The 144,179-nt window shown below is 39.0% G+C and overlaps 1 protein-coding gene across 1 annotated transcript; it reads right to left on the bottom strand.

The window, feature by feature from the left end:
- Window positions 1–48,414: 48,414 nt before the first annotated feature.
- On the bottom strand, window positions 48,415–111,975 carry PARP8 (poly(ADP-ribose) polymerase family member 8). The gene is made up of 26 exons (XM_034072694.1): window positions 111,867–111,975; window positions 107,542–107,626; window positions 106,728–106,765; window positions 101,691–101,780; window positions 100,424–100,494; window positions 97,962–98,039; window positions 93,071–93,165; window positions 89,585–89,645; window positions 88,463–88,553; window positions 85,486–85,552; window positions 82,334–82,459; window positions 79,786–80,350; window positions 77,534–77,587; window positions 77,335–77,430; window positions 64,547–64,639; window positions 60,246–60,371; window positions 58,960–59,025; window positions 57,633–57,700; window positions 57,225–57,273; window positions 56,305–56,417; window positions 56,066–56,138; window positions 54,186–54,255; window positions 52,663–52,739; window positions 51,671–51,740; window positions 49,598–49,682; window positions 48,415–48,788 (listed from the first exon to the last, which is right to left on the bottom strand). The coding sequence occupies exons 1-26, from the start codon at window positions 111,973–111,975 to the stop codon at window positions 48,686–48,688; spliced, it is 2,619 nt and encodes an 872-aa protein (XP_033928585.1). The 3' UTR covers window positions 48,415–48,685.
- Window positions 111,976–144,179: the final 32,204 nt, after the last annotated feature.

The raw sequence follows: 144,179 nt of genomic DNA, 5'->3' as shown, positions 1-144,179 counted from the left end.
TCATGTAAAAATGTGAACATTATGAATTCACTGCTGTGAATTTTAAGCAAGGCATCAATTTTCTGTAATTCACTAGCTAGGTGCTAGTCAGCCTTTGAGTCATGCTTCGGGTAGCTGCTGCCGGGTGGTAGAACAGCTTGTGAAGAGGCAGGCACAAGGCTGAACCTGAGCACTCTGGAGCCCCAAGGCAGCCCCTGGCAGTGTCCCTGGCAGAGCTGCAGGCTGTCACACTCCTCTGCGGCCACTCAGCAGGCAATTTTGCTTTCAGCTGGGCTGAGGCATGTTGTAGCGCCTGGAGGTACAAACTGCAGGCATTTTCCCCGCACTGGAGAGCTGCAGAGATGCGCTTTGCCTTAAAGGTTACGGTCATAGTTAAGCAAGGCATATGGTGTGTGTGGGCAGAAGGTATTTGCTTAGGTGCGAGGAGCTCATAAACGTGTGTTTCTGTGTAACTTGCCTTCCATTAGCCAAGGAAAGCTTTTAAATTAATCGAACCGGTAAGTGGAGTGGAGGGAAAATATCTGCCAAGAGTTCCCTAGCCGGGGGCAACCCTGCAGCCGCCCGCCCGCTCAGTGAGGAGGAGCTCGGCGCTGTACGAGCCCGGCCCGGCCCAGGGCGGCCCCCCCCCCCCCCCCCCCCCCCCCGCCACCACTTACAACCCATTGATGCGTTTTGCTCCACACTCAGTGTCGTGGGTGTGATGCCTAAAATTATGCAGACTGGTATCTTTTATTTTTTTCTCCTTTTTCCTCTTTTATCTTTTTTATTTTCTTTCTTTTTTTTCCCCCACTTTTTTCCCTCCTTTTTCTTCTCTATATATTTTTTTTTCTTTTTGACACTACTTTAAATGACTGGTAAAATGGGAAGGAGGGAACAATAGGACTTTGCAGTGCGGGGTGAGATGCGATGGAATAGGATTAAGGAGGCAAATAATTATATGGAAGCATCTTGTTTCCTAACCTCCTACGTGATGATCTGTAAAGTGTAATTGTAAATTACAATTAGCCGGAAAATAAAGGTTTCCCCGGGAGCAGGGTGGAATTTCATCGCGGTATACCGGTAAATATTAAACCAGAGCGGCTCGCTCGGATCCATAGGGCTGCGGCTCTGTCCCTGCGGAGCTGGTTTGCGGAGGGACTAAGGGCTGAGCCACGGCTACTGGGATGTGGCGGGAGACGGCGCGCTGCGCCAGGAGGTCGAGGCAGCGCCGGCCGCTCAGCGGGGCAGCTCGTGGCACGGCGGCGGTGGCTCCCGAGGCTCGGGCTCCGCCGCTGGTGGGAGAAGGGCAGCGGCTAATCAGATTGGGAAGGCTCCCGTAATCCCAGCCCGATCAGCGGCGGTCTTTCCCTCTCTCCAATATCACTAATGTCACTTCTATTGGCTGCATTAGACAGATGTTCCAAAGCTCCCTCTCGCTCGCTGGCTAAATCTGATCCCCTGTAATACTTTCACTGCTATTAAAGCCACATGCACCCACTCTCCCCCCCTCCCCGCCATCCCTTTTACTTTCCTGAGTGGACCCTGGCTGCGTTTGATCGCCTTTTCCAGGGCAAAACGAGATCCTCTGGCGAAGAGACAATGGGATTGCCCTCCCTCTCCATCTGGTTGTCTCCCACTGAACCTTGTCTCCTCCACGACCAAAAAAAAAAGTAACAAAAACAAACACACACAAAAGTCCAACCAAACTAATACTGCCTGGGATGTGATTGTTGCTGGCAGTTCAAGGGATTTGGGTTTCCATTCATAGAAGACAGAATTATGAGACTTACCTCTTCGACGCACAATTGCAATTAGTGTTGGGATGCTATAGGTCCCCCTATGTAAATGTATATGTGGATAAACACACATACCTCTGTGCAGACAGATCAGACACACATTTTCGGCAGGTGCGTCTTTGCAGTTTGTTTATCTGTACCGAATTCTCTTTTCCTTAACACTCCTTTTAAAGAAGGTTAGGGAATACGTAGCCGGACTGGCCTTTAACTCCTATTCTTGTTCTTGATCAGTTTTCCCTGACACTCTTTCCTGCTTAACCTCTACTGCTCTTCCTTACTTTTTGCAGGCTTTTTTCGTTGTACTCGCCTTTCCCTCTTACAGGATCATAATCCCCTTTGTAAGTGCGTGGTTTATCCCCCCCTTCCAGCTGTCCTTTTGTTGTTTTCTCTGACTAACCCTCAGAAATGAAACACATATGCAACTCTGCCTCCTTGCATTTTCAGATGTTTCTCTCACTATTGTCTGCTACAGCTCATTGAAAGTGCAAAGTGAAAACAGATGTATAAAAGATAAAAAATACACACACGCACCAAGTCCATGGTGCAGAGAATAAATCCCATCAGAGGAAAAGGGGAGGGGGAGTGAAAGGAAACAAGAGGGAAGAGAGAGGAAGAGAAGTGAAAGAAAGAGAGGGAAGGAGGGAGGGAGGGAAGGAAAAAAGGAAGGGAGGGAGGGAGGGAGGGAGAGAGGGAGGAAAGGAGAGAGAGAGGAAAGGAGAGAGAGAGGAAAGGAGAGAGAGAGGGAGGGGGAGAAGCAAGAAAGGAAGAGATGGAGGAAATAAGGGAGGAACGAAGGGAGGGAAGGAGGGAGGGAAGGAGAAAGGAAGAGAGGGAGGAAGGAAGGAAAAAAAAGTAAGGAAAAAAAGAAGGAAGGAAAAAAAGGAAGGAAGGAAAAAAGAAACGAAGGAAAAAGGAAAGAGAAAGAAAAGAGAAAAAGAGAGAAGAAAAAGAAAGAAAAAGAAAGGAAAGAGAAAGAAGAAAGAAAGAAAGAAAGAAAGAAAGAAAGAAAGAAAGAAAGAAAGAAAGAAAGAAAGAAAGAAAGAAAGAAACAAAGAAAGAAAGAAAGAAAGAAAGAAAGAAAGAAAGAAAGAAAGAAAGAAAGAAAGAAAATACATAATGTGCATTTTGGGTTCCTAATTAGCACAAAAGGGCATTTTCATAAGATTTGATCATTTCCCTCTGCCCGGACAAGAAGAAATCAATGGGGTAGGAATCTATAAATCAGTCATCATGTCAGGACAAATCAAAATAATGCTTCTATTATTTCAATCAATAAACCATTTTTATACCTAACATCTGATCTACACAATGTGTTTGTGTTGGAAATTTGCAGAGCCGCTTGGCACAAAAACAAACCATTAACATACGTGTCAATCACGTTTGAAACTGTTGGAAATGGCCGGAGATTTCAGCGCTGGGCTGACTTCAAAAATGCCTGGACAAACAGAAATGCAAGGGGAGACGGATCCGGCCGAAAACACTTCCGAAAGTTTGTCGCTTCTCCATTTCCCCTACACCACACCCCACACCCCCCCACCCCACCCCCCCTTCCGCCAAGCCTTAACCTTCCTGTGTTGAGGAGGGGTGGGAGCTGCTGTGTTGAGGAGGGGCAGGCAGGACCCCGCCAGGTCCCCACTGTGAGACGTGTCCCCAGAGCCTCCAGAAGTCCGGCCCCCCCGGCACGGCCCGCAGGTGCAGTCCCCAGGCCAGCCCCAAGCGCCGGCTGGGCCGCAACCGCTGAGCAGCGCGTCTTGGGCAGGCTGGAGGCTGCTGGCGGTGGGAGGAAAGAGGAGCTCTCTCCCTTCGGGTCCTCTCCATTTCGGCCAGGTCTGCTCAGCATCTCTGCTGCTACCTGTATGCAAATCCCTCAAGCCCCAGATAGGGACTGGGAAGGTGCCAGATGGGTTTCCCCTACATCTTGCTGTACAGTGCTTCGCCTTGGTTGCAAATCCACCAAATAATTCATGCCAAACAACCATTTAGAAAGCATTTTCTTTGTGTCTCTGAAACCCTACTGTACAGCTCCATCTGCCTGATATAAATGAATAATCCTTCTTGATACCATTCCTAATCCATTTCTTTACAGTTGAATTGGAAAGTGGAGTGGAGGTGGGATTAATAATCTTTAAAAATGGAAACCCCTAAACAGCCACAGATCCGGCGTATTTATTGCTTCAAATCAAACAGATGTCCCCCTACCCAACCCCCTCCCCCCTGGCTGGATTTAGGGCAAACAGAGGCATTTCTCAGAACCAAAATCCCATGCAAAATTCTTTGGAGTTTAGAGCCCGGATTCGTGGTTTGGTTTTTTTTTTGTTCTTGTTTTTGTTTTGGTTTTTTTTTTTCAGGGGCTAAGTAGAACCAGGCATAACTCATGTGTCCCGATCAATCCTTCATTAGACAAGAAAAGGTGGAAGAAGAATAATAAAAGCAAGGAGGGGATATTTTAGCCCTGGCGGAGGGGCTGCCCTGGATCCCGTACGCGGTCCCTCCCGTTTTGCTCTATGTGCCGCGTTACAACGGGCACTGGGAGATCATCTGTAACTCATTGTTTAAGAGTGAGCGGGAGGAGGCTGGGGGCCGGGGGCAAGAGAGAGTAGCAACCGGAAAGGTTGTGTATTGCGCCCCCCCCCCCCCCCCCCCCCCCCCGGAATGATAAACAGGGTGGGGAGGCTGGTTTGCAATATACATCTCCAAGATTTCGACTTCGTTAGCGCTTTTTTTCCCCCTCCTTTTATTTTTTTTTTTCTTCCTCTAAGTGCTAATATTTTTTTACGATAATGATGACTTTTCTGCGCTTCTGGCAAGGCACGTCGGAACAAAGAACATTTGCACCTCTTCTCTTGGACAATCAGCGCCTGCTCACATCAGGCACCCTTGCCCCTCTGCTAGCGCCCTTAGGGTTTTGTTTTTCCTTTCTTGCTTTTTTTTTTTTCTTTTTAATTTAAACCCAACATTTGAATTTCCTCATCAAATAGCTTCTTTCACTCCCTCATATTTTCATAGATGCTTTATATCCCGCCCCCTCCCCCCCATTTACAGATCAAACGAAAGCTTCCCTGCCTTCGGGGGGTGGTGGTGGATTGGGATATTATTAGAAACCCAGATTCCCACAGTTAAAAGAGAAGAGACAGGTAAAAAATATCAGGATTTAGCAGAGGCGGGAATCTTCTGCCAGGCGCTGAGAGCCGGCGGACACGGGCGGGCAACTCGGCCGGCTCTCCGCGGCTCCGGCCCCGCACCGGTTCCGGGGGCCCCGAGGCCCTGAGCGCCCCCGCAGGCACGGGTATGGAGCCTGCGGTCCCTCTGCTGCGCAAGTGCCAGAGACCGCGCATCGGGGCAGCACGCGTTTGTTTTCTTTCCTTAATTCAGCAACAAAGCGGGAGAGACAGGGTTCCCAGCAGATGCTTACTTTCTTAGAACTCAGAGATGATGCGAGCACATTTTCGCCCGAAAAAAAAAATACCAGTTATAATTAATGGTTTAACAAAACTATTATTATTATTATTATTACTATTATTATTATTACTGCCACCACCATCACCCTGGGTCTGAGCTGTCCGGTTCCGAGCCGAGACCTAAACATTTCTTCCGTTTCATAATTTCAACCCCACTTAAGAGCTGGATCATCAGTTTTTCCCTTTGTCTGCCCCAGTTGTAAATAATGGCTTTGAGATTAGCTAATTACGGAGCATTAATCACTGATAGAAAGGAAATAAATCAAAGCCGGGTTCGAATTTTCAAACCCACTAGTTGAGACGTGCATAGCAACTCTATCTGCAGCAGATAGGTGCTGTTTAAATTACTGAGGCTACAGAGTAAACCACATCCACGTCACTTTTAAAAATGAAGATTTTATTTATACATACCAGTTATGCCGTTAAGTGGAGGTTTGGGGGAATTTTTTCAGCCTAGTTTTGTTAAGAAAGGGTTCCTACAGTGCTGCAGTCTGAAGCCAGCAACGCTGAAATGTCGAATTAACAAACTAATGTCGAATTAACAAAAGGTAGAATACGGAGGAGACAAACAGAAAGATGTGTTTGAGAGACATATGGAGATAAACATCTATCCAGAAAGACCCATTATAGACTAGCTTACACACGACTCTGAATAACAACATTCACGTTAGATGCTGTAATTTTTAAGGATATCGCTAGCCCTCACGTCCTTCCTGCTGTCCTCCCAACAGCACAGTGCGTTTTGGAGTTACGTCCTCTCAGTATTTTGAAACATATCTCTTCGGGCGTGAGGGCTAGATAAGAACATGCCAGAAAGCAACAAGCCAGCTTCTAGGGGAAGAGATGTAGGTCTTCAGAAAGACTGAAGTCTGCAGACAAAAATTCGAGGGAGCCCGGCCAGGAGACCTACAACTCCCCTCTCCCTCGCCCCCCGCTGCCCAGACACAGACAGACAGACACACTCCATCCCCAAAAGCACTCACTCCTCCACCTGGAAGGAGGCAGCCCGCAGCCCGCCTCGCCCTCCCTCCGTCCCCGGCTCCCTCACCCGCTCGAGACCGTACCTTCGGCGGCCTCAGGAGCTGCTGCCCGCGGCAGCGGGGTTCTCCGACCCGCACAGCTGCTCAAAAAGCGGAGCTTGCTGAAGCTTCCGCAGCCCACTCACTACCGCGAGCACCCTTAGCCGGGCACCGCTGCCAAGCGCAGGTGGCCGGCCGAGCCTCTGAGCACCGAACCCGCCTAACGACACCGCCTCCCCCCTTCCTTTTAGACAAGAACCTTAAAATTAATTTTAAGTTACTCCGCGTATCGTATCGTTATAAACAGGCTGTGAAACAGCGTCAGACCCAGGCAGCGGGAGATGGGGAAGGGGAGGGCGATTTGCATAAAGCTTTGTCTTTAGTACGGGTTGAGTTGGCACGGGTTATAACGTTAATTGCACCAGATTAATGCGTAGATTGGTCTCCACCGCGCTCCTGAGTCCGGTTTAAACCCGGATCCTCAGCCCCACGCACATACCCTGCAATGGGCCGGAGACCCCGAGGTCAGGCCCTGCCGGCGGCTGCTGCCGCGCTGCCTCTGTGGGGAGAGCGACGTGCCCCCTCTCCCCCCTGTCGATTCCCTGCCCCAAGCAGCTGGCGGCTGGCAGCGGCCCCTTTGGCAGCGGCCCCTTTCTCAGCGGCCTGGCGGCGGAGCAGCAGCGCGGCCCCTCGGCAGCAGCGGCAGCTGCGGCCAGAGCCGTCCGCGGGGTCCTGCTGCCACCTGGCGGGACGCCACCGCTCCGCCAGCGACCCTCGCTTCCGCTTCTCACCGCGGGTGCGCTCCTGCAAACGACCCCCAGCCTGCGCGGTGTAAGGGAGCGATGAATGCGGCGGGCACGGTGTCAGCGGGTACTGCGCGGCGGAGGAGGCGGGCGCTTCCGGCTGCCCGGAGCAGCAGCAGGAGTGAAAAAGCGGGTGAACTGGGAAACCCCAGTATAGTGATAGCTATTCAATCTCTTTCCGGTAACCAGATTTGCACGTTATGCCCACTGCTAAGTGGTGACTTGCTCCGAGACGGCATTTTCTCCTTCATGGTGTCATGGAAGCATACAGCGTGCCATTGTGAAATGCAGCTGTGATGAGGGGCAGGGATGTAGCACCCTCACTTCCTCAGCAGTCTGTGTAGCCCTCTCCTGAGGAATTGGACGTACAATGCTTGCAGGGTTAGAGGACTATAAAAAACCCTGATTTTTTTTTTCAGTAGAATATTTCTTCCTTAAGAAATTCTGCTTAAGCTTTGTGCTGAATGAATTGAGATGATCTTCAGTACTGAGAATCATGGAATGGTTTGGGTTGCAAGGGACCTTCAAGATCATCCAGTTCCAACCTCCCTGCCACAGGGAGGAACACCTTCCAGTAGACCAGGTTGCTCAAAGTCCCATCTGGCCTTGAACACTGCCAGGGATGGGACAGCTAGATCTTCTCTGGGCAGTATGTGCCAAGGCCTCACCACCCTTGTAGTGAAGAATTTCTTCCACCTATTTAATCTACATCTACCCTCTTCTGGTTTAAAGCCATTCCCCCTTGTCCTGTCCCTACATGTCCTTGTAATAAACCCTTCTGCATATTTCTTATAGCCCTTTTTAGGTACTGGAAGCTGCTCTAAGGTCTCCTGGAGTCTTCTTCAGGATGAACAACCCCAGCTCTCTCAGCCTGTCTATCTGGTTTAAAGCCCTGGCCCCTTGTTCTATCCCTACACGTCCTTGTAAAGAACCCTTCTCCAGATTTCTTGTAGCCCTTTTTAGGTACTGGAGGCTGCTCTAAGGTCTCACCTGAGCCTTCCAGGGGCTAAACCCTCCAGGCTGAACAACCCCAGCTCTCTCAGCCTGTCTTCACAGAAAAGATTCTGGCCCTCGGATCATCTCTGCAACCTCCTCTGGACTTGCTCCAAAAGCTCCATGTGCTTCTTATGTATCTAGAATTAACCAAATATTGTTTACTTTTAAAGCAATGAATCTTTTCGTATCTTCAAAATTTGTATTAGTCTGAGACCAGTTAATTTTGCTTCTTATCTCTTTCCCTGAGCTGGCTGTTTTGGTAGAACAAGCTGTAGACTGAACCACAGCAGGGATCTAGCTGTGCATAAATTCATGCTACTCTGTCCTGCTAAAGAAGTGCCAGAATAGAATGCGTTAGCAATTAACAATGCAGAATTTGAAAACAAGCCCATTTTACCAGTCATTTAAGCTAATAAGGAAGCAGTGGTAATTTCTAACAGTGGCTGGAGTGGGTAACTAATAAATCACTGCAATTAAAACCAGGGCTTACCTTTCAGATATGTTACCATGCAGCTGAGCAGATCCTGATGGCAACCAGATCTCAGTGGATCCCAGATCACGACAGGTTTTCTAAGTACACTTGTATCAAGTGAATGACAATTTTGCCTAGTTAGCTTGGTGTAGTGAGTTAGCATTAGCTTGGTACAATCAGGTGTGCTTTGTCCTATGGCAGAACAAAAAAGTCATACTTCTTGCATCCATTACTGTGTGAGCAAATGGCACAACCACTGGTTGTGCCATTACAGACTTCCAAGTACTCACGAGCCACAACTCACATTACATGTATCTAGTGGCCTTTAAATTTAGCCTGCACCTTCCTCTTCTAGCTGCACATATTTGAATCCTTCCACTAACTCTTTCCTAGAACCTTAAGAGTTGGATTCAAACACAAGTAGGGATAGAGCATGCTCAGGATTTTTTACATATATTTTCAGACAGTGTTAGAAATCCACAGATCATGGGTACTTACAGATCAACTATTCTCACATTAAAGTACTTCAGAATTCATGGCCGATTTGTGTGTAAATTGCACACACAGCCATACTGCCTGTCAATATGTTATCAAGCTGAGAGCAAACGGCATTCTATGTTTTGAAGACTCATAGCTCTTATATCCCTTCTGTTACATTCCACATCATCCCATTTAAATTAAGATCTTTATTGAACCCCTAGGAACTCCACAACAGATTCTTCCCCAGACAAGACAAGGGATCCCAGATGATCAAGCAATGTAGTGAATAGTTTCTTCCTTATTGTTGTAGAGGTCTAAAAAGTCCTGAGTGTGTTCCTTGATTCTTAGTATATATCCCTGCAGGAATTGCTCCTAATCATGTATAACTAGGAGTCATTTTTTAGACTCTTTGAGGGCTAGCAACTCGAAAATCAATGGCAGTATTGCAATTGCCACTGCTTAGGATGTGACTGTACCAACTGGAAATATCTGTAACAAAATAAATTAGCTACAGAAATTTCACTGGTTGTTTTCCAGCAATCAAGTATATTTTTTTTTTCCTTTTTCATCTATTGTGTGATGAAGTTTATAGGGCAAGTACCATCTGCATTTGAGCAGGCTTGGAGTTTGCCTGGGGACTCCAGAAGTTAACCACAGCAGGCAAACCAGGTGCCTATCTTGATGTGATTCAGGACACAAGAAATGATATGCAGCAAATCTGTTAAAGTCTTAAGCCTTATGCATAGCATCATGACTAAGTGAATAATAGGTTCAGTGAGAACCACTGTAATTGATTCTTGTAACTGAAATATGAAATCTCTTGTATCTTACGGGGAATTCTACTCTTTAGGCTTTTTTGTGCTTTCTCTTTCTGACAGAATTGAAGTAGATCTGGACATTTCTTGCAATTCCAAATCAAGAGTCAATAGATATGGTGGACTGTAAATGGGGGAGATCCAGAAGATGATAGGGCTCCCTGTTATTTGGCATTTGCTCAGGAAGAATATGCCTACAGACACAGTGATTACATCAGAACACTACTCTTTTTTTAGCTTCCTTGTGGAATTTAGGTATGCCTAAACAAAATCAACACATTGTACATATGAACCAATAACAAAACACGAAATAACACATCAGAAGGCTACAGTCTTCTAGGAAACTCTAAATATTCTTGCTCTGTTATTGAAAACATCTACACAAGTGTTTTTTTCTAATTTATACTGCCAGTCTCACTTGTCCTGCTGGTTGAGAAGTCTGTCTTCGATAAAGGGAGACAGACAAGAATAAAATGAGAACAAACACTGGAAAGTTTATTGTCTAGATGTTTTTGCACATCTAGACACAAAAGAGGATCATTGCTGTATGTCTAAAATTGTATATAACTTCAACCCCAGGTAGCTGCAGATGCATGTGATGGAGATTACTGCTGTATGAAAACACTAGCTGTGCAAAGAAGGAAGCCCACTATACCTCCATAGATTGTAGCTAATTCATAGACAGTTTTCATGCTGGAGGCCTGTGAGGCGAGGCTTGATTTCTCCTGCGTATATATGAGCAGAAGCTTGTGAAGCCCAGGCCAAAATTCAGCTAGTGCAAATTTCTCTTAAGGAAGGAATACAGAAGCACAGTGGCAGCATTCCTGTCTGAATAAAGTAGGTAATGTCTGTGCCTTAGTCGCAGTTATAGATGGGCTGGTAGCTAAACTTAAACAGGACTCAGTGACTGTCCTAGTGTTTGTCCACAGGAGGTTTTTTGACTATGCTGAGTTTCACAATGCTACCAAATCTTGTAGTTAGCTAATTTAAATCCAGGTAAGTCCTTACTTTACAATAAGAATTGTAACTGCATAGCTAGTGAAGATTCCATAACATGTAATAAACTATTGCTAAATACAGTTCTACTTTTAGCAGCCTTAAATGTGAGGTAATCATTAAAAATGCCTATTAAAACTGTTTAGTATGGAGTGGTCATGATGTAAAAAACCTGCTCTCAGTTTCTACTTAGCTATGCCAGATAGTGCAAATTAATTCTGTACGTTGTATTTGCAAGCAGCCATTTTCCTGGAAGCAGGAGAAGGAGCTGTTCCTTTGGATCAAGCCACTAAAGGTGTACTGCAAGGTAGATGAATATTGCATTGTTAAAAGAAATAACTAGAAGAGCTGAAACATGGTGCATCTGAGTGTAAAACTCTCCAGTAAACTTCTTTGTGCTCCTCTTGAAGTCTATACAGGAAGTAAAAAAGCACCAACACAAGAAGATGGTGCTCTGAAACAGTGGTCTCCAAAATGTTTGGAGTGCACACCCCTATTATAAGTTATGTACATGTACTACCAAAGTTCTAATGTTTTCTTCACACACTGCACTCCCTGGAGTGCACACACCACTCTCCCTTTGGAGACCGCTGCTCGAAAATAACGTATTATAATGTTGTACGGTCTCCTCAGAAATCATTTTTGAGTATCTTATACAAGAAAAAATCACGAGAAAAACAACACATTTGGGATGAGGAGAACTATGATACTAAGAAACATCTTTAACATCAGCAAGCTAAAATATTCAGGGACTGTGAAGTACCATTAATATAATGGTATGAGCTTTTTGTGAATACAGACAAAACATTGTTGCTAAAATTTGACCACAGGATTAAACCCAAGTTTAGCTGTGAATGATAGGGTTCTGATAAATGTGTTTGGAAGTGGAGTACCATGGACAACCTGTAGAGCATGTGGAAGAATACAGAATTTCATCATTTTTGCCATTCACAGGAATATAAACAATTACAGTGCTTTCTTTCTGCTTTCCTAGAAATCCATATTCTGTTAGCTCAGTCTCTCTTACACCTTGAGTCTTGATATAGACGGCAACATTATCTTCTTCATATGAGCAGCGCTATTGTAATGTAATCAAATCCTAGTTACCCTGCTTTAAGAATTTGTCTCACTGCTGAGAATGCTAAGGACATATTCTTTAATGACAATTATAATTCTTTGGCCCTTTGGAAATACAAAAGTGAGGTTCTCAAGTAAAGTGATGTTCTGAGATACTGCTGAGTGAATAATGTGTGGGTTAGTGTTCTAACTTGTGACCATCCCAGAGCTGAGTGCTGAAGCCTTTGAGCTAGACATAAAACACCTCTGACATCAGCATTTCACATTGATCCTCCACCCATCCCCTTGGCATGTGTGAGGCTCATTACAAGGTACCTAGTGTTCCTGGCTTTGGCATGAGACCAAGCTGGTCTGTACTGACAAGGCTTACGGACTCTAGGGCATGCGAAGAAACAGGGAGAGTGAGAATTAGACTCCTAAATCCGAGGATCAGGATCACTTTCTTTTGTGACTTTCCCAAGCTTACAAAGAGGCAGGTGAGGAAACAGAGAACTGAGCTCTGGCAGCACAGCCCTGATGAGCTGAGGGGGGAGTGCAGAAACAAGCATGGGCAGACGCTTAAACCTGTGTGTCTGCTGAAGGTGGGGTACGTGAGGACCCGGATGTGAGTCAGTAACAGGCAGGAAGAGTGCCAGGGTTTGTCTGGGAGAAAACAAACTGGCTGCTTGGCTCCAGTCTGGAAGTCCTTATCCTGTATATCCAATCTCTGATTGCTCCATCCCATCCCCCCACCTCAGATCTACCCACCCCCTTGTGTGGGCTATGGGATCAGTTGAAATTCCTTTCCTGCCTGCCCCTGAGCAGAATCTTAATTCTGAGTGACATGCAACCCGTCTGTATGCAGGCTGGGCAGACTGGGTCCAGCCAGCAAGTTCCTGTCCCAGTTGCTGCTCCATCATTTTGTGGGGAAGAAAAAAAATCCCACAACAATAAAAAACCCCAAGCCACTAACAGAATCCAGATTATATTGGCCTAAAATCCTATAGTGTTTGCTAAAGCACATAATCCTCAGAATGGCATATAAACACTAGATTGTATAATTCATGGAAATCACCAACTCATCTATTTGTCAGAATAAAATATCTATGGAAAAGTTATTCTCTGTTAAAAGTTGCAGGCTTTTTCATTAGGAACTGACACTTTATGTATTTCTCATAAAAACTCTGGCATCTCCCACCTTTTGGCACTAGTTTCTCTCTTTCATAATAATCTTGTGTGTTACAGATGATACAAGAGATGACTGAGTTTCAGTTGAATGCTTGTGAAGCACCAGTGGGCGATTTGCAATGAGATGATTACCTGTCAAACAGTTGATCCAATTTGTCATGCTTTGTTGGGATTTTAATAAATCTGAAGGAGGGAAAAAAGTGATTTGTGTAGAGTCAGAAATTGATCCAAACTTTCCTCCCCTCAGCACACTGCAGAGAACTCTGAACACTTCAGCTATTTTATTTTTAATGAGAGAAGACCAAGCTGTAAATCTCAAAATAAGATTCTTATCCGTATTTAAACCATGATGAAGCCCAGTCAGGATATTTGCCTTTAGGTTTTGGGTCATCCAATTACAGGAGTAAGAAGTTCACCGTAACATTTAAGATTCAGATCATTTTAATATATTCTAACATGGAAAGATATTTTTATTTGGGGTTTTGATGACAGAAAGGTTGCATTTACTCTTGTCTACATTTTTATAAGTGTCTTTTCTTCCAAAAGCATTTTGAACTCAAGTTCTTCCTGAGACAGGAGCCTTGCTCCTGCAAGATTTCAAAGAGAAGGAAGAAATTGGGTATCTCTCTAACTAATCTAGCAGGGTGAGAGGGAATGGGTTAGTAAAGTTTTACATACGTTTGGACAAACATCTGCACTTCTTGATGATTATCTGAAATGTTGTTCCAAAATTCTGAAAATATGTCTGGCACTTATCAACATCCATGAAATAGTATTCCCTATTGTGTGAGATTTGGGATTAAAATAATAGCACAAAATCCAATGGTATAATGACAAAATTGTTAGATTTTCTGTAAGAATTAGAAAAAAGTACTCACATACTGAACTAAAGCAAAGCATTCCTGATTATTTAACTCTTTCCTATTGCCAGTTACTCTCTGAAATTTATTATTTTAAAATCAATGTGAAACTGACTGTGCAAAACCTGAGGACTTGGCATGGTTGCCTTGTTTACACTTACCCTGTGTGAGACCTGTTCTGCCAAACCAAGCATTTCTCAAACATCTAAAATCTTTTTATTTCTCCTTGACCAACCTGTCTTCTGTGGGCAGTTTTGTAGAGGCCATCAAAGCCAGCAGCATCTCCTAACCTCCTGGCAAGAGCAATTTCCACAAATGGGTCAGGAACCTGTGTTCAAAACCCACCTGGCTTAGGAGACGCTGGGTATGTTCACTGTGTCCCAAATTTTCCATGGCTAACAATTTTTTATTATCTGCTAAGGACTGATGTTGGCATCACTTTGTTGTGATATCACTAGAAGAGCCCTAGGAATGATTTAGAAGCCAGGAGCTGTGAGTTATTGTTTAAGGTACTTGGTTAGCTAGGTACTGTATTCTCCTCACATTCGTCTACAAGAAAAAATGCATTTATGGGAACTTTTCCAGATCTCTCTTCATTAAAGTGAAGAGGTCACATTTTATATGCTGCTAAATAAAACAGTATATTACATTGCAGATTATGGTACCTAAGTGTGTGTACTTGGATGATACTTCACAGAAAGCAAATCAAGTGCAGAGCTATAATTTGTTTCTTCTTGAGAGCCATCTTGGCTCAGAAAAGACCTTTTCTCTCCAAATGTTAAAGGTTTTGTGGAACATTTCTAATCTTATATTCTCTGTATCATAATTTCAAATGCTTTTGGTTGACTGTTTAAACATAAATCAAAGTAATGCAGGACAAATTTTGCCTAGCAAAGGCCTGGAAACCAAGTCCTACTGGATTATAGCTTTAAAGGAGGCATGGTTTTGTAATGTTCGACATTCATGTGTTCTTCTGCCTCTTGAGTTTAATAGCCCCAGCTGTGTGTACAGAGTGCAATTAGACCATCTAATGGGGTTGTGACTTCAGCATTGATCGCACACTTTGGGAACTAAAAAATGAATTCTCTCCTTTGACACAAAAAAAGCCATACATGAAACACCCCCATCTCATATTTTAGGAATATTAGATGGCATAGCTTCACTTTGTATGAATAATTAAAGGTTACAAGGTAGGCAGTAAGCAGAAACACTGTTGAACTGCAAGAGTGTACCTTCACCCAAAAGGATAGGTGAAACAGTTTGGTGAAAGAGAAACCCTCCTGGCCATATCTGCAAGAGTTCACACATTTCAGCTAACCACAGCCTTTTTCTTCATGCTTATATTCCAAAGGGTTTGAGCCCAGACTGCAAGAATATTCTGCATTGACCTTGCATTGGATGGGGTGCCACATGGATACTGCACAGCTTCTGGTGCTTGCTTGATAAGTCATCTATAACCATCTTTTTTTTTTTTTTTCTGTGGCACTGATAACTTGTATTTGATTTATTTTTGCAGTGGAGTTGCAGTTGTCTTGTAAGTTCCAATGCAGAAATTAGTTTCATTCCCTGTAGTTCTTACAGCTGATCTAATACTGAATATTTGTAGAAAATGGTTGCGTTCATTGCTAAGATAGAGTGGAACAATGAGGTCTGTTTTAAAAATAGCAGCTTCTTAGAATTACAGTATTATATGGATGAAGAGGCCTTGAAAGGTCACCTAGTCACATATATGCCCCACAGTAAAATCAGTTATACCCACATTATTTTTGATAGATGTTTAACTAGCTTATTTTTTTATGGTTTCTGAGGATGGAAACTCCACAGGCTCCAGTGCTTTGCTATTTATATAGTTAGAAAGTTTCCATAACATCTAATCTGAATCTTTCCCATTTCAGTCAGACCCCACTAGCACTTGCCCTTTCCTCAAAACTTACAGAATATAGATATTTGTCTTTGTAAAAGCTTTTGTGTAAGTTTTTGTGTTTCTTCTCATGCACCTCTTCTTTGGCAAAACACAAAAGGAAAATATGCATCTTGTTTAACCACAAGGGTTTTTTTTTTTTAGGCTAGGTTTATATACCAAAAGGAAGAGAAAGGACCAGAGCATTGGAAAGATTACATTAAACATCCAAGTGATAACTTATTTGTTATGAATTACTACCTCAGCTATACCTTGGCATAGATGTCTGCAACTCATAGCACATGGAGTATTATTTAATTTAGTGTCAGTACAACATGAAGCAGCATGCTTACAGACATAAGTGAGATTGCCAGCTTTCTAGCACTGAAAAGATCTTATTCCTCACAGGTTTGTACGCATGTTACAAAAAATATTTCTGTTATATCTCTTCCTCACTGCTGGTATCAGGGTCACAGTATTCCTGTAATTCTATTTGCTGGCTAATAATATTGTTTAACATGCAAATAACTAACTACATAATGCAATTCACTGTATTTTCCCCAGCAGCTGTAATTATTATTAAAGATGATTTTGGAGGTGAAAATAGGTGAAATTAAATGGTGGCAAGGCACAGGATGTGCGGGATTTATTTTCCAAAATGGAATTAGCTGCCAGACTTGTACTCTTGGGAGCGCTAATGCATAAGTCAAGACTAAAGTGTAGCTGAACTCCATGGTACCATAGGCCTTCATAATCCTTCAGAAAATCGGTTGTGAAATCATGTTTTTTTATGAGTCTGGGTATCTGGGAGGAGTTAAAATATTATTTTTACTAGAGACTACAGATATTGGTATTTCATATACATGTCTTCTTCTCTTACATATGCAACTGGAAGTTTTACCAGCTGCTAAGGTCCGGATTGTGTCTACTTAACTTCAATTCTGGGTACTACCTGTATTATGCGCTATAGTTCTCATGAGCTTAATCACAATACCCCTAGTTACTTCTTTCTTTTCCTTTCTCTCCAGCATGCACCTTCCGCCACATGTCAAGTTCACTCTACAGTCTCATATCTCAATTGCTCTGGTTTAAGAAAATGTCATGTTGTGTTGGAGTCTAAGAATAGAAGGTGCTCATCAGTCAACATTTTTATAGTGTGCTAATCGTCACCGTGGTGACCTGATTTGGTACTCTGGATTTTGGCCACTGCCTTGGTCAATCACTGAGCAGCTCTATTCATCATCTACCTATTCTTATGGATTTGTTTCCATCATGGCCATCTGGATTAAAAAAAAAAAAAAAAAGGGAAAAGAGGACAAAAATCATAAAAATTCATGTCTCTAGTGAAAAGTGTTCAACACAATCTGAATTTAATAAATGCTGAAAATAACTTAGGTTAAGAAAGAACACACATTTCCCCACAGAAGTTCCAGTCTGGACTATGAATAAATATATACTGTGAATAGATGAGGGAAAGAACAATGTCCATTTGAGTAAGAAAAATTCTACATATAAAGGAATAAGGGTAAATTTACAAATTAAAGTACTTCCTTTGTGAATGGGGATGGAGGGGTGGATTTATGTCTAAGATTTACTGAAAAATAAGGGAAAAGGCAGTGACCTTAGTGAATAAGATAAAAGGGGAAAGATCAGAGCATGACCTACTCAGATCTAGCTCTATTGTATTGTGCCCCATTCACAGAATTGTAATAGAAGTCTGGTTTGAAAGAAATGTCTGGAGGTGATGGTCTGTGTCCTTCCTGGTGCTTCCTAGGGCCTTGTCCAGCCATGTACTAAAGCAATTAATGGCTGAAGATTTGTAGGAGGTACTCTCTAGTTCAGTTTTTCTTTTATCTCACTGTGAAAGATTATTTATTGAAATATTTCGGCATTGAACTATTCCTAGGTATATTTTTTGCTAAGGGCTCTCAATTTAGATTTTCTTCAGAGACCTTACAAATGTAAGCTATTCAAGAAGTGGTTATGAAACCTGGTGGCAATGAGGTCTGTGGACTACACTGCATGTTCTGCTTCAGCAGCAGGAACCGGAATGCATAAGCTATGGTCATGGCTTCATAGCTCATCCCACCTTTTAAATAGTTCTTTTTCCCAAGGGGCAAGGGTCAAGAAGTGTAATTTTTTGATGTGAAGGAAAAAGTGTTTCAAAAAAGAGATAATTATAGTATTCCTGCTTGAGGAAGAAGAAAGTGCAATAGCTATTCTCATCCTGCAGATTCTCCTGTACTTGAATCTCAGCATAAAGATTTTGATTCTTCTGTGACCCATTGGTTGTGATGGGATTTCACATCTGTCTACATCTAAGTGCACTAGTAAGTGTTTGCAAAACCCAGGTATTTGTACTGAAGATTGCTGAAACTCCTTGTGCCTTTGTGCCTGAAGCTAGGGGAGACGTATAGGAAGAGGCACATTGAGGGTCTGTGCCCAAGAGAGGCACTACAATTCTAAGCCTAAAAGAAGCCCAGTCCAAAAGAATTATCCTGTTCATAGTCAGAGGAACCTGGATGTTCAGCTGGGATTTCTGGGCACATTGTAGAGGTGCTGCTACTGCCCTGGGGCCTAAAAATGTTGTAGGGCCCTCAAAGACATTTAAAAATAAGGGAAGGATAAAGAGTGCAAGAGCTTCATCCTGGTGGTGTTCTCTGATGGCACAAACTCCCCTGGTGCTCCCTGCAAACCCTGACAGCTATGCTGCTTCCCAGGATGCCATGGAGCTGTAGAGGGAGGAGGCAGAATGGTGCTGCTCTCTGTTGCTGATTTATGTTCTAGAGTGTAATATTTTAATTAAACTATTGTGGAATGAAAATATGATAATTTTCTGTAGACAACGGAGTAATTGGACATTAGTGGAGGAAAATGAACTGTGACTGGGGCAACAGTTTAGTACTGCAGGAAAATTGCAGTAATCCTAATGAGGTGCTAAAAAGCAAAATGAAAGCAGTCCCAGTCAGATAGTTGATTTAAAAACCCAGTTGCTTTAGGGCTTTCATGTAAAATGTATCAACCTCATTCTTATCTACAACACTTTATCTATTATTGTCAACTACTGTCATGACTGTGTGAGCTTCACCGAATGAGCACAAAGACAAGGGGAAGTTGGAGTTAATTAAAAATGCAGTATTTTAAAAAATTAAAATCTTATTCAAGCCCCATTCAAGTACAGACTCTGTTTTACTGTATTAGTTCTGAAAGAAACATGAAAAATTGAAGTAAACTCTGAAAGGCCTTTCTATTTCATAAACAAAATATACATACACAGGATATCTTCCAGCATGGCTGTGTAACTCACAGATAAACATCATACTAAATATTCACAAAATAAATCCACTTGTACATCAAAATACATTTGTCTGGCATAATATATAGGGCATTCATACAGAGCTGTGTCTTAAATGCATTACGGCATCCTAATTTTCAGCATTTAGCCTCATTTGTATATAATTTCTTTCTTTGTATCTACTCTGTTATCTGGTGGCTGATTTTAGAAAAAGGTTTTCTCAAGCAATAATATACCTAGCTCCAGTCTGATCACTGGATTCACACTAGAAGCATGAACTAGCAAAGCACATATACATTTAATTGTACCTATGCAAACACTGATTTAGGTCTTGTGTGGCTGGAGTTGGACACAGCAGTGTTTCTACAGGATCTGCCCAACCTATTTCTGGTTGAGAAAGTGTAGGAAGGTTGGGAGAATGAAAGAGGTTGATGGTCTAGAACTCAGAAAAAGGAATTTCAAGGAAGGTGCTTTGCTGCATTATATTAATATAATTAATATTAATGCTGCAAATAGAAAGATGAAATGTGTGTTCTCAGTTACTGGGTTTGGACGAAAATGAAAATCAGGGCATTGAGTCTGCACATTTTCCACACTCCATGTGCAGAACATCCCCTGGAAAATGATTTTTTAATTAAAAAGAAGTGCCAGTGAGCTGGCACTGAATATTATGATGCCAGAGAAAATCTGAGAGCTTCAGTATAGCATGTAGAAGAACCAAGTGAGAAAGTGGCTGAACTTAGAGGATTATGGTGTAAACAGCAAATCACCTCAACTGTCTCTCCCTCCCAGTGGTTACCTTAGCTTCAGGGAGACAAAGACAAGATGTGCTATACCACCGAGTACCCAGGCTGCCAGTTGTCATTCTGACTCAGCAGAGCATCTGTTACAGCAGCATCTCAGACTGTTTCCACGATGGTGCGAGCCTGACATCTACTGTGTGCTGCAGCTCAGGAAGTGGCTGGCTGCACAGGGGAGAGTGCTTTCAGAAGGAAGGTGCTCTCAAGGAAGCGACACCAAAACCTCACGAATTATGAAGCAGCTATTTCTCTTCCTCTGAACCCTTTTTTTCTCTGTCCCTTCTAAGCCAAGAAATATTTCTCAGGTAAATGATGAATCAGTGCTAAAGGGTTTATAATGACTTCAAACTTGATCTTTACTCAGTAGTGATTTCATAGATGTGAAGTACTGAAGGCCCTACCAACCAAAGCTGAATGTAACTTCAAATCTGCAATCGAAAAGAAAAAAAAAATAAAAGAGGTCATTTTAGTTTGCGCAAAACACTCAAAAAATTAGGGCAAAGTGTCCAGCTCACTTCCAAAAATAAACTGTAAGATAATATTTGCAAAGTCAAATTTTAATGCAGAGTTCAAAAAGCATTTAGGCACACAGGGCTACACAGTGGGTTCAAGAGAGCGGCTTGGGTCCTACCTCCATTTGAAGCCTTATTATTGTTTTAATGTATGTGATTAAAGTCCCTAGATTCTCTTGAAAACATTACTTGATTAGTTAGCTAGGCATCCAGCTTCCACCTGGAATTCAGTTTGGTTCCCACCTGGAAACAGATCATAATCTTGGAAAATAAATAGGCACGTCCACATGCTGACTCATCCCCATAATTGCATGTAGTTTAGGATGGGATAAATTATTCTGTAGAGGTTCTTACCTTTTTTCATTGGCTTCAGAGAGTAGGTAATTACATTGACTCTTACATGCTACTCACGTTAATTAACCTCAGATACACCACCCCTGCCCTCACTTCAAAATTGCTAAAAAAAGAATTAATCTGGTTGCTCACCATCAGAATAAGGATTGTTGATTCGGATGATTTCCTGGGTATCCTCAAATGATACAGAGAGCATGGTAGTCACTGAAGAAAGAGATACTCTTCTGAAAAAAACCCACCAGCTCAGACTTATGTGCAAAAGTCAGGAAGAAAAAATCCTATAAATTGACTTAGATTTTATCGCCATAAAAGTTAAAGAATTCTGTGAGCACCACCAAGCTAGGACTCTGGAATAGCTTATGGTGGACAGCTCTCAAAGCCTCAGCCTTCAGGTTCATCTCCAATGCTGAGGGCAACCAGCAGGAGTGGCAGGTGGGGCTCCTGTTGTGCCTGCTGTCATGGAGTAAAGTAACATTGGCAATTTGGCCCAATTTATGTTAAGGTTTTAGCAGAGCAGAATAGCATGTAGACATATACATTTCTGCTTTATTTGTAAAAAGTCATCTGAACATACTGTTCCTCAGGCCTAATCCAGACTGTAGCACAGCACCTGCAGCCATTAATCAGTTCTGCTGTTTTCGTAGGTGACACTGAGAATAACCTTGAATAGGTCATAGTTCCGCAGACTGATATTTTATGGCACAGGCCTAATGATTCACTTTGATAATTTTAAATTAATTCTCTTTTTTTTTCCCATCCTCTGATTCAGTTTTCCACTTTCTGGTAACTGTCTTACACTTTTATCTCGATCAATAATGTTGTGAGTAGTCAGAGTACCTGACAGATGACAACATCTTTGTTATTTAAGGAGGTCTCTTATGACATGGGACCATCTAGTAAGGGCATTTTCTAAAAAAAAAAAAAAAACCAAAAAACTTTTACTTTATAATATACTGCACATGCAGATAGTGATGTATTATGTGAAGTACTAAACAAAGAAATAAATAACCAGATATAGGAATACTTCTTTCCTTCCTGTCACAAAGCAATCTAAATTTTAGTATTTATTCTACAAATGTCCTAGCCTTTTAGAAGCAAATTATGCATGAAATAATGCAATTAAAACTGAAATAAAAGATTTAAATGCAGCCTCTAGAGGCATCAAATGGCACCACACTGTCTCACTCTTTACTGCCTCTTAAAATGAATGCTCAATTTATAGGAAAACCTTTCTAGTCCTGGCTCTTAGAATCCTCTCATTTTGATGGCACTAATCATAATTCAGTTTCCCTATGCCATGGGAACACATCAATATTTCCTTCATGATTCAAAACGAACAAACAACTCCATGACCAAGCACTACCTTATCACTTAGTGCAAGGAGGAGTTTCAGTTCTGTTTTCTTGACTGGCTTGTTACAGCTTTTTAAGAAGATATTCTCATACCCCTCAAGAGACTCCCAGTTAATACTGTCTGCCTTGGGAATGACACTTGGAAAATCATTAATGGCAGCACTATGAAGTGAGGGATCTTTGGAAGTGGTGGATGCCATCTTCAAAACTTCTATAAATGGTATGACTCTAACACTATCAATGGTAAGAGTGGAAAAGACACACACTTGCAGTGGTGTAACAACTTGCAGAGACCCTAAACTACTATGGTTTTTTTTCTCCCCTCACTCTAAATTGCTAAAGAGTTTTGCTAACAGACATTCAACACTCAGAAATACCAGCAAAATAAATGAACATTTTTTTTTTCTGTATTCACTGGCCAAAAACAATGACTTCACAACTGATTTACTTTGGGAAGGAAAATTAATGGTGAAAGAGGAAGAGGTTAGGTCAATCTTCAGTTCAGAGAACTTAATAAATAGGTTATATTTATATACTGGCAGAACAGGATTGTAAATAACTTCATTAAAGTCTCTCTGACTGTAGTAAACTACATTGCATAATCACAGAAATTGATTTTCTCAACAAGAACAGAGATCAATCCATGGAAACTTCTCTCTCTGACTGTGAGCAATGAAGGGATATCATGACATCAGAATAACCTTAGACAATGAATTTGCATTGTAGAAAATGCTGTTTGAGAGGATCACAGATACGGACTGGATATTCACTGGAATGGGTTGCCCAGGGCAGTTCTGAATGCTCCATCCCTGACTATGTTCAAGGCCAGGTTGGTGTGAGGTGTCCCTGCCCATGGCAGGGGGACTGGAACTAGATGATCTTAAGGTTCTTTTCAACCCTAACTATTCTATGATTCTTTGATGTTTTCACCAGCTTGAGTAGCTGAAATTTCGCAGAGGAACGTGAAGATTTGTCGTCACACTATTACTGTGGTACTGAGTTTCTAAGAAGCAATCTCACAAAATCGCAATGACACTTGAATGAAAACCAGCAAATCAAAAAGACCTCTTAGTTGGAATTTCTCAGAGCATATTACATGGGAGGCCTAAAATAAATGCCATGAATGTAGCTGATATTTGAAGGAGCCCATAAAGTCAGATTTTGCCAGTTTCCAGCATAAGGAAGTGATGTGTATTACCTGAAGACTTGCCAAAACTGATACAACAAATGGCATACCGTGAACATGGTTGTTGGACCCTGCAAGTCCTGACTCGCAACAGCCAGCAGAGTTTCTGTGTGTATGACCTGCTGTCAGTGATCCAGAAACTTGCTTGATCATGTACCCACATGGTGGGGTAGTAGATCACTGCTGGCAGCAACAGTTCACTGCAGTTTTGGTCAGATTCCAGTGTTCTGTAACTTTTGAGCATTGTCACATGATCATTTAAAGCTAAGGTATACAAGAAAATGACAGAAGCAATATCTCACATTGCAGAAGGGCTAAATCGGCTTGCCCTTTGTCATACGAATAGGCACATTTTTGCTAAGTGTGGTTTACCTTGTATTGCCAGAGAAAACGGAATTAATATTTCAAGGGGTTCACTTTTTTAGCAATCTGCTTAAAATAGTTTAAGTAATTTACCTATTGCAAATGTTCCAAAATGCTTTTATTATTAAACATAATCTCTTACACTGCTGTTAAATTAGTATTATTAGTGATAAATACTCTATCCCTGGCAGTGTTCAAGGTTGGACAGAGCCTTGGGCAACATGGTCTGGTGTGAGGTGTCCCTGCCCATGGCAGGGGGGTTGGAACTAGATGATCTTAAGGCCCTTTCCAACCCAAATCATTCTATGATTCTATGAAATAAAACTACCAATATCATAATTAGAGTCTTTTAGACCTAAAAGTGCAGTCAGTCATATTAACATATTAGCATATTAGCCACATGCTAGTTAACATGTTCCAGGTAATGTATTTAAAAGTATGATGAGGGCAACACACACAGCCTTTAACATCTGAGAAGTTAAGCCTTTGACTCCTGCATGCAGTTTAACCTTTCTTTGCTCAGACAACATTTTCCTGACCTATTAATTAGAATATTGCCTTGTATAATTTTTCTTCTTGTGAAAAAGTCCCGTAAAGCTGCAGGTCTCCACCAGCAGGAGAATCTACAATGCAAGAAACCAGCATTAGATACAGGCTTCTGAGCTGCACAGAGCATAACCCCCATCATAAAGCTAATGGCAAAACATCAGTAGTGTCAAATCACTAAATCTTGTAGAAGAGAAGGAACAAAGCAGACCAAACATGATGATCTGTGTTACAGAGATGGTAGCACAACAGGGATAAGGCAGAGGATAAAATGTACCTAAACATCAGGCATAAAAAAAACAGCTGGAAACAAGGTGTTCTGGTTGTAGATATGATTGCACACAACAGCACAGCATGGGTTAACAAAAAACATTGTGACTGAAAGCATCTGTAAAAAGAATAATTTCTGTTACTGCAGACTTCAGAATAGGCCATTATAAAACCTGTGTGCTAGATAACCATTTTGGCACATGGTGTTCATCCATCACTGGCCTGTGGAATCAAAGCAGCTAAAATGACAATACGAATCTAGAGGTCATTACAGACACATCCAGATTTGTTGTGTAAGTGAATGGTACAGACAGAACATAATAATGAGAAACTGGTTTTATAGAGCACGGACTGCTCTAAGAGGCAAGTAAGCAGTGCCAGAGATAGGATGTTTTGTAGATGCTTAGTCAAAAAATGTGTATATAAAATACCAAAGCAGACAATATAGTCTGATGGTAGAGTTTGATGATGTCTCAAGAAATGGGATGTTTTACAATGACTCGTATCATAAAAATGAATCACAGTGTACCAGCAGCTGTTCACATTGGCAGAATTATGCTTACTTGCCTTAGATATATATTAAAAATACAGAAGTAAACTGCCAGATAGGAATAATTGAGAAGGCAGAAGAACTTACAGGGTTGGGTGGTTTAGGTTTATGAAGAGGTTCCTTCTCTCCTTAATAGACTAAAAGCAAAGTCCATAAATGTGTGGGGATTTGGTGGGTCACAAGCAAGAAAAAGTCTATAGCATTTGCAGCTGAGGTCCACACAAGAAATGTAGAATACAGTCAATGGTAAGACATTATTAGCAGCATTTCCCTCCTCCCAGTTTTCCTGCAGAAATGTTGCCTTGTTACTTTCCACAGGAACTTGAAGAGTCCCAGCTAAATTAAAATAAAAATTTAAAAAGCCCCCCAAAATAAAGGAGAAATGCTACAGTTTTTATACATGCAAATCTTTCAACTATTGAAACATATCCAGGTAGCTTAGGTAGCAGTGCAGCTAATGAGAGCTGGCATGGAATAAATAATAATTGGAAGCAATGTCTCTAAAGTATGAGATTCTTTTATTGTTGTTATGATCAAGACTATCTACTTTTTTTCTGAAGAAACTTCAACTGTTTTGAATAGACGTAGAAATGAGACTGATATAGTCATTGCCCAGTATTCCAGACTGTGCAGCAATTTAGGAATTAAGAAGTTAGCAGCCATAGTAGTACCCAGGGCAGCTACTTGGGGTTTCATGGGTAATTCCAGTATCACTACTGGAATCATCACCAACTGCAAGGCATTTTTCACTTAGAATTCTGCTGGTCTTGTAAGAAATTGCTAATGTAATTTTTATTGGAAGCAATTCAGGGTCTGTCTTACGTGAGCTGAAGTCAATAGCTGTCTTTTCACCAATCCTATGAACAATTGTCCTTTATAAAGCAAAGGAAGAGTTATGCTCATTGAAGATCACCATTTCTGTCCTGGGTTATCAGAGCTATTTGTTATTTTGTCATGATGTGTTTTGGCAATTGATTTTGAATCTTTGAGGCAGAAGTGGGTTCTGAGAAGAATCCAAAAGAGATGATACTATTGTAGTATTATTACTACTGTTTCATACTAGCTGCAAATATTGGTATTTCTGGCTCTAAGATCTTTTGAAACATAAGCACATAATAATACTTTTCTTATTTGTATTATTACTCCTATTATTACTATTTCTCCTACTGTTGCAACCTTCCACAATGACCTCATTGTGCTAGGCACTGTACAAACTTCAGCAGACATCAAACTCCTGCAAAGGTAGGTGATTGGCAGCCACCAGCATACTACAGTTCTTCCTGCCATACAAAACCCTGGACAGTCCCAGGGGCACTGCACGGAGGTTGCAAAGATCAAATGCACTTTGTCATTTTCTTTGTCATAATCATTAATCTTTTCCATATTTTAAATAAGAATTTCTAGTACTTTTTGTAATGTGTCTCAGGTGTTTTGCAGTAGCTGAGCAATGGCTGCTTAAGACCATTCACAATATTGTCCATTGTTTTGACTGGACAGAGCTGTGATATCATCCCATTGTCTCATATTCCCTCAGAGTATGCATTAGGAAAATCCAGGAGCACACCACTTGTTTAGATTTTTTGGTTTGCTCTGTTGTGATCCATTCTGTGTTGAGTCATCCCAGGATTTAGAATCAGGGGCATTTTCAATTTATAACAATCTGTGTTTCTTGTGGCCTTTTAATATTGGCTTAAAATTTTTAACTACTTTCCTGCTAATTTTCAAACTTTTCCTCCATATATGTTCCTATCTTCAAGTGTGACTGTGACATATTCTATGCTTTTAATATTACAGGTCTATTATAAATATAAATAGGTCTTTATATTTCCTCCTGTCATATCACTATTTTATGTGGATGTGGATTAGTGTCTCTAAAACATATGCAAACTTGCCCTTTCAAAGCAATTATTTTATGAGGCATTTAAAAGATTGCTTTATTTTATGTAATGCTGAAAAAAGTATCAAGCTTGGTGTGTCTGAGCAAGGCCTAGAACTTTATCACTAAGCAGCCAGTAGCTGTGTTTACGCTTCTTTAGATAAAGCTCCCTTATGCATTCTGCCATGGCATGCTTAGCTAATTGAGTTATATTCCAGTTTGAGTTTAGAGAGAGTGGAGAGGGAAAAAGAAGAGAGGGAAAGAGAAATAAAATAAGGAAAGGAATGAATTACAGTGCGTGAAAGTACACAGAAAGACATCAAAGTCTGCTGGGAATCAGTCAGGATCATGCTTCCTCTTGGCAACTTTAGAGCTGGAAGGTGAATTAGCAGACAGGAACCCGAGTGCTTATTTTCTTGTAAAAAGATTATATAAAAAGCATGAATAAAGGGGAATTACACTAGTATGGATGCCAAGAAACTTGTGTGTGGTGCGTGCACACCTGATGTATCCACATCATGCTTTAGCAATTGTCTCTGAAATATACTGTGTGTTTTCTTTTTATACTATATTTAAAAACCAAATCAGTGTGTAAGCCACTGGATAAAATAATTGTTCTGAAGGTGTACACACACATGATTTCAAAAGAAAGCAGTCAACTCTTCATTTCTACTGAAGCCAGATCAATGTGTTGAGGCAGCTACTAGCTTCTTCCTTCATTTCTCTTCCATGCTTCCCTCTCTATAGATGATCCAAAACTATGTAATAATTAAAACATAGATTTATATATGCATTTATCAGCACAACTGTAAAATCTTTCCTTTCAAAGGAGATGTACAACTTGACAAGAAAATACCACCAGACAAAAGTCCATATTTTTCTCAGTAGCCTGTCTACAGCAATGGCCGGTAGCAGTCATAAAGGGAAGAGTATTAGAAGCAAAGACAAATACAGAGCTTTGGGGTTCTTCTTTCCTAATTTACTCCCTTGGTTTTCAGCTATAATGATAGGCACTTTCTGAGCTTCAGACTGAAATAGGATCATTGTATCATCTGATGGATTTACCCTCTCTTAGTTTATCCGATCCTGTTTATTATATTTATCCTCCTCAACATCCCGTGGCAATGCGCTTCACAATAGCATTGTGAGTTTTATTATATGCCTTGTAGTGCTTGTGTTATAAGAAATAATGATGTGTAATTTCCAGTCACTTTCTCTGTGGTGCTGTCGTGGTTTAAACCAAGTCCACACAGCTCGTTCACTCACTCCGCCCCCTTGCTCCCCCAACTCCCGGAGAGTTAGGAAGGAGAATCCAAAGAATGTAGCCCCCATGGGTTGAGATAAGAACAGTTTAATAGCTAAGGTATAACAAATCATTACTGCTACTACTACTACAAATAATAATGATAAAGCCAATAACAAGTGAAGAGAATACAACACCTCACCAGCCACCGACCAATAACTCACCCCACCATGCCCGACTGAGCACCAACCAACACCTCCTCCATCCCCCCAGAGCTCCAGCCCTTCCCGGTCTCTCTCGGTTATGTCCTGAGTATGACGTGCTATGGTATGGAATACCTCTGGCTAGCCTGGGTCAGGTGTCCTGTCTCTCCTTCCTCCCGGCCTCCCTCCTTCCCTGGCAGAGCATGAGCTCAGAAAAGGCCTTGGACAAACCAAACATTTGAGCAGTAACTCAAAACATACTTGCTATCAGCAACCGTTCTCAGCCCAAAAGTCAAAACACAGCACTGCACCAGCTACCAAGAAGGAGAAAAATGACTGCTACTGCTCAAACTAGGACAGGTGCTAATGACTTTACATAGCTTTTCCCCTTAAAAATATTTTTTCTTCAAGCTGAAGGGTCAAAGCCTGTTTATCATATGGAGCCTCTAGGTGTGTATTCACACTCCTGCATTGTTTGTAGGTCTATTATAAAATGTGTAGATCTCAGTATCTGAGCAGTGTACAGAACACAGGTGACCCTGGCACAGTGATCCATGGTTCACTCTGAAATGCCTTCCTGGTAATTCCATAATTTAATTTGTCTTCTAGACTACAGTGGAGTACAGAGTTGATATTCTCAAGACTGTCCACAGTTACCCACTACTTTCTTTCTTTTTGGAAGTAATTTACAAATAATGACATATTTCTCACTTCATTATTCATCTTTGAGGACAAGATTGTCTCATTAAGGACGAATTCTCCCATGAAAAACAAATTAAGTTACTCCTACACAAATTGTTATGCATAGGAATATTTTCATTCATTTTGCACTCCCATACTTGCAGTCCCCCTAAAGACGGTGCTTCATAGTCAGTGGGCTTGGAATGGCCCTAGTGGGCAAGTTCTTGCACATTCTGGTAGTGATCAATGATGGCTAGGCAGATGTCTGCATCAGTAAACTTGTGAGATCCAGTTTTTACCACTTGTCTAACTAGTTGACAAAAAGAGTGAAAGACTAATACACAGCTTTCTAGATTTAATACTTTGAAAAATAGACATTCCATCTAATCTGAATTCCTGAGTAGCACAACTTACTGTTTTTCACCTTGTGTGTCTTGCAACAGGCCTTATAGATGATTTTTAGAAAGACATATATCCTTTAGATGAAATCTGTAGCTAACTTCACACTATTCCCCAGTGTTTACACCTGCTAAAGAATTGAGTGTGATTTTTCATCCCTTTCATCTACAAGCAAAATTATTTTGATCCTTCTCTGCCAGATTCGTGAGTTGCCTTTTAGCAGATCTACTTCACTCCATCCGCCAAAGCATCTTGAGCACTGCACAAAATGGGAAATAAGAGCTGTTAAGACAATTACAACCAGACATGATTTACTTTCCCTTGGAAAGATTACTTATCCAATTATTACTTTCAAACTTGTTGCAGCTGATGTTATGGGACTATCCGGAGTTAGCAACTCTATATTACAAAAGCCATTAGAAATCAGCACAGATTTCAAAATGGAGCCATGCAGGAAATAGTGGTAAGTGTGTCTAGAGGAAGAAAAAGGATCAGGCTTTAAAGGCTATTACAAAAGTAGCTAGCTTTGTTCCTAGCAGAATTTACAAAAGCAGCCTTATCTCCTGGAAGTGCTTCTAACTCATTTAGGCAATTCTGTAAACATCACAAGGCCTCTCCCTGCGTTTTACCTGCACAAATTCTGTACAACAGTGACTCTGAAATTAATAAAAAAAAAAAAAGTCATCATTGCCATGTATTTTTGATGCTCTCACAAACAGACCAATGACAGGTCAGTGACAGGACAGGTGGAGTACAAGACAATACGTGAATGGCTAAGAGACAGGAGGTCACACAGGCTAACATTCTGAGACAGTCTGCTCAGAGACATTTTTCCTTTAACAAGTGTTAAAGTAAACTAGAGTGAAAAAACAGTTGTGAAATCAAAGTTCTTCTTTCAGAAAACGAATATATCTATAAAATAACAAGAGTTGGTAGCAGGAAAAGGAATGTATTCCGTGCAGGCTAGAAAACTACTTACAAATGAACGCAATACAAACTAGAATTATTACTCTCTTCAGAGTTTGGGGATAGTACGTTATATCATCTTACGTTCCTGTTTGGGGCAGAAAACATGAGGGCAAGTTGACTTCTGCAGGCATGAAAACAAGGTGTGTGAACAGTTTTACAAGGGCTCGATTAGATGATCCTTAGATGACGTGACTAGTGTAGGGAGGGAAAATAAAACAGAGTGAGATACCCATCAGGTAATAGTTACCAGCCACACAAATTTACCTTACATAAATACTGTCTGTAGGAGTGGCAGTAAAAGAGCTACAACAGTGCTTGGATGTCCTTCTCCCAGAGAACTGAGCTGCACTGTAGATGGCCCAAACTTTCAACATTCTTATGGACACCTGCCAAATTCAAGAAGAGTTTCTGTTTCAAAGACAAAATTTTTACTCAGCACTAACCTCTGTGAGAAGTTTTCTTTCCTAGAGCAAAATATAAATATTACAAATTGCTACCAGTTTGGAAAATCTGACACAAATAATTCTGAAATAAAGTATTAGGTGTGGGTGTGTTCCAATGACTCTTAATATATAACAGAGCATGCTGTAGCAGGCTGGGGGCTGGGCCTCCACACCCTGAGATCCTCCCAAGTTTCCATTTTCCTTATGCCATGGCAGAATCCCAGGGACCCCAGAGCATCCTTGGAACATCTTTGCTTCAGAGGACCACTCCAGAATCAGAGATCTCTAACACTGCTGGGGGCTGGCTGGCTGCACAGGAGACAGATTTGGAAATACAGGCTCCTCAGCAGTGTGATGGCAGTGCATTGACATTGTATCAGTTTGTCCATATTCAACATTAATTCATAGATGACAATACATCACCACAAAACATCCTTAAGCTGTATTGAATTGACACTTTCCAATAAAATGTTCTTCCAAACATTTGTGTGCAATATAATTTCTAGAGCAATAAGAAATCAGATATTGCAATGTACATCAGCACCAAATTGGCTGCAGCTCCCATGCTGTAGAACCAAGAGGTGATAAAACGTGAGGAAAACAAGTTCTGCTGAAATCTCCAAAGATGAAGAAATGTTTTTTTTAAAACTGAATTTCAGGTTCTTAGATACCAAATGCTTTTAGAAACTTCACTCTTGACCTTTTGCCAGACTGCAGAGATTTTTCTTGCTGAAGAAGTAGTCAAGCATCAAACCCTGAGCATGTTGCTCAGGTAGTCAGCGGAGCTTGCTGTGCAGGTGACAGGAGGACGCCCTTTTGATTTATAAGCTAAGATGAAAAATAAGTCTAAGAAATGGCCTCTTACTGTGTTTTCAGGGCTTCCATTAAGATGTCCTGCTGGTTCTCAGCATATTTTTCAAGATAAAATTTTGTCACCTCCTTTTCCCTGTATCTGCAATAACCAGAAATGGTGTTTTTGCTATGACTTCTAAGTAATGTGATATACTGCCACTAGAAACCTTCTCACATGTAGGAAATTGGCAGGCACCTGAGCTAGCTCCCAGGGTGGCAGACCCTGACATTGTCACTCAGGTTTTCTAAGGAAATGGTTCCTTTCTTTCAACTGAAATAAAACATTTCTTTCTTTCTTCTTTTTATTAGGAAGAAAGAAGGGAGTGAGAAGACCACAGTTTTGTTGCTTCTTCTGTTTATTTCCCTTACTTTTCTTTAAATTCAGTATCTCATTTAGGCACAAAGCAATTAATAACTGATGACCTTACTGTCATTTGTAAGATAACTTAAGTACTGAGTTTGGTGAAGCGTCTGCATTTTCTCTGATGTGCCAGAAGGATCCGTTCTGCTGCATGACACTGTCTGGTACCCATTCTTCATAAACTGTAAGGTGCTAAATAGAGCTATAACCCTAATGCCTGTGCCCCAGTAAAAATACCTGAAGCTCCTTTGCTGCTCAGTTGAGAGGCAGGAGAACACGCTGAAGATTTTATTAGGCTGTCTAATTATGTTTAATTGCATGATGCTAGCTTTCAAGAATTTCAGTATAAATGGAACCTTGTTGAGTCAGACATCCAGATATCCAGAATCAAGAGCTTACTGCCTTATGCTGCTTCATTGCACTATGAGCGTATTTCTGCCTCCGCCTTTGCATTAATAATCACAGTTGTTGTTTGAATGTATTGGCTTTCTATAGAACAGCATGCAGTACTCTGTGCCAGAGGAAATTTCATTGCTGAGTGCCTCATTTTCCTTTTCTCTAAAATGGAAGGCAATAATAATACTTCCCTTACAAGTACTGTAAATAAATCTTAATATAGTCAATATGTTCATGGCTGTGAGTTGGCTAACAGTGGTGAAGATGTACATAAAAGAAATATCTATTAATGAATCAGATGTTACAATGAAGCAAAGCACTGCCACTATTAAGACATCCTGGGAACAGCGAGCGTTTCTAATTAAGGCAGAAGAGGGACAAACAGTACATTCTGGGGACCATTTATACAATTTATTTAAAATACCACAGTCACTGTGTTTGAAAATATATTAATGGCATTGCCAGCAAGCCATATAGAACACATGGCTAAATCAGCGTCCTCGGAAATACAATGAATTACGTATGTGGTTTCTGCAATAGCTTCAGAAAGTACATCTTTAAAATGAACATGCATATCTACTTTTATGCCTTGGTTATCAGCTCCAAGCAGTTAAAGGTTATTTTTAGTTTATCCTCTTTTGCTAGCAGTCTAGCTTTCCTCTCCTTTTTATATACGTATCTTTTTATCTATATACCCGTAAAGAGAGAAACAAGGACAAATCAGGGGGAACACAGGGACAAAGAACATCCAGAGAGTGCTTGGAATTGGCTGTCTTGTATATCGCTGTTACCTCATGAGATGGTAGCACATTTTGGCAAGTCAGATTTGTTGAATTCATCTCATGTGTCTTCTCACGCTGACCCCAGGGCCAGTCCTTCCAGGGGGGAAACTTTTTCTTCTTTGCCAGGGTTTAATGCATACAAATCTGTAGTCATTTAACAGTTGTTGGCATGACAGTATTCATGCCAATATAGATGATTTTCTTTATTTTTAAAAGACCATTGCTAGTGTTCTTTCCAAGTAAAATAAAATAAAAATATTGTGAAATAAGTATTCTCTTGAAATGTAAATGATATAAAATACAGTTGTTCAAGTTATATTCCATGTCATGAACTTAACCAAAATCCTCTTGCAGCCCTACTCTAGATGCCATCTCAGTGAAAAGACAACCCTTATTCTCACACTGAAAAACACAGGAAAAAAAATAATTTCATATTCAAAGAAAACCAGATCTCCCAAGTCTAAAACTAAAGGAAGATGAAGTAACATTATATGTCCATTTCACAGACATGAAAAATAAATGTTCATTTATTCACACAATTTATTATAATCTTCTCCAGCCTAGAAGTTGTGTTAATCATTTGTGCTTGATGAGCACTATCAAAGATTTATAAAGTCAAAATCTAAACCTTGGGGCTCCTAGACCCTTAAAACCCCCTGTACTTAAGTGCTTACACATTAAATGTGTTCTGGCTATATAGCTTGTGGCCAAATGCCATATCTGATTTAGCTTTTCAATGCCTCAACATGGCTGATAATAATAATTATCAGTTTACATAATTCATTGCAGTAATAAAAATGGAACTGAATGACCAAAATCTACACTAGGAAGTGGAAACAATATCAAACCTAATCCTGCAGCTCAGCAGATTCGGAACAGAACTACTATTGTTGCACATCTCATAATTTCTTTTTTGATAAAAATATCTAATAAAACCTAGGAATGCTCATTTTGCTGCTTTTTCTTTTTTTTTTGCTATTACCTCTGGGGTTAACAAATATTGCAACAATGTAAGATATCAAAGTTAAATAATGTGGTTTTAATATATCATTCCTTAAGGAAGCAAACAAAACACAATACTCAGGAACAAATAATTTACTGAGTTGCTTTTAAAGTCATGAATGAGTCCATTCTGAGAGAAGGAAATAAATTACTTCAAAACTGGACCTTCAAATATATGGGCCATCATTTTTCTGCTCCCTACTGGTTAATACTCAGTTCCTAGAAAAATTTCAGAAGTCTAACGCGGTCTGTCTGGAAAAGCTGGGATTACAAGGCAGAAATCACAGAGATAACTACGATAGCTGGTTCTTAACAGTAAAACCAGAGAAACTGTGCTCTATACCAATCTGTGAAGGAAGCTGCATCTAGTAAAAAGACATCATAAATAGATATACAAACCAATATTTGCAATTCAGAAAACATGAAATAGATGGTACTTTTCCAGATATTAGATACCTGCTGGCCAGCTGCAAGCAAATGCTTCTATAATGCAGAGTACTGAAGGTATACACTGAGGGTGTTATATCTGTTCTTTTAGAAAAACAGCATCTCATTTTCTCTTTTAATGGTTGCCAAAGATGGCACTGGGTTTTATAAAAGAGCTTTATAGTTTACCACTAGTAGGAGACTTCAACCTATGGTTTCTTCCTTAGATTGAGATAATTCAATTTCCTATCTGCTCCACTGGGAAGAACAGATCTGATTGTGGTGGACATCTGTCATCCTTTGTTTGGCATGACTTTCATTTATTCTGGCTTCTTTACAAACCCCAGGCTTCTATAGGAATTCCAGTAGCCAGGTTTATTCTCGGTGTGGGATATTTACAAAGTTCAGAAATATGGATAAAGAAGGTTCTATGAGAATGATTCATTTGAGTTAATTTTATGAGAAAACAGCAACTTTAAATATAGTGCTGTCATTTATATGGAAAGAAACTGGGCACAAAACACTGCACACACACTTCCCCACCCAAACACTACCCAGAATCCCCTCATTCACTGATACTGCTAGTAGAAAACACACTGTCCATATACTCACTTTTCTGCAGCTCTCATTCTATAAAATCATGGTTTTATCTTTCACAGATAAGCTTTCCTCTCTTCTGGACTTTTCTACTGACAGCTGATACAGTTCAGGACTCAGGCCTGAGTGCCCAGCAAATGGCTGAAAGAACCTAACCTCAGCATTGTTCTTGAGACTGCTTTCCTCAGGGACCATTTTTTTGCTATTGTTGAGGAAGAGCTTTCCTCTCTGCCCATGCAATCAATGACAAAGCCCAGAAAATACTTGCCTTTATTCAGTTAATTACTTTAATAAGCTAAAGAAGGCTTTGCATTCTTTTTGGTGTATATTACATATGTGGTTCTGTGCCACTGTCCTCATCTTCTTTTGGAGTGTTGGTATGATGCAGTTCTGCATTATTTTTGAGTTGAAAACCACTGTCCTGCAATCTTTTCTTAATGGGTTCTCGGAATAGAGGGAAGAAATCATACCTCCTACAGAGGTTAAATTGCTACCACTTGTTCCTGCACCTCTGACCCAGAGCTGCATCATGTTCCAAAAGTCATTTCTGCTCTCACAGGCACAGCTTGTTAGTGATATTCCCCGCTATATATGACACACTGTATGCATCGCTTAGTTTTTGAGGCTGATCTCTTCCAGAAATGCTGTATGCACATGCAGAAGGCAGGTTCTGACTTGAGTTTAGTACACATACACATATTTCAGGTGACCGTGAAGGAAACTATAGCACAATCATCTCACAGAGCACTGATGAGAATCCAAATCTAATTATGCTGAGGTGAGTGGAGAGTTTGACAGTATTTGGAAGCTCAGCCTGTTATATTTTTGCTACTGCAGTGCTGGTGTTGGATCTCAGAAGTATCACTCCCTAAGCCCAGAAGAGAGTTTACACATTCTGTTTGTTATTCTGTCAGTTTACATCTTTTACACAGGAGAAGAATAATTTGAAAAAAGAAACTGTGATTCGTGACTTCTCTGCAAACCCATCTGGTAAAAAGGTCAGCTCACCTGATGCTGGGCCAGGATCTGCGTCCCAGTGGCATGGCCACTTTGCAGGTGAATAAGAGACAGAAGCAATACTGTCTAAGCAATACAGGGAAAAGTGAGGAAATGGGTGTTTAGCCCAGGAAAGGTAATATGGGCATAGCAACGTGATCTTGTCTGGTAGGTGTTATCTAGAGAATCATAGAATGGTTTGGGTTGGAAGGGACCTTAAAGCTCATCCAGTTCCAGCTGCCATGCCATGGGCAGGGAAACCTTCCTCTAGACCAGATTGCTCAAAGCCTAATTCAGCCTGACCTTGAGTGTTTCCAGGGATAGAGCATCTACCACGTCTGTGAGAAACCCTTTCCATTGTTTCACCATTCTCACAGTAAAGATTTTCTTCCTTATATCTAGCCTGGTTCTACTCTCTCTTAGTTTAAAACCATTACCCCTTGTCCTGTTCCAATTAAAATGTTTTAGCCTTGCTAAAAAGTCTGTCCCCGTCTTATAAGTCTCCTCTAAGTATTGAAACACTGCTCTAAGGTCTCCTGGGGCCTTCTCCAGGCTTAATAATCCCAGCTCCCTCAGCTTTTCTCCATAGGTGAGGTGTTCCAATCTCTCTGATCATTTTTGTGGTTGTGACAGGGGAGCACTGAAAAAATAAACTTTATAAAAATGTTTAAAATCTGAGCACAGAACTAAGCGTTTTCTTGAGCAAGAATGTGTGCTGTACCCTAAGTGTGCTTTTGGAACTGTTGGAGCTGAATTAAAGAGTTGTTCAGCTTGAATGTCCAGGAAACCAGGGCAAATGCAGATAGGCAAATAGGACAAGGTGAAAGACCCCATGGCTCAGATGTGACTGAAGAAAGTCGTCAGTTCTGAAGAAATTTCTGTGAGCTGACAAATTTCCAGGCATATTTTCTGGTGTGCCCTGCATGAAGCAAACCCTGGCCACCAAAAACAAGCTTGGACAAGCAGTTCTTACCCAGGCTTTCTCACACAAATACTCGGGTCCAGTATAGATGCTGTAGGAGCAACCCTGTAAATAAAATTCTTCCTCAGTTGAGTAGCCCATTTTGGTGGCTGGCCTAACATCCTGATCTAAAGAAATCAAATCAAAAGTAAAGATACAGAGATGAACTCGAAACAGCAGAGAAAGAACAAATTTAACTTACTGCTGAAAGGTCTCAGGGAAACAAAAAAACCCCAAACCAATCCAAAATTCCCCTTCAAAATATCTAACAACTATAGCATGATTTTCATCAAGTGATCACATTATGTTGATTAATCACTGCAGGAAATGAGTACCTCAATTCAGGTTTTATGCAGACCAGCAACAGGGTGCAAGGAAGTCTGCATTGCATATTGCTACTATACCTTTCAAGTTTTTACAGCCCTCAAGAGAAATGAGGCATTCATAATGCGGGGGAAAAATAAAAATCATAGAGAGCACCATAAATCTAAAGGACTAAGTTGTGGAAATCACATCTTTAAACTGACACAGCTGTGATTAACTGGCAATGGTTTTTACAGTTAGAAAAGTTTTTGGATGTAGTTATTTGCCCAGAGAAGTTTCTGGTGAAAAAATGTAAAAAAGAATAAATTAAAAAAAAAAGCCCAAGTAAGCAAGTACAAGTATTTAATCAAATCCTTGTCTTGGGGCTGGTGGGATGGAATATGTTAAACCACAAGCCTTGCACCTCAGGAAGCTTGGTTTTGAATCTATTCTGATCACAGAGACTTAACTTTCCGGTAGAATGGCTAAAACCACCCACAGGATTCAGTAGTCTCTGTTCAACAGAGCACTGGAATAAATCATCACTCATGACTAAGCTCTACTTGCTCAGCTGTCTTTGCAAGTTTAAATAATCTCTGTCCCCAGTTTCCAGTATTCAAACACCAATTTGCCAATCAAAACTAAAAAGGACATATGCATGTGTATGTATTGTATGTATAGCTAAAGAAAACAAAGGTAATTATTGTAGATATTGAAATCTATGTAGAGGCCTGAATCATAATTGACTTAAATGCTATGGCATCACTTGTACTTACTCAGGAGTAACACTGCAAGTCAAAATAATAGTGTCTTTCATCCATTTTGCATTTCCTTTCCCCAAAGGAAACTGTACAAAGTGAAAAGCAAGAACAGCAGTGCCTTAAGAAATGTAATCTTACACCAAGGAACATCTTTACCACTAGAGAGCAAAGATCTAGGTCTAGACAAAAGCCCTCCTGAGTTTGACCAGGATGGTTGTGCCTGTATAAGGAAATGGAACAGGCTTGAGATCATTGCTGAGCATGCAACTGTATGGCTTGTAAAACTGCTAGAGCAATCCCTTGCACAATTTTACCCTACATAAACTCCTATACAAATTCCAGTCAGCCTGGACCAGAAACATGCCTTTGCTATAGTTTTGTTTCTTTCTTTGCATTCATGCATGCCAAAGTTGGCAAGAATAAGTGTGAATAAAGATCCACAGACCAGTCAATGTAAGGGAGCAGCTTACACAAAGTAACATGATTTACAGATAATAGAATTAGATTAGAACAGCCAGAACTTTTAGCTTTACCCAGTGGTTCAATGATACCTTAAAAGCTAAAAAACCTAAATCAGTCCTCATGTGGACCAATTAATAAATTTTTGCACTACAGCAAAGCATCTGCTGCTCAGTCCATGGAAACTCCATTTACAAAGAAACAAGTAAAAGAAAATCATAATAAATCTCATACACACATGACATCAAATCTTTCAATCCTCTAAGGAAAAGTTAGATTCAAGTAAATGAACCTGGGGTTTACAAACATAAAAAATCTCTGTGAAAAGAAAGCAAATGCCTAGTTAGCGTATTGATGGAAAAGACCATTTCAAACCAATTGATGGAAATTTTTCAAGGAGATTAATCTAGTAGATCAATAATGTTCCTTAAAGAAACTAAGATCCCAGTAAACTTTCCTAATAACTACACAGGAAAAGAAGAATCAGGGAAGGAAAGACCAGCAAATCAAGCTGAACCCTACTTAAAGCCAGAGCCAGAACTACAGGTAGGGAGTATTTTAAACTTACACTGCCAATTTTGCTTAGTTGAAAGAAAATTGTAATAGGAAATTGTGTATATAGAACTCCTCAGCTTTTAACAGCATCCTTCTTTGCATACTCTTTCAGCTGAACATTCTTATTCTCATGTATAAGTTAATAGTTTGTACACATGCTTTTCTACTGTGGAACTGTAATTTCAATACTTTGATATTATTTGTGACTGCACATTTTTGCATTTTAACTGAAATGTCCTCAGTACTGTATTTTAATGCTAATACTTGATGCTTTTCTAAAGGCTAGCTGTGTGTGCAAAAGAGTGAGTGACAGGGAGAACTGCACTGGATCAGAAATTCAGGTCATATTAGCCTAGCTATAGAGAATATGGAATTGTTGAACAACGTAACAAACAGCTAAACTGTCATCTCCCTGACAAGTCCTCTCTTTTTGTATACATTTTTGGTAGTGGAAGAGACTACTGTAGACTTACATTAAAAATAAATAAGCAAAAAAAAAAAAGGCAAAACACAACCCTAACTTCAGTTTTAGGAAGTTGTTTAGCACCCGTTTTTTGTAACCAGGGCATAAAATGGACCAAATGCTACTGGTGCTGTGAAGAGATGCAACTTTAAAAAAGATGCAAAGGTCCAAAGCATACATTGCTTGAATACATCTGAGGAAAAATTGATAGTACAGGCGAGTAAGGGAGACATTGGTGTTTCCTTCACAAACAACAGACATATATCAAGATACAATGTAAGGGAGAAAAACTACGTTACAAGTAGGAGCAGCTCAGCAGCACATAACAGACTCGAGCTTTTTAATATTTATGTGCTACTGATTAGCATGGCAAGCATGAAATCTAAGTTTGCAGAAGATAATAAAGAGCCAAATAATGGAATAATGCAATTTCACACAGATGGAATATTGCATGAAGAGCAACATGCCAGCTACTCACTAACACATACAGGGTGGGCATGCCTGGCACTTGGAAGTCCCCATGGACAAGAATTTAAAAGCCCCTAGTGAAACATGTAATTGCCAAAAGGACAGCAAGTCAGACCTACCAAGCACTATCACGTTAGGGTATTTAAAAACAGTGTTTGTAACACACTGCATTTGTCAAAAGTGTGAGCAGTGATATCCTGATCCTTAGTTTTGAATTAATAGAAGTCTTTTAATTTATATTCCTGTATGTAGATGCAAATATGGTTACTTTTAAATATATACTTATATACTTACATTAATATTTAAGTTTAAATTAGCTTGATTGGGCTCTGTGTCCTCTCATCACCAAACTTCATACTGAATTAACCTTGGTAGATGTATGCAAGCAGAAGTACCCCCCAAGCCTGAAGCTATTTGTCTAGGAGAGATGGAGGCAGCAAGTTTTTTTCTTAAATAGTCATCAAAATAATTCATTCAACAGCTCACATGGGAAAAATAATCTGATCAGAGCTGGAAACCGGCAAGGAAAGTATCAGTCACCTATTCTCTTCCTTGACTGGTTTACCTGGATAGATTGCATCAGAATATGTAAATAAAATAGGAGACAGGGTCCAAGGAGCTGTCAGCTAACCAAGCCATTTTTCATTCTGCCCAAGATCTGTAAGAAAGTCACTACTGCTCTAAATCTACTCCATACAAATACAGTGGGACATTGCCCCAAGCATGTTATTAGGCTGAGCTATACAGCTGCAGGACAGCAGGTTAAAGAAAACTAGCTTTTTTTTTTTTTTTTAAGAGAACCCCCTCATTTCTCCCAAACAATGGAAAGCTTTCTCCTTACAGGTTACAAATTAGAATTGCTTTGCTGATGATAAGCTCTGGCTTTTGTTGAGCAAACCTTAAGCCAGGAGTTCCTGTATTTTTTTCCAGACGTGATCTCTTGAGACCTCTGCTGCTCTTGCTTCTGCAGCAGTCGCTGCTCCTGCTGCTAGTGTTATTCCCACCGCTTCAGCATTTTGCAGAATGCCAGCTTTCTGGAACTGGCTGAAATCCAATAGCTGACGCCTTGCACAGGGGCTCACTACATCCAGTACTGCGACTAAAAGACTCTTACGCCCTGTTCAGAGGCTTCAGTTTTCATGTGTTGAATTACACTTTCTCTCCCTTGAATGTGAATGGAAAACGTTTGCCACATTTCAGAAAATGATCCTGAGGGAGCTATTATGTAGCCTAATGAAAAAATGCCATTTTTTTTGTTTTGTTTGTTTGTTTGTTTTTTAATGTGCTGTTCCTCTCTTTCACCTGTTTTGACACTAGGCTTTTGCAAGACAGTGAGACCTAAATTAAGCCTTTCTAATATTACTTCAGATTTCTTTTCTCTAGCAACTGAACAGCTGTAACTGTACTGAGAGCTGGGGCATAGTAAAATTGTGGCCCTCAACTACTATTGGCTTCATTTATTTAATGATCCCTCTTGGAAGGGGCTCAGGGTGTGTGACCAGTGCCAAATTATTTGCTGCAATCTGCACTCCACAGTAACTCATGAAAAAGAAGATGGTCAAGAGTACAAACAGAGTTTAATGAATGCAGCACATGTTTTTCCAGTGGCTGTATTTTCTTAGAAGATTTTCTGCTCTTTCTCACTCAAAAGGTAGTATGTGCACTTGAAAGCAGCTTTTGTCCATTGCAATGATTTTGTTTTGCTGCCAATTAATGTTTGGATTATTAATCTCTTGGATCCCACACTGATCTGTTCAAAAGGTGAGCACAATATGACATAAACTTTCTCAATTGAAAACTAATGATGCGTGTTGAGAGACTGTAACTCAAGGACTTGGGAATGGAGTAGCAGTTAAGCCAAAGCTGGTATCAGTCCTGCCTGTTGTGCTGTCTGTGGGTTTACTGTCTTCACTTTACTGAAGTCTGAGATTTCACCACTAGATAGTGTTTTTTTCACCACTAATTTAGTTTTGCAAGTTTGGGAGTCACTGTTTCTTCAAACTTCCTCAAAATATGGAATATCTCCTCCACTACAGAATTCAAGCTCCAGCTTGTACTCTCCAATCATGGGCAAAATCTAAGTCATGTAGGGTAGCAATGATGTATTTTTTCCTCTCTCCCATAGTTACATTTGTATAAGATACTTAAGAGCATTCAAAATAATAGTATACTTTGACTTTTTCAATCCAAAATCCACCAAAACAGAATAATAAATTTAACAAAGCAAAAGCAAAAACTTTCAAAAGACTCATGTTAATATCCACCCATATAATTAAAATGAACTCACAGGCAGTGAAAAAAAATAGTACACTCACTGAATTAATAACCAGTCCCACAAATGTCTGCATATTTTATGAGCTGCAGATGTGCATTTACACTTTAAATATGCCCATATGAGAGTGCAACATGGTTTGTCATATATTCGCTGTGTTTTCATGACAAAACAGTTCTACAGAAAAACTGAGGACTTCTTTAAAAGCCATTATAAAATGCATCTTTAGACATCCTTATGCATTTTATATGATATTGTACATTCAAAATACTGCTTTAATTCCAGTTTCTCTATTTTTAACCAGTCATGTAACCCATTTAGATAAACACAGCATGGAAAGATGTTTTTACTGTTCACCTAAGTGTTTTTAAAGAGATCACTGAAGAAAAATCTTACTCCAATACTATGCATAAAAGTATGGCATAACCTTCAGATGTCGTTGAGATTAGCTGAAGTCAAGAAACTGCTTCAGACATGGTTTAATTCTTAGATGACTGTTTAACTTCAAACAGAGTTCTCAAAACAGTGCCCAAATGCACAGTGCTTGTTGAACAAATTCTGATTTATTGAAAGTAAACATTTACATTGGCTACAATGTTATAACTGTTACAAAGCTGGATAAAAGAAGCTTAAATAGCAATAGAAAGCAAGTGCAGTAAAAAGTGAATAGAGAAAATATTTGGCCTTAGTGATCTGCTGGCAGTATTTACATTATGTACATTTTGTTAAATATTTGTAGTAACTCTAAGGCACCATAGGCTAAATAGCAGGCTGCAGTACTATTTTGTGCATGGAATTTAATAAATTTATTTGGAGAAAAAAAAAGGCTGCAGAGTTAAAAGAAACATAGGCATATTTTATGTTTACATAAAGGAGTGTCTGCTTCTTAAAATTCAAAGGTACAATACATACTGGGTAAATTCAAAAATTATTTTAGACCATTAAATTATACTGAATGTCTGGGTCAAAGGACTGTTTTTACTGACTTGCTGGTAAATGTTTAATGTAGTCTATTCTTCAACAGGTTTTTGACACGCTAAGTATGTTCATCTAAAAACTATTTGATTTTTTTTTCTTTGTTTTCCTTATAAAAGTCTTATACCTAGTATGTATACAAAATCCCAGTGTAAAGTATAATGGGTAGCAATTTATGTCATAGCTGTTCTGCGGTAGACTGAAACTTTGCAGGAACATGCAATCAAAATACTATGAAACAGCAGCTCAAGGTGTTTTATTCCCCCACTCTTGCCAGTGGCTGTTGCTCCAGCCGGTGAGCAGGGGTACGAAACTGCTACCCCAGGATAGACAGAGGAGGCCAGCGCCTTCCAACTGGGCATTTCCAAAGCCAAATCTGGAAATTCAAACTCCTGGCAACATCCCTGTGCATGTTGTACGACACCATGCATGCAGAACCGCCCTGCTTTGAGTAAATCTTACAATATTTAATTATCCCCTTCTGAAACACAAGTGTTTCACCACTTCTGAGCACTTTAAGGAATAAATTTGATTATTATCACAGTCCTGGCTGACAAGACGCAAGATCCTTTCTGACAACTTTCAGTGCTACACCTAATCTTAACCGCTCCAGACAATGGACCTTGCTCAGTTTAGACAACAGGCTCGTCTTTCACCTTGAGGTAGTGTTTGTAACAAAGAAATTGCACAGGACACGAGATTAATGCCCTGGATTTACAATGAAATCACCACAGGACCCTGCATGTCCCAAGAGACCAGTGGATGTGTGGCCAGCCACATCCCAGGCTGCTCCTGCACTGGCAGATGGCAGAGGGGCTGTGCATGGTGAGGCTTTGACCCATCTGCTGGGGGCCTCCCAGTAGTTTCCCCTCTTCATCCTTCCACCACAGGGGCTGTCCCACAATCATGCAACCAAGGAGAAGCTGAGTTCTGCTCACATCTGCATGCTGACCCCATCACAATGGGCCTTTGCCTCAGTGGCTTCTAAAAAGATACCATGAGAGCGAGGAGTAGGTGGTACCCATGTTTGTTCTAGGGTCTGAACCTTAACACTTCTGATAGGTGCTCAGCACAACAGAGGGTCTAGCCCCAGATCCATTTGTTGTGAAAATGCTATGGTGACAGAGCACTTTTTCTCTCATAGCATTACATCCCTGTCAGTCGTGGCTTGTACTCTTTGTATCTATGTGACTTACATTTTCTAGAGCAAAGAAGAAATCCATTGAAACTAATATAATACTTAAATGAGTATAGAGTTTTTATATTTTAGGGGAATTTTTAGTGTTTCTCTGTAAATTGTTTACATTCCGTTGTCCCTTTCTGTGCTTTTTTTGCACTTTGTACTCATCCACATTGGAAGTACTCCAATTGCTTCTGCATTAGTAAGTGGACTAGAAGCAAATCATAACTGATCTAAGGACAAAGTCTTCATTGGGAGTGATCTTGTATTTGTATTAACAAAAGCATCATCTTAGCATTATTCATTGGATGCATTTTAGTACCAACAGTTAAAATACTAAAATTATACAGCATTAACACCGATTTTTCAATAGCTTTAGAAGAAAAACATATGCATAAATAATCCTGGTGTCATCAACTAGTTTCTGTAAAATATAACGCAGAATGTTACACAAACTGGTCAGTTTATCATATTATGGAGCCAATGACAGGTTATCAAAAGAGTGTAGGACTGCTAAAGAAAACAGAGCTATGCTGATTCATATCCTAGGAGAAGATAACTCAAATTGCTTAACCCCTTGAATGCTAAATATTTGCCTGAATCTCAAGAAAGGTTTAAAATAGTATTTTTTTTATTCCATTCTCAATGTTCTCAGTATGTCAGTTCATAATTAGGGTGAAACATTAAGGCATTAACATAATTTTTGTGTCAAACCTTCTTTATTTGTAAGTTTGTAATCTGTTGTGGGATGTAGAAAGAAGTTTTTCCTCAACAGCTCCCTTGGTTGCTCCATGCTGAACATGGTCACAGCTAGATAGCAATGGGTTCATGGAGATTTCTGTCATGAGAGATAGTAGAGCCTGGGACTCTATTTTGTTTGATTAAAAGCTATCTGTGGAAAGCTGGCATCTTTACAGTGGGAGTTAGAAAGATTGCTTTCTCACCAATACATATGCATGATAATAGAAGAAGGGAAATGTAAGGGCTCTGGGGACAACACAGGGTCCCTGCTCAGATGACCATGGCTTCTTTTTACTTCCATCCCCTGGAATACATGTGAAAGCAAGTATTTGGAAGAATTTGGCAATATGTAACTTCCGCCCTTGGATAAAACCACAAGGGAAAAATTCTTCAAGGAAAATCTCATCCTCGGGCTTTTTCATTCAAGTTCTCTGTGATAAAGTCTTTGTTTAAACTTTCGGACTTGCTATAGAAGGGTTATATATATATTCTTTTTTTTTTTGAGTAATAAGCCCCTGAAGAGCCTCCCTTTAAAAATTAAGAACTAATACTCTGTTTAAACGAGCTGAAGACTCCTGGTCATTTGCTGATAATATAGCACCTTAAAAGCAGCATCCTGTTGATATATTGGCTAAATAAAAAAGTGACTGAGTTACTGTTTATCGAGTGAATTTTGATTTAACTCAATTGCTGTTTGCATGTGACACTGCGCTTGTGTCCCTGCACTGTCCTCTGCAGCATGACACCTTCCCACATGGCCCAGCTTCCCTGGGCATGGTGCTGTCCCATGCCCATGTTACCCCACACTGCAACCTCACTCTCCCAGTCCCTTTTCCTGCCATGCACCATGTGGGACCTGATCTGCTGATGCTGCCTGTCAGGAATTTGGTGGCACTGCAGTGGGACCTCAGTTGTTTTTCTTTCCTACAAGCAACTCCCTTGTCCCTTTAGAACATCCTTTCTGCCTGAAAAATTCTGCCCTCTACCACTGCTTTATAACATCTGTGCTCATCACATTCTGCCTTCTACTGTTGGCCACCCTCCTCCACGCATAGGCCTCAGTACCCCCTGAAGTGGCATCTTACAACAGGAAGTCCTCCATACACTTCAGGGCCCTGCTTTCCTCTGTGCTGGCCCTTACTCTTGCTCATTCATTTAAAATAAGTAGTCTTGTTTGTCTTAAAACAGAGTAGTCTTAAAATTTGCCAGAGATGTATTTTCCCATGTACTTAATGGTGGCATCATTCACAGCTGGTATTATGACCCCACTGTGCAAACCAAAGCTGACTTGCTGTTATACCTACATTACAGTTTTCTTCCTTCAAGTGGCTCACCTGTGACCCTGGTACATTGTGATGGTACAGGGAAGATCACTGCTTACTTGGCTTCTCCAGTTCACTCATGGTCACCTTTATTTTCAACTATTTTTTTTCAGAAGGGCTCCTAGAGTGTGGCCCTTTAAGACTGTCAAGCCAACATATGGTATCCTTGTGAACTTGCTTCCTAGTTTCTTTTTGTTATGCAAACCATTGCAATTTAGATAAATATGGCAGGACAAATTATACAGAGACGATCTTTCTGGGCTTTCAGCTGCACTTCTGAATTACAGTGATTTTGTGCAGTTACACAACCTAAGGCAGTCCTTACATAGACTGACAAATTTCAGGAATCTTTGTTTCAAGAAGTTACTTTTGTCCCAACACAAAAGATAACAATTAGAGTAGTGATTCTCAATCTAGGAGTTCACTAAATGGGGGTGAAAGCTAACAGAAATTCAGTAGCAAAATAGGGATATGCAAACAGGATTGGCTTTACAAGTCTGAATGTGAACCTGGAAAAACTGAAGTCCCCAGTAAATAGGTTTCAAATGCTAAAAGACATGTCCAAGTATATGCTCCTAGGCCCGATAATACTATTCTACTTGTAGGGAACCTCAATTGCAGCAAGTAGTAAGGGAGTGTAGCTTGAACCAGGAAGAAGGAATCACCCATTACAACATATCTAATGTAGTTCTGTTTGAAAGAAAAAATATATCTGTGCGTCAGTATCTTTATTACAAAAATAGAATTATAGAGGATTTAGTCTATTTTTGCATTCTGAGATGACCTATAATAGTTGCACAGATGAGTAAATTGAACTGCTCTCCATAGTCAAGGTGGTGATTAATGCTTCAGAATAGCTACCGTGAGGGCCACCAAGGGCACTGATGAGGGCACAGGATAAGCTATATGCCTTGGAGGCTGGGTCCCTCCCTATCTGTGTTGTCATCATGCTCACTTGGAAAAAAAGGAGTTCTTAATTTGAAGGGCAGAGAGATTTGAATTGGGCTCTTTTCCCTTAGGAATAAATTAATAAAAATACTTCACAAGAAAAAATCAGTGAAAATTTGGTTGGTTTTCTTTCTGTATTTTTCTGATGTATGAACAATCAACTCAATTAACCATGTACTTTTAAATATGTTGCTAAATTCAACCACAGACCAGTTTCACTGAAGATGAAAGCATTAAAGAATCTTGTTGATATCAAGAAACTGTAAAATCTAGTATATAAAAACCAAATTTGTAAAAAGGAAGAGCTTCAGGATTTCCAGAAGTTTACTAAGCTTAACGGATAGACAGTGTTTCCAGAGAAGACAAAGAAAACTAAATATACACCATCACATTTGTTACTTTTTGTTTTGTTGCACCCATTACATAAAAAAAAAAATTGTTGTTTTAACCTTTGACTCTAAGTCCTAGCTGCATTTGTGTAAATAAAATCAACCAAAGATAGCTGCAGGTAACCAATCTTTTTAATTTGACATGTCCCAGACAACCTTTTATAATGTTTAAATAGGAGAATATTTCACTTATAGCAAAGTATCCTGCATAATACAGGTGCTCCGCTATAAAATCTTCTTTCTCACTTGTAATTCAGTCATTCTAAATTTAAAATACCAGTATAGAGTACTAAAACCTCCAATTGAAGTTTAATATAAAAATATCAGCACAAAACTCCTTTTTAAAGTCTGTTTATTGTGAGCAACCCAAATGCCTGCTTAATTGTTATTATTTGTAGTATATTAATAGACTTTGCACCCCTACAGTTGCTAATTCATACCATCTCAGGTATTTTGATGAGATAAGAAATACTAAGTAAGAAAACAGTGAGTATTCAAAGGGTTAATTTGCTTTTAATAATAACAAATTATTTTTTTGCATCTTCTTCAGTTCAAAATCCAGCTTTGAGACTGAGGAAGGCTTCCAAATCACATCAATTAAATAAGAGTGGTCCTTTTAACCAGTAGCAGTTTGATTGCCAATGACTCGAAGAATCTCTTTATGAATGCTTGGTTCCTGTGTATTTATACTTGTATCACCCACTTGACCATCTTCATAACTAAAAAAAGTAAAGAAAATAAAATCAAATTAGTGTTTTATTAATCTACCTAAAACCATCCATGACTGTTTCATTCAATAATCAAGAGTGATTATTACATATGTTAATATGTTTCTATTAAAATGTTCTGCTGCACTTCACCACCATATAGAGATCCTAAACTCCACAGTGAATGGTGGTAAGGCTGCCACTGTCATTGAAACCCTGATGCTGAATAAGCCACTAGGACCCAAAGGGTCAGGGGGAAAAAGCTCACACTATAAACAAGAATTCTTTAATGAATTCCTCAACTTTAAAACATAATATCGAATAGAAATGATATTTTACAATATATGGGTAGGCTTACTGTAATATGAGGTATTGCTACAGAGTGGAAAAGATCAGTAATTCTCCATTCATTTATTCTGTAACAGAATCACAGAATCCCAAGGGTTGGAAGAGACCTCGAAAGATCATCTAGTCCAACCCCCCTGCAAGAGCAGGGTAACCTAGAGTACATCACACAGGAACTTGTCCAGGCGGGCCTTTAATATCTCCAGTGTAGGAGACTCCACAACCTCCCTGGGCAACCTGTTCCAGTGCTCTGTCACTCTTACAGTAAAGAAGTTCTTCCTGATGTTAACGTGGAACCTCCTAACAAAACAAAACAGCTACTAAACCTAACAAAAGTATGTACAGAGAAAGACAAAAAATTGATACTGAAAAGAAGCAGGAACATCTTTTATCTACTTCAAGTACATCTATTGGAGGGAACATGAGGAAAAAGGTCCAGGACAGACTGAGGATTAATGTTAAAATTTTGTACTCACACAAAGAAAAATCTTGTACACACATGATCCGTATTGGGAACTACCCATATCTCTCCATGTTTGTGCAGATCGGATGAAGTTATCACTATGGGGGAAAGAATAAATTTCATTGTGATGAAAACATGCCCGGAAAATACTGCTTTAAAAGATTTGCCTTTTTATACACTTTAAATAGCCTCCTGGGAAAGTGTAGTTTTCAACTAGGCATGTCTGCAATGTGGTATAGAATCTGAGTTGGCTGCTAGCACAAATAGGGAGATTAACTTGATTTTTGTTTCCTAAATTCACTATATTTTCCAGTAAACACAAACGTCTCATGTGTGTGAGCCATTTAACTGGAATGAAAAATGACAAAGTATATTTATTAAAAATTGATTTTAAATGGCCATAGGGCTGGTTAAGGAGGATATGAGTCAACTAATCAGACTTTGGAACAGAGATATTTCTGTTTGATGGTGGCTGAGCCAAAGGAAAAAAACCCCACTAAATACAAAGCCTGAAACTGAGGTATGACATATCTGAGATGTGAAATACTACCAAATATATTTTTAAAAAAGTAAGCAAAGAAATTATGACTCAAGGGGATCATGAAGCTTGCTGAAACTTGCTCAGTGTTTAGAAAATAGCAATGTATTTGATGATAGGTTGTTTACCTGCAGAATGACGACAATAAGGAAAAGAAACCTTTTTATTGAAATAAAGGGTAGGCAGGTAGATTTTATAGGTAGAAGCTATACCATCAATCTGCATTTGAAAAGATTTCAATAAATGTATTGAAACAGCATGCTTCTGGACAAGGTGTTCAACTGTGGGGTGAGTGGGTTCATGGTGCAACGGATGAATTGGCTGAAGGGCTGAGGAAAGTGTTGTAGTGAATGGGGCTACATCTGGCTGACCACTGGTCACCAGCACTGTTCCTCAGGGCTCAATTCTAGGGCCAGCTATGTTCAATATCTCTGTTGATGATTTGGATGCAGAAGTCAAATGCACCAGTAGCAAGTTTGCTGATGATACCAAACTGGGAGGTGCTTTTGACACTCTTGAGGGACAATAGGCCTTGCAGAAGGATCACAGCCAATATACCGGGCTATGATTAATGTTATTAAAAAGTCCCTGTTAAAGATGTAATTTTTATTTAGAAAATTCATGCATTAAAGGCCAAGTAAATTCTACTAAACCCTAGATTTATTTCATACTTTCTTCTGAAAATTTTAGAACTAAACTAAACTGAACTGTCCAGTTCAAATTGGATTTTCAGGCTGATTGACATCTCCTTAATCACATTAAATATTTCCTTTGAGCACCCTCAAAATATATATACGTATGCAAAAGTAGTGTGTATATCTTAACACTTTCATTTTGAATAATATCTTTTCCAGTGTCTTTTTACTTCTAAAAATAAACAAATTCTCCAAATGAAGGGCAAACTGAGTTTAGTATAATTTCTTTTTGTTTGGCCAATGAAACTAATTACCAATTACTGGTACAATTTTCATTCAAATTTCATAATCCTTTGCTCTCCAAACCTGCTGAGGCTTCCTTAGTTAGTAAGAGAATAGTCAGGTCTTTCAAGAATGACTGTACTAGTATGTACCAGATTTTAACTTCACAAAATTTATGAAGCAGTCAGAGAGAACAGACTGCTTACCAGATGAACAGTCTATTTGCCTGCGCAGTGAGAAATTATTTGGAAATTCAATAGAAAAGCTGTTTTTTCTGACTTTTAGGTATTTCATGCATTTGTCAAGACCTTGCAAGAAGTCAGTGTTTCAAGTAAAGGCCATGACTTGTGTCATCTTGATGGTTTAGGAATATAATCGCATTTGAAAGTCAGACCAAATGATCAGTCACTATATGCACATGATTATTACATATTCATTCAGCACATGCAGATTTGTTTGAAGAGGGAAATGTTCCAAGCTGAAATACAAAGGTCAACTATTAAGTAAGTACTCATACACCCACCAGTAGCGTCTTACCTAAAACCAATACTGGAACTAAAGGTCTCACTGATTAGCATCCAGTAACACTGTATCCATAACTAAAACAGTTTTTGAAAGGCTTTCAGCTTACCTTCACATAAGGCTATGCATTTTAAGTTACGGCTTTGCAAAAATTGTGACTGCTGTCCCTTCTTCTGTGACTGGGATGTAAAAACATGAGAAAACTTAATTAGTGCAGTAGGACAAACTAAGTGAAAGAGTAACAAAGGAGAGGGCTGCTATCTTCAGTGGGTTATTAATGAACAAAGACACAGGCAGACTTTCTAAAACTTTTCTATTTTATTTCTAAAAGTAAAAGAATTTCTAAAAAAAATTTTATGTTATTTGATTGGATTACTGTAGGTAGGATTTGAACTCCTTTATCCAGAAAGAAAAGTTCCTAATTATTACAGAATGTGTAATACCATTAGAAATTTATGAATGTTACTTATAAAAAAACTGGACAGCAGAAGAAAAAAAAGGTGAATTTGACCACCAATTCTTTGACCACTACCCTGATAATTTACTAGCTTTCCCATTTCTAAGGGCTTCTGCTGTTACATACCAATCTGTCTCCAAAGTGAGATTATTCTGTAGTTTCTATGTGTTAACAATGGAGACAAAGTCAAGATCTTTTTCTCAAAATCTAGCCCTAAACACAAATGTTATCAGTTTGCTTTAGATAAAGCAGAATTGGAATGGTTTAATATGCAAAAAATGTGAAAAAGTAAAACTGACTTCCTATAAATAGCCACTTTCAATTCCTTTTACATCATTTTTCGATAAGTCTAGAACTCAGAAAGCAAGGGCATGCTAATGGTTATAATGCAATCCGTATTTCATTTTCTTTCTCTTCCCAAATTCTTCTGCTTGGAAAAGAAGCGCACAAGACCTGCAGTACACTCCATAAATTGATACTAAAGCAGTTTGGCTGTAGTTGATGTTTGCAGTCCCTGAAGCTGTTGATAATGTTCAACAAAATAAAACTATTAGCTCTCACAAAGGGAATATTACCTCCTTTTCAGCTCTCAAGTTCCCAAGCATAAAACTGTAAGTCTTTCAGAGATGGTTGCTGTACTGTACCTGTGATGTATTACTGGCCTTACTGCTTGAAGCTGGTTCATCTTTAGCTGACATCTTCTGCTGCTTCTTGTTCATCCCTAGGAATATTAAAGTCATGTAAAATACTCTGGCATATGAATACCATAATAAGCAATGTAAAGTGTAGAGAATGAAACAGAAACCTTATATAGACTTATTGGAAGCCTAATTAATTTTTAAGAGTAGCTGTTTATTTCGTTTTAAAGTCTATCTTGGTTAATTTATCTACACATAAAAGTATTAAATTGTCAGCCACACTGGATCCACTAAAGATCACACTTGTGCCTCAGATCTCTTTTCTGTTCCTCATGTTGGTTTATATAAAATTCCTGTATTGTATTCTGTCTGCTACAGGCTTTCTTGCCTTTTCAGTATCCCATACTTCTTGGCAGTTTGCAAACACAGACTGAACTATGGAGAAATTTAACTCTTTGAAGGAACAGGGAGTGTAGGATTCCTCTGTGGTTTTCACTGTCATCAAGTATGACGTACTTCATAGCAACACAGTCCTCCTTTCTAAAGGAGACTGGATGGAAGGACCAAGACAAGTAAAAAGATGAGAAAATCATTGAAGCTGACAAAGCAATGCTGGCCAACTGGTCATTTTAGATAGCAATAGTGAAACCTGCACCTTTAGAGTGTCCTAAAAAGTTTCTGTATTTGTGTCATCTCTGAAAAGCTAAAAGTGCATTTAGAAATCAGTTATTGAAATTCAATAAGTAGTAGTAAAAAATGCTGAGCTTTAGAAATTAATTTTAACATTACCTAAAAATACTGAAAGTCTGAAAACGTAACTTAAAACTCTCAAAATTATCTAAATGCACACAAACATGCATTCCACTTACACTGGTACTTTTATATGTGCATAAATGGTAAATACAATGTACCTAAATGAAAAAATCACCATATTTTAAAATCTCTAAAGTTTCTTAAATACACATTAGTGTATCTTGTCTCTATTATGCTTCTATTTATGATTCAATTCTTATGTGGAAAACTCTGTATGACCCACTTTTGCATTTACTAATGGGACAAATTATGATCCATCTCTTTCTCATGGTAAAGTAAGCACACTGTTCTGTACTTTCTTTGTAATCCTGACGGGGTGATACTTGGCAACAATCTTAAATATACACAGCTGAACACATCTATTGATGAATATCTATTTTTCATGTTAGATGGACTTAGGCAGATACTGCCTTAGGCCAGATACTGCCTACTGAACTTAGGCAGTATACTGACAGATACTGTGTTCCATTACACACAGCATCCAGTATTAGCTACTCTTTACTTCAAGAACAGTTTCAAGATACCCAGCACCTTGGAAAATTAGGATAGTATTTAATAAGGGAATTTAGATTTTCTCTTTTTTAAATAAGTTAATTTTCAGCCTACAGAGATAAAATTTAATACAGTGTTGTAAACAGTGAAGCTGGGTAAGAAAAGCAGTAGACTAAAATATCCCCTTATATTTCTCCAGCTTTAGAGTGATTTATAAGTATCACCTGAGTAACCAAATGATATGCTTGACAATGGACTAAGGTAGATTCCACTTCCAAACATTGCACCATGGAGCTGGAAAAAAAACCAAAGTGATTGTTTAACATTAATTTGGTTATCTGGACAAAATAATAATGATAGGAACAAGACGTGATGTAGACAAGCATCTGCCCCACTACACTAATTTATTTCCTGATAATAAATAAAGTTAAAAAAAAATGCTAAAGAAATCACACTGCAAATACACAGCCAAAATACTGTATGTTCTGGGAACCATGTCCAAATATCCAAACATCAGATTTATATCTAAAATTGCATTTTCTGATTTTAAATGTATCATTACCAGGGAGAATGTCTGCAGAGGGTGCTTCTGTACATGGGCAGGTACACCTCAGCATTAACAAGGATGAGCATGGACAAGCTCAACATGTGTGTCACATCAAAACCTTTGCAGGAAGCATAGCCTAAGAGAGCCTCTGTGAATTAACAGTAGCAACAGCTGCTTTTGTTTTCTCTAAGGTAAGAAATTAAGAGATAGTGATGACACTGGTCAGATGCTACAGAAAAATTTAGTCATTAGCTCAACCTGAGTACTGTAAGAATGGGTTCAATCAAACTTTGCCTGAGTCATTTCAGACATATAGATCCCATCACTGCAGGACTGTGCTTTAGCAATAACACTACTAGCTATCTGAGAAGAACAGAGGAAAGGGAAGACTCTTCTTCATCAACATCACTGTCCTGTGTCATGAAGCTTGGGCTAAGCAACAAAAGTGAACACTTCTTATTAGCCCTGCAGTCATTTTCTTGTCTGATAGCTGTTATGACCACTGGTCTTCAGAGTCATGCTTACTCTTACTTTTTTCCTCTGACCCAATGGTATTTACATTGTCTCTGCAATGCACCAGAGCTCTCATAGGAACACACATACATGCTTTCACTCCTCCAAATACTATAATGTTGTACAGGACTCTTGGTAACTTCCTGACTGTTTGGTACTGGGGTAAATACGAACTGGGTTCAGGATATGACTTAGGTGTGTGAGAGATCTAAAAATGATCACTTGCATAAAATTGTGCTTTATTATTCACAGTATTTCAACCATCAACAAAAAAAAACCCAAGCATAAACAAAGCAGTTTGATGAATTTTTGTGTGTAGATCCTGCTTGCTTTAGTACCTTCCAAAGATACTAATAAAAACACCCAAACCACTAAGAGAAATAGCAGAGATTTCAATTTCTCTTTTTTTCAGTATCGTGTGTACCCCAGTCCTTAGTCAGCACCCTGGGGTCCTCCTCTGAGGTACCAAGGACTCAGCTCTAGGGAAGAGCTGTCAAAGACATGATGCTAAAATACACTTAGTTACAGCTCCCCAGTCCCTCTGGTATTGTTTGCTTTGCTCTTCAACAATGGTCTCCTGAAGATTCAGTCTGAGAAAACACACTGAAGTCTGCTACAGCTCCCTCCTGGCCAGTACACTTATATTTCCATTTCCAAAGAAACCAGAGGAGAAGATGATGTAAACCCAGGGCCTGTAAATCTAGTATGCTTTTTGATCCTACAACATGGAGATAGTTTAGGTAGCTCTAAACTTTAATTCAAACCCAGCTTTTAAGCAGTAAAGTGCTAAGCCTGCTGGAGGTGCTGCTCTGTAGTGTAAAACTGAAGCACTGATTCTTGCAATGGGATTTTCTAGCCATTTTAGCAGCCACATTATTTCACTTTAATTGCATCAGGAAGTACCTTTTCCAGGAAAGAAGAGGGTAATGAAATCATCCTTTTTCCACATATATGACTACCAGAACCACACCTCCTGAAATGTGCCTAATCTGGTATCTAATGCAGCGTACAGGTTAGCTAAAGTCTATTTAGTTTACTGTTTACCTGCAGCCTCGTATTGGAAGCAACAACTAAGCCGTTCCTCAGGATGGAATGCCAGTTTTCAATGTGTGAACCACTGAAAAAAAAAAAAAAAAAGAATTAAAATCCACAGCATAAAATGTAAAATTAAATCAATAATCCTTTAAAACAATAAATTCACAAATGTAAACCTTACATGGCAAGAATGAAAAAATAGCATGGTATTTTGATAACCCTGGATTAGTATGAATATATGCACTTACTGAAATGCAAAGGTACTTCCGTAGAGATTTTTAGCAGCTCGGAAATTGGATTCTTTGGCTGGTGGACTGCTGAGAAGTAGGAACTGGTGGGGAGTGTGCATAAACTTTAGTTGCTGTAAAACATAACAGTGCACAAGTGAAAGGAAGTTGATTAACACAAATGCATTATATTTACATAACGGAATTTCTTAAGATACCATGCTATTCTGCACAACGCATGACTGCATCTTGGTAACTACATGAACCAAATTGAAATTAGTCTTATTACCATAGTTTTAAGCTAAAATCAAACAGTAAAAATGTTTTCCAGTTTATGAAAACTATGGAAGATAATGAAACAGATTTCAGCCTAATATGGCTCTAGTAAGATAATTAACTGAACAATTTCATCACAGTGTTCTGATCAAAGCTGTCTTTGAACTAAGGTTCAGAGCTAAAAGGTTGCAGATTACTATGCCCTTAATCAGAGGATCAGAGGTACACACTCAGAAATGAATCGCAGCACCATCCTTCTAAAATTCAAAACCTCTTTTTGAGATGTACTTATATGTGTCATATCCAGGTACATTGTGCTTTTGTATACTGCTTTCTGTATCTAATATTCTGTGTGGTAACAAAACAAATAGTGAAGTTATTCTCACCCCGTCAGATGACTACAAAGTAGACACTTGTATCTGAGCCACTCACCTCAAATAGGCTTTTATGAACTCTATTCCTTTGAACTTTTTCAGATATTCACAACATGATTCTCTAAGTTTTGACCTGAAACTGTCTATTTCTCTCCCTTGTCTATTAATGGAGTCCATGTGATTAGTTTGAATGTAGACATTCAAACTACATTTGGCTAGAAGACTCCAACCTAGAATGCTAATAAGAGCCATGAGAAATGAGAAAATAATAAGGAACCCACCGAGACTTACCCTATTCACTGGTAGCTTCACAATATGTGATCTATTACTAGAAATAACCCTAAAAGAAACAGTTAGATGTATTATTAGACATGGTAACCAAACAGAACTTTTTTTCGTAAAAATATATTATGAATGGACACCACAAAGCACCCAGCTGCAGCCCTTTGAGTCTATGAGATGGAAGTAGACCAGATCTTGACTAGAAAATTAATTCAAAGGCCTTACAAACAAACTGGAGTCTTTCCAGTGTTTTCATAGAGCCCAGATGATGTCCAGAAACAGTTCTGAAACACCTGCAGTTGCAAATGTCAACCCTGGCGTTAATTTGTACAGTGAGCTGATACCAAATCACACTGGTGATTATGCATTACACTTGGTACTTTAATAATTATAATCTCATGTGCGTCAATTTTATACCATTGTAGAAGAGGATGTGCAAGCGGGTCTTGTTTATCCATCTGCTTCTTTATTTCCAAGTAAGGTGCCTAGAAGAGAGTTATGTTCTTTATTTGTAGTTGAAATCATAAGCTTAAATTCTGTATGTTAGATCGCCCAAGATTTCATCTAAATTGAATACATGGGATTCATTATTATGCTCAATTCACAGTTTTACTGATATTTAGTGTTGTACAGTTAAAAATGTGTTTTGACAACAACAAGAATTAATATAGCAATTATTTTCCCTAGAGTAACATAATAATCATATAACTAGCATCAAAATGACTGTTTTATAGCAAACATTGGTGGTATCAAGGAGAACAGTAAAAGACATCTATTTATGTTTGGTTCTTGGATTAAGAAATTGGACTGGAACTTCACAGAATTAAGTTCTTTAAAATACTACAAGATAACCCACTCCATTTTTTTAACCATTTCATGGTATAAACTGGTAAGATACAGTATCAGCATATAAACAAAGTCCAAGAATTATTTTAACACTAAAGAGAGCAAAATAGTGGTAATTTTTATTTTTACCTGACACTATATTAGGTAACAGAGATAATGGCTTTAAAAATTTTTACAAGATGTTACATTAAGTAACAGAAGTATGTGAAATTTAATATCCAATTTATTTTGCTCCTCCCCATGATTCTTCATTCCAGAATCCTAAAAGTACTTCACAAATACATATAAAGTCAGATTTATAAATTGTGATGTTACAGTTATACACCAGTTGCAAAAGTAAGGTACCTGGAAGAGATTTCAATAACCAGTCAAAAACAGCTGGGTTGTTTGGGGAAGGGGAGTGTAACAATAAACATGGCTGGGTTGTTTGGGGAAGGGGAGTGTAACAATAAACATAAGTATGGCTATCTGTCCCACTGTAAATACTGAGAAATCATATGGCAGCAGCCCAAGAGACCTAAGCTTCCAAGTCCCTAGCAATACTTAGCTGATCAAGAATTTTGCTATGCTAGAAATAAAGTTATCCTTCAGAACACTATCACAAGATCAATTTATTTTGCTTTGGAAATAAGAGGCTCAATTTTTTTTTTTTGTATTTCCAGCAATTAGTGATTATCTCGTTACATGTCCCATTCTGCTGTTATCTTCTATTTAAACTTCAAAATATCTTAGTTCTACTTCGTCACATTTATTTGACTGCCAATTTTTAAAACTTATTTTAATATTATTGCAACCCTATAGGAAAGAGATTATAGTATTGACTTCCCCACTCAACACAAGTAATATAAACATCTTCCTAGTTCTAGAAATAGCTATTAAGTTAGGTTAAAAAACTCACCTGTGTCATCTCTCTAATTGAAGTGATACTGTCCAATGCTTTCATGACTCGGTCATAATTCTTCTTCTGATGTAGCATAAAATAAGCAAATAAATTAAAACAATGTCAGTCTTTGGCTCTAGAAAAAAATTCTTTTGAGTGTGTAGAAAAACAAAGCTAGGATGAAAGGATTGGTCAGCAAACCAATCCTTTCAAACTCTTCTAACCACTAGCTTCCTTCCACCTCATAGACTCTTTAATTCATAGTCCAGGAAAATTCCACCACCCCCCCCCCCCCCCCCCCCCCCCCCAGTTATTGTCATGATTGTTTTTCGTGATTGAATTTCACTGGAAATTCCAACACACGCTTCCCTGTTCCCTATCTTTGGGTCTTGCCAACTTCTGCCCATGGGCTTTCACCTTGCCTATGCTGGCAAGAAGCTGGGAGGCACTTTGGGCCCTGCCAGCTCAGGGGCTCTCTATTCCTTTTCTGGTGACTCTCATGCATATTCCTTCATTTGCTTCAAACTTCCACCTTGTCCAGCTACCAGACCAGCTGTCTCCTTATCAGTCTCCTTCTAAGCAAGTCTTCCTTCTCACATGCTGCAGGAAACACTCATTCCTTCCTTAGGAACAACCACTGCTAACTAGCTTTCGCTCAGAAAAAGTGAAATGCATTCCAGTGCAGGACATCCAAAGCTCTCATTTACACCCTTGGGCGTAATGGCTCAAGTGAGATGTAATGGTTCACACCTTCTTGAGAGCTGCCCTGAGAGGCAGCATTTGTAGCCTGAGAAGCACACAGGGAAGCACAGTTCTTTACTTCAAAATGGATGCTTGTACAAAACTTGACTATTATGTCAACATGTGATCAAATTACATTTAATGACATAATCGTTTGTAAGGAGAAAATGAGATGACAGAAATAACCACTTTAAGAATAAAGAGACAGACTGGAACTCCCCTAGTTTACGTGATCTACACCTCCCAAAGGCCATCTTACTCTTTGCGTTCAATGTGTACACTGAAAGACACAAAGAATATAAAATTCTGCATCTAGAACTTTTACCCTAAAAGAATGTCTTGGTTTCGAAATAACCTTGAATGCAACTTAGAGTTTATACTCAAATGCCTTCTCAGAGATGATTAAAAAAGCTGTGAAATGCTGAAAGTAGTCACATGCTTGTGCTATGTTCTGGAGCTGAATCTCTTATAGTAAAGAAGACTTCTCCTAGAAAAAGGCTTTGCTTTGAAATCTCATGCATGACCAAAACCAAGCTATGACATAGTGAAAAGTAACTACTTACCCTGGGGTTAAAGGCCAGCATCTGAGGATCATTAGGATCAACTACAGAAGGATATGGCTCAAAAATGACAACTTTTCTAGGTGACTCTAACGCAGAACGACACATGGATACTAACAGATCAACCACCTACATATGAAAAAAATATTCAATAGATGTTCTTTCATATTCCAGTCTGCCCTTTTAATATATTCTAACAATACCATATTTCACTGTTACCTATATTACCCAAACTGCTACCAACAGGACATAATTTAGGACTGAAATTTTTCCATTGACCTCAACAGGCTTAGGATTCAGACGTGATGTATTATTCCCTGTATGTTAAGTAGGAGCAGTACCTGGTCCTAAATGTTTTATCATGTCAAATTCATTGCTTGCAGTCCTGCTTTCTCTTGTGCATATGTGCTAATTCCTGGATTAAGTTCATGTTCTAGGGGAATGAAGTCATGTTGGATCTGTACATCTCCGTACAACAGATGCCAGGTGAAAAAAGTTGCTCATGAATGAGGAAAGGTTTGTGAAACCTGTACCACTGCCTGCTGTTCTCCTTAAGACTGTAAACACAGAAAGACTTGCAAACATTGCTTCTGCTTAAGGCAGAACAGTGCAGTGATTTAACAGTCATTTGCAGGGCTCACAGTGGGAGATCTTCCTTCCATCCTATAATACAAAATTATAACATGGAATATCTATGATTTCAAGATTTCACCATAAGATCATACATGTAATGTGTACACAAGCATGCATTCATATGTGTGCACATAGGCACATATACAATTGTTCCAAAATTCTTAATTCAGAGGTTAAAAATAGAAGACAGTAACCACAAACCAGAAAGAATGCAGCTTTCTGGCAGCTCTGAAACCTAAATCCAGCTTATAGCAAAATTCAGATACATAAAAATGTAGCTTCAAATTAGCTCATTGCCCTCTTTTTTTTTTTCTGTGCCTTCTGAAAAACATTCCTATGTGAAAACAGACTTTTCCATGCAAGAAAGAAAAAGCTGAGATGAGTTGTACTTAGTAAGCATCCCTGGTTCCTTGCACAACTACACATGGATCATATCTCATCTCACAGCTCAAGCTGTTCTAGAGGTTTTTACATACCTGCCATTATACCTGATTATTTGGGGGGAAAAAAAAGGCTCTTTAGAGAAGCAGAATGAAAATAATAATCATGATAAAAGGGAAAAGGAACTGTGCAGTGGCATGTCATGCTGTTGCTACTCTTGTCTGCTCCTTTTGCATGAATGGACAATTCTCTCCATCAGTTTAAAAATATTCTCTTAGTTCCAATTATTCAGTATCACATATATACTAAAAAATGAAGTTATTTAAATAATGATACTTTCCTCCACGGTGCTCTGATTACTTCAGTTTATAATATCTGTGTGATTAATGTTTCAAAATAAGGCATCTGCATTAGCATTTGCAAAGGAGACCAGGAATCTGCCTACATAACCAGGTCAGGCAACAGGCCTGCAACTGTGTAAATGTATTACCATAAAACTGAGCCTGAGTTCATATGCCCTGCTTCTCAGAAACACTTCTCAGCCTCCAGTTACAAAATATGGCAGGGGAAGAGTTTCTTGAGTCCACATATCTCTTAATACAGTTACTTGAAGTTGTCTTGCTTTATGATTTGGATGATGGGACTTTGACTTAAAATTGGCACAATTCTTAGACCACCATGCCAAAGCCCTCCTTTAAACCAACTGTTGACTCCTATACTGTCTCTCACCACAGTATCTGCATATTACCCTCTATAGGGGAAAATGTGCCCTGATTTCCCCTGAGATCATGGTTTTGAACTGATGGAACACACAACAACTTAAACTGGGATGTAAGTCTAATACGAACTTTACAATACAAACTTGTGTATGTGGTCCTTTGTTAACAGGAAGTGCTGTAAATATAGTACATACCCTTATAGTTGGGCCTGAACTCCTTTCCTTAACAGTAGGTACTGAAGTAAGTAAGTAAGTAAGGACTAAAACATTTTCAAGGACAAGATGACACTTGCTGACGACAATTCCCTGTTATGACATCAGTCTCTCCCAGAGACATTACAAGGAGTCTGAACTATCAATAAATCAAGACATTAATTCTCAGGCATTTTGACTATATGACTAAAATAAGGTAAGTTCAGGCTTGAAAATTTTAGGAAGTAAGACCACTTACTGTTAAGGAAGAGTTATTAGAAAATTGTGAGTGATAAAGTAGTGGTGTATACCTTAGGAAATTCCTGTGGTAAGCACAGCTGAAAAAAACAGGATGTGATTTCTAATAACAGGAATCTATATTTAGGCTCCTTCACTACATTCTTTGCTGTGTAGGTGGTGACACACTGGAACAGTTTTCCCAAAGAAGTGGTAAATGCTCCATCCCTGGCAGCATTCAAGGCCAGATTGCACAGAGCCTTGGGCAGCACAGTCTAGTGTGAGAAATTCCTGTCCATGGCAGGGGGTTGGAACTAGATGGTCTTAAAATCCCTTTCAACCCAAACCATTCTATGATTCTAAGAGCTCTTGATCCCCAGGTGTAAGAAATCAGGATAGGAAGGCAAAGGAAGAGACCAGCATGGTGGAGTCAGGACCTCCTGGTCAAACTATAGGGCAGGAAGAAAATACAACAGCAGTGGAGGCAGGTATCCTGGAAAGAGTGTGGGGATGGTGCCCAGTTATATGGGGATGGGTTCAGGAAGGCCAAGGCACAGCTGGAGGTGAACTTAGCAAGGGACTCATAGAATAACAAGAAGGGCTTTTACAGGTCTGTCAACCAGATGAGGAAGGTCAAAGAAAACACAGCCCGTAATGAACAAAACTGGTAACAAAGGATGAGGAGAAAGCTGAAGTGTTCAACATTTTTGCCTCAGCCTTCATTGTCAAACTGTTTCCATGCTTCTCAAATGGATGGACCTTAAGGCAGGAAGGGGGGGTTGGTTAATGGCTCAATGTCCAGATGGAGATTGGTGACATGTGATGTCAAAGGAACCAGCACTTTTTACTACCTTCATAAACAACGCACACAGTGGGACCAAATGTACCCTCAGCAAGTTTGCAGATGACACAAAAGTGACTAGTGTGGCTGACACACCTGAGGGACAGGATGCCAGCCAGAGGGACCTGGACAAGCTCAAGAAGTGGGCCCATGTGAACCTCAGGAAGTTCAACAAGGACAAAGTTTAAGTTCCTGCACCTGGGTTGGGGCAAACCTGAGTATCCCCCAGCTGAGGTCTAAGAGTACTGCAGGTTGAGGAAAAGGAAGGGCTTAATCAGTGTACCTCTCTCAATTTCCTACAAGGTTATGGAGGTATCCCAGTGTTTGGTTTGATAATGTGACAAACAGTCTTCTAACAGGCTATCCAACAGTCTTCAGACACCAGAGGAAGAGCTGGTGTTCGGATCCCATAGTCATATTCCCAGGTGAGGAAGCTGATGTGCACTGCTGCAAGTATCTTCCTTTCAGGATATGTCCACAGGCAATATTCAAGCTGATACCTGAATAGTTTATTTCCAGTGTCTAGACTCACTAGTGCTCATTAAAGTTAACTGAACCAAACATTTGCTCTTCCAAAAAACGTTTCTTACTACACAAATGCACAGTGACATATGACTAGGAAACCAGAGGAATGCACTTTTCTGTAACATATATAAACTTCTAAGATCTTAAAAGGATCTTAAACATAAGATCTTTTAACTTTTGAATTTACTGTAATCTAAGGTTAAATGGCTATTTGGAAACATAGTTTAAAATACTTTTCTAAAGAAAATGATGATATGGCTATAACTACATCAAAACCAACTTGGAGTCCGAAAGCAAGCTTCTATTAAATTCCTAACACTTGAAAAAAAGAGAAAAAGAACTACGTAGCAACCTCAGTAAGGACCTTCCACTGTTATCTAATGATCAAAACAACAGATGCTCAGTGGATAGCTGCATCCCAACTCCATTAACAGGAAGTAGCTTATTAATTGCAAGAGTAGTAATGGCTCATTAGATGAAAATAAATGGGAATTATCTCCAAATGACAATGGCTGCCTTTATTAACACCCCAGGTGACCTAATTGAATACAAAACCCCAAGAAAACAGGGTTACTCTAATTACATGGAAGCAAAACAATGGAAACACCTCATTAGTACTATTTGAAAATGCCATGCATAAAACAGTGGACAAATAAATAATACTTACCAAACAGTACTCATATGGGGAATACAAGTCAAAATAAGTACTAAAAGAGACTGAGAAGACTGGGTATACTACAGAAAATCAGACATATAATAAGCATTAGATAATTTTACCTGAGCCCCAGTTGCAATTTCATCGGCAGCTTCGTTCATCACTCCTAATGTTTGGAAAGCAAATACACAGAGCTCCCGTTCACAAACAGTGGGCTACACAGAGAAAGAAAGTTAATTGTATTTTTATTCTAGTTTTGGGTTCTTGGTTTTATCTTGTAATACCTACAACAAAACCCAAAGACATTTAATGTTGAATTTTTCTTCAAATAGTAACTGCAGTGTTAATTCCAAATTTTGAATACATGTCAAATATTGAGGAAGATACTTTAGAGAAGCATTTTAATAATCTAAAGGACAAGTGTAAAGAACTCTAAAACTTATAAGTACTCATAGAAGCTGAACTTCAGAGAAACCCAAACATCACAAAACCAAAATTATGAACATAGTACCCAAATGTCCTTTATTCTATCCTATGAGATTCTGGAAACTTCCTACATGACTAGAATTAATGGAGAACAAATCCATAAACTAATGAGGGCACACCCCCTTCATAAATGCAGGATTGTCCATCACAGCTTGTTATTCTGCTGTTGAGAACACACATAAAATCTGATCTGGAAGGATGATTTCTTAAAAAAGCTACTTTCAACTTTTAGTTAATTTAACAACTTATTTGTAAGCTTTAAGAACATGCATTATGTTTTTATAAAACAAGGACCATATTTGGGAAGGCCACATGTTATTTTAATAAATAAAAGCATTTCCACTCTTCTTTCAGTTATTAAAAAATTAATACAACAACCCTTGCTGCTGAACCAGGTTTTTGCAGTATTTTTGAAAAAATTCAATTCACAATGCCATCAACATGATCAAATAAAAAAAGTATTTAACAAGCATATTGAGTTAGAATTGAGCATTCTGCCTTCATAAAGCACACAAATCAGAAACAAAAAGAACACAGCTTTACATGAAGAGAATAGGCATGACTTCATAGGCATCATAATTGGTTACAACCCTTAAAGCAACTCCATGCTTATTTACCAGAAGGTTATTAGCAGATCAGCTTTTTAAAGGCTCAAGTAACAAATCACACATTGAATTGTTTTAAGCATTTGAAATGAACAAACAGTTGAAAGAAATACAAGAAAGAAACACAAATTAAAACCTTCCTTAAAATTGACCCCAATATACATAACTTTTTATTACAATATTGGAAATGCTAAATTTTTTTTTTGATACATCTTCTTTGAATATGTGTTATTAAATCCTAGCTCACTGAAACTCTTTGGTAGGCACTACTGAATTATAGTAACTAAAATTCTTAGTCTAATTACCACAGTAATCACTAAAGCATTCACAGCAGTATGCTTTGAAGTTCAAGCTGACATCTCTAGGAAGCATTTTCAGAAATGAAAAAATGAATTGAGCACACAAAGAAAACATAAAGTTCATCTGAATTCTGTTTCAGGCAGCAGATTTGTCAGTAATAAGCATATTGCTGTATTTGTAGTCACTTGTTTCATAGCCCTTAAAATTTGCATTTGCTGGGTTTCAAAGATGCAAGACTTCAATAAATATCTGAAGTCTACTGCACTGACATATTCTCACATCAGTTGTTTTACAAGAGCTATCATCTTTCAAGTCTAATAGAGTGTCACCCATTTGATTTATTTTATCTATGTTACATTGCATTAGGCAGCAGACAAAGCCTAACATGATCCAATTCACTGTGCCATGGCATGCTAGACAAATGGTCTTTATTATTGTCACTATTCTTATGTTTAAACCATATTTAGAAGGTGGTTAAACCATTTGCTTGTTTGGAAGCATGGTGGCACTACCTGACTATCATAACCAACAGTATACACAGACTCCCAGGAATAGCAGAGCAATCTAAGTTTAGTCACACTTGCCTTGAAGCAAAGTGTTGAGAAAGTGCTACTTTTTGACATTCTGTTTACAACCTCAACAAAGTAAGTTGTTCTGAGACTTTAAGATGGCAAAAGGAACACTTTCTGTCATCTTTGCTCTTTTTATTTATTTTTTTCCCTTTTCTGTTATGGTGCCAGAAATGTATGAGAAACTGAAGGAGGCAAGTTAGGAAAACAGTCATTGTGCTTATGTCTGACATTTGAAAGGCCTTTCTTCTCTCACGCTGAGACTGGAGCTAAGATCTTAAGGTTGGAGAACTGCAGAGATGAGGAAAAGCGAGACAGCAAAATCTGAGCTCTGAAGAGGAACAGACATTACTGTAAGAGCCTACAATTCTTTTGACTTTACGTATTTCATGAGCCTTTCTGCACACTGAATATTTTGGCTCTACAGTGTAATGGGGAAAATAAACCAAACCCTGTAGCTATATGGTCGCTTCAATAGCCAAAGGTCTCAATCTGAGTTTCTGCATGTGACAGTGCAAGTATCACTTCCTGCAGCAGTGACTGTGAAGAGCAGACAGGCAGGCCACGTAGGTACTATGACATATTTTGGTTGGACTGATACATACTTAAAATGTTTTCCAGACATTCTTTCAATTCAAAAAAGCTGAAACTTTCTAGCTGATACCGATCTATCTTTCTGATGTGTGCTGCAGTTGTGCTCAAAAAAGCAATGTGCCAACTTTCCGGTATCCTGAGGGATGTCACACATACACTAATGAGGCTGCAGAATGACTAACATACCTAAAAACTCTTGATCTAAAAGGAGAAACTCAGGGAAGGCTCACAGCCTGACTTACAGCAAATGTAAAAAATGGAAAATGTAGAACTATTAGCAACCATCTCTCTCCTAACCAGCAACAGGCATGGAGATGTAACTTCATTTCTCTGTCTTCTCTGTCCTGTTTCCTACTTTCAACCACAGTAACTGCTAGTCTTTCCATAGGAGGAGCTTCTCCCTTTCATTTCATTACACTCACCAGAAAGAACATACACAGCAGCAATAATACTGAAGATGTAAGAAAAAAATAAAAAGAGAGGTGAGGTGAGGTGGAGGGAAAGGGAAAGACAAAGAAAAGTGAAAAAAGAAAAAAAGGAAAGGGAAAGGGAAAAAAAAATAAAAGGGAAAGGAAAAAGGAAAGGAAAATGATTTATTAAAATTAAAATTTATATTTTAATAACCTTGATTGAAAGATTTTTGCTTTATACTAAAACATTTATCAAAATTAAACTTCATCAAATTAAGTATTTATCCACTTACACTGATTTGGGAACTGCTTTAAAACTAAATAATTACCAACAAGTACACCGTGTACTGACTTTTCAAATTAATTCAAACTATTATAGGAACCTACAGACCTCTTAGTTTAGCCTCAATTCCTGGAAAAATGACAATTGTACTGCATACTGCTATAAGGCATTTAAAGAGCAATGCAATCATCAGGCAATGGGTTCACAAAGGTAAAGTCCTGATTAACTGATTTGATGACTTTCTATGATAAAGTCACCCACCTAGTGGATGAAGGCTGTGGATGTAGTTTTTCTGGATTTTAGTAAGGTTCCTGATACTGCCCTTCACAGCATCCTTCTGGACAAGGTGTCCGACTGTGGGGTGAGTGGGTTCATGGTGCATTGGGTGAAGAACTGGATAAAGGGCTGAGCGCAAAGTGTTATAGTGAATGGGGCTACACCTGCCTGGCCACTGCTCACCAGCACTGTTCCTCATGGCTCAATTCTAGGGCCAGTTCTCTTCAATATAGCTTTTGATCTGAATACAGAAGCCGAATGCACCATTAGCAAGTTTGCTGATGATACCAAACTGGGAGGAGCTGTTGACACTCTTGAGGGACAAGAGGCCTTACAGAGGGATCTAACTAGATTGCAGCATTGGGCAGTCATTAGTGGGATGAAACGTAACAAGTCCAATGCTGGATTCTGCACATAGAACAGAGTAATGCCTGGCACAAGATTTAAGTGGGAGAGGGGTGGCTGGAGAGCAGACCTGCAGGTAGAGATCTGTGGGTGCTTGTTGGCAGCAGGCTCAGTGTGAGCCAGCAGGGTGCCCTGGCAGCCAAGAGGGCAAACACACCCAGGGGTGCATCAGACATAGGATCACCAGCTTGTCAACAGAGGCAATTCTGCAGCTGTATTCAGTGTTGGTGCAGCCTTCCCTGGAGTACTGTGGGCAGTGCTGGGTCCTGCCATTTAGGGAGGATATGAAGGGCCTTGAATGTGTCCAGAGGAGGCAACAGGGCTGGTGACAGGCCTGGAAGAAACATCCTGTGAAGAGCAGCTGAGGGCCCTTGGGTTGTCTAGTTTGGAAAGAAGGAGGCTGAGGGGTGACCCCCTTGACCTCCTACAGCTTCCTGAGAAGGGGAACTGGAAAGGGAGATGCTGAGCTCTGCTCCCTGGTAGCCAGTGACAGGATGCATGGGCATGGTTCAAAGCTATACCAGGAGAGGTTCAGACTGTAAGCGTTTCTTTACCAAGAGGGTGCTCAAACTCCAGAACAGGCTTTCTAGAGAGATGGTCAATGCCCCAATCCTGTCAGTGATTAAGAGGCATATGGAAAATGTCCTTGATAGCATGCTTTAACCTTTGATCAGCCATGAAGTCATCAGGCAGTTGGACTAGATGGTTGCTGTAGGTTCCTTCCAACTGAAAAGAGTCTATTCTGTCTATTCTCTACTATAATCTTAATGAAGTCAAGCTACTATAATCTCTATATAGGTATAAACACTGCCAGAGAGCGGGAGTTATTTCTCTGATACCTTATCTTACTATAAAGCTATCAGGTAATCTAACAATATTCAAGTGATACATGGATCATGCTGCTAAACACATGGGAGATACCACAGTGGTAAGCAGATTTGACTCTTGGTAAAAAGTAGGAGTGATTCAAATCTATTCTACTGAAGTACTGGTTGTAACTGGAGAGCCTTTTTTTCATAAAAAAGAGATAAAACCAGCCTATATTGTGGAATATCAATAAGAAGGACCACAGCATTATTCCACAAGAATCTTGGTTCCACCAGTATTCTGGCTAAACTCCAGTTCGCTAAATGTATTTGTACACCTACTCTTTTCTCCATAGAATCATAGAATAGTTAGGGTTGGAAAGGACCTTAAGATCATCTAGTTCCAACCCCCCTGCCATGGGCACGGACACCTCACACTAAACCATATCACCCAAGGCTTCATCCAACCTGGCCTTGAACACTGCCAGGGATGGAGCATTCACAACCTCCATGGGCAATCCATTCCAGTACTTCACCACCCTCACAGTAAAGAATTTCTTCCTTATATCCAATCTAAACCTCTGCTGCTTAAGTTTCAACCCGTTAACCCTTATCCTGTCACTACAGTCCCTAATGAATAGTCCCTCACCAGCAACCCTGTAGGTGCCCTTCAGATACTGGAAGGCTGCTATGAGGTCTCCATGCAGCCTTCTCTTCTCCAGGCTGAACAGCCCCAACTTTCTCATCCTGTCTTCATACGGGAGGTGCTCCAGTCCATACTTCAATTACATTTATTCTATTCGAAAAATCCTCCCAGCTGCACATGCTGTACTATTTCTGGAACAACAATGCTGCTGTGTTGCAGTGTATTCCAGTTGTGGCTGAAAATCATATATTCAAAGGACAGACAAATCCAAGACCTCTTCAAGTCACCAGGAACTCATCAAGACCAAGATTTCACCCTTAATGAATAAATCATAACTGAGCACTTTGGGATAAAAAACATTCTAAAACCAGAAGCTTACTCATGTAAGAACACAGGTATCAGAATTACCAGATTGTACTTATTTTTACAGCTAAATACAAAAAAATATTTTTTACAGTATTTTACCATTCATATTTTATGCGTAAAACTTTAAGCAGCAGAGACGTCTGTACCAGAGTACAAATTCCAGAGAAAGTAGCTTCAATATTTAGTTTTGCTGAATTTTTTACTATTTCCTGCTTTGCTCTAAGAGGCCTCAGTCTCAGGTTTCAACACAAGATGGCACTGTAACGAGACTTGTTGACTGAAAGAAAAAATACTGATATTGAGAGTCAGGGGTTTTTTTATTACTTTGCTGAATATATTCTGAGATTATTTTTTTTGTTTGTTTTGTTTTCCTGTATAGCTGTCTCACAGGTCTTTGAAATCCATTCAATCATGCTGTTTTACCAGTGGCTTTAATATTTGTAAATGAAGAATCTGGAAAGGCATATAACAAGGTAGACATTAAACCACACAAATTATCCTATGTAAAAGCTGAATATGATCACAGAATTAAAGAATTATTAAGGTTAGAAGGGATCTCTTGAGGTCATCCAGTCCAACACCTCTGCTCAAGCAGGCTCTCCTGAAAGTCAGTTTCCCAGGACTGTGTCCAGATGGCTTTTCAGATGTAGACTCCACAACCCTGCAGGGCAACCTGCTCCAGTGTTCAGTTACCCTCAGAAAAGGTGAAGAAGGTAAAAATGTGTTTTCTGAATGAGGTTCTGATTTAACCTCCTGTGCTTCAGTCTGTGACCACTGCCTCTTGTCCTGTCACTGGGCATCACCAAAAAGCCCCTAACTCCATCATCTTTTCATCTTCCCTCCAAGTATTTATAGACATTACTAAGATCACACCTGCGCCTTCTGTTTTCGAGGCTGATCATTCCCAGCTCTCTCAGCCTTCCTACCAGTGCTGGTTAGAGGGGAAAGACCACCCCCTCCGCCTGCTGGCAATTCTATTGTTTAATGCAGCCCAAGATACCATTAACATTCTTTACTGCAGGAGTACATTGCTGGCTCATATTCAACTTGGTGTCTACAAGGAGCCCCCCGGTCCTTTTCTGCCAAGCTGCTTTCCCAGCTGAGTGGCCCCCAGCATATATTGGTGCTTGGGTTTGTTCCTCCCTAGGTATAGGACTTTGCACTTCTTGTTGAACTGCATGAGACTCCTGTCAGCCCATTTCTCTAGCCTGTCAAGGTCCCTCTGAATGGCACCCCATTGCTCTGGAGTATCACCCACTTCTTCCAGCTTTGTATCATCTGCAGACTTGTTGCGGGTACACTCTGTACCATCATCCATATAGAGAAATTAAATAGGCCTGGCCCCAGTATTGACCTCTGAGGTACACCACTAGTTACTGTCCTCCAGCTAGACTTTGTGCCACTGATCATCATGCTCTGGACCTGGCCATTCAGTGAGAATTTTGAGTCTACCTCACTATCTCATCATTCAGTCCATGCATCAACAGCTTTTCTATGAGAGACAGTGCCAAAGGCCTTATTGAAGTCCAGGTAGACAATATCCACTGCTTTCCTCTCATCTAGTAGACTGGTCACTTCATCATAAGTCAATCAAGTTGGTCAAGCATGACTACCCATTGGTGAAGTCATGCTGACTACTCCTGATTATTTTTTTTCCTTAATGTGCCTGGAAATGGCTTCCAGACTTAGCTGCTCCATCACCTTCCCAGGAATCGAGCTAAGGGTGACTAGGCTGTTGCTCTCTGGCTCATCCCCTTCTTGAGAAGAAGAATGACATTTTTCCTCCAGTCTTCGAATATAATACATGATAATGTATTTTTATTATACTTCTTTTAATCAGATCCTTAACTACAATGACCACTTTTGTTAATGGCTCATGATCCCATTATATTTAAATGTCTGTAATACAAGTACAAGATGAATTCCTAAACCAAGATATCTCTCTTTTGTTGCTATGCCTCTTATAGCAACAAAACTGTTGCATTATTTAAATGCAACTTAGTCCTTCCCTAAAACATTACTAGCAGCTCCAGAGTAACAAGAGAAAATTCATATGGCATAAAAAAAAGTTAATAGTCTTTTAATATATAACTAAATTATGCTTAAGTTTCTTGAGTACATTATATCTGCTTTGGAAGAGACACGATTTAGCTCGGTGAACCAAATCGTGGTTGAAAAGTACCTTTGGAGGTCAGTTAGTGCTTTTATTCTCTCATACAGCACTAACTTTATCTAAACTTTATCTAAAGCTTTAGAGAAGGCTAGAATAAGCTTTATCAAGAACTGGCACAGGTTGCCAAGAGACATTGTGGAGTCTTCATTTTGGAGATTTTCAAAAGCTAGTGAAAGACTGGATGAAACAACCTCCAGTTTCAGGGACATGCCCCATAAAAACATTTCAGTACTTGAGAAAGGGCTTTGTGGAAGTCATTAAAATTTCCTAAGTTTACATCTAATATTTAGTCTAAATATTTAGTTAGACAGAAATAAGGATAATCTGTTTAGGTGTTTTAACAACATACACGTGAAGGATTCACCAACTAAAAATGTCAGAGAAAAAACATTTCAAAATATGTTACTGAAACAATTAAAATCTAGCAATTAATTACAAATAAGAGCCCATGTCACATTTATCTAAACAACTTCTCTGTTGAGAAGAAATTTTAAGACAGTAACACAAGGCAAACAATTCAAATGAGCAGACTCTTGCTGTTTTCAGTAGGCTTATCAGGTTTCCCTTCTCCATCTCTCCTCAGCACAAAACCTGTGTCTGACCCTGTACTTCCCACTGGTTTTTGAAACTGAGCAAAGAGCTACTTCAGAAGAGACTGATGACAGCGCTCCTGAGAGCTGTGCAGCACAGGTCGCCTTGCAGCAGGATGCACTGTGATTCATTACATGAGATAAGGAACCTATTTGGATCTAAAAGCTGCAGTTTCAATCCTTGCTAATTATTTCAAAGCTGTTTCTTAATCCTTCTGTGAAGACTGAAATATGTAGGATTCAGATCACTCTTAGGAAAACCTCACGATTAGTATGGTCTATGTTATGCATGAGATTAAATAATACTTTTTCCTCTTAAGATATATGTATTCACTGAATTTTCCCTGTGTTTTGCAGAAAGACTACAGATCATTCATGCAGTGATTTTTGTGAATTTACTGATTTTGGTAGTATTCTTTGTACCTGTGTGTCTCTAAGCATCCCATTTCACTTTTATAACTGGGTGCACTGTAAATAATCAAGTCCCACTATGGACTTGAAATACATAATAAAAATGCTATGATGAAAAAGTACATTCATCCTCATCTCACATGGGAAAGGTGTTAATAACTACAGGAAAGCATTGCCTACCTTACTGTTTTGTCTTTTTTTTTAAAGGGGATGGAATGAAGCAATGGACAACAGAACTTCATAAAGTGTTGCAGCTTCATAATGTGTTACAGTACATTTACAAGGCTTCTTCCTCTATTCCAGATAACATCTGTCCTTCCCCCATACAGTAATACAGCTGCAGTTCCTTGTGAGAACATTAGGTTTGTGTTTCAAAGGTGGCCCATCTACCTAATGTGTTTTTACCTACACACATAATTTTGGAGTACACACAGGAACTGTAATTCTGGTCTTCTGTACTGAGTTCCAAGAGAAACTTTTGGAACTCAAAAGAAAATTGATTGTTCCAAAAGATCCATACTTTACTGTAAAGAAATTCCCAATAAAAATCTTAAGAATTTTGTCTTTATTTGTCTTTAGTAAGTCACTAAGGTATCCTCTTTTATTTATCCTTAATATGTGACCAAGATAGACTGAAAAATCCAAAGATTCCTGCGTACAACAGGATTCCTGAACCAGCAGTGAACATTTGAACACTTACATGATTAGATTAGTATCACAAACTCTGGAGCAGGGCAGGTGTCCACTGTAAGAGCATAAAGCCAAACATATGTGACTAAGTTATGCAGCTGTTCCGCAATAGACATCTTTCCTATGTTGATATGTCTGCCATGTGGATCTAGTGGACAAATTAAGCTATACAAAAAGACACATCTTGTAATAGAGTTGCTTTTATGGGAAAGAAGATGTCAAGATTTCAACAAAGCACATTAAACTGAAATAGATATTAAAACCAGAATACCCCACAGAAAAAAATATCTAGGAAAAAGAAACACAGTTTTGAGAAGAAAGCTTTTACTGAGAGAGACTGATTTAAAGATACTTTATAACTAAGATAAGAACACAGCCTGCAGAGCAAATCTTCAGAAAGGAAAAACTTCATCTCTCAGTTTTATTTGGTGTCTTCAGCTGACCTGAGGATGAGACATCTGAATTATCCAAATGATTAAAAAAAATCCTACAACAAAGTAGGAGAGTTTACAGTATACAACTAAGTAGTTATTGCGTGATGGCAATTGCTGAATTATTTAAACTGCATTTCAAGACAACTGATTTAACAACATTATAGTTCTGGAAAGGTGTCAGGCTGACCTACTAGAGGATTGCAGAATCAAATTCCTTACTGGCTTCTTTGTAATTGCATAAGACTCCATTAAATACCAGAAAATCAAGGCTAAATGCGTTTTAAAATAACTTCTCAAGAAATAATTTTGTTATGCGTTTATAACTTCATATGCCTTCTTCGTTGTTGAAAAAAAAGTCTAAAAGTAGAAAGCAAACTTGTCATTAAAGATAGACCCAGACATGACCCTGTGTGCATCTAAGTGAAGGAGCTATTCTTTAAAGGAGAGTCTGTTGAATCATTAGTCTGCAGCACCTCTTATGATACAACCAGCAACATGTAGAGCCTATTCAAGTAATAAGTTTGACACACAGACATCTGTAGAAAGCACGATCTAGACACAGAATTAAAAAATACAAGCAGACCTTAGTGAAGTTGTGATCATTACGAAAACTGGCAAAGCCACTGTCATATCCAAAGTAAGAGTGCTCTAAAGCTCTTCATGAAGGCCAGGGCTAATATATATTGGATCCATTAAGCACCAAAGGCCTTGCCTTACATGAAACTCCCCTGCATCCTGCTTACTATAGTACTCTATTTCTGAGGTCCGCCATTGCAGCAGTATTAAAGTGTTCTTTCAGTTGGCTCATTCTTTATTTTTTTATATACGTTGTATATACATGTATGTATGTGTGCAGCTGAAGCATGTAAATAAACTCTACAGTTGCCTACTTCAGGCTGCTTCTGCCACAGCTCTCAGTACAGTGAAGCATAAATCCCCTTACTTCACTTTGGCAAGCTTATGCTCAATTCAAACTGAGATCCTTTCTCACCTTCTGCAGAACTGCAAACACATTAATGGTTCAATATGGCTTAATGAGTCGTTCAAGCATGCACAGAGCATGCTACATTTCTTCCCACTATCTTCTCCCTGAGTTATATAATGAAACCCTTTCATTTTTGCAAAGCTTGGTAGGTCATGCTGCTTGCAAGGGCACTGGGGAATATATGTTTAGTGGCAAACATGTTTGTGCTTTCCTTTCTTCTGAAGCACCATCAAATTCTCAAACAGATAACTAAAATGACCTTCTTTAAGCAGAAGACAGAAAAGAGTAAGTCTGAGGGATTTTAATCTCTAAGGTGGAAAACCAAGAACAATTAACTTTTTTTTTTTAAATTTAGAGCAGGTGACTTTCCATTTTATTTTTTTCAGTAGTTCATCATATGAAAAGGAATAAATCCTATTGTTTACTTTGTCCTATGGATAATAGATGAAACCCAGTAATTTAAATAATTCTACTATACAAATGTTAGGCACTATCCAAACATTACTCACTTTGTCTTACCTCATCCTATCACAGGTAATATGCACAGCAGTGCATTCAAAGATGAACAAGGGACTGATGCCTTTTCTCCAGGCAGAGGCTGGAGTTTGGTTGCTGATAAATCTGGCAGAAAACTGCAGTTTTAAAAGGTAGATACGAGCTCAAAGAGGTGAAAAACTACCTGATAGGATTTTCAAAAGTACAGAGGTTTAACCATGACTTAAGCAGGCGTTAAATGAAAATGTAGATGCTTTTGCAAATCCTATTAGCATATTTGCATAACCTGCCTGTAGTCAGTATGCCTGACTGTGGTGCCACTGAGTGTCACAGGGGGTGACACTGAAGTGACTTCTGCTACTGTGTAAGCAATAACCCTTCTGAATTTAGTTTCATGGAACTATCACAGATGATGTCTGCTTCATCTAACTGTAGCTGCTGTCCTGGCTTCAGCCAACAGTTGCCCACCACACTGTGGAGAAATTGGCAGAGAAAGTGTGTGTGAATTGGTGGAGACCATTCACACACTGGTATTACACAGTTTTCCATGGCTTTAATATTTAAGTTACTCGGGATTCCATAGGATTCTGGACAGGTGTAATAAGAATGATTCTAAACTGAAAGATCAGTCCTAATGGTGAGAATTTTATTCTCCTAATACACTCTTTCACAAAGCTGCACTGATCCAGTAGCTCCAGGCAGAGTGCGTCTCTCATGACCAATCCTACTCTTCTTCACTGTATGCATTCACCAAATGCATGAGAGCGTACAACATTCAGCAAGCAAAATTCCTGATTCGCAGCTATACATGAATGAAAGGAAGGAAGAGCTGCCTAACTGGCCAGACTTTTGGAGTACTGAACCGCAACATTGACCCTGGACTAGGTTAGAAGATCTCCTTCTAGTGCCTTTTTTTACCACATTATGGCTCGTTCTTGTGGCTCATGAGCAAAAGACAGTCAGAACTTTACAGCCTTGTGGCATTAACACCAGTGTATCCAAATACCCTGGTCATGGCTTGGCAAGCACTGCAGGAGTAAGGTGACATTAAGCTTTTAAAGGAATGCCAGAGGACTAGGAAAGCACTTTAATGCACTTCCTCTACCTTATTTGGCTGTGACAAGCACAGTAATGTCCAGTGAAATATAGCCCCCGCTTTATGTTTCTACGGTATTAAACAAACCTGATTTCTGTCTCCCTTGACTGCAATACATTTTTTTAATTGTAGGAAGATCTAGCTAATTTGCTTTACATTTTTGCATCTTAAAAGGACATTAGGATGAAAAGCATCTGAAATATTTTAATAGTTTTGTAACAGGTTTGTATGGTCCATTGCTATGTAAGGCATTATGAAACATTGTTTATCCCAACAAGCACACCACTTACCCTCAGCATAGGGCCATTCTGGAACACATGGGGTTCATCACAAACTACACAGTATTCATTCAATACTGGTATCCGCTGCTCAGCAAATTCAATAGTCTGAGAACAATGAAAATGAGAATAACAACATCTGCTTAAAAATAATTAACAGTCAGCTTGTGCTCCATAATGTTTCATAAGTAGGTACGATATGATATCCTACCTGAACAAGAAAGCCACGGTCTCTTACTGGAATGCATTTTGCACCACAATTCTGCTGCAAGGGAAAAGTTGAGTCAACTTCAGTGTTGGCAGACAAATTATAAGGAAATTGTAAAACTTTTTTTTGTGTGTGTGTGCAAAATGTTTATTAAAATATTTGCATCTAAAAAGATCCCTCATTTGCATAAACCAGTCATTACAAATAATCTATCCTTTTTACTGCTGCTGAGTGTGAGGTAGTCTTTTAGCATTTCTTTTTAGTTCTTAAATCTGATGAAGTTTTCTATCTTGGCATACCAAAACCTTTAATTTAAAATGAAAATGCTGGTGCCTTCACTCCATTCTAATAAACTAGCACTTGGTAGCTTTGATTAAATTTTAACTGTGTACTGTCTATCCAAATGTGGGTTATCTGCTTAGGTTTGAAAGACTAACGTAACTCTCAGAACAGCTGGAAGAATTTTTCTTCTATATTTACCAAGATCTCACTTTTGTACGCACCATGCTAACGGATCTCTGTGCTCAGATCCCATTCATGTTCTTTCTGCCTTTTTAATTCAGCACACAGCAACATAAATTAGAAGGAACTTCTGTTACAGGAGTCAGTAAAGTACAAAATACCCTCTTGGCTGAAATTTATTTCAATTAAACTTAGCTTTAAATACGAGGCAGATCAGCTCAATTTACAGCTTCATTTGTTTCTGTTTGTAGGCTGGGTTTTTTTAATTTCTCTAACTGTTTAATTGAGCAACTTCTGATTTTTTTCTCCTGGGGAACCATCCTAATGGTACTCATATATGAGATTCAAATATTTTAGCTGAGAAACTAAGAGACATTAGGGTCCTTATTTATCACTTCCACATTCCACTGACTTGAAATTGTAGTCAGGCATCCAGGCTACCCCTACATCTAATGTCTGCATGGAGAACGTGAAATGGACTCCTGATCCCCTTCCTATAACATCAGCCAAACTGCACCAGATCATGCATGTGATAATTTTCCCTCAAAGTAAATGCATTCTCACAATAAATTACTGGTAGCTTTTATAGACTATCAAGCAGGGTTTGCTTTTCTTCCTTACAAGCTGATATCAGTAATTAAACCACTTAGTCAACTCTTCATTATCTTTTCAAAACCAATGGGATTTTTCCTATTAACTTCAGGACAGAAAAGACTTGCCATGTTAAGACATCCTCTGCTGATTCAGAAAAAAATGCATCTTTATACCGTAACAAATAAAAAGTTGGTTGGCCCACATTAAATTAATTTTACTGTGCACATTACATGAACCAACTACACAGCACGTATATAAATGGTTTTGTGATAGTATATCATTGCTTTTAGACCTGATGAGTATAGCTCACAGCTTATTAGACTAATTAACCATGAGACACGCAATGTAATTTCATTATTCAGAATGCACTATTTTGAACATATGTATGACATTTTAAGCAAGAATCAGCTTGCTTTTTTTTTTTTTTCCCCCCTCACTGAGAACATCAAGATACAAACCAGGTTCAGGGAATGGAGAAGACTACCTCTTAAGTGCCTCTTCCCAAACATGACAGAAAATTGACTGGTGTCTTGAAAGAGTACAGACAAACTCACTCTTTCTTCTAAAGTATAAAACCCATATTTTAAGAGGCAGAACAATTAATTTTCAGAGCTCAGTCTTCTCTTTCTTAAATTTAATAATAAGTTCTATCCTTTGTTTTTTGAAGTGATCATGTCTCTGGGGAAAGAAAGGGAGCCAGTGTGGGCCTAACCCCTTTCCCAGTTTCTGTCTGTCACCAGAGCATTTGAAGATTTAACCTTTCACAACACACAAATGTGCAAGAAGTTAGCTGAATCACAACTGCATTCCCTAAGAAGGAAAGACTGAAATGAGAGAAAACCTGTACAACCAAGCCAGATGCACACTCCTTTTTCCCTGCAGCAAGAGCAGAGGCAGGGAAGGAAGTGGATGACTGAACTTTTCCCATGGCCAACAGCTGTACACTGAGCTGTATATTACGTATAAAATCTCTGTCTTGACCTAAGCAAATTCTGATTTTATAACTTAAATAGATGTGCATGCACAGTTGTTTAAATCCTCCTAAAGAAGCTGACTACATTGCTCTTGTCTTTCAATATATTAAATATATCCAATATATTCACTAATGTAAGTATTAATGCATTTGCATAGTAAGAATAAGAGCACGTTTGAAAAACAACAGGAGGAAAATAAGCAGAATAAAATAAATTATTACACACAGCAGCTTGTGAAGGTGATGATGAAGATGGTGTTAAGATACCAATAAGCCCTGAGGTAAGAGAGAGCCTTCTGCCCTCTGCTATGGGGGACTCCTTGAAAGACTCCATTTTGGATGACTTAGGGGCATTGGAGTAGGCCTTGCTGAGTAACTTGTGATTTTTCAATCCATCCAATTCTTCCATTCTAAGATTACTGGAGTAGGACCTGCTTAAAAGTTTGTGGGGCTTCAAGGTGCTGTTGTGCTCACATCGAGGATCCCCAGAACACGACCTACTTAACAGCTTATGGGGCTTTAAAGCAATGCACTCCTCCTGCTTGGCAGCCGCAGAGTAAGATCGGTTCAACAGTTTGTGCGATTTAACGGCCATTGTCTGTTCACCCCTCGGGTCGCTTGACAACGAGCGGCCAAAGGTTCTGTGAGATTTTGTGGTACATACATCCTCCGCCTTCACTGTGCTAGAACAAGTCCTTCTAAGTAGCTTGTGAGTTTTAGAGATGCCATCCTGTTCTGACTTCAGTTTTGACTTATTTTTACCACAGCCAGGTGGAGGATAACTTGGCGACCTTGAAAATAAAGAAGAGGAGAATGTTGGAAAATAATCAACATCCTGTGTAAATTAAGCAAGACCACACATATGTAAAAATTTTTAAGTGTTACCTGCCTTTATGTATTTCACTGGTGATAAATGCATTAAAAATTGCATTAAAAAATTTATTAAAAAATGAACAACTGTATCTAGGGATAACTTTCCAGTACCAAATAGACATCTTACTCCTGTTTACTCACAATATCATTGATCAAAAGATGACTAACTACTTAAGTAGAAGTTACAGCTGTATCCTTACAGCTGTTTGTAAATCATGTCTCTAAACAAACCATTTATTCAGGAAATAATCTTTGAAATGAAACCAACATACTTCCTGTGAGATTATAACAAATTTTCCTTATGAAAATCTACCTTTACTGTATAATCATGTTGGCATGATTCCATTAAAAGCATAACAAATCCTATGTCCAGATCCAATGGCAGACATAATGAGTAATGAAACTTGCATGCAGTCAAACAGATTTAACTCAGCTTATTTTTAAAACCCTCATAAGAATCTGGGTGCTTTGTGAAAGATAATTTGACTCCCTTCTTTCCTGTTTTAGACAAATTCTAACACCAGAAATGAAGACGTGAGTGACCTAAATTATGACTGCAGAAAGAACAAAATGTTTTGACGAAACAACATTCACATGAACTGTCACATTTCTATAAGGGTCACATTCTCCTGTCCTTGCAAAGCAAGAACATGTAACAGGTATGCTGAATCATTTTTCTATGCTTTATAAGCAACCACAATCTTTGGAGTATTGTCTGGGCTCGGATCAAATAGAGAAGTGGAATCCCAAGGGAAGAGGCTGGCAGATTTCCCCACCCTGTTAGCAAGTGGCAACAGTGGAAGATGCACTTGGTGGTTGCTGACTCACTGTTGCAGTTGGCTCACTACCACCCTCCTGCAGACAGGAGGTATGGATGGAGCTCTAGGGAGAGGGGTGGTCCCTGTATTTGGGATGAGCCATCTTTGGACAGGCACTGCAGCAGCAGTGCCATCAAGAGGAGAGAGACTGGGCTGGCTTTTTTACGCCCTTCATGACTAAAACCAAACCTCAAGCTACAGCCTGCAGCAGGCACTGGGATTTGGTATAGTAAGGAATGGGTAAGTTTTCTAGTCATAATACTATCTTCCTTTTCTACCTTTGAAAACACAAATCTTTTGTTATCTTTGGCATTCTTCCCTTCTTCAATGTTAGTTACAGCTGTACTTTTTTTTTATACATAGAATGTAGAATGGCAAAATTCATCAACAAGAAGGAATGTTCAAAGAAGAATTCAATTCAAATGCACAGGAGTAATGTGTCAACCCTTCACAAGCAGGAAAACATGCTAGAGAAAATAGTCACATTCTTGAAAAACATAAAAACAAAGTCTGATTTTACATACACTAAAAAGTATGAGTAAGTAGCAGAAGTCATAATGAACTCAAATGAACTATTCCCAAACTAATTCTTCTGTTTTTAATGCCTTTGCTCTTTGAAATTCGCTGTCTGCATTTCAGAAGTGGTGAACATTATTATACTCAGACAGCGGAGAGGGTCTTTCATAAATGACCATTCTAGTTTTAAAAAATTAAAAATACACACAGCTGTATATTACTTATATATATCACTTATGCTTATATACTTGCTATTCAAGTAATAGCCAAATGCTACCGAGCTAATAAAAATACAAGTTAAATAAAATAAAATTTATTACTTTGAATTTTAGATTAAACATGGCTGTTTCAGAGAGCAGGAAACTGATACCCCTGCCTTCAAATAGTCTTAGAAGCTGCAGTACCTAGCTCACTTTTGATATCATGCAAGGCCAGGACTGGAAACCCATGAGGTAAGATATAAATAGAGCACTTCTCTGTGGAGAAAAGTCAACATTTCACCTTGTGAAGTCTGCTATGGATTTAGAACAGGATATGATAGTAAAAGGTAATTTTCCTTGCTATTACCTGCGCAATGTAGAAAAGATGTGCAGAGGGGATTTCACCTTTTTGTCAGACACCTTCTTATTGTGCGTACAATTAGATTTCTCTTTGCTGTTCTTCCACTGTTGTGTAACAAATGTCTGCATGATTCTGCAAATCAAGGAAAACAAAAGTTTTTTCTCATCCTAGCCAAGACATAACTCATTTTAATACTAGGGTCTCTCTGCTCATCATATAGGGAACATGAAGCAGTATCTTCACTCTATAGGCATGTATCTGGACTGATGGTTGAATGCCTCAGCTCCTCAAAAATGTTTTTTTCCCCATGTAAAATCAATTTACATGGAACTCTTACTGAGTACAGTCTATGTCAACAACACTGCAAGACTTACGCTGGTATGTCTCTCATAGAAATATACAACTGATTCAAAGGCATCACATACAACTACACACTTTCGTCTCTCCAGGGACTACGAAGGTAGGCTAGAACACCCATGCTGCTCAAGTAGAATCATAGAATAGTTAGGGCTGGAAAAGACCGTAAGATCATCATCTAGTTCCAACCCCCCCGCCACGAGCAGGGACATCTCGCACTAAACCATGCAACCCAAAACTCCACCCAACCTGGCCTTAAACTCTGCCAGGGATGGAGCATTCACAACTTCTCCTAAGGCACAAACATGAAGGTAAGGATGTTAAATATTATAGTACTCAAAGAGGGTTTACAGAGAAGACAGAGCAAGACACTTCTCAGAGATGGACAGCAAAAACCAGTGGTGACAAGTTGCAGCAAGGAAAGCTAAGAACCATAAAGGCTCTACAAAGAAGACATCCACAAGAAGTACAATAGGTTATCCACAAAGGTTGAAGATTTCACAGCTAAACTGCCTGAGACTCTGAGTCAACTAATCTAACGTTGAAGTTTGTGTTACTTGGAGCAGGAGGTTGCACTAGGTGACCTCCAGCACTTCCTTCCAAGTCAAATTACTTTGTGACTAACCTAGCAGTGGGAGTCTTTGAGTGATACAGTCAGGGTGGCAGTTTACAGAAAATTCAGTAAATCTTCAAAGATGAATATCCTGTTGTCACAGCCATGAGGGGCCGTGGGATTGATGGGTATTCTGACTTCTGCTCACCTGTGAGTTATACAGTTATGTCCTTGAAAATGTCTTATGGAACCTTCAGTAATTACCTGGTGCACAAATCAGAGCCAGCGTAAGTACTGAAACATTTAAAGTGGCATTTGATGTTTGGGGATTGTTTCATTTTTTCCCTTTAAGTCACGTACCATGCAGATTTTAATAACATTAATTCATTTGTAAGGCACTGAATTTCACAGAATCACAGAATCCCAAGGGTCGGAAGGGACCTCAAAAGTTCATCTAGTCCAACCCCCTGCAAGAGCAGGGTAACCTAGAGTACATCACACAGGAACTTGTCCAGGCGGGTCTCGAATATCTCCAACGTAGGAGACTCCACAACCTCCCTGGGCAACCTGTTCCAGTGCTCTGTCACTCTCACAGTAAAGAAGTTCTTCCTGATGTTAACATGGAATCTCCTATGCTCCAGTTTACACCCATTGCCCCTTGTCCTGTCACTGGATATCACTGAAAAAAACCTAGCTCCATCATCCTGACACCCACCCTTTACATATTTGTAAACATTGATGAGGTCACCCCTCAGTCTCCTCTTCTCCAAGCTAAAGAGACCCAGCTCCCTCAGCCTCGCCTCATAAGGGAGGTGTTCCACTCCCTTCATCATCTTTGTGGCTCTGCGCTGGACTCTTTCAAGCAATTCCCTGTCCTTCTTGAACTGAGGGGCCCAGAACTGGATGCAATATTCCAAATGCGGCCTCACCAAGGCAGAGCAGAGGGAGAGGAGAACCTCTCTTGCCCTACTAACCACACCCTTCCTAATGCATCCTAGGATGCCATTTGCCTTCTTGGCCACAAGGGCACATTGCTGGCTCATGGTCATCCTCCTATCCACCAGGACCCCCAGGTCCCTTTCCCCTTCACTCCCTTCCAGCAGGTCAACCCCCAACCTGTACTGGTACATGGGGTTTTTCTTCCCCAGATGCAAGACTCTACACTTGCTCTTGTTGAATTTCATCAAGTTTCTCCCTACCCAACTCTCCAGCCTGTCCAGGTCTCGCTGAATGGCAACACAGCCTTGTGGTGTGTCAGCCACTCCTCCGAATTTAGTGTCATCAGCGAACTTGCTGAGGGTACACTCAGTTCCCTCATCCAAGTCGTTGATGAAAATATTAAACAGCACTGGTCCCAGCAGCAACCCCTGAGGGACTCCACTAGTCACAGACCTCCAGCTAGATTCTGCCCCACTGACCACAACTCTTGGCCTTCTTCCTTTCAACCAGTTCTTGATCCACCTCACTACCTGATCGTCAAGCCCACACTTCCTTAACTTATCTATGAGAATGCTGTGGGAGACAGTATCAAATGCCTTACTGAAATCAAGAAAAACCATATCTACCGCTCTACCATCATCCCTCCACCTACTCACTTCCTTATAGAAGGCTATAATTTCTTTAAACATCAAACAGGAAAACGTTTTTTTTTTCTTAAGGGATTCTTAATGTTGTAATAGTCAGATATTAAAGCCTATATTCTCGTAATTTTATTCACATACACAAGCACATGTGAAAAGATGACTCAGCAAAATTGTATTAAATTGAATTGTACCATGAAATGAATACATGGAACAATTTTTTCCAACTGCTCTTGCCTCTTCTCCTCAAATTGCAGATGGCCTACTTACTGTGGTACATGCTAGAGGGCACCACGAAAGTCCCCTTAGGATAAGCATGATGCTCAAAAAGATTCCTCTCCAAAGGCTTCACCAGCTAAGCAGAAAGATGAAATTGAACACTCCCAGCTACAGTCTTTTGAACTTCTGCAGCTTACTTTATAACTGGCAGCAAAGTGACAGAAAACCCTGGCAGGCAGCACAGATCAGGTTCTCCTGAACAACTGTCAAAACTGAACTTAAAAAGGCAAGTTCTGTTATTTTTTTACATAAAGAAAACAAGTTCAAACCACTTTGATTTCACCAAATTGACAACCTGTAAATCTTATGCTACTTGACATGGTCCTGGAACTTAAAAGAGTATATTTTTTTTTGCCTAAAAACAGGGGTTTATACTTTTCTAGACTTACTTTTTCAGCTGATGTCCGAGCCCAAATCTTTCCTTGGTAGAGATCTGAAATACATCCACAGATGGCACTACAGAAAAGTGAGATATTGTTGATATATGAACTTACAGCAATCATCAAGAACTCATAACCATGTAAGTCATATACAAGGGCCCTGTTTCTATCTGTACTATTACTATAGACAATGCCACTTGGTGAAAGTAGACATGTCATCAAAGTCTAGTAAGAAATGAATGGTCCTTCTTGGAATATGAGATAACATAATTTGTAATTTTACAAGTAAATATTCTAGAAATTGAATTCTTCTAGATCTAGCTCTTTCCACTAATTTTCTTTGCAAAAGCATCTTTGTTTTTTAGAATATTCAAGTACTAGAGAGCAGCACCAGATTAGATGTATCTGGACTGGTAATTCATCTTCCCTTGTCTCTTGAACTTTATTCCAAGGAAGTAGTCTTTACACAGTACTTTACACAGTACAGTTCCTGTGACTATGAAGAAATCCAGAGTGAAATAAACTGAATTAATTAGTATCTGGGCTTTCCTTCTGATAACCTTTTAATACAAGATCTCTAATTGTCATCTATGTGCCAGGTACATGAACTCCAGTGGCCAAGGATTACCCTAAATTTTCGTCAGGACCCATCCTCACACTGGTATATCTGTACTCATCTGTCAGAAAACTGAAACTGTACGGGGTGAAAACTGGAAATTAGCTCCTGGTATTACTAAAGTCCTTTACAACATTTACTAGATAAAAGTAGCAGATGGAATCAAGCACTGCTGAGATTGCCTCAGGTCCTCAAGGCAGGACAACAGCCAAAACATGTACAAGCACAAATAGACTTTATACTTCATATTACATAAGATGGTAATGACTACAGTAAAATAAAAAAGGAATGAAGGCAAAAAAATTGGGGTTGGTTCAAATCTTATTAGAAAAAAATAAATCAGTACTTTAAAATCTATATTATTCTGATTTTATTCAGAATGTCAAAGTTTATCCTTTAATTTTGCTTTAATAAATTAAGTTTAAAATTAAAATACTATATATCTAACCTGGCTGTCTAATTTCATGTAGCTCAAAGCCCTGCAGATAGCCTTTCTGTGATGTTATTATTCAATTATGATCTCTTAAAAAACAAACTGATGACTTTCTCAAAAGGGAAGAATGATTTGATTAGGGTTAGCAATGTCTTTAGATCGCTAAATTTAGGATACGCAGTGGTGGGGTGATATTTTCAATGAGAAACATCTAGACCAGCAGTCTTAAGCTCTGACTTCTAGACTACTAAACTCTACAGCCAGATGAGACATCTCAGTACCTCCAACAGCTGATTCATGCTCATTCAAGACAGTTTTCTAAGGCATGTGGGAGGAACTGTCCACAATAGAATAATGGGACAAGCTATTAACTAGAAGAATGACTGACTAAAATCAAGATACCATACAGTTATACAAGGTGGTATTAATACACCCCCATTGTGCTTTAGAGTATACTGCATTTCTGTTTCTTTTACTGATCAACAGAAAGTATTATAGGAGAAAAAATGTAGCATAAAGAAAAATGTAGCATAAAGTTATCATACAGCAGTCTCAATAAAAAACATATGCAAGGGGAGAAAGGAATTCACAGAGAATTAAACACAAAAGGCGGTGGATCTCACCATGCTTTTCTGGTAAATAAAGAGACATGGCTGCAACAGCAGCTGAGCTCATAAAACCAGTATCCCTGAAGCACTTGCCTCTGGCAGTGATTTTGACTTTCTTGGTACTCAGGCACTCTCCACAATCAGTCAGCTACAGGACTGGGAACTAAGCTTCCTGTTTTAACCTTGCCAGTGGTGCAGAAGATATTTTGATGTTACTTCTCATTTCACTAGATCATTTCTTACTGCATACTCTTCACGCTTCACCTTCTCTTATTTGCTGCATTTTTATTTTTTAAATTACATTTTGATAGAAATACTCTGAATGCTAACTCTGCTGCCTGCTATAGCAAATACATACTTTAAGATTTGCATATTTACAAAGAAAGATTAAAGCAATCAAATAGAGACAAAAAGACCACAGTCAAGCAAAAAAAAAAAAGTAAAAAAAGATTGATATGTTGAAATGCTTATTTGAATGAATAGAATATAGCTTATAGTTAGTGTCGGCAGGCAACATATCCTAAAATAGCTCATTGGGACAGATTTTTCTAAACATATTATGACTGGAAATATCTATTCATTTTCCAGAGGCAGAATTCTTCCACAGATATAAGCCTGAACTGACAGCTTGTACTGGAAGCCTCCAAAGCCAGGCAAATTATGACTCTAAATTGCAACTTACTTCTGACTTCCCACTGTAAAAATACATTTGAAGCTGAATTCTGCATAAGAGTGTTTCCAAATCTTCAGCTAATTCTTCAGAAATTGACCAGTTTTATTCTCATGAGGAAAGTTTACTCAATCAAATCTAAAGATTCCCAGATTTCAGTCATACAGAAATCAGAAGCTGAAAGGATAATTATCATGGCCTGATTCTTCAAAGGTGTATGAAAAAATGCATATCAATGTGCTGCACAGGTCTGTGCATGTCTACCTTACCAGTGATATCTCATCTGTGCAGATGATGCCTGACTTTCCAAATCAGTAAATCACACATTAGAAACTGTAGATCTTTATTCCTTAATCCTAGGGGATTCCTAGGGGAATTCCTAGGGGAAGCAGCTGAATTCCAAAGGATATCAGGAAAACAAGTTCCAAAAATCAATCTATGAAAGTTTAAATTAAATATCCATGTCATTACTGAGGGCCTAAGCCATGCAAACATATGTAAGTATAATTTCAGTACTAGTGGGATTGCTCTCAAGTAGATTAGCAGATCTATGCACATGCAGGGTCAAAGATTTGACAGTGAAAGAGTATCTATCACCTTTTACATGGTCTGGACCAAGACACCACTCAAGGCATACAAAGAATACAGAGGTGACTAACCTGGGCCATTTAAGTACTGTGTAAGTGAACAGTGCAATCGCACTATTATAGGCTCTGTGCGAATTACATCCCAAGCCACAGCAATCTCTTCCTAGGTTAAGATAAAAAAAAACAACAGACACCATTAGCCATCATGAGGAACTGATGCATTTTGTCAGTATACCTTAGGGTTGTTATAAACATCCATCCATTTACCCAGTTGTAGAAAATCGACTTTAAATTAGAGACTCAAGACAAACTATGGCCTGCTGATGTCCCTAAGAATAGTGTTAGACTGCTTCTAGTTCTTAAGTATGCTCATTTAAACGCAGCACAGCTTTATACCCAACACTACATCTAGGGTACAAGCAGACACATTTCAATCTATCAAGAGATACTGTTTCAAAGCTGAGAAGCAAAGGAGCAAATAAGAATGGAAAGGAAACTCTCACCCCAAAACATCGGGCAAAGGAAACTTCTGGTCCTTTAGACTGATTAAAATAAGGTATGATCAGATTTTGTTTATATTTTAGAAAAGCCCAAGAACAACTATGTTATGGGCTGTGCTGACTTGATAATATGACTTATCTGTGCAGAAGCTAGCGATGTCCCTAAAAGCATTGATTTTTATTCTCTATTTGGAGGGCTGGAAGCTACTGCACAGATGAGGTTAAGTTTGAAGTTACTGACAGCGTAACTGTTACAAAAGCCATGCTTTCTCCCTACAGCACCACTGTCCTGTGTCTCTTCTGCCTCTCAAGCTTCTCCCTAGTCAGGTGCAGATGTTAAGAAGTGCACAGGATTACTCTAGTCTTCTTCCCTCCAGGACTCTGTGAAGTGCTTTCTCCTAACTAATGTCTAGGACAGCAAAAAAAATATATATAATTCTATTCTATCAGTTAAAACATCATAAACAAAGCATGTTTGAAAGAAAATGCACCAGCCCATAAAGTATTTTAATAATGTGGTCATAAAAGGAAAAGGAAACCTTTTCACTGAGTAGCAATCAATAATGTGACAGCCACTTGTGAAGATCAAGACTTCGAAAAAGAAAGTCTAGGTGGCTGTCTAGAGAGTCTGAAGTGTAGGCGAATTAAATGGGTATTAATGTTCATTATGTAATGCTGTGATTAGATTACTTACATCAAGAAAGCTAACATCAATATGCAGATCAATATCTACATCATCAATGGCTCCATATTCCCTGAAAGAAAGAATTACATTACATTACAGCTCTTTAAGATACTACTCAGCCCAGGAGTACTTATAACAGGAAGATTTTATGAAGGATAATCTCATCTGTAAAATCAGAATGGTTATAAAATGCACATTTGCATAGATTCGATCGATATTCACAGTGGGTGACTAACTGCTGCACTGAATTTTTCAGTAGATTTTGCTTAAATAGGCTAAATCTCTTTTTCTACTAATTCCCCCAAATTCTCTTTCCATTGCTGTTATATATTTTTGTCTCATGTGTTGAATAAGTCAATAAAACAATATAACATACATATAATAACATGCTGCTCCTATAAATGACAAAAGAAAACCCTAGTTAATTTTCTAAAGTATTTCAGTTTAACAGCCAGTAACCTAAGGAGAGGTTTGTGATAAATCACTGACAACAAATGCAGCACATCCTAGAGGGTGGCATATTATACCTGTGAGACTGCTTTATGCATTCAAGCATTTGTCAAAACATAAAGACTGCCCTGTAACATGTTCTAGGCAATAGTTACCTTATTTTATCTGTTACATGCAGTATTGCTGGGATCCCTGAGTTTCAGATTTAATTTATGCTCATAGATGTTTCTTTGCCATCTGAAATCTTACATTTAAAGTGTGACTTCTCTGCTTTTTATTTTCTGACTCATTCTATTGCCCTCCTTGAACTTGAAGGGGAAGTACTTGAAGTACTTGAAGACTTCTGAACAACACAGATAGAAAATACTCATTCATAAACCTAAATAAAAAACCTGCTTTCATTTTCATATAAATTACTTAAGTGGACAACATTGGAAAAGTACAGTCATACTCAATTTTTCACAGATTAGCTTCTAGTCACTAGGTTTCTTTTTCTTTACACTGCATTAATATGTCTGTTCTCACAGTGACTTCCATACTTTTCTATTAAACTAGACTAAGTGCATAGTAGCAGTTGTGCATAAATAAGTTGACAAGGTAATTCTGAAATACAAAAGCATTGTGACTATAACTATGACTTATCAAAGTGGCCTCTCAGCCCCTGGTAGGACCTAGCTTGCACTGGAAATGCCTCAACATCTTGTGAAGCTTGGTGGGGGAAACCTGTTCTGCTAAACCTTGGCACCCCAATGGTTCTCTTGGGTAAGGGCAAACGCAAAGTCTCTCTAGATCAGACATGTCCACACATGGCACTCACAGGGTACGTAAACTGTTTGTCAGGGCTGTGTTATCTGGAGGCTCACCAGTGACCCTGAGCTGCTCCAGAGCTCACCCAAAGCTGTAGAGATGCTCACTGACCTCACTAAAAACCTTTATTTGAAACAGAGAAATTCTCCACCTGTTGAATGGCCTCACCACTATCCTACACACCAGTGATCTCAGATTTTTTTTGTTAATTTTTCAGAAGATCCAAAGAACAGACCTTTATGGAGTCTTAAATAATATTTAGGAATGCAGACTGATGTTATGACTGAGATGCAAAAGGCTGTGAACAAGCATAATTTCATACATTAAACAGGAGTACAGTTAAACTAATGAAACACAGAAATATTAGTGGAAGACAGGCTAAGATAAAAGTAATTTATAACTGCAGAATTTCCATACTCACTGAAACCTCTGAGGCTCCACTCTATTATGACCCCAGAAAAGGGATTTTAGACACATGATGCTGACTCTAGTTTTACTTCCCCAAACTAAAAAGGAGGAAGAAAGCTGAAAGGGAGGAAGAAATTACGTTTTCTTATAGCAGCTGCAGCTTATGATCTGCTTCCTACAAGAGCTCCATGAACACATCCTGATTTTGAAGCTCCCAGAGGTCCTTTGTCCACCAGTGCATGAGCAATGTAAATAGATACTGAATAGGTCTTCGGTGGCTTTGACGGCCAGTTTTCAAAGGGCAGTTGTGAAAAGCATGCAGGTATATATTTTCTAACTGGAGGTGACTACTGCAAAAGACAATGACAATATGACAGCGAGAGACAACTAAAGGAGGGTCAACTGTGTAGGAAATGAGCATCTTAGTGCGTGTCACTGTCAGACAGAATTCTCTCTCCACAGAGAAGTGGAGCTGCAGGAGAAGGATGAAACAATGCTTAATGATGTGGTTTTTATTTCCAAGAATTTAAAAGTATTTTCAACAGCTGTGGAGTGGAAGAAGCATGAAAGTTCTTCACATGCCAAAAGCAGCCACAAATGCCAGTGTTTACTGCAGTGAGCTCAATGAGATCACACTGCTTCCAGTGAAAATAATTGATAAAATAAATTAGATGCATTAAGTTTTTGAAAGGTTACATATCGTTTTAGGAGCCTGAGGGAACATATCAACAAGGTATTCTCAATTTCATAGTTATCGGTTTGGCAACTAAACATCTCATTCATTTCCTAAGCCCATATGCAATTATTTGGATTTTAATTCCCTAGGTCCTCAAAATGTAATGAAATTTCCATTTAATTTCAAAAGGCATAGTACACTTTGGTTGTATACATGATCTCTCTTCTTAGACAAAAATAACAGAGCTTATTGTTTAGAGGTTAATGGGAATTGTTACTTCCAATATATGTATGCCTAAATTTATTATATTCTCTGTATCTAATTACATGGTTTGTACAACAACTTTGAGATTTTTCTTTGTAATACATCTGACAGATCTGCTTCATCTTGCCTATGTGTTATTTTAATGAAATCATTAAGATTACAGAGATGGACAATGAAGTTATAAAAGACCAGAACTGTAATAAAAATACCATAGAGCCATATGCCATATCATGTATGTCCAACAGAATTTTGGTGTAATTAACCTGTGCAATCTACCTGTGATAAGAGTTCCACAGTTAGAAAGTTTTCCTAAAACCTAATGAATTCTTGTTGCTAGCACAGCTAGTTACTTACTGTCTCTCTCAAGATGAGAAAACTTGATCACTCCTCCTATCTACAAACAGCTTCTTTGAAAGAAGGACTGTTATTAGGTCTTCTCTTTTTCCCATACTAGATAAATCCAATACCTTCAATCTTTCCCTAGGAAAAACATTTACTAAACCTCTTATCATTCCTCTTGCTCCCCTCCAGGACAAAAGACAGAATATGACAGAACAGGAGTTTAACAAGGGTTTAGAGTAATACTGAATACTAATTTCCAACAAAATACAACAGTCTGATCAAATACCAACTGAACTGCAGAACACAAATATGCTTTGTAACAGCCTGTGAGGGCTTGCTCTGAGCACAGACAGTTAAATCAGAACTCAACCACCCCAACACCCCCCCAAGAAAGCATCATTGCTCGCCAGCAATACTCCTTCCTTTTGCCATACAATATGCAGAAATCACCAGAAGAGACTTGTGCTCTGGCAGTCAGAGAAGGTCCAGAAAGAATTCAGTCTCCTAAACATTAAAGGTTCCACAATATTGAAAGATCGGTACCATACCTGAGAGATACTGCATTAGGTCCATAGATCTCTCTCACTGCTGTCAAATCAGCCTCCAGCTGAGGGTGCTTGTGAAGTTCTCCATCATAGTTAACCTGTCAGGGAGAAAAATATCCTGTGAGTTCTTATTTATTTCATTACTGGCACCAGGCTTCTGAAAGCTTCCCCTGCAAAAACATGCTGCATTAAGATCCCTTAATGCAATGTTTAGAAAGGACACTGTGTTAACAAGCTGAAGCACGTACGTGGCCTAACCCTGCTAATTAATGCGATTTGCAAAGCAGGCATCTCTGCATCAAATTTTTTTGAGGGTCCCACTCCTGCATCAAAATTTTTGAGGGTCCCACTCCTGTTTGTGTAAAGAGAAGCTGCAACTGACTCATCCTCTGTCCCTTATTGTCCTGGAATCAGTTCTGGGGCACTTCTGCATTTTTTAAAACTGGTAAGTAGGAGAAGAACTAGATCTCCCCAGACATATCACCCCAGTTCAACCACTATAGGTCAAAGGTTTGATCCCTCTTGCTTGCTGTCACACTCTCACATGTATTAGACACAGAATGGCTTGGGCTTAACAAGAGAAGCATAAATCTATTCTTTATACCAAGTATCGCAGCATCTAAGTTACATTTTCTGTCGACCCACTGGCTGTATTCTATCCACCAGTGCAATGGTATCAAATGAAAAATTAAAATTAAAGAATACTTTCTCATTTTTAGTATTTTACCAGAGAAGTTATAAAGAAACATGTATTTAGAAATTATCCCCATATTTTTTAAATTCTGCATGAAAAATTGAAAACATTATGTTAGTACTTACAGTGTAGAATAATAGAATCATAGAATCATAGAATAGTTTGGGTTGGAAGGGACCACCAAAGGTCATCTAATCCAAGGCCCTGCCATAAGAAGGAACATCTTCATCTAGATCAGGTTGCCCAGAACCACACACAGCTTAGTTTTAGGTATCTCCAGGGATGATGCATCTACCGCCTCTCTGCGCAACCTGTGCCGGGATTTCACCACCCTCATTGTAAAGAATTTCTTCCTTACATACAGTCAGAATCCTCCCTCTTTTAGATTAATAAGCAAAACTTGTGAGCTGGTTTGGCTGGACTGTAGGATGTCAAGGTAATTAACATCCTCCTCTCTTTCACAAGGACCAAAATACCTCTTTAGACTTAGAACAATCTGTTCACAGTCTATTACTATTTCCCTGTTAAGCAATATGCTCTCGATTGTGTGAACTTAATTCTATTTCTTTACAACAATTAGAATGACAGTAATTCCATAAAAGTTGATGAACTCCTTGGATTTGGACACATTCAGAAATAAGAGCAGGATTTGGCTTGTAGCTTCAAAAAAATGGAGAAAGCAAAGCACAAGAGTGTAACTGATGTCTTTAGACATGTATAACCTCATACAGGAATTCCTGCAGAGAATGTTTGCTACTGCAGCAACTGTATCTAACTGCAGTACTGTTTCTTCCATTTGTATGTCCAAATCTGTAAACCAGTGGAGTGACACTTGCAGGTCTGATATCTAGAGATGTCCTTTTTAATCTAATTAAATAGACTTCAATAGAATTAAAATAGTAATCAGCTGATCACTTTCTACATGTGAAAATTAGCAAAGAATTATTTGATTAGACTTCGAACTCTTCAAATATAAGGCACAGAATTCATCAGCATACCAGTGACATATGTTTACCAGTGGTATCAATGATATTCATGACCAGAAGGATATAAGCCAAGTCTCCCTTCTCTGTTTGGGCAGGCATGTCAGAACAATTTTTCAAGTAGAAGAGTATAAAAAGAAAACCATTATTATATTTTTTCCCACTTTATGTAGGAGCAAACTAATCCTTTTTACATGCAAAAATGAATTCTTTAAAGATGCATAAGTAATGGCTGTCCTACTTGCAAAGAAAGCACAGCGTTTCACAAATTGTAGTCGTGGTGCACTCACTACATTTGTGGGACCTACACCACATATTTTTAATCAGTCTTATGTTTGAATAACAGTAAAATACAAAAGGAACACTATGCAGAAGACTGCTCACAGAATGCTTTCTCCAGTCTATTTTCTGATGGTAAGAGGTTATGAACTCAAAAAGGCAACAAAAAATTGTAAGACCACAGTATTATATTTTCCACCCCTGAATTAGGTGCCACAGACATGCTTATGTATGCAAAGGAGACTGCCAAATTTTGTGTATCTGCATTTGCAAGTATTCCCGTAACAAGCACAACAGAGCAGGAGAGAGACCACCAAAGGAAGCTGTATTACTGTTTCAATCTCCCATTCTCATTTGCAAATGTAGAAAACATAGACTCAAATTAAGAATTAACAGTCCCAGAGAAAGTGCATATAAAAGCTAAAAAAATCTTATAACTTTGCTATATCTGAAAGGGCTGTGATTAGAAACTCCATTTTTAATCTGAGACCCAATTCAAATTATTTTGTCCCACCTAATGACAAAAGGTTGTGTTTTTAAAGGAGATTAAGTGATTTACAAACCTTAATCCCACTGTAAATAAATCTGTTTTAAGCTATTGAACCACTTAGCTACTTTAAAGTATTTATCCATCAAATCCTTAGGGAGGATTACAAGCAGGTGCTTAGGAAAGAGATACAAACATTTAACTTATGACCAAAAGATTATATCTTGCTTTCACTGCCCATCAAATGCCATTTCTCATCTTCCATGGTCTTTGTTTCATCATCAGATGCTTTCTTGTCTTTCCAGCTGTAAACACTTTGACATTTTAAGAATTATCCCTGACCTTCGTATTTCCCAACTGTATTGCACACAGTTACACTGGCATCTTTTCCCTCTAGTTGCTAAATCCAGAATTTTTGTCCCTTTTCTCTATGGGCACAGCAGATGCTTGTCTCAAATTAAGTAGCTTGCCTTGCTTGTTCCCCACATATACAGTCACCTATTTTGTCATTCAAATATATCTGATACTCAATAACACAATTACTTTATCTGAAAAAGGACTGCTTTCTTTATCTCTCAAAGGACTATGCTCATTACCAGATTTCCTGTTTATTTTCTGAGTCCTCAATATTTTCTTTAATTCTGCATGTCTTCCTTAGAATTTTGTTGTTTTGACCATGAAATTTTAGATTAAAAATTTCCCTTTTCCTCTCTTGTTAAATATACTTTCTATAATGTCTTTTTGTTTGTTCTCCTTGTTTTGCTTTTTGAAGATTCTATACTCAAGACATTCACAGTCATCTGATATTTTATTTTTACTGCTGATCTAACTGGGGAGTTTTTGCCATTTGTAATTCCTTCAGTTAAATGTATTACCTTAAGAAAACGACAATGCAATATAATGTAGCTTATACCTCAAATATAAGGCAACTAAATTCTAATCAGTATTGCCTATTACACAGCTCTTTTACACCTTGCAAAATTATGTACTGCTCTCTGTGCTTGTATCTCAGAGTTAATATTTATTCATTCATTTAGGCTCTGGAAGGCATCCTTTACCAAATGTATTAGCGCTGGTTTCAGAAATAATCACTGTTTGCTGTCTTTTCCTTCACCTTGTAGTTACCGCCCTTTCTGCCACAGTTGAAAAATGGAGCCAGTACACACAACTCATCAGTACAGGGGAAAATCAGAAGATTTTTTTTCCTCTCAGGTAAGATTAAAGTAAGACATTGCTGTTTGCACTGAAGCATGTGCACGCAGTCTTCCCCTGTGTTCTGTGGGGCTGCAGGAGTCAGCAGCTAAAAGGAAACAATTCCTGCGGTCATTTCTAAAACGACCATGAGTCAATACCCCATGTCAATTATTTCTGACACTGAAAATTCTGACACTGAAAATGCAGTCTTTCAGTTCCACTTTCACTTTTAACAGCCTTTTAGGGGTGTGTAAGTTTGGTGTTTCTGCTAGAATAAAGCAACTCGACATATATTTCCTATATAAACGTTGTTGGCTCTGCAAGAGATGAGGCTCTCTGATGTCCTGCTCATCAGCATCCCATGCTTTCTGCATCAATCTAACCAGCTGGCACGGCTGGCATGCTCCTGCTGCCTTGGCTCTGCACCCAGGGCACGGATGGCTTCAGCCACAAGGCTGAAGCAGAAACAACTTCCATGAACAGCAACCATAATTCATTAAAATGTTCATTGAAATATACAATTCTAAGAACACAAGTGAGGAATGAACCCTCTGGGGCAACAGTTAGACTAAAAATATTAGAAAAATCTGAATAAAGAGACTAGCAGCATGAAGTGCTCTACTGACACTGTAAAAGGAAAAGAGAATAAGAGATCTTATTTTCCAATACATAAGAGAATGTAATAATAACTGATTCTGCTGAGGGAACAAGAAGGGAAGACACAGAGCAGTATATTCATCTGCAAATACATAGATTTTTCAAGGTAAATTTAGCTGCTCATCTCAGAAAAAGAATGGACTATTGCCTATATCAAAATTGCTTTGTAATAACCATTCTCATAATTAAATTGCAGTGGTTTTGACTTTACAAAATGGCATTCCTCCAGAAGGAAAAAGACTTGGATCCAGTCTGACTTCCCATTTGTATCAATAACAGGATAAGCTTTAAAGAGTGAGTATCTGTTTCCTGGAAGTAAGCAACTGGCCTCTATTTTCAAATGTTCTGAAGATTACCTGTGTTTTCTATTCTTAGAGTTTTGCAAATGTAAACAAACTAATTTTAAATTTGATATAATTATACAGTATAACATATTCAATATTTCTGCTATGAAATACTGTGTATATATACACATGGTGTTCTATTTGATGTTGAATAAACATAAGAAATTCATTATTATAATAAATTTACAATGGACTGAATAACAGAAGCTTTCAAAGACTGGTCTATTGAAACTTGTGCAAAAATTTCCCCCATTACCTGTCCACCATAATAAAACTCCTCAGAATCATTATCTCCTTCAGAGTCTTCTTCAACTGTGCTGTTGTGCCGTGACTCCTTAATGGAAAACGATAGTTAACAATGATACAAGCGATATGCTTATCTTGCATTTATAGTTCTAATTATAACTAAAGGAATTATGTTTTTACCAATAAGCTCATAGTATTGTTTATTAAGAGATGTTCTAGTACCATTTTTCCATATAAGTACTAAAGGCCGGTTTCAAGAACAGTGAAGTATCAGGCAAAATAAGCACCTACCAACTGGGTACCTGAAAATACCCTGAAAACAAGCTGGACATATATTAATTTGTCTGGCTACAGACACAGAGTGGTATTTTAAGAAACTGGGGAATTCAGTGGACTATGCAGGCATACTTCACTATGTTCTTTTGCTAAACAAAGCATAATTTACCCACCAAGACAGGTTCTGGACTTAATTTGGTGTTTCAGTGCCCTAATAAAATTTAGTTTACTTTATTTTGGCAAATCAATTTGAACAGTTAAGTGAATCAAGTCCAAACATGGGATCTCTTAAATTCCTTTCTGTGAAAAACTGACAGATTGCGCTTAATTATTATTTTTAACAGAAGTTCCAGCCTGTTGCCAGAGAAGTTCATACTTAATTTTCTGACTACTTCTGATCTGAGACCTTGAAAATGAAGGATAAGTAATATGCTTACTCACGTAAAACCTATTCTAAGTAGGCTGCTCTGTGAGTAATACCATTCAAGTAAATAGAACTGATCCTTGTACAGACTGCATCTCAGCATGAACTGAAGTGTTATATTCTGCTTCCCACCAATGGAACCTTTACTTATAATCATATAATTGCTTGAAGATATTAGTTCTTGTTTCACACAATCCATGTACGACTTCTAGGCCCTATGCTGATAAGGATACCCTAAAGAACACCTGTTAAAGTCATAATTCTTCGCTTCAACCTGACCATGATATACTCATTGTTTATTTTGTACTTATGTTCTGCATAGAACTGCCACAATGAAATGGAAATCAGATGCATGAATCAAAGAATTAAAGTTACCCCTAAATCCCATATAGTCATAAATGTCAAATATACCCTATCATCAATTTCTGTGGTCAGACCTTCTAATTCTATTTCCCTACCTTTGCTTCTAAATTCCAGCTCTATTCAGTGTACACATTTATAGAACAAGAACTGTATCTCAGCCAATTTCACAGCAATTTTCTGTGACAAGGCACAAAAAAAAATCTGCATCTACTTATTTGAAAAGAAATGAAGTAACTTTAGTCTTCTTTGTTTATAATAACCTTAGCTGAAGGGGAAGTGTGTGTTAAAACAGAACTCAATAGAACAAGAATTCAACACAAACCCAAGAGAAATGAAACTCTCACATTAAAACAGTGGCAAACCAATCCCACCCTAACCAAACCTCTAGCCAATAGAGGTCAGTGTTAAAGACTTCTTTAAAGTTTTCTTTTCCCCAGTAATTTAATATTTAAATGCCTCGTTCAATGTCCAACTAAAACAAAAGAAAAGCTTAAACTCTGTCACATAGAAGCTAAATATATCTCACGCTTTTAACCAAATAGGTAAATTCTTCCTGTATTTGAACTTTTCTAGTTTACTAAGCACTGAATACAATGACAAGGCAGTAGAAGCAAAGTACTTCCAGTGCAGCATTTTGCAACAAATCTGGTCTCATCTACTAAAAAACCCAACCAGACATTTCAGCGTATCTCACCATGCTTTATGTTCCCTTTCCAGGATCAATCACAGATGTTTAAAAAACAGTCATTGAGAAACTCAGCAACCAACCTTACCAAGGGAAGTCTTTACTCTTGATATAATGGTCAATTCGTGCTTGGGGTAGGAGCCTATATGGTACTTCCTTTGAGCTGTAATACAGTTCACTGCAGTGCCACTCTGTACCTGAGCTAATGTTTCTGTGAGACTGGTGAGTGACCCATACCAGAGGTACAACAAAAATACAACTATGACTGGAAGGCCTGAATACTCCAGACACTACTTATGGTGAATAGAGTCATGCAGAGGTCTAGAGCTTTGAATAGGGCTGCTGTAGGGGAATGAAGCAGTGAGCTAATAAATGGGATATGATGCTATGTGAAAGAGTAGATTAAAAGGTAATGGAATCATGATCTACTTTTGCAGAAGAGATGTATTTTTAAGGCAGATGGGGTCTACAACAATGTTGAAAGAAAAATGAAATAAATGTGAAAAACGTATTTCTTAGGATGGGAGCATCCCTACCCCAACTAAGTGATTCACTGATTAATCTGTGTATGAAACCCAGGGAACTATTCCATCTTCTAAGAAGTAAAATGTGTAGAGCTTGCACAGGCACACATTTGGCATGATATAGTAAACATGCACACTTTATTATTTTCTGTGGTTTCTTAAAAAAGCTTCTGTTAAAATGTGATACAAGAAATACATACCTCTCCATTCTCCCTCTGTAATTTTGATTTTATGGATAAGCAACAGTTGACATCACTCGTTTTTCTTAACTCTTTTAAAAAAAGGGAAAATAGGAAAATTTGTGAAAAATGTGAAATAGAAGCCCCTGTATCTCAGAATACTCATATTTTTAACTGTGAAATGAAATTCAGCTGGTCCATCTAGGAGATTTGTTTTTCCCAGTCTGTGATTTACAATTTAGTGTCATTTACTAATTTTGTATACTTTATTAAAGAATGAAAAATCACACTCCCCCAGCAAAATTAAATCATATCGTCTTCTACACAAGAATAGTTTTTTATTCTAAATTACAGGCTTTATTTCTTTTTAAGTTACAGAAATATTCAAGAGTAAAATTTATCTTCTGCCTATAATGGCCAGTTTTTGTTTGGGTGCCATCACACTGACTTTAGTAAAATTATTCTTGATTTACATCAGTAAAACTGGGATTATAGATTGAAGATCATGCTGGTTTTCCAGTGGAATTCAAAGTAATTTTGTGTTACGCCCTAAAAGCCCTAAAGCATTGTAATAATTGTAAAAAAACTGCAAAGTCAAGCGTTCCTATCTCAAGAACTGCCAGAATTAAGACTGCTCTCTGCAGTTTCTCCTCAGCCTGAAATCATCAGGGAATTTGCTAGAACCTAGAAGTCTCTATGGAGTATGCACAAATCTTGATTATATATTGCATAAATGTGCCTGTATACCTGAGAAGCATACCCTTTCACATATCAAATACTTTTTAAAAGTATGGAGATAATTTCAAATGAGAGGTTCCCAAAATCTCTGAAAAAAAATGTATTTGGTTTTTATAGTCTAATTTAGTGAAACAGCTGAACCATTTTGTTTGAAATTTCCTGGAATAATTCATGAGAGACAATGATAGTTAAAGACAGTTTCATCCCCAGTCATGAAGATTTACTGAAGTTATAAGCAAGCAAGCATGAAAACTTATAATTGGGAAGTATTAAGCACCTCTAACTATATCCAAGGAGAATTGCTTTAGCACAGACTGCAAGACATTAAAAGAATAAAATACATCCTGCCTACGCAATCGTGGTGATACCCAAAAGAAATATTTTAATTTCTTCTATTACGAAATATAGGACAATTTAGTACACCAAGAATGTGAGAAAATCGCAAACTGTGTGACTGCATGCATTAACATATCTCCCCTTAAGGGCAGGCAACATTCTATCTTTCATTACAAAGTATGAACTCAATAAAACACTTGGGACATAAGATTACCTGTAGCGATTTGGTGGAAAATTACTGGAATTGGCTCTGTTGTAACTAATACATCTTCATCGTTATCAGAACTGGAAACATAAGTGTTATCTGGAAAAGAAAAACACCCGTGCATAGTGAAGTCCAGTTGTGTTCTGCCACCCTGTTCCCACACTGCCTGTCCCACCCTTGTACCATAAGGAACCACTCTCCAGATGGTTGGTGAAGCCGAGCACTATCATCTTCCTCATTTTCCTATTGAGGCTGCTAATGAAAAAAAAAAAACCAAACAAACAACGACAAAAAAAACCAAAAGGATAGAGGATTCAGACTCAAATTTTATAAAATCAAACCCCTGGAATTTGATGTTTTACGCTTTTTGCTATGTCTGACACTAGAACACAAGTTAGATCTGCTGTGCAGAGTGAAGGCTGCATTCAGAGCTGGGTGTTAACAGCCCATTATGCAAAATACCTGTGCCTCATTTTGCCTAGTCACATAAAGGTTGTTTGAAGTATTTTCTAATCAGTGGATAACCTTTCTTGTGCCTGATTAATATTAAAAAAATATTCATCCCACTTCACAAAAATATTCAGTATGGATATGAATATGGAAAGTCTATCCCAAATTGCCTTACAAAATGTACGGATTAGGCTGAGGAGACTATGTGTTGAGGTTTCTTTTGGTTTGGTTTCTTGTTTTGCTTTCCAACCAAATGTTAGAAACAACAAACAAGGAGCAGCAAGTTTTTTATCTGCAGAAGCTGATTTTGCATGAATTCTGAACTGTTTATGAAAGTAATAATATTTTGTTTTCTACTGATCTGTGCTGAATCAAAACTTATGCTCTAGAGCAGGAAGACTAACAATTAAGATAATCATAGATAAAGAGGCAAATAAGAGAAGTAAAACAAGGGCTTGATCTATCATAATTCCAAGCACTCCTGTCCCATATCAGTAAAGTGAGTGAACTCACATGTAATTTTAAGCATATGGCTGCAATCTCAAAGCCTTAGACCACAATGATTCACTTAGATTCCAGTGAAATGTTGAAATGTCAATTGAGCAATAAATTCAGACACATTACTCTTTGTATTACAGAGGTTTTCAGCATCCTGCATGAAGACAAAGCCCTGGTGCTGCCACGCTGCCTTTGCTGACCAGCAGTAGCACTGCCACGGACAGGAGCCTGGGGCTTTCCCTGCCGGAGTCACACATCCGCTGAGTCTGACACCATCCCAGCACCTTCGCCTACTTCCACCCCTGCGCTGTGCCACAAGGTAATGTGAGTGATGTGCGCTTGGCTCAACATATATACACAGCATGCAGGCAATTGCTGCAGGAGGCTGACACCACTTTTCCCAGAGCACTGTGCTCCAGTGGGCACAGCAGCCTGCTACATCAGCTCAGTCTGTGTCTGCTCAGCTATGCGCTTGGCACAGGGATGTGTTTTAAAGCCACAGCATCATGCAAATGAAATGGGGACCCTTCAACCCTCTGCCAGCAATCACTCTTTCTCCCACTTCTGCCTGTCAGTAGGACAGGCTGTGAATTATGCCTCCAGGATAGCAGCATCTCACACTCCTCACAAGTCCCTGCCTTGCCTCTATTGGCATGCTCCACCTTGCTGCCAGTGTCAGTCCCACTATGCTGGATAGCTCTTGCAACACAAGCCCCTTCCTTTCCTAGGTTTGGGAGTGTAACTTACTGCTACAGTGTCTAATGATCTGGAATAAGAGAGGGTACCATTTGACTCTAAACATACCTAATGCCATATATATGGATTGGCAAAAGAAAATCCATATCCTAGAACTTACTGCTACATGAAAAAGTAGAAAAAAACAATACATGCTGTACAGAATAGTAAATTACCAAGATATTCATATATGGGGAAAAAAAAGGCTGCTCAATTACAGGTTTTATGGATTTTAATAATATTTTTATGACCATTGTCATTCTTTTTTGGCAGCTGGATAATGTTTCCCACTGCCAAGTTTTTGCTTTCCTTTTCTATTTGGCAGCAATTAGGGGTTTGTTTTTTTTTTTTGTTTCCTTCCATCAGTCTAATGAAACTTGGTTTTTGTTTGCTTTCTTCAACACCCAGTTTCTAACACACTACACCCAAGAACACCTCTTCGTTTAAGCAGAGGACCTAGTGGAGGGATGAAGCAAACTAACTGCCAAACTGGCTCTCTCCATCTCTGCTGCAGTCTAGAGAAGCCTAAGAAAAGGATTAACGTGTGCAACCCACAGATCACTGGGATAAGAGTATGGGAGTTCTACAGGTTTATAGCAGCCACACGTATCATTTTGAACATATGTTCATTAGCAAAATGCTTGCTGCTGTAATGGTTCTCGCAGGAATCATGATCCACTCATATTAATGGGACTGTAGTCTACTCATTGACGTTATATTCTGTAACTATTCCTTAGGTGCATTATTTTCCCCAGTTGTGTCAATTTTATGAGAAGATGGTTACAGAGGTATTTTTCTGGAACTGTTATTACCTGCCTCTAAAATTTTCAGTGATATTTTCACAATTTCAGCAAGGTAGATATAACTTTGAGATGTTACTATCCCAACACTATTCCTATTAAATTCTTCAGAGTGCCTCTGTGAGTATATTTTTACCTTTCGCTCATAATTATCAAACTTCCAAACATCTTCCGTTACTGAATGTTGTCATGTCATATTATGGTTCCCATAGGTATGATTTAATGTTCAGCTGTTTATAATCTTTTGATACTTTATGAGCAATTCAGCAATAACTACACACCGTTATCAGTGCCAAAGTGGTGATGCTGCATACATAACAGCAATGCAGCCAGATAGGCTATATGCATTACCCACAGTATCTAAAATTTACTTGTGGTGGTATCACTTTTGGCTGAATAAACATCATTTGTATAGTAACTTAATGTCTTTTCATGTATTTATTGCATGAATTAGCAATTTATCCGATGATCAATCCCAACAGCTTTCTCCTAGATTTCCAAGTTTGATCCACTGTTTATGACACACTCTCCAGAGGACAGAATTTTGGTATAGCTATTACTAATGGACTTAAGCCATGATCTGTAAAGATTTATTCTGTGAGAAACATAATTTGATGAGCATGTGCTGCTCTGAACTCTATCAACTAGCTTTCACCTATCAACTCTATCAACTACCTTTCAGCCAAGGAGGACATTAGCACAGACCTTCCCAGGCTTGACAGCCTTCCAGCCTGACATGTTCCTGAAACATCCCATAACATACATACCACAGAACCAGTCAGCGCTAATGTTCAGCTAGAGATTTAAAACAAAGTGAGGAGACAAAGAATCTGTCTCACCAAGTCAAAACAATTACTTTATGACCAAAGCTGTAAAGTGACAAAGAGACATTATCATTTCTGATAAACCAAACACCACTTCATCACAAACACACATTCTGCAAAAGCTTGAGATATGAATGGAATCAGGTCTGCCAAAGCCCTGAAGGGTTAAATTTTAACCTATAAACATATACAGCTGGTTTAGCCTCCTGTCCATCTCCCACCCCCTAAGTTAGCTACAGTGTAAAATTCTAGCTGACTTTCAAATATAGGGGTGATGGCAGAGAATATTCATTAGAGTTTAGAGCCACTCATGCTGCAATCAACATTTGTAAGAGAAGTTTCTGATCTGTCAAACAGAACAGTTTGGCAGGAGATGAGATCTCATGTGCTGTGGGACTAACTGCTTGTTCATGCTCCAGCTTGCTGTTTAGTTAGTGGTGCACAGAGATCAAGTTTTGTGATATATAATAAAACAAGCTGTTAATAACTATGATGAAGACTTTCTTTCAACTATTTGTCCCTCTGTTCATTGTCAGGTCAATGGAATTATCAGTAAATAAACTTACTACAGGTGTGAGTATGTATCTTATGAATCTCAGTTTCTCCTCTTACTACATATTAGATAGATTAGTAGCAGCAGCAGTTTTCCTTCCAGTTTTTACTGGTAAATAAAATATCTCTCATAAAGAATGTTAGCATTCTTTCATATAAACCATTGTACTTAGCATCACTGCTGATGCTTATTTCTCTATCAGCTTCAAGCATTCTGGTGTTTCAAACATAGTCTACTGCTTATCAATGAAGACCACTGAAGTCTCCTTGCTTTAGAGATTCTAAAAGAACAAAAAACATTTCATGTAGAGATATTACAGAGATATCATGGATAAAGATAAAAAAAAAGGTCAGAGGGCTTCCTCTGATTCATGCTACTTGCAGTATTAAATACTCCCAGGTGCAAAATACACAGTGTGGTGCAATCCAATGTGGTTTACTACCACATATCTTTACTTACACAGTGGCTGTCTGCCTTCACCCCCACTTCCCTCTCCTGCTTCTGCTAACTTACGTGCCAACTGAACTATGCATACAGTCTTTTTGTGAAAGTAAATAAGCTAGCTGAAAAACTAGCTTTTGCTCTTGCCTGGCTGTCTTTCACATGAGTAATTCCCCTTGTCTAGATTGGCCACACAAATGACTTTAAACCCAGCTCAGAGTAGGAAAAGCAGAGAGGACTGAGCAGCTAAGAACAGCTTTGCAAGCTTATGTTACCAAAGACACACCCATACACAAAACCTTGGCTCCAACTGACCCTGAGAAGCATTGATAAACAGTCTGCAGGCTTAATCTGAAGAACGTGAGTAGTCTCATTAAGGTCTAACTCAGAAGTGCTTTGCTGGCCTTGCTCCAGACTGCTCAGCCTCTTGAAACATCAAGCTTTATCTAGCATGCCAAAGAGGAGTTGGGTGCTTTCTCACTCCTGTCACTGTTGGTTGCAGACAGGGAAAGCATCACAAGCTCCAGCCTTTGTAAACTTGTAACCATGTTTTCTCACCCCAACCTGGCTGATAAATGATGCTTGAAAAGGAGAAATGACTGTGAAAATAACCCAACTAATGAAAAATGATTAGCACAAGGATGCACCTGGAAGACATCAACACCCTTTCAGGTATTCTTAGCTGAATATAGCAAATTGAGGTAACATGCATACATGTGTCATGGACAAGAATATTGCACTGTACCTGGGTAATCCTCAGAGACGTGCACCGAATAGGATACACTGTGAAAAAAACAACAAACAAAACAATTAATAACAACAGCATTAAACTGCTGGCATCACATTTTTTTCCTGATCCTGTATTGTTTTATGTTTATTTATAGGCTCCTGACAGTTTTCAGGACAGAAGGTACAGCTATTTTGATGGCTTTTGAAGTGCTCAGCAAAAAAATAGGCTCCACGTCATGCCTTTTTTGAAAGCTCACTTTACTAAATTGGCACATTCTGATTTCAACCTTCTTAAAAAAATATCAGGACTGCACTATATTCGCTTTAGAGTAAGATTTCAAAACATCTGTACTTATGGTTAAAAAAACCCAAACATTACTCTTTTAACACCAGAACTAGAAAAGCTCAGTTTTTCCTGCATCTGGTTTCTGGTAGGAAGCCTTTCTTGCTGGCTGGAGCACTTATACATTAGTCTCACTTCAGTGTTAGGAAAGGCTCTGGATGGTTTGGCCTCCTTCCTGTCAACAAACTCATATATTTATTGTGGCAATTTTATTTGATATTTGAACTTCTTTGTCAAGGTGAGTTCAAACCAAATTTGAAAGAGCCATGGTCACACTAGAGGGTAGCTTCACTACACAGATTACCTGAATTTGTTTCATCAGAAAACAGTCATACCAACACACCATACTGATACTCCAGCTCAGCCCACACGTGCTTTACCTACCATCCAGTGAGACCTTCACTGCTGAGAGTAGGAAGAGGCGCAATAGTCAGCTCTGTTATCTAGCTACCCACCAACTCGTTTTGATGGGTTTTTTTAACGTTACTATGCATCTTCATTTAGCACTGAAAACTGTGCAGCACTCTGAAAGCTTTCTGTTGTATTATTCATGTTCTTTCCACTTCTAAATCCTATAAATTGTAAGTATCAATTTACACATTTAAATAATATATGGCATGTGTTCACGTCTGTAGCAAGTTAAGCAGGCTGACAAAGGCAGGATGGCATAGCCCTCAATACATTCTGGTATGTACTGTACATCTTTGAAAACTGAGTCAGTGGATCTTTCTAAATTGTATGAATACAGCTTCCACGTAGACTACAAAAAAAATAGGTATGATTTTTTTCTTTTTCTTTCTGAAGGACTTCCATTAAATGCACTCTACTTTTGCAATCCAGTGACAGTAGGGGGTGATCAATATAAAAATGTAGATCCTCACACTTTCTTCCATAACTCAATTACCACACAGCTCTGTCACCTGCTTTTGCACACCATCTATTCATTTTGTGTATTGTTTGACTAAGAGACAAAGATATTTGTTTCTTCAACAGCTGCAAATGTTCTCATAGATTGAAGCAGTGTGTCTATTATACCTGACAACAGATTTAACATAACTCTTGACATCCTCACTCAAGCTAGAGTTAAATTCCACCACTGTGTATATTCAACATTTTGCGATTTTTCTCTTTTAATTATTTTTCAGATATGTGGAATAGGCAGCATCTGTATCCCCACATCTCAGAGCATTTTCCATAAAGATTTGTGTATTTAAATCTAATTAATCTGTCATAGCATAAAATATCACTATTTTAAATAGGCAAATATTCCAATATAATTATTATCTCAGTGCAGTCATATGTGGTGAAAAAGCTCCCCAATCCTACCAATAAAACCCCAAGAAGTAACTAACCGGTTCTTACCAAAACCCATCATCTAGATACTGTGTTTGTAATCATGACTTCTTCCTTCTACTACCAAAAGAGGTGCTTTAGTCTTACTCTGTACACTGACTGCTTGCACACCTCTTTGCTGCCTGCAGAATTGATGCATATGGGTGTGCTTGACAACTGCTATACAGGATTATCTTCAAGTATCAACTTTTCTTCCACAAAAAAAAAAAAATCTTTCTAGAACTTACTCCATATTCTAATTTAAAGAACATCTCAATCCAATTTAAAAACCACAAGAAGGGAAATTCCACATATGTATAAAAAAAGTTCCCTGTGCTGAGAACAGAAATAGGGGCTTGAAGAAGTTACAGAATTTTCATCAGTGCAGATATTAACAATTTAGCTGGGTAAGGCCCTCAGCAACCTCATCAAACTTTGAAACTGGACTTCAAACATCTGCTTTGAGTGGCAGGTGGACCAGGTAGTCTGCACAGGTCCTCCAACCATAAAATTATGCATATACATCAGAAACCCCATGGAAGTGTGTCTTTCTTCCTTCTTCTTCATCATGTGCTATCTGTTGCAGCAGCAGCTGGCATCTGTAGTGATGTTAAATGGAAACTACTAAGAAAAAATATATTGTATGTCTTGTGAGATGGAATTAAAATGAAAAGGTTCATGAAGATGCATGCCAGAAATAGTCTCAGATCAGATCTGTAATGACTGTTGGCAAATTCAGGATTTGATCTTGAGTCCACTGAATACAGCAGTGGTCTCACTACTAAAATCAGTATTCTCACAGAGGAGAAAGGAAAGTAAAAAAAACATAAAGTGAGATTATTCTTTGATCTCAGTAATAAAGTCTCCTTACAGAAAAAAAATTGCCACCAAAATCTGACAAATCTCCATCTGAAAATCTGTCCCAACAGAAAATCTATCTGCCTGGCCAAAATTAAATGGTAGTATGCTGGAAACAGCAATGGAATCTGATGAGCCTGAGCTGCCACTTCAGAGAGAAGTGTTCAAAGGTGATGTGAACTGAAGATTAAAAAACAAAATTCTGAAAAAAACCCACAACTAATTGTCTTAATCTAAATTCACATCTTCAGCACATGTTGGGATCTCTGTGCTGTCATCTCTTATATATCCCCAGACCAGTGTGCTCTGAGAAGTATTAGTGAAGTATTTATGCCAGAGAAAACTCTTGTGGGGACAGCCTTTTAGATTGCCCATTCCCATTTATTGAAGAGAATAAATGGCTTGTTTGAGCTCCCAGAAAAAGGTGGTGGTGCTTTGCTTGGGCTTGTCATCTTATGTTAGTTATGTGCAGGTTATGGGAACAAAAAGCACAAATAAAACTACTGAAAAGAACAAAATTTGGTTTTGTGACTGTCACATAGGATCACACTTGGGCACACTTTTCTGCACTCAGGAGCTTCCTACTGACTGTGCACCTGATTTGTCAGAAAGTAAGATACACTAGGCTAACAAAGGTCTCTTAAGAGGCTCCTATCCTGCAGCCACTCAAGCATTTTCCCACTGACTTCAATGAGATTCAAAGCTAAGACAGAAACACAGGCCTGTGACGGCTTGAAGCACCTTAAACAGAGCTAACTTCAGCGAAGATATAGATGTTCAATGCCTCTCAGTGTTAAATCACATCAGAGCCAAAGAAAGCCTTTACTAAACCAGCTTTCTTGTTTAAGTACTCAGAAATGCAACTGGAATTAATTTTGATCTGGCCCCCACACACAACATGATTATTCCAGTGAGGGATGTGATTTTTTCTTCTGGCAGTGCTGTTCCTCTGCACAACCCTATTGCAGTTTTGTTGCTATAAATACAGCTTATAGCACTGTAATTTATTTCCATTCCTATAAACACATTCTAACCAGCCAACCATCGTCCTTGCTCATTCACTTACATTCCTCTAGCTACACGAACATCATTAAACTCTTGGCCATAAAAAAAAGACTCAATTATGGTGTTATTTCTGTTTTATTCGGCTTAGGTCCTCTGCAAAAGGCATCCTATGATACACATTTCTCAACCCTTAAGCTCAGAAAAAGCTTTGTACTAGAAATGTCCTAGTGGAATTTTTGTTGTTAACAAACAGTAAAGCACCATACGAGAAATTAGTGAGCGTTGTCATGTTTCACTGCTTATGAGTTTTTAATATAAACTTCTTATTGCTTGAAGTAATATTAACATGTAGATCCACAGCCTTAGCTTAGGCACAGTTCTCCTCACTGGGGACTCCTTGCAAGCATTTTCCAACATGTTTTAACCATATCTTTTCCTTCTTCAGGAAGATTATCCTGCAAAGGTCCATCTCCATTAAGACCTAATTCATCAATTTGATGGGAATCCAGCAGATAATTGCTGTTTTTCAGATTAAACTGTCCCAATCTAATACAGAACAAGAAGCTTCACCTGCATTTAACATAATTTTTTTTTCAGATCTAGTTAAAAAGGAGCACAGAGTCCTGATTCTACTATGAGGCAAAATATTACCCCAAAATTAAATCTCCAGGGCAAAGAAAAATGTCCATGGAAACGCAAAAAGACATGAATGCAAAAGTTACTGTGACAAAACACATTCATAAAAAGGAAAACAACCGGTTTCAAATAAATTTGAAAAATTGTTTCCTGTGCCTTGGACTGCAGGTTTTACTGATGATGGTACAAATCCCAGGACTGGGTATGCATCCTGAAGCTCCAACAACGCTGGAGCCAGTGTGTAGAACTGGAGTGTATCTTCCCATCATATTCACGTTATCTCAACTTTATGCCACCTGTAGTTTCTCTCTAGTAAAGAAATCCTTTAAGCTGAATTTTCAGCTGTTTTGCACAGCAGGAACAGTGTGAAGCATCTGCTGCAAGTCTAAGATTTATGCCTATGGAATGGTTATGACAATGCAACCAGTTCTGTCCTATGCCAACAGCTGACTTACTGCCTTATTAAGTGTGGAAATTGTGATCTAGTTTCTATTTCAGTTTTAGCTGTCTCTAATAGTGCTAGAGCTCTATGTGCTAATGTTACACCTTTACAGTTTGCAAACTTGCTGAAGAAAGGAAACAAGATTTTTTATCATATGCAGTCTTACAGTAGTCTAATGCCAATCTGTAACAAGACCTGAGAAAAGATTAAATAGGAATTTCTTAATACATCTGGAGTTACAAAATTCAGAAAAGATTATGTTTTGTTTACAGTATCCAAAATCCCAGACCTAGCTCATCAATAAACTAATGTAACAAGTTAAAAGGATTAAAAAAATTTTATACCTGAAGAAAAACACTAAGACTCAGCAAAGTAATTGGTGGACAAATATGTAAGAGTAAATGCTACTGTGTACTGATTGTATGCCAGTGTCAACTTGTAAACTTGTACTCATCTTCAGTATCTACATATAACATGCCACAACAGAACATGAATGTCCACTAATTATACAGAAAATATTCTTACTTCCATCTTCATACCTTCATTTCCTTCCAAATTCTTCAGTGGATTCCCATTACTTTCACAGCCTTTAGCCTCCTCTTCCAGTTCAACAAGATCACCATTTGATCCTGAAACCTGACCCTTCATGTTATTTTGCCTCTGACAGGCCTTCCTCCCCAAATGGAAGAAAATTAGTTCAAAAAGGATTCCACCACATAAGCCACACTCTTTTCTAGTAACCAACCTGAGATGCAGTCTGAAACATAATAGCTTGGCAGTAAGTCATGTCACAAGTACAGGGTGGAAACTGTGATTTTCAGACTATGTACTGTGGGATTCCATTCAAACAAAACTTTCAGATTGCATTCCTGAAATATCTGACCTTTGAACAAGCACTTTGAGGATTGATAGGAGATAAAGGCACGCAGATATTGGCCACCTGAAAAACTGGCTATTTACACAAAAAATTGGCAGTACTTAACAATGAAAATAAATCCACTGATCTTCCTTACTGCCCCCCCTCCCCACCCCGTAGTTGATCTTATGAATAAGGAAATCCTCTGAAGAAAATTACAATTCCAAACTAATAGTTAAACACACTGCAGAAGGCTTCAGTATCAAATTTTTCTTTCCGTTTGTACAGAGATGATATGCATGAAAATAACAGCAGAAGACACCCAGTAGCCAGAAGAAACAATTTTCAACGGAAAAAGGTCTCTTTTGCCTAATGGATACCATCAAAAGACAAGCCTTGCAAAGTCACAGCCTGAGATTACCATTTTACTCTATGTTGAAAACAGAACAAACAAAAGAACCATAAAAGCAACTGAAAAATAAGCAAAAATAACTACTGTGCTACAGCTAGGACACAGGAACTTAATGTAAACTCTCCTTTTGGTGTTCATAAGGAAATTACAATTGTTTTGACAATTTATGAACAAGTGAACTAGCAAATTATTTCAGAGCTTGGTATGTATGACCACTATGCTATGAAACACTTAATTCCCGTTCACTGGGGTTCCTAAAAAACAATGCAATTGCACTTCCACTGTGAAGCTTTTGAAAGATTCCATCCCACCCAGCACACATCAGCTGAGGAAGTGCTCCACTGAAGCTCATGTTCAGAAATATACAAAAAAATATGGCTGCATCTTTCAGGTAAATTTTGTAATCAACTATTACTAGCATCCACAATATCTTTAGTGAAAAAATATGGAGAATCTTAAAATTAGTTCATAAATGTATATCTTTAATAACACAATGCACATTTTGTTGTATTGTAATTCATGTAATGACTGAAGTAAATACTATTAGCTAATGTAAATCAGGAAGTACTGAATTCCATTCATTCATTATAGCTTTACAACACAGTCCCAGTAGTCTGAGAAAACTACAAATAGAACTGAAAAAAGTTCCTGTTGCTTAGAACACTAACCACAAAGTGACGTGCATCTCCTAACAGATAGACAGGCCAACACAAAATTAGAAATACAGAACAGCTTCATCGTTAGAAATACAGAAGATAGCATGTTACTTAACATGGTTCTGAAGTAAAAGTTTGTGTAAGGCCTTTTAAAATACAAATAAATATACAGGCTCTATGCTGTTTCACACAGTGAAATACCTATTAAAGCACAGGACTCATGCCTTTTTTAAGCAGTGTATAAAACATGATGTTATAAAATAACAATAATTCAAAAACACTATTAGAAAAAGAGAATTTGAAGTCTCCACAAATGAGACAAAAATTAAAAGGAAGTAGACCTAACCTTTCATGTACATATTAACCCAGTCACAGAATGACCGTTAGTCATGAGCAGCAAGAATAATCTTGCTATGTTATATTAAAATGTATTTTCTTTTCTGTTACAGGAAAGTCCAACGGAGACATGTTCTTGACAAGATTACAGGTAAATTGCATAGCAAATATGAGGCTTCTGGCCCCTCCCACACCCCTGGTATTTCTATAAACAAGTACATCATTTTGTTGAGGGCTGTTTTTTTGGTATTGTTTGGTTTGTTTGTTTGTTGTGGTTTTGGGGGGTTTTGTTGTTTTGTTTTGTTTTTTTTTTTTTATTTGCAGCTTGCTATACAACTGGATTGTGAACCATTTCACATCCATGCTATTTTTTTTTTGATTCTTGATTCAAACAGCTTCATGGATTTCTAAACTGCAGTTGAAGTACCCTTTAAAACATTTCATATGTGCATGCCTGCATCTCAGCAATTTGTTTTCAGATATTCAGGCCACCTTACATCTCCTTCTAAAATTCATCAGTCCATTGAGTTTCCATATCCCCAGTGATCCAGCAACTGATGACCCAGCATCAGTCACTGCTACTTTTTGCTGCTACAGCCAGGTGCTTGCAAAGACTTGAAATTTGTACACATGCTCCTTTCACTTTACATCAAAACTCCCCATGGTGATCCAGTAATTACACATTACACAGAAAAGAATAACAAGTGACTCTGAGTAATCTTTTCTTCTGGATTTTGGAGAACGCATATGTGTGGTGACATATGAAAAGTCCCAGGCACATCTGTTGCTGACAACTTAGAACTATTCCAAAGAGAGATGAACAGTGTCAATGCGTCAAAAATGGCACTGCTTTAATTTTGTGGCATAACTTGGGAGTAACAAAGGCAGTGAGTCAATGCTATTATATGTTTGCATTTGTCACTAAGAATAATCACACTACTGGTCCTTTCACACAACTGAAGTGCATTTGAATCAAGTGGTGAACATTATTCATAAAGCCCTGATTGATTTAGCATGTTATTTAAATAAAGGGGATACAGAAGACTGCAGCTTAACCATTTCCCTTTTGCAAAGCATCCAATGAAAATGGCACAGCAACTTCTAGCAAATGAATTTAAGTCTACAGGATTAACCATCACTCCAATAAACACAAGGGCACTCCTAAAAATAAAATTAGCACTTATGAAATAAGCCAATTGAGCACACTTGGGGGAAAAAAAACCTGCATGCTGTGTGTCATACTAGAAGGAGTTACATCCAAATACGGCTACATTTGTCGTGGTTTAAACCCAACCACAGAGCTCATTCACTCACTCCCCCCCTTTCTCCCCCAACTCCTGGAGAGCTGAGGAGAATCCAAAGAATGTAGCTCCCATGGGTTGAGATAAGAACAGTTTAATAACTAAGGTATAACACAAATGACTACTGCTACTACCAATAATAATAATAAAGGAAATAACAAGTGAAGAGAATACAACACCTCACCACCTGCTGACTGATAACTCACCCCACCCTGCCCAGCCGAGCACTGACTGAAAACCTCCTCCAGCCCCCAGACCTCCAGCCCTTCCGGGTACCTCTCAGTTACATCCTGGGCATGACGTGCTGTGGTATGGAATACCTCTTTGGCTAGCCTGGGTCAGGTGTCCTGTCCATGCTTCCTGCTGGCCTCCCCTCCTCCCTGGCAGAGCATGAGACTCACAAAGTCCTTGGTCAGAGTAAACATTTGAGCAGTAACTACAAACATAGGTGCTATCAGCACCTTTCTCAGGCTGAAAGTCAAAACACAGCACTGCACCAGCTACCAAGGAGAAAAAATGACTGTTACTGCTGAACTCAGGACAGTTATCCACAATCAGACTGTATAAGAATCAGACCATTTCACCCAGAACTACAAAAGCCACCTCTTCTTGCAGTCTGATCAGGTCCAGTCCTCCCTTGACATGGATACTCTTTAAACCTCTGTTCTGTGTTCTTACTTCACTGATCCCACTGGCTTGAGTTCTCCCTCCACTGTCTGGTAAAGCACTTTGTCTGATTTCGGTCTTCTCCAAAACACAGAGCCCAGAACAAACTCAGGACAGCAACTTCCTGACCCAGTTCAGTCAGAGCAGGATCTATAACCATAGCCTTTGGGCACCTTATTTCCACAGCTGGGTCCATTTTCTTCCACTACCTAATAATTACATCTGTAACTATATATAATAAACATCTACAGTTTTGTTTTGATGGGGTTTTTTTTGTTGTTTTTTTTTTTTTTTTTTTTTTTTTAAGAGGGAAAGTTTTTCCTCTGTTCAGCTTCTTTTTTTTTTCATCTTGGAGCATTGCTGTCAATTTCTTTTTGGAGACAGTTAAGCGTTATTTTAAAACAACAAGGGTTTGGTCCACATTGCTCCTTCTGGAAGGCTGTTCTTGCAGCTGTAATTCTAGTAATCAGTTTCCAATTCAGATTAATTGAATAGAAACCCCTTGACCAACCCCTGTATGAAACCTTTATGTTTTGTTTCAAAACAAAAATAAAAGAACATGAAAAGAAACAAACATGATCCCAAGGCAGAGAGCCGAGGCAATCTGCAAATGAAACAGTTACAGTGATCCAGGCAATAGAAGACAGCATCTTGTCATAGAAAGTTTTACCCCATCATTTTAGTTGTTAATTCCTGTATCTTACCAACCATTAAAAACAAAAATAAGGCCTGTATAAATCCCTAGAGACATTCATTGTTTAAGGTCATCATGTCCCTAACAAACAGAACGGCTTCTTTGGTTTACATGCAGTTTGGCAAAGGAGAAAAGTCATAGGCATCCTTCTTATAACACTCGACACATTCATTAATTAGCTGGCATTTTGCTTGTTTACCTAATGAGTTGTGTGACAGCCACTGCTGTGCAGGGGAAAAGTAACAAATTTAAATACTCTTTCTCTTCAGTTCTTTAAGGTGTCTCACAAAATTCAAACTTTTCCCTTCCTCCACTCCTCCCCCAGTTAAGTACCCAATGATTCTTGGTATAGGTGTAATACTGTATTTAAGGACTAATCCTACTTTCTTCTGTAAGGCCCATGCATACAGCTTCCATTGACATCAATGCAAACTCAACATTTAACTTCCAAATACAGAATATGAACACCATACTCTAGCTTTTAGGAATATTCTAAGCTAAAAATGCATATTCTTGCACATATTCAAAATTGCATAGGGCAAGATTTTCAATACATGTTACCTGTGAAATTATCCTACCTAGTTTATTCATTTCAATATAAAGTGTTTGCCTAATTCAGGGCTCCTGGCACACCTACAGCCAGTTGTTTATCTGTTGCTTACAGCTACACACAGACTCTGGTAAGTCAGTAAGGCTGTGGCAAGCAAATCTGAAAATTGCTAGATTATGATACACCATGACCATATCCTGTTTTAATCCAAGATGACAGTCACTCTTTCCAATTCCTCAGCCACACAGCTGCAAGGATTGTTTGGAAACCTGAGGGGTTGGGTCATCCTGCTGTCCCATTACACTTATATGGTCAAACCCACACCATTTTAAGTGGTTAGGGGCACCAAAAGGAGTTGCCATGTGGACAGCCACAATGCCAGGGGGTTTGCCTCCTCAGCCCAAAACACCGAAGAACTACAGGACAACATGAAACACGACAGCAGGTCAAACTCTCAGCACTGGAGCCCCACTGTGATTGCCTGTAACACCTCAGCCACTATACTACAGTCATGAACAGCATGCAGTCACAAAAACCACATAAAAAGGAAAGGTCAATATGAGACAGCAAGAAGAAAAGATTAAATTTTCTCCTTTCTCTTCAGATATGACAGTTTCAGTGTGAGAACACAGACAGACTTCAAACACAACATTCAGCCCTGGGTGTCCTTAGCATGAGCATGATGTCAATAAACCGAAGGGCATACAGGAATCCTCAAGAAACAGTCACCAATCTGGTAGAACAGGCCAGCGATAAAAAAAAATAGAAATGGGTTCAGACAGCTAGGTGTACAGAGTATGGCAAATCAGTGAGCAAGCATGGTAGGAAGTGTGATGACTGCTGAGACATGTTTTCCAGGGTGCAAACATGAAGATGTGTATCATATTTACACGATGGCCTAAGGGAAAATGGCAAGTCATATTCACATGAAATTAGAGGAAAAAGTGTAACTTGGCTGAAAATCAGAAATGAAGAACCAAATTAAACAGTGAATGAGTCTCCCAGAGAAGAGGTAGAGGGCTAATCGCATAGTCATTTAAAGTCAGGATGGAAAAGGCCCTTAAGTAAAATTAAAGAATAAAACTTGCTTTGGCAAGGTTACTAATAAATATGTTTCCCATTGCCAGTTTCAGTGAGTTATGAATGGTAAAATGATACTTGTCTTTCTCACTAGTAGCTCAGAGAACAAAGCTGTAGGTTGAATATGACATTGATGACTCCCGTGACTCATGGAAAAAAATCAAAGCATAGCCCTATACTATATTCCATTAGTTTGCAGAATAATAGCAGCAGGGAGTTTCAGCTCAAGCGCTTTTTAAGCATTTGAAGTGGCAGCATTGGCTATGATCTGAAACAGTTCTTCCACCAACTTCTCATAAATTTTAGCTGATCCTGAATACTGCACACCAATTTCTTCTTAGTGACAGAAGATTTTTTTTTCTTTTGTCATATTTAGTAACAGCTCATCTAATAAGGAACAATTTCTAAATACATGGACTGTTTTTGGGCCAAAGAATGCTTCTAGAGGCATGACTGCTTACAGAATACTAATTTCATACAGAATACTAATTTCATACTATACCCAAACAATCTGAATATAGTCTGGCAGACACTCCTACAGAAAATGCTAAGCAAACTATAGGACAAAAACCAAAAGATAATTTTAGTATCCTACCCCAACATATAGTTAGATTTTGAATACCATTTTAATTTCTAAAGATACAATTAAAAATTGCTCTGCTAGTCTTAATTAGATCCCTCTCTTCTCAAAATCTAATTACTTGTCAGATAAAGCACTGTTTTAGGAAGCCCCTGTATTATTGCAAAGCCAGAGGTAGTTCTATTCCCAGCTGTGCTACAGTGACTTGCTTTATGCCTCCCAGCAAGAAAAAACGAACACATTTTCAAAAGGTGATCAGTAACTACAAAGCTTTCTAGACAGTGATTTACCTTTTTATGTGTGCTGAACCTCCACATCTCCAATAGAAATCAGCAGGACCCATCAGCAATTTTGAAAAATAAGGCCTTAGAGGCTAGATTTAAAAAATAATTAGGCAAAAATAATTGTGCAGACATGGCAGTTAGACACCTAAACTGTTTATATTCCCTTGAAAATCCCATCAGTACAGATCTACCATTTCAATGTACTCAGAAAGGTATGAGAACGTCCATATTACTGTGGATGTCTACAGAAATTTACTTATTACCTAAGCACCTTTTATGAGGCCAGCATGTAAATGTCTTTGAGAAACTGGTAAAATAAGACTCATGCTAAGGCAGTCAAACTTTTCAAAATACACAGTGAAATCCTGGCCCCATGAAATTCAACAGGCAGAACCTTCACTGACTTTAAAAAGAAAAGTGAAGATTTGTCCTTCTCTCAGCTTCTTCATCAGCAAATCTGCAGTAGGCATATAGTTTAGAATAACTAGAACTAATGTAAACATGTAATTAAAACTGGAACTTGCATTATAATGGAAAAGCCTGGCTAGATTCAAGCCCCTTCTAAAAGGTCAGGATGACCTGGGGACAACACTGACTAACAAAGAGAATTGATAGCCCTGGAGGATTACTTGTGCAGGTGGATTAAAGAGGGCTAAAGAATCCCTTATCAGAAAAGACCATCCTTGGAGACTGGTACATCCTGAAAACCTATTGAAGGAATCTCTCATCAGAAAACACTATCCTTGAAGACTCGTACCTCCTGAAAATCCATTGACATCTTCAAGGTATCACTTTAATGTTAAAAATCACGCCTATAGGTCAAAATACCCCGACTCAGGTTAAAAGACCCTTCCCTGAGCATGCTTATTGAGAAACCAGTGATACAATCTTATGTAAATAAACTGACCAATTGGTAAATGGTGTATTACTGGGAGTTACTAACCTGAACTGAATTGTATAAATATGTGAATTTTGAATGGAGTGGGTGCTAGCTTTGAAGGACATGACCCAGCACTCCTTTTTTGCACAACCATGGAATACTTTGCATCTGTTTATGTTTGTGTTTTTAAATACCCCATCTCTAAGTGAATTGGCTATTCCACACCAGGTAACTGATCTTGGTTTTGGGACAACAAATCTGCAATAAAAAACTGTCCGAGATGGTGAACTCCCTTCATCTCTTCCTACTCCTTGCTGTCAGCATAGCTTAGCACCCAGCCATCAAAATGATTACCATAATTTGAAAGGCATCCTGAAGATGGGAGATGACCTGTGAGTGGTAAGTAAATTTTGTAATCAGAGATTCTGTTACTGACTGTTTCCAGGAAGTCTAGAGAACGTGGCCAGAAAACTTCAGTCTTCTACTAATCTGAGATTAAAACCAGTAAATATTCCACCTAATACAGAACTTTTAACCTGAAGATCTCCTCTGAGTCTGTAATGACAGAGCCATGAAGACTAACAAAAAAGAAAAACGAGATGCTATAAAGGTAACAAAACCAATTAACCTACAGAATGAAAGATAAAAGGAGCCAGTGCCAAAGACTAACTCCTCCTTTCTTGATGTCTCACTGATGCCAGGTGCACTTGCAGTGACTTCAAGAACTGTTCAGCCAGCAGTGCCCCAGACAGCAGAGATAGTAACAATGGAAGCAGTAATGCAGCTGCAAGTGCTTGTCACCCTGTTTACTGAGGCCACTGTACTGAGTAACCTAAATGTAGACATTTAACAAAATCTGATTTAGACATCTACATTGTAAAATCTGGGCCGGTGTTACCAAGATCAAAACTGTCTTCTCAGGCATGTCAGGACACATGAAAGATACACAGTACCAGATAACTGAATGGCAAATAGTACAAAATAGGCAGAGTCAAAATAATGTACACATAAACAGTTTAGGGTCTCAGGTTCTTCTTGAGGGGGAGAGTTCACGAAGAAAAACCTTCAGCTGGTACACTCCATTTTAATCACCTCAAAAAAATTCCCCATTAAAAATGTACAAGCAGACATGGCAGTTTGACACTGCTCACCTGCTCTCACAACTGTTTATCGCCAGAGGCATCAGTGATCATAAGCCATGAGAACACCTCTGTCAATAAACACCCCTTCTTTCACAGCTCCCTTGGGTGCTACACGGCTATTGTGAAGGCTGCTCCTCCAGCATAAAAAATCAGGGGCTCGGAGGCAGAGGGATGATAGTTGACTCCATGTAGAAAGGTCACTCACTCTCCATCATCTGTAGTGTCATTAAGCCCAAGAAAAGTGGGATAATTGTCTGAAATTACTGCCTCTGGTGAAATGGAGCAGTAAAGCCATATCACTCACTTGGACCAAAGAAATTAACAGGAAAAATAGACTCCTTTCACACCAGGACACATATAGCAGAGGGCTTGAAACATATGGCAAGACTGTACTGCTTAACAAAATGCTCACAACGATATATTGAGGCACTGAGATTATCACTGTGGGGGAATCCATGATGTATAAATCAAATCAGATTTGAAAAGGTTTATCATATTTGCAAGTGATGCCAGACTGTGTGATCTGGGCCTCAAGAGGACTAAGCCTTATTCTGGGGCTTGGTGTGCTCCCACCCTCTACTAAGAACACTGTGGGAGCAGAGGATGCTTACTTAGCACTTTGCAGGATAGGTCCCTTAGTGCTCAAAGGAAAATCTAACCGAAGTTTAACCAAAATGACTCAATCAGATCAAACAGTTTTTATTAACAACATCTAACGAGAACACAGTGAGGTAAGCAAACAAACTTCAAGCTTTTTTTTTAAAAAAAAAAAGACAAACCACAAAACAACCAAAAAAAAAAAAACAACTGCACACAACAGCTTAGAACTATTTCACCTCCCATGTTACTCAGAAGCAGAACCCTGATGGAGTTGAAGGAAACAGGAATAAGCCTCTCTTCCCACACTCCCAGCTTCTCTAGTTAGTGGACCATCAGAGGACATACCTATTGCTCTTGTTCATTCCTTCTCTCTGGGCCTCAGCACTGTGGAAACACCATCAAAAGGTACTGCTGGGACAATGCCTTGGCAGGAAAGCCACTGACAAACCTCCTATTTTTATAGGTGGGAAAAAAAGACCCAGGAATGATGCTGAACTGTTTCAGCTCACACAGTCAGTGGTAGATAACAAGAGATCTTTTCCATCACAGGCACCAGCTAGAAGACCATCCTTTCTTCCATCAAGTTCTTCAATGCTGGCAAGACTATCGTTACCCACAGGATATGAATCTTCCCTATTGACTGATTCCTGTCAAATACAGGTATTTTCAACCCACTAGAAGTTTTAGAGTTGACTTGAGATTTTGCTACATTTTTTCAAGTCATTGGTTATATTTAATAAAAATGTCACATCTACTATGTGCCTAATTTAGCTAGGAATATCTTGTGCAATGAAATTCCAACTAGTTCATACAGCACAGCTCTACTCCTCTGCAAACTGCCACTTCCTTTTTGAAATAACCAAGTAGAAAGACCTACATGAAGGTAACATCTATGCATTTTCATAGCAATTTAATCTTTAAAATAAACATTTTTAGTTTTACTTTTGGAACATGCACTATACATTTTTTACCAAACTTCCACCAGTTGCAGCAGTTCACCATTCAGTTGCAACTGCTTCCCAGAGCAAGGAGATTTTACTGACCTCACATTCAGTACATTGTCTACAAATAGGATTAGATGAGTATTTATCAGTTTGATTTTTATAAGCTTGAAAATTTTAATAACATTATGTCCTGTAAGTAGTATAAGAGGCAATGGGAAGAAGAGGTAATTCCATTGGGAATAAGAGGTATAGCTACATCTCTTGTAACTAGAACAATGCATTTACACAAGACTTTACTGAGCGTGAGTGATCTTTCACAGTCCCACCAAAAGGACCAGCCCATCATTGCCATAAGCTCTGCAGCAACAGCAAGGCCAATACGGAGCTTGCAGATACAGCAACACTATAGAAAATTGGCAAGCAAAACCAGAACAAAAAGCATACAGAGGCAGTTAAGTGACTAGTTTACAGACAAATTTTTTTTTGCTTATAGATTTTCTTCTGGTTTGGACTTTTTTTTTTAAAAAAAAACCATTCTTTGCAACATAATCACATTGAAAGATAAGAAAACTGCTCTTCTATGATATACTTCACTAATGAATCCTAGCTTTAATGAGAAATTACAACAATTCAGATTCAATATCTTCAACAATTTATTGTCCCTCACTTTCTGTGAATTCACCAAGTCATTCTAACCTAATGAGCATCAGCATAATGCATACTACATTTTCCTAACATAAAACCCAACTGCCTCTCAAAATGGTGATTGGAAAGAAATTAAATTACAGAGAAATAACTACAATTTGTTTGTTTGATTTGTTATAAAAATAAAAAGCAGATCCTTCAGGGCACTGGATCCACTACTGAGTAAGTGTGAAATGAAACTAATTTCATTTGATGCACTATATTTACTTTATTTGATCAAGAGAGAAACGGAAATGCAGCAGCATACTGTAATTGTGCCTAATAAAGTAGGCAAACACAAGCATTTCAACACACAATGTGTTTCCAGTGAGCAGTATTTGTTTTCATTAAAGTATTTGTGTAAGGGTCTAAATCTAAATCTGAAAAAGAAAACAAAAAGGTACAAGCTTGTTTAGACACCTACAGGTGTACACATGTAAGCTGTTTAATTTAGGAGTCTATTCTTTCCAGGGTCATGCAAATCTTCCAGTGACCTTGGTGGATCTTACGCTTTCAGAGAAGCAAAATTCTAAGTCAAAGGTTGTTTTTGCCTCTCATTTTATAGAATAGAATCATAGAATCAACTAGGTTGGAAAAGACCTTTAGGATGATCAAGTCCAAATCTTATTTCAAATCCGTAGGCATAAATGAACCTCTTTTCTTAAGCAAGAACTGAAACCAACATGCCAACCCCCTGTTTCACATGAGAGGGGCAGGGGAAGAGGGGCAAGAAGTGGGTATGCTTTAACCCAAAGCATGTGTGGGGCTGAAAAGATATAGAGAGTGATGTGAACTGGAAATGCTCAGCAATTGCATTTCTAAATCAAACTGCTTCTAAAACCAGTGGGAGCCCCAGAATCCATTTCCATAGGGAAAAGCTGCTTCTGTGTGATTACAAAGTTTTGCAGATGATCAAGCAAGGAAAGATTTCACAAAGTGAACATCCCGTATGAGAGATCAAAGTGAACTGGCTCCTTCATGAAGCAATCTAGCCATTGGGGGGGGGGGGGGGGGGGGGGGGGGGGAGGGAAGGGGGGGGGAGGGAAGAAGAAAAAAATCTGCCTGACTCAGTTTGCATTCAAATCATACTTAATTTAAACAAACAGACGCAAGGGTTCAAGGAGTTCAGCTCTGCCTAGGCACAAATGAAAGTAATGCAAGATGCTTTATTAATAGACAACTAAAACCAGCCGGAAACAGTCTAATGAGTCAGTACGACTCAGCAGCTGAGGGAGATCTCCACAGCTTTCACCTATCAAGAGTGCCTCTGACAACCAGCTGAAGGCACTGGTGGCAGCACGCAGCTCTCTGGAACTGATGGTGGGAAGCACCAAACAGCTGCAATAGAAATAGGGGCACTTGGCACTTCACTCTTGATACTGGCAGGTTAGGTGATCATCTCCATACATAGTCACACCAATGAGTGAAGGAACCCCAATAGCCTGGTCTGAGCAAGGGAACCGCAATGGAGCCTGAAGTTGGCTCCATGGGCTGGGGCCAACACCTGACACAGGGGGTCAGTGGGATTGGCTCCCTGCAGCCATCTTGCTGACTAAGGGGTTACTGCACGGGACACATTATGAGGTGTCTGGGAAAGGTGCTTTGGAACTGACCAAGACTTATGATGGGAAGGACCAAAGGTGGACAAAGGTGGTCTGGATGGGGGGGGGGGGGGAGGGGAACAAGCAAAGGAGAACAGAGGGACAGGGGATAAATGAGGCTGGTCCTGTGTCAACAGGTCAGTATACTTGACTGGCCACGCCCAACACTGGCTAAGTGTGGCCTGGCCCCTCATAAGCACCAAGCTGGGGTAGCTGGTGAGGAGGATAGGAGGCCAATGGGGGGGGGGGGGGGGTATATAAAGATATATGTATATATATGTGTGTGCATATTGTGCCTACTGGGAACACATGCTCAGCCTCTCTATAGGCTGGACTTGGGTACATGGCACTGTGACAGCCTCACCTCTGACAGTCTATCAGGGTCAGCAACTCCTGCCAGATACTATCTCTGTGCTGGATTTACACAAATAATTGTCAACTCCTCATCTGATATTCAAATAGGAAGAACTATATACCCACCAAACTACAGTGAAGGATATCCTAACTATAATCCTCACAGCTCACAAACTTCCAAAGACCAGTTACCATGGAAAAATATAGAAAGCTTTCAGATGTTCTATCTGTGTAAACTTAATATCTGACAGTAAATACTAAAAAAAAAATCTATACTTCTACTGAGGAAAACTGTTCACACAAAAGTCACATTGGCATGACAGAAAACAAGTTTGGGTGATAAATATTGGTTCGTGGCTGTAGGGTTGTAGCTTTACATTCAGCTGAGCCATCAGTGCCTTTAAACAGCTGAGACTGATGAAAGTGTGGTCCAGTGAAAATAAATGAAGACGAGGTCTGTGCTTTGCACCTGGCAACTGGAAAACACCTTCACATGGCTTTGAGCCTCCTGCTTCCTCTTCTGCATCTGCAAAATGCTTTGAAAACTACAGATGAAAAGCCTATATAATTATGCATTATATTGAAGCCTTATACTCCAAAATAAGATGCAGATTAGATTAACGGCCAGATTCTCAGATGGCAAACAGCAGCCTTCCCCATGTCCCAGGGGTGTGTTATGATAGAATGAGGGGTAATGGTTTTTAGCTAAAATAGGGGAGATTCAGGCTGGATGTAAAGAAAAAAATCTTTACAACGAGGGCGGTACAATACTGGCACAGGTTGCTCAGAGAGGTGGTAGATGCACCACCCCTGGAGACATTCAAGGTCAGGCTGGATGTGGTTCTGGGCAGCCTGGCCTAGTCCCTGCTCATTGCAGGGAGGTTGGACTAGATGCTCTTTGAAGGTCCCTTCCAAACCAAACTGTTCTATGATATAAATGATCCCAGCTGATAATTTTTTCAGACCAAGAGGCCAGCACACATGAGTTCTTACTTTTCACCTGCGGTAGAAGATTTCCCAAAAACTGTTTGCAAGTCTCAGCTTCTGAAAGCAGCTAACATTCCTGGTCACACCCCACAGAGCTCAGGCCGAGCCAGCAAGTGCAACCCATCCTGGCAGACACCCTGTGCCACCACGGGGTGGGCTGGGGCAGCACTTGCAAAAGGGCCTGGGACAATCTCTCCTGAGGATTTGCCCCAGTTTCTTCTAAAGACAGACTTGGATAACCTGGCAGGCTGGCACAGACCTCATGTCAGCCATGTCATACAACCGCCAAAGTGGGAGCCAAATCTGAGCTGCCTGTGAATTCAGGATAGCTCATGTTGGTCACCTCTTGCTGTGACTTCCCAGCAGTTCAAAAGAAAGTAAGATGTGTGTAAGTGGATGCAGGCAGGATCAGACCTTTTGACTGGTAAATCAATTGATACAGTTTGTCTGAAGATCAACGATTCTCTGATATCTATTGCAAAGTAAAAATATCTTTTCTTGATGACTCATTTTCCACACTAAAGAATGTCCGTGGGTGGGAGAACAGAGCTGAAGCAATTCTATTTTTTAACTCCTGTCACTACTGTAGCAGCTCTAAACTCCAGCACAAAATAGAAATGAAGCACTTACAAGATGTTTTCAGCAAGTGAACTGAACAGCACTGTTTTGTTGCCTCTTTTGTCATTTTTATCCAGGTGCGTATTATATTAAAATCATTTCAGCATTGTTATGCTCACACTCAGAATCTGACCTTCCAAACACAAATGCAGAAGTAGGGGTTTTATTTCTTAAACTACTCAAATAGATAGTGTGTTATTTGCAAAAAGTTCTCTGCTGTTAGTGTTGCGAGTCCAGTCATGCTTAAGTTAGGACAAAAGTCCCTATGCATTTAATAAGAATATATTTATCCCATGGGATTAGACTACACAACAGCCTCTCAAAGTAAGGAGTACCTCAGAAAACCTCTGCAACATTGCTGGACTCTGAAACTCTACAGAGCTTGGCAAATGCTTTCTCCTGTCCCAGGGTCCCCATACTACACTCTGCTTCAGTGGAGACCATATATTATCCCATCTGTTGTAGATGGGGAACGGCATGGGATGCTGACACCTAGTATCAGGACAAGCAGATGAACCTCTTAGGGAGCGAACAACTTTAATACGCTCAGAAGCAGGGCAGAAAACAGCCCACAGCTACTGAACCAGTGTGCCCAAAACAGAAACAGCAGGAAGTGTGGGAAGATTCATAATAAAGGAGATTTCCTCACCTCCTCCTCTTTCCCTTGAGCAAGCTGACTCACGCTTTCTCAGAAGCACAGGCACAGTCTTTCGCATCCATCCTGGAGTGGCTCTTAACTGAACTCCAGTGAGTTGAAAGGGAATGACAGAAAAATTAAGGTTTTTAGAAAGGTAGGGGGTCAGGAGTAGCTAGTTTCAAAGGGGATCAGAAAGCTCTAATCTGGTGATAAGAAGGATTAGGCACCACTTGCCTTCCAGCATCCCACTCTGTTCCCATACATCTCCATTATCTAGTGCCCCTCCAGCAGAACCTAAAGAGCCCTCCTAACCATTCTTTCTGCCCTTACCCATGTCTGCATCCCTTCCTGACGCAGAGGAGAAGAGGACAGCACTGGAGGAGGGGAAGGCCCATGCACTTTGTTCCTTGCCACCATGGAAAGAGCAAGCATTAAGGAGAAGAAAGTTTTCTGGAAGGTGAAAAAGGCAGAGGCACTCTCTCCATACAGGAGGCCATCCAAATGCAGATTAGCCCAACAGGTCCTACGCTTTGTTCGTAAACATAAATCAAGAGTTGCCTCGTTCTCAGCTTAAGAGGGAAGCCATTTGTGCTCATTTTCAGTGAAATATGGAAATATATTAATTTAAACTCAAGTGCCTCTTGTTATTTTGAGACAATTTTCTCTAATGCTTTGCTGTGTTGAAAAAGTTGTCACTTTTTAGGGTCGTTTGTGATGAATCAGGAATTCCTTCCTATGCTCTTTTCTTGTTTGCTAGATAAACGTATTTATTTGTTCAGGTTTAAACATTACACAGTGTGAGGTCCACTCTGTTAAAACCATTGAAAACGCAGGTGTCCAGTTAAACCTGTCCGATAATAAATATTTGACACGGCCCATAGGTCTCTCTTTGAGATAGTACGATCTTGCAGACTGACTTTGATTTTACATTTATAATGGGAAAAGATCAAGGTCTGTTCACACAAAGAGAGAGGACAGGTGCTTTCATGCGGAGAGAAAAATGTTCACAAGCAACCATCGGTATACCAAAAAGAGTAGTGCTTTCAGAAAGCATTTGTGAGAGCAGGCATAAAGATACAAACGGAGTATCAGTCTCCTGTGCATATAAACTCCTTAACCCAGCCAATCCTGGTCTGAGAACAGGTCTGAAGGTGACTTTTCACACTCTTCATCTCTCAAGTCAGTATCAAATACGAATATACAATTTATTTCCCAGAGTTCTCATTTCCCAGATTTCTCAACATAAGAATAACCTGGGTACTTTTTACTGCATGTAGACCCAAAGGCGGGTAACACCACATGGATTCACTAATACTTGTAGGATATGATGAAGAAACAAAAAAAAAGAAACTGCAAAACAGTGCCTCAGAAGAGGCACTAAGGTTTTCTATTCACTGCATTTCCAACCCAAGCATGATTTTCTTGAAATTGCTGACACAGTCAAAGTGCTGACAGCTGCTATATATATGGATGGTTATTTCTCTTTGTGAACCTTTTCACCTCCAAAATCTTGACAAGTGCAGGTGCTAAGCGAAGAAAACCTAGTATGAGTTACGATTCTTTACTGACCTCAACGAAGAAACTACCCTCAGTGTATCTCCCAGGATTAGGGATATACCATAATAAATACATTCACCATATAAACCTACAGTTATAAAGGTGGGCCATGCCCTTCTACATCTGACTCTGTTGTACAGAAATGCTAGCTAAACACAGATCATCTACCAAATAAAAGAGAACTATTTTTGGAAGACCTGTAGAACTTCAGAGAGCTCAGGTTTCACTGGACCACTGGCCAAGACGTCTTCACTCAGGATTCAGATTTCCTGTTAGTCATGAGCAGTCACAGAATCATTGAATCATTTAGACTGGAAAAGACTTAAGATCATCAAGTCCAATGGTGGCTATTCGTAAGTCATGTAAAATATTTGCAGGCTGATCAATCTCCTTAGTTGAGAACCTCCAAAGCAATGTAACACAGAAGAACACAAGATCTGTTCTTACATGATTCCTGTCTTTCAGGGTATTGTTCTATACTTTATTTTCTTTTAAGCTGGGTCAGAACAGTACTCTCAGGCAAAATATGAAAGATCTGCAAAATCTTGTCTCAGATTTTTTTTTAAATCCATGAATACCCCTCACTCTAATACAAGAATGGAGAAAGGTTTATTTCTCTTTCCCTCCACTTCAAACTGATGTACATGGCAATCTTGTACTTTCAGTGACAGCTTGTCACCTCCTTTGCAGAGAGATAAACTTTTCACCCTTGGCACTTCATTAGATATGGTAAGATCAGGAGTCTGGCAGAAGTATCTTTGCTTATATGCACTTCACAATGATCAATAAGAGAAACAGGAATGAAACAAAAGGCATTTGAATAAAAATAGAACCAATCCAATGGCAAACAATCTTATTGTCTCAAGAATTATTTTTAAGATTAAAACAACCTTGTCCCTCTCCCCCAGTATAAAGCAGTTTGTTTAGATGAAGTGAAACACTTGGCTTGGTGAGAATTCCAGCTGAGCTCTGCCAGGGCAGCCTGGGGTCTCTGCTACCCTCAGCCAGCAGACAGAAGAACACTTGTTTTCCAAATCCCCAACTAATTTAATCATCAGGACTGAGCAGTCTGAAAAGAATACTATTCATATTCTATGCCAACTTGCTCCCCCATCCTGTAAAAAAAAAAACCCTAAGTGATAATAAATTCAGGACTATTTTTAACTTAAAAAAATGTAAGTTGCTATATTTTCAGCATACGAATAAAATCTAGTGGAATTAATTTGACAGTTTCTAAAATCTAAATTTCAAATACTAGGAAAGCATTGTTAGCCATGAAAATACAAGTCTGCAAATTCTGTGGAAAGCATTTTTTTTAATAACTTACATTTACAACACTAAAGTCCACATTTATTTATGAAAGAAATTATTAAAATTACTTTTGCTAAGGATCCCTGCACTTCAAATTACATTGCTTAAAAATCACTGAAGGGGCAATTTTCTGTTTCTTTCTGTTCTGTTCTTTTAATCAGTTACTGATATACAAACTTCATTTTACTCTAATATGGTAAGACCATCCTCTCTTCTAAGAGGTCTTTCTTCCTGATTTGCCTATGAGATTCTCTCCTCCTTCCCAATTTTCTTGTGTATTTTATTTGTTTACCTTTTCTTCACAACTATTTATCCTCTTTTGATCTGCATTGAGCTCTAAAATGGCTATAGTTCATTATGCTAAATTGAAAAGGTTGAAAAAATTCTTGTAATTTATTTCTCCACTGAAAATTATGTATCCACTGCACATCACCCTAGGCAAATGACCAACCAACCAACCAACCACACATTTCATTGCAAAGAGATAATAAAAGGAACTGTAGAGGAAAAATGGACACAGAAGCTCCATGGGAGCCAAAGCGCAAAATGTCCTGGGCTGAAATGAGAAATTTAAACTTTGCCACACTGAGCTGCCAGGTAAGGCAGGCACAAAGGGCACAGGAGCAGCAGGCCAGAGGTCACCAGGAACAGTAATGTTCATTTACTTTGCAACTTCCTTGCCAAGAATACAATAAGGAAGACAAGAAATAACATTAAGCCAGTATCTAAGCTGAGAGTTTACAGGCTTTTCTAATTAGACAATTTATTACCAAAAATCACTTTAATTGTGTTCAGTTATGAACAGCTTAAATACTTGTACAACACTAACTCAGAGTGGGACTCCTTGTGTCTTGCACAGATATGTATTACGAAAGTACATACCCAAGCAAAGCTGGACTAAACCTCATGGATTTAGATGGGAGATCCTGCATGTGAGCAGGGAGAGAATGTTCATACCAGGCCTTTGCAAATATATAATGCATAAGACTGTAGCTTTTCTGGCTTTATTGTAGGTTCACCCATGTATGCTGGACAGATGACTGACCTACCTTCCAACTATATTTTCCATTCTACTAGAATGGGTGACAGAATGGTGACAGCCATAAAACTCAGCAGTGAGATCCTATCTATGCTCCAGGAGGAGTCACTAAGATGATCTTTTCAAACCTCTGCAGATAACCACTGATAAATCCTCACCACTAATACTACAGAAGACCAAACAGTGAAAGTAATGTAATAACCTTCATTGTATATTTCTGTGCAGTAAGAACTGCTAAACAACTAGGACTAGTTCTCCCTGAGATTTTATTTGATGCTGGTGACTGAGGAACAAGGTACATAGCAAAGCAAATTTGACAAAAGTTGTCAGGGAACCCTAATACCACTCTATCCCCTCAGTCTATTCAGTCTTCTAAAACTTATATCAGCACCACTTCCATCAGGGACTTTTTTGTCTCATGGTAGGAGAGGAAAACAAACTTCAGCTGAAAATTGCACGTCACAGTTAAAATTCTCCCTAGGCTATAATTCCAAGTATTATAGAGTATTTACTCAAAAGCACTAAAGGGGACGAGATGCCTAAGCTTCATTAGAGAATAGACAGACTTATGTACTAAATTAGTATTCTGTCTCTTCCCCCATTCATATTAGGACACAGAATTAACAACTCACATCTAACTGTCAGTGGTAATAAATAATAAAAAATAGTAATAATGCAAGTGCAAGCACAGAAAACTCTCCACAGCCTGAGGGTATAGGCAGTATATTTACTGTTCCCTTAAGACTTGCTATGTTGGTCAAGTAAGGAAGTAAAGCACAAAGCCCAGATCCCACTGTCTCTATGGTAATTAAATTATAACACTACTGAAAAACTATTAAGGCTATTTAATACAATTGGCTTAGAGTTCCAAACATCTTTCACATTATGTCTACTTACAAATACATTAAAATGAATCCTAGCTAAATTATTGTTTTGGTTACTTTGGAGTTTTCTCATCAACAGAACCCCTACCTTCTCCATGCATCATTAAAATTCCTTTCTCAATAAATCTTTCTACACATAGAAATATACTATTGACACAACTCAAAACACAAGTATACACTGTGTCAACAATGCTAAATTATCTTCAATGTACAGCAATGCAAAACTGAAACAAAAGCTACAGATGGCACAACTTAATACAGCATGCTGGGCTAAATGGTCTCACTTTAATAAGCAGTCTAGAAATACTGCATTTCAAAGAGAAGAGCACCTATTGATTTCATACAGGAATCTGAAAGGCTTACACAAAAAAAAAAAACTCCTTGCTTTCTCTAAAATGCAGAAAGAAAAAAAGTTTTTCTCTCTGAAGAAAACAAAAGAGCTGAAGAGAGAATGCAGAGAGAAAACCAGCTTATTTTGATCTTTCACCCTTCACATAGTCAAACATCACAAAATCAAATGACCAAAGCAAGAAGGCAAAAATATGAGACAGTAATGCAATAAAAAATAAAATGCTATATTAATTCAAGAAAGTTATGGAGTAATATTAATTAACATACTTTTCACATCAGTTCCACCCAATGGAGCAGAAACATCAGTTCCAGGTAAGCAGCTAAAGCTAGGTGGAATACACCTGTGTGTCAAGAAACCCTACAAAATTTGAAGACATGCCCTGAGAAATGAAGGCACACCCTTCCACAAAAACACACACATGCAAAGTGAATCTTGGCTGAGGGCTTAGTGTACAGCTCATACATTGCTGTGGCTCTAGTAAAGCATGCATAACCAGCTTACACCAGTGCTCTAATATGCAAAGTAGAGTTGGTAACCTTTAAATATAAATCCAAGTACAGCTGCCCAATACATACCATAGGGGGTTCATGTACAAAATACACATCAATGAAAGAAAAAATGGTGGTGCAGCTTTTATTTTTTTTAGCATCAAAAGAAAGTACTTCTACAGCCATTTTTGAGCTGTGTCTACACGCCCCATATTGAGACTCTCCACCAAAGTCAGAAAACCAACCATGTGAATTATAAAGTATTCTTATGTGCATGCACTTGCCTTAATTTTATCCTAACATTTCCAATTTTTACATAAAAGGACATCCATCCCCTTAATCACTAGGCTAGATTTTCCAGATACAATTTTTATTAGCAGAACCCAGCACAACATGCATTTGCACTAAAGTATCAAGCAACTTCTTCACTCCATAGACTCTTCCTTCCTTCTACCTCTACTGTATGTAAATCTACAACTTACCAAACTATATTATAGGTAAGTTGTTACAGTGGAACAGTCAAGTCCAGCAAATGAGACTGTTAGATAATGTGAATGCTCCATCCCTGGCAATGTTCAAGGCCAGGCTGGACGAAGCCTTGCATGGCATGCTTTAGTGTGAGGTGTCCCTGCCCATGGCAGGGGGGTTGGAACTAGATGATCTTCAGGTCCTTTCCAACTCTAACTATTCTGTGATTCTATTCTATGATTCTATAATACTAGGGAACACTAAGTTCCTACATTTACACTATTATCTTCTACTAAGAACAGGCAGTTCAAGAGAAAAAGCAAACATTCCCTTATGAGATGCCAGGTTAATGGCTGCCACTTTTTAAATGGATGAAATATTTTCCTGCTGAGCAGAACAACTGAAATAAAGCCATTAACACGACTCTACAACGTTCAGTTACTAACCTCTGATTTAGAAGTCTCTTTCTTTTAAATCATACATACTTGTCAAAGGTGCAGTTAATAAACATTTACAACTGATTTAACAGATTCTATCTAAGACAAGAATCTGAAACTCAGAAATAAAGAATTTATTTTGCAGCCTGAAATCATATGTGGTGTCTCAGGTTCTCTGCAGCCACTCCCAAACTGAATGATGAGGTAGAGGGATCCAGCTGATGAGGCCAAGAAGCAAAGCTGAGATGAGGTATCTTGTCCATGACAAAATGCCAAATTAAAGAGCAACTTTTTAATGTAAAGGAAAACATTTGTGCAAGAACAAGTGGATGGGTGCTGGTTTACTACCTAAATTTAGGCTGGAAACCGGAGAAATATCTAATAACCTAAACGAAGGCATCTGAAACTGTTTCTCAACATCATAGAGTGAGGTGTCCCTGCCTATGGCAGAGATGCTGGAACTAGATGAACTTAGGGTTCTTTCCAACCCTAACTATTCTATGATTCTATGATTCATTTATCTTCTGTGGAGATTTACACATCTGCAAAGTGGATTACCACAAAAGGATCGCCCAGAAATAGCTTGGATTCAGTACTACATGATCTTTTCAATATTATATTTGAAGCTTCAGCCAGGTCTCTCAGCAGAATACATCATCTTCAGAAGGTCCATCTGTTTCTCAGTAGTAATATTCGGTAGGCAAGCCCAAAAGCATGTCTAACACTCCTTTCCCAGTTCTTCTATCTTCATGTGTGAGGATGTGGCTGCCTAGTTATCACAGTTACCTGCTTTACCAGATACAGATAGTTGGATGTCATAATACCATCACTGCTGCCCTACAGGGATTAATATTAAGGCTAAGGGAATTTTCTGATAGTGAATTCTCAACCTGCCAGCTATAACCAGAGCCTAGTAGGAGCAGAACTGCTCCTGAATCCTTAACTCGTTTGCGTGCAGCAAAGATGTGTCTGTTCCTACTGCTGCAGCAAGGCAGTGAGAGATTGTCTCAATGTGCTCTCTGCGTAAAAACATAAGTCTGAAGGAGCAAATCTTAACAGTGTGCATTGCTTCTTCTCAGGAATCAGAGGAATTAAACAGCAGAAGGTGCACGCCTAATGAAATCCAAACCAGGCCACAGGGGAACAAGGCAGGATGCTATGGCTTTCTCTATCAGAGTGTGTATGGCATACAGCTATGTCTGGGATGACAATTATAAATATAAAGAATAAAGCAAAACAAGCTAAAATTAAGGGAGAGCAAAATGTTCTGATATCAGAGATATGTGCAAAAAGGACAGTGAGTTACAATAGCACTGAAAGATCTCACAGTTAACTAAATACTAGGTTCCTGAGAGAATAGCTTCATACTGTGTTTAATTAGACCTGAACAGTGGGCAACCACCAGAAAGAAATCCCTTTCTCTCCCCTCTTCTCAGTTCTTTCACTTCTCTCAAGACCCAGCAGCCTATTTAATCTCTGTCTTGTGCTGTACCTAAAAACTGCACCCATACTCATTAGTTCCCTGACAAATCAGCTCATTGGTGGAGGGAAGGAATATTAATATAGCCACATATCCCTCTTTATCAGGGGGCAAAAAAAGGTGCCTTTGGGCAGCAGTCTGTAACTAGGTTGGATTACGTACAAGGAGCTAAGTTCTGGAACTGCTCAGCCTCTGCACCCTCACTTTTCTAAATGCTTTCCCCATTTCAACCTTGAATTTGCATTATCTACTTTAAATTTTCCAGTCTGGATGGCTGTACATATAAGAGATCATCTTAGTTATGAGATGTTTTCCCCTCTGGTTCTAGATTTGTAATGGAAAGCTTTCAGACATATCAAGGAATGTCAAAGCCCCTGAGAGAATAGCTAGCACAGCCACAAACACGAACTGTGAAATTCTCTTCTTCTAAATCACTGAAAAGCTAAACACTGAAATGTCAAGTCCTAAGGTATATAACCACAAAAAAAGTGTGAACTGCATGTTTAGTTAAAAAAAAAAAAGTTGCATAAGCAAAGGCAAAAAATTTATAAATACAATGATGTTTGTTAGGTAGATAAATGGACTACCTTGTAATTTTCACACTAGCCATGGCAGGTGAGTATACAGAGTTCAGCTGGGAGAGCAGAGATTATCTATTGCTGAAATTGCAATTGCTCAAGCTGTCTCAACCTCAGATATCAACGATGGCAAGCTTTGACAGTTCTGATTTAGTACTGATAAAGCACCATAAACTAATTAATATCACAATACCATTATGAAGTAAAGTAACATTGCTCCCATGCAATACTGGTGAAATGGAAGGACTAAAAGAGTCAATGCTTTTCTGTCTTTCAGGCATGTACTATAGGCTTGCTTTTGTAAGAACAAAATATTTTCTGCAACAAACTGAATCTGCCACACAGATAATTTGTTCTTTGACCATACAAAGATTAAGCATGTGACAGCTGAGTTGAACAAAAAATGAAAAATAATATATTTAATGCAGTTAAATATAGTACAAAACAGGAACTCTTTGGTGCTTAAAAAATACTAACCTATCAGCCACATATTTATTGTAAAGTCACTATGTAAAAACCTATGCATATGCAAGAAACAGCCTTTACAAAAATCTTCTATGGTCATCAGATTAATTCTGGCAACACATTATAAGGTCTTACCCGTACAGTAATCCTTTGAAACTGATAGTTTCCTGCTCCAAAACTGCTACATGGAGGTATACTCCTCCTTAGCAAGTGTGTCAGTCTGTATTTCAGCTCTTGTGCATGGGAGCTGTATGATTCTGTATAGGGTTTGCTGTGCAGGATGGCAGCAACTGGAGCTTGAGGAAATAAACACTGCATAATGCTAGGTGCATCCCCACCTTCAAGTTTCAAGTCTCCACTCAGACACAAAAACCCCAAAGAAAGACAGGACAGCAGAAACAACATGCAAGAGAAGGACTTGGCAAAAAGAGTATCTGCATTAGGCATCTTAAGCTCACATTTCTGCAGGATGTGCAAATGAAAGCATGACAAACATTTTATATAAAGAAGGAGACTGCATAAGCAAAACTTGAAAATGCTGTCTGTAGTGTTGCGGGTGAATCTGTGTATACAAAACACATGAATTCTGCTTTGCCTTTATAAACTGCTCTCTTTCTATGTCTAACAGCTGCTTTTCACTCTCACAGTGTATTGAACTGTGCTCCTTCCACTGAAAGAGGAATAACAACTACAAATTTTTCACAAAAAAAAAAGCCAACAAAACACCACAGTAATTAAGAGCTAGTAAGCTATGAGTAAGGTTACTTTAACACAAAATGGCTCTTCTGTTTTCTCTGAAAAAGGTGCTAAGTTTGGAAATAAGTAACTTTCACAACAACAAAAAGAAGTCCAGGTTCCCTTCCGTGCTGCCTTCTGCAGTCACTGGTGGACCATGGGGAAGAACACATGGACAGAAGTGCCAAGGCAGAGACAGGCTGAGAGGTAAAGCTGTCCGGCAGGCTAGCAAGTCTCAAGTTCGGGGTCAACCTGGGCTCTGAGAAGTTGGCTGACACGGAGGACAGACAGCAAAAAAGGCCCTGACCCAGGGCCACAGTATTTTTCACAGCAGCAAAGAATTAATCCAGTCAGCCTATCTATACAATATGGGCTAAATTAAACAAAACTGAGACAAGAAACTCATGTTGAACTTACCCTTCTGCTTGTTTCCTTTACCTATCACTTGACAGCTTCTTGTTAAGAGCGTAAATGCACCCTGGAGGTCAAGCTCTGGAAACAAATGTTAGCAAGCAGAACAGAACCTGAGGCAGCAACAGCAGTATTGGGATCTGTAGGCTACGTGGTCCCAAACCTGGAGGAGTATCAACAGAGTGCCCAAAACCAGGGAACACAGGGATAAATAGAGTGGTAGCCTCTACAAAAGCCAAAGAAACATGGAAGCTACAATTACATGACCCAAAAAATTACATGATCCAAACTCCATCTCCCACTGCCCAAGGAGCAGAGGTGACAGCATCCCTGTAGCTTTGCTTGTTGTGTCCTTATATCTGATTCCCTGTTCTGATTTACCCTCTTCTTACTGCCATCCCCACTACTTCACTTTTGGAGGAGGACCCACATCAAAGCAAGGAAGTCTGACCTGTTTCCAAAAAGTCTTTGCTGATATAAAGGGCATGGCCCAGGAAACTGCTTTGGCTCTCTGAAAGATTGGGATCTAGCTAGGGAGACCTACCAGACACTGCTCATACACAGAACTTTTTAAAAACAGGTAAACCTGTATATGAAAGCCAAGGACAAAACAATCACCTAGGAAGGTCTAACTTCCCTAGGGGAGATCACCTGAATTTACTGTGCATCTTTAGGATACATGAAAACTATTTCCTGTGAGACATAGCAATTCTCCCAAACACACCCAAAACATTCACAACACAAAATGCTTTCTATGCAGAAGGTGCAGCAGTAGAAACATTTCTTGCAAAGGGAAAAGTATTCAATATCAAGAACTACTTTGAACAGAAGAGCCTCGGGTTCCTTGGGAAAAAAAAAAAAAAACAAACAACAGGTGTCTACAGGTGTTATATATCTAGAGACATCAATATATCATAGAATTAACTAGGTTGGAAATGACCTTTAAGACCATCAAGTCCAACTGTTACCCCCAGGATAGACAGAGGCAGAACAGAATCAGAGCACTTATGCTTAAATTGGAGCAAGGTTAGGAGAGTCTAAGCTTTGGTACAGAGAATATTTGATTATACATCTGGGCTTCCTATGCAGCCCAGCAAAGGGTAGACAGTGTGACAGGCACATTCCACCCTTCAGATCTGTACAGCAGAAACACAGAGCTCCTGCTCTGCCTGCAAATGTGCCTACAGACCTCAGTGATCATGCAGTTTCAGCAGCAGATCTTAATGAAACACTTTGGAACGGATGCTGCTAAGAAACAGCATTGGCAGCAGCCATTTACATAAATCTTAATCCTCTCCAGAAAAGAAGAAACTCTTCAAAGGATAGGAGACAGGAGGCTGATGTTCCCGCTGCTGCCTCCAAAGAGTACACAGATGACTGGCTGTAACCCACAGCCCTGCACTGCTCTAACGGTGCACATCAGGCACTCCTTAAGAAGTCTACCCAGTAAAACCAGTTAATGGAACCATATATTTTAATTTGAAAGTGCTTCAGCACTGATGGATTAAAAACATGACAGCATAAAAACGCTATTCACCTTTCTTTCAAGCCTACTAAATATTTCTGAGTTCCCACTGACACCAGAAGTCTTAAATCAAAAAGGAAGATCTGAATTAAACCTGATTCTCCCTCAGACATATTTTTTTGCATGTTGGTTGAACATAAGTGCTCAAAGGTTTATTCTAAGGTGAATCAGTGGAGAAGTAGAGTCAGATAAATAAACCCCCAAAGAATAAAATGTGGACTGTTATCCTGATCTTACTTAATTTCCCTGAACCTAGAAAAGTGCCCCTGATGTCTCCCTGCAACAAAGACTTCTGTTTCATGATGATTTAGCAGTTATACATATATGAAACATGAGGTATATAAATTAAAGCAATCTTAGGAACAGATACAAGTATTTGTTTAACATGCTTCAATATACTTTAACACATTTTATGGATGTTATGAAAACCCAGGTAGGTAAGAATTGTTACAATTTAGGATCAAAGTGATTTACAGCTTGTGTTGTGGGAAAAGAAGCATATGAGAAGATTAAAAGAGAATAAGTTTCTCTTTTTCTTTTTTTTTTCTTTCTTCATTATAGTTCCATCAAACTTTATTGATTTCTAAGGAAATTGTTCACAATTTAAATGTCATTAGTGAGGGGAGAAAGGGACTTGCTGAGCTGTGAAATAATTAGCAACTTCCTTCCTTCTTCCTGTAGGAGGAAAAATTGCCATAAATGCCAATGTCAGTACAGACTGACACAGATCTTCTTAGCTTATGTGTCAGCTGATTCTTAAAGTATTAGTACAAAAGTGTGGTATGTACTGGTTTTGGCTGGGATAGTAGCTAATTTTCCTCACAACAGCTTGCATAGGGCTGTATGTTGGCTATGTGACTAGAATGGTGTTGATAACATGGATATTTTAGTTATACCTGAGCAGTGTTTATACAGCATCAAGGCTATTCCTGCTTCTTCTGCTGCCCCACCAGCAAGTAGTCTGGCAATGGGCAGGAGTTTCTGGGAGCAGAGCACACCTGATCCCAAGGAATCCCACTGGATGCAGGGAGTTGCCTGACAGACACTGTACAACAGGTACAGTGTCAGGAGGCAGCTCATAACTATATGCTGTAAACTTAGGTATCTTCTAGCAGGAAAAATGTCTCCAAATTCCAGTATTTCTTTAAATCTTCAGATACATCCAGATCCACTTTTCCCATCTCTTGTCTCCATTTTAACTCCTGCAGGTCTCAGCAAGACTGTATGTCTCCCGTTTAAAAGGAAGTTTTAAAACATCAAGGATAATACCTTTTCAGTGATGGCCAGTCTTGCTTGGTGTTTTTACCTTTTGAATGCCATGAGAGCTGCCTTTAAAATACACACTACAGGACCAGCAACAGGATCATACTTCACTGCAGATCCTGACGGTAGCTACATATCACCATCCCCACTTACTTCTGCAGACTTTCCTCTGAATCCTTACCTAAACATCCCCTGCTGTAACCTCTTTATACGAGTAAATTTACATGAATCATGATTGCAATCCATATTTAAAATCCCACTCACAATTAGACAGATGTTACAGACCTCTTCCTCATCTTTATGCATGCAAATATGCAAGTATTTAATTCCCAGACTGCGGCCAAAAAGTAAAGTATTTTAATAAGAAACCTAAGCTGTGTACATCCAAAATCTATTCTATAATTAACACAGTTTTAATTTGTTTGCCTGAAATGAAAATGCTAGTTCAGCCAGGAGCTAGATCTAGCAATTGCTATTATAGCTTGCAACCAGACTCACGAGTTATAGGGACACAAATTAATTTAAAGCCAAATTTGAATCTCATTACCATACACAGTGTGGCCACCGTTAAAAATGTCCTATGATTTTATCAGACTAATGTTTTAGAGGCTGCTTTCCTAAGTGAATCTCTATCTTAAGTTTTCTTTCTTTTAAAAAGTAAAATCTAAAATGGGCCAGTTATTCTGAGAGTAATAAAGACTACGGTTTTACCTGCATGAATAAAGCATATAAAACCTTTATAAGACCTGGAGGCCTCATGTTTTTGATTAAGAATTTGATGGTTGGCAAGAGAGAGGTAATGTTTCATGTACCTGTCCATATGAACTTCTGTTTGCAATACATATTGACAAAACCTGCCTCACTCTACACAGCTGCACTGAACACATACACAATTACACACAGCTCTGATTTTTACTCTATTTGATATTTCTGTAGTCTGTTTTGTCCTTGTAAATACAACAACAAAATACATTTTTCCCTTTACTCCTTGACTCTTTTACAATATGGAATGGTACATTTCTTCAGAATTTAGCTGATTTTAAAATCCTCTCCTTTTTTCTCAAGAGGGTTTCTTTTTTTTCCCCCCAAGACACGATCTTTTCCTCACACGCCTTTATTGGCGGCGTTTTCTCTCTGACTCAAGCGCTCACACCTGCCTTTCCATTTCCCCTTCCAAAGTACATGTATATCATCTTGTCTCTTCCTCTTCCCTTTGTATTAGTATCAGCCATCTTCAACTCCCCGTTCTCCCCCAGTTTCTCTGTCTCCTTGTTACCCCCTTCTCTACCCCTGTTCTGGCTCTGACTGGGAAAGGAAGCTCCAATACACCCTGCTGAGGACTGGGTTTGTGTTTAGGCTGAGCTATGATCCCAAGTTGAATTTTTAACCCACATTGCTCCTGGAAAGTCATGAAGCTGGATGTGGGGCACTGAAAGAACAATATCCTGCAGTGTCCCAAACCACTCCAGTGAAGCCAGGGACACCCGCTCATGCCACTAAACCTTTGCATTTGTAGTCTTCATAATGAAACAAGACAACAGCATTCACTGGATTGTGAGACATGCACCAAAGCTACAGCAGTGCAAGACTTGCATAATCATGTTGCTTTAAAACTGACCTAACAGCATTTCTCAGTTGAGATCTGCAGATGTCCATGCTGATGCAGCTGTATGTCACCTTTCCCTATTCCATTAAATAACACCTCAAACATGATTTCAAGTATCTGAATGCAAGTATATGCACTCATACAGTACAGATGCTTGGGTTCATAAACTCATGATTGGATTACATTGTTTCATCAAGGCAGTACCCATCTGTGAAATATAAGGTAGTTTAGACCTCCTCCATTATCTCTAACCTTTTTTGAAAAATACCACCTGAGAAGAACACACAAGAGTATAAACTGATTGTAAATCATGTTGCACCAACGCAGCTTGAGGTTAAGTTGTAAGAACAAGATATATTTATTTGGGAATCAGCATACAGAAAATTTACCAGGGGGAAAAAAAATAAAAATAAAAGCATGCTGGTATTTTTCTTTACTGAAGAAATATATCCTTGATGACAAGGGCTTGATGTATCCTTCACAATTCAGCGGCTCACACAGACAGTCTGCTGAAGCTGTAACTGTCGTTTTACTCAAAACACCACAGTGAGGCAAGAATCTCACAATTACTTTGTATTAAAAGATGGATTTAGAGCAAAATTCCACTGAAAAATACATGAACCTATGCCAGCTGACATCAGATGAGTTTCACTTCACAAAAGGAACTCATTAGCTGACCCAGGAGACAGAAGTTTGAATGATCTTTAAAGTCTTTTGACACCTCCGTTCCTAACCAGCCATGTCCCCATAGCACCTATTTCTCAGCTCTGGAGCCTGAATCCAAGATGCCAGCATCCAAACAGTCTTACACAATTAGTCACAGGCATACAAAAATAATTTTGGATAGTGAGACGAAATTTTAGAAGCCTCCACCACTAAATGACAAACAAGAAGGGGCCTGGACAACATGGAGGTTGTTCAAAATGTTTAAGCTCTGTTTTCAGGCCAGGGAAGCCTAACTGTGGGATTGGATGTGCTGTGGAGTCTCACTGTTGTAGCTCTACTATGGGACTAGAGCAAGAGGATATAGCACCAAAGGAAAGGAAGCACTGCCACAAAGCATTTAGCCATATTTTGGAACTAAAAGGGCTGGCATAGTTACCTACTGCTTCACAACTGGCATAGATACCTAATGCTTCACAACTCTGGACAGGAGGCAAGCACCTAAATTCCCTGGGAGTGCATGTTCCGACACAAGCCTGGCAGCTTTTCCTGCTGGGCACCTCAGGACATCCCCTTTGCAAAGCCTCACCTCGGCAGACTGTCAGTCCTGCTGAGAGACAGATCCCCACACCAGCACCTCCAATGCACAGGAAAACAGATACAAGCCAGTACACCTTGCAAGGCAGGTGCTGCAAGACAAATAAATTTCACTCGACAGATACTTGGAGAATGGTTCAAAAGGCCAGGAAGTCTGTTTCTCTGCTGCAATTGCCCCACTGCCTTGTTACTAGTGCACGGGCACTTCCTTGGCATGTTCATCCATCTTCACTTTCAGGGGAAAATAATGTTCTTGTAGATTTTATTCTAAAAGATTAATGTTTTTTACCATGCTGTTTCTCAGGACACTTCTACAGGGTCATTTGCCATTTTACTAGTGGAAGTGTGAAGCAGCTTGTTATCAAAGCTGAAAGTTCAGTGACCTAACTTCCTGTTGTCAACACAAATACATATACTTGTATCAGGAACATAAACATGGCAAGTTACATGTTGGAGGATCCTGATGAAATCTCAGATAAGTAGAATCCCTCATAAATGCATTTAATGGATAGCTGACTTACCAGCTATTCTCCTCTCAAAATACTATTGGCCATGTGAGGTGGTCAGTGTTAATGAAAATAATGCTACCAAAGGAATCACTGAGTACCAGAAGCCTCTGTAAATAAATGTACACTATGTCTAAACATAAGGAGAGTTTTTAGCTAGATAGATGGCCAGGTACATACACAGGGTTATGTTCTTTGAGTGTAAATAAAACCAGTATCATTGCTTCAGCTTTACGCAGATGACTGCAGCTACAGGTATTAAGATGGCAAAACACACCAAAGCAATTGTACTATAAATGGAATTCTTGTAAAATAAAATTTGGCCAAATGTTAAACATTAGACTCAATTACTCCAATAATCTCTAACTTAAATAAATGGACTGATAAAGGTAAAATATGACCACATAAAGGAAATAAAACTGTTCTTTCTCTTTAGTTAGGCTTATGTCATCTCATCTCATCGTTTACATAGCCTAGCGGCAGAGGGTAATAGGTTAAATGTAGAAACCTTTTACGTATTGTATTTCAGTCAAAATATCAATCAGAAGCAAAATGAAAATGCTTATGGGATAATCTCCTGAAACTTATCAAGTACAAGAACAAAAACCTCAGCAGTTCTGACTGA

This window comes from Melopsittacus undulatus, chromosome Z (assembly GCF_012275295.1).
Source record: "Melopsittacus undulatus isolate bMelUnd1 chromosome Z, bMelUnd1.mat.Z, whole genome shotgun sequence".
Classification (NCBI taxonomy): Eukaryota; Metazoa; Chordata; class Aves; order Psittaciformes; family Psittaculidae; genus Melopsittacus; species Melopsittacus undulatus.
The sequence above is the reverse complement of the archived record's forward strand: the minus strand, read 5'-3'. Positions and strand labels throughout refer to the sequence as shown.

Excerpts from the sequence above, each read along its gene's own strand:
- PARP8 (XM_034072694.1), bottom strand. The coding sequence starts at position 111,975 with ATGAAGGGTCAGGTTTCAGGATCAAATGGTGATCTTGTTGAACTGGAA. Across the intron at positions 101,781-106,727 it reads CGTCTCTGAGGATTACCCAG|ATAACACTTATGTTTCCAGT; the intron begins GTACAGTGCAAT and ends TTTCTTTTCCAG. Across the intron at positions 85,553-88,462 it reads ACAGTACTTAAATGGCCCAG|TGCCATCTGTGGATGTATTT; the intron begins GTTAGTCACCTC and ends ACTTTTCTGTAG.